This window comes from Hyperolius riggenbachi, chromosome 12 (assembly GCF_040937935.1).
Source record: "Hyperolius riggenbachi isolate aHypRig1 chromosome 12, aHypRig1.pri, whole genome shotgun sequence".
Lineage (NCBI taxonomy): Eukaryota > Metazoa > Chordata > Amphibia > Anura > Hyperoliidae > Hyperolius > Hyperolius riggenbachi.
Window position 1 is genome coordinate 224,560,040 of NC_090657.1, and position 144,179 is coordinate 224,704,218.

The 144,179-nt window shown below is 47.7% G+C and overlaps 1 protein-coding gene across 1 annotated transcript; it reads right to left on the minus strand.

The window, feature by feature from the left end:
• Positions 1–83,705: 83,705 nt before the first annotated feature.
• Positions 83,706–85,622, minus strand: LOC137541076 (piggyBac transposable element-derived protein 4-like). The gene has a single exon (XM_068262218.1). The coding sequence runs from the start codon at positions 85,620–85,622 to the stop codon at positions 83,706–83,708; it is 1,917 nt and encodes a 638-aa protein (XP_068118319.1).
• Between the last annotated feature and the right edge of the window lie 58,557 nt (positions 85,623–144,179).

Sequence of the window (144,179 nt, forward strand, 5' to 3'; positions counted from 1 at the left end):
AGCAGAAAAGGGGGCAGCAAAGCCTGGGCCGAGTCAGCGGACGCCATTGTCCAAATATTTTAAAGTTTCTGGTCCCCGTGTGGTGGTTGAGCAAATGGAACCTGACGTACTCATGGACATCATGACTTCCTCCCAGACCTCTACTGTGAGCACCACTCCAAGCAGTAGCAGCAGCAGCCAACATCCCACGCTTGTTGTGACATCCACCCCAGCACCCACTGGTCAGCAGCCCTCCCAGGATGACAGCGTTCTGTCCCTCAGTCCGGCATCTGGGAACCTGCTGATGCAAGAAGCTCAGGACTTACTGGGGACTGATGTGGCAGAGATTGAGATCGGGCCACAATCACAAGCGTTGTTGAGTTCTGGTGATGAAGAAGAGGGGTCTGTGTCTGGGGATGTAGGGACAGAAGAGGAGGCGGGGGAGTCAGAGGAAGAGCTGGATTATGATGATGCTGCTGATGATGACGACGTTGTGGACCCTAACTATGTGCAGCCTGCTGAGTCCGTGGAAGAATGGTCAGAGCAGGATGACGAGTCACCTCAGCCTAGGCAAGGATATCGCCATATGTCAGGCAGGGGCATCGGCAGCAGTGGGCGTGGAGGAAGTAGACAGGACACTGCTTCAGCCGGCACCACCACCATGCAACCCCCGGCAACTACTACCACACATTGCTCCGCTGCACCCTCTGCTAGTGGGGGCCGCAGTAAATTAAAGTCACCAGTGTGGGATTGCTTTGAGGAATGTACTGATGACAAAAGGTATGCAGTGTGCAGGTTATGCAGCAAAAGATTGAGCCGTGGGAAAAGTCTGAGCAAGATGGGTACCTCATCCCTCCAGGGCCACCTGAGAAGCCGCCACTGCCGCGAGTATGCGGACTTTAAGAGGAAGCAGGCACTGCTGGCAGGGGTTCCTGAGAGCAGAAGGCCCACCAGCGCAGCAGCATCCTCCCTCCCTCAGGGTCGCGAATCCCCCACAGCAGCAGCAGTAGTAGCACGCAAGCGCTCTTCCACCTCGGCTGCTCAGGACACAGACATTGAGGCTGGCAGCCAGTGTTCGTCTCTCTCCTCTGTCTCCCCTGCATCCCAGCGTCGTCAGACCCTGCTGAGCGACACCTTTCAGGGTCTGACCAAGCCTCTGCCTCCAAGCCACAGGCGGATCCGCAAACTAAATGGCTTGCTGGCCCGGGCCATGGCATCACAGCTGCTTCCCTACTCCCTGGTGCAGGAGGGGAGCGCCATGCGGACGCTGCTCCAATTTGGCATCCCCGAGTGGCAAGTCCCCAGTCGCCACTATTTCAGCAGGAGCGCAATCCGAGCACTCCACAAGTTTGCGGTGGAAAACGTGGCCCGTTCCCTGGACTACTCTGTGGGCAAGCGGGTCCACGTGACCATGGACTCGTGGAGTAGCAGATTTGGGACAGGTCGCTACCTGTTCTTTACGGCCCACTGGGTGACACTGATGGAAGGGAGGGAGGACAAGAGCGCATCAGCCCAGCTAGTGGTGCCACCACGCGGGATCAGGGGGGATGCAGAAGGGTCCTGTCACGACACTCCCTCAGCACCCGGAAAGCAAGCCCGCCTCGGCAGCAGCGGCGCCAAGCCTCGGCACTGCTAAGCCCTTTTAAAATTGGTGACCCTGGGGAAGGAGAGGCTTACGGCCACCAACGTCCTGGCCGCCCTCAGGAAGCAGGAGCGGAGGTGGCTGACCCCCAGAGGCCTGGAAGTGGGGTATGTGGCAGCCGATAACGGGGCCAACCTGGTGGCAGCAGTGCAGCAGGGAAACCTCCAGCACATCCCCTGCTTGGCCCACGCGCTCAATCTTGTGGTGCAGCGCTTCTTGCGCACCTACCAGGGGATGAGCGAGCTGCTGCAGGATGCCCGGGCGGTGGTACGCTTTTTCCGCCTGTCAGCCACTGCCTCTGCACTCTTGTCCACCTTACAGCAGCAGTATGGAAGGCCACAACACCGGATGATCATCGACATGCCAGTTCGCTGGAATTCGACTCTGGCCATGTTGGAGCGGCTGTGTCAGCACAGGCTGGCTCTTAGGGCCTACATGCTAGACCCAAGTGTCCCCAGCAACCAGCAAGTCCCCATGATTACTGCCACTCAGTGGACACTGATGCAGCAAGTATGCCTGGTGCTGAGTCCCTTCCTGGAGGCAACCAAGATGGTCAGTGAGGAGCGGGCCTCTGTGTGCCAGTGGGTGCCCTTGGTTTATCTACTGGAGCAGGCAATGGACAATTTAATTGAGCGTGGGGATGAAGCCCTGAGGCAGTTGGAAGAACAGGAGCAGATGGCAGCACAGTCCAGCTCAGAGGAGGGCTCACAGCAGGTAGTGGAAGAGTTGGAGGTCCCTAATAGAGTTGGGCCGAACCTCCGATTTTAGGTTCGCGAACTTCCGCGGAAGGTTCGGTTCGCGTTAAAGTTCGCGAACCGCAATAGACTTCAATGGGGATGCGAACTTTGAAAAAAAAAAATAATTATGCTGGCCACAAAAGTGATGGAAAAGATGTTTCAAGGGGTCTAACACCTGGAGGGGGGCATGGCGGAGTGGGATACATGCCAAAAGTCCCCGGGAAAAATCTGGATTTGACGCAAAGCAGCGTTTTAAGGGCAGAAACCACATTGAATGCTAAATGACAGGCCTAAAGTGCTTTCAAACATCTTGCATGTGTATACATCAATCAGGTAGTGTAATTAAGGTACTGCTTCACACTGACACACCAAACTCACCGTGTAACGCAGCGCAAACAGCTGTTTGTGTAGTGACGGCCGTGCTGGACTGGTGCGCACCATGGCGAGAGTGCAGGTTTTGGTGGCTTTACAGCCCATATGGTCGCCTGGCTGATGTAGCTGAATGACAGAACAGTGACTGTCCAGCTGATCAAATTTGGTCTGACCACAATGAGGCAACGACCTTATTATCGTGGGTGTGCCCCCCGAGACACTCATCTAGGCGCCGGTCATTGCTTCATTGTGATACGCAAGCCCCTTCACCACGGCAAGGTAATGATCACGAAGGGGAATGGGCGCATGTACATGTCTTTTCTTTTGTTGTTGCAGCTGCCCGCAGTGCAGCCAGAAAAATTAGGCAGTCATGTACACGCACCAGAAAAATTATTACAGCGGCCGCTGCTAGCAGCGGCCTAAAAAATTCAGCAATCCGCCTGGAGTCCCGGACCCTGTTGGTGGTGGCGGAGAAGGTAGTCAAGCGGCCTGCAGGCAGACATGCTGTGTGGAGGGACTGGGAGCAGTGGCGGGTTCACTGAACAGGTATACAGTGGTGGGTCCACTGAACAGAACTGAACAGAACAGGTATGCAGTGGCGGGTTCACTAAACAGAACAGGTATACAGTGGCGGGTTCACTAAACAGAACAGGTATACAGTGGCGGGTTCACTAAACAGAACAGGTATACAGTGGCGGGTTCACAGAACAGGTATGCAGTGGCAGGTTCACTGAACACAACAAGTATGCAGTGGCGGGTTCACTGAACAGGTATACAGTGGCGGGTCCACTGAACAGAACAGGTATGCAGTGGCGGGTTCACTAAACAGAACAGGTATACAGTGGCGGGTTCACTAAACAGAACAGGTATACAATGGCGGGTTCACAGAACAGGTATGCAGTGGCAGGTTCACTGAACACAACAGGTATGCAGTGGCGGGTTCACTGAACAGGTATACAGTGGCGGGTCCACTGAACAGAACAGGTATGCAGTGGCGGGTTCACTAAACAGAACAGGTATACAGTGGCGGGTTCACTAAACAGAACAGGTATACAGTGGCGGGTTCACAGAACAGGTATGCAGTGGCAGGTTCACTGAACACAACAGGTATACAGTGGCGGGTCCACTGAACAGAACAGGCTATGCAGTGGCGGGTTCACTGAACAGGTATACAGTGGCGGGTCCACTGAACAGAACAGGTATGCAGTGGCGGGTTCACTGAACAGGTATGCAGTGGTGGGTTCACAGAACAGGTATGCAGTGGTGGGTTCACAGCACAGGTATGCAGTGGTGGGTTCAATGAACAGGTATACAGTGGCGGGTCCACTGAACAGAACAGGTATGCAGTGGCAGGTTCACTGAACAGGTATGCAGTGGTGGGTTCACAGCACAGGTATGCAGTGGTGGGTTCACAGCACAGGTATGCAGTGGTGGGTTCACAGCACAGGTATGCAGTGGTGGGTTCACAGCACAGGTATGCAGTGGTGGGTTCACAGCACAGGTATGCAGCCAGACAGGAACAAGTTAAGCCTAACTAATCTTTCCCTGAGAGACAGTCTGCAGCAGCTCGCCCTACTCTCACTAACGCAGGCAGCACACGAGTGACCGTAATGGCCGCCGCTGCCTGCCTTATATAAGGGGGGTGGGGCTCCAGGGGCTCGTGTAGCCTAATTGGCTATACTGGGCCTGCTGACTGTGATGTAGAGGGTCAAAGTTGACCCTCCATGTGCATTATGGGGCGAACCGAACTTCCGCAAAGGTTCGCCTGCGGGACGCGAACGCGAACCACTGAAGTTCGCATGGAACCGTTCGCAGGCGAACCGTTCGGCCCAACTCTAGTCCCTAACCTGAATGAGGAGGAGGAGCAGAGTGCAGCAGGCGTTGTACGTGGATGGCGGTTTGAGGAGGACAACGGCATGGCACAGGAAGAGGACAGGCATGCGTTATGGGACAATGGCGAGGACGAGGAAGATCTTGCTGGCAGGGCCCACTTGTTTCCCATGGCTGTGCACATGTTGCGCTGCCTTCGCAGGGACCCCCGGGTGATCCAGATGCGTTCAAGGGAGGACATCTGGATTACCTTGATGCTTGATCCCCGTCTGAAGGGGAAGCTGGGAGACTTAATGACGCCATCCACCACCGAGCAACGCACAAGGGAGTTGAAGGAGGCCCTTGTGCGCAGACTACTGGAAGCATTCCCCCAGCCTTCCACCCCCACTGTAACTGCTCTGCCAAGCCAGCAAGAGGTGCCTGCCATTGCCACTAGCAGCACAACAACAACCACCAGCAGCAGCAGCAGCAACTGGCGCCCCGGAGACCTGAAGAGCCTAAGCAAGAGCCTGTATGCAGTGCAGCAGCCCAGAACAGAGGTGCCCGCCACAGCATCCACCACCAACCAGCACAAGCAACGACTGACCACCATGGTGTCTGACTATATGGGGTCATCCAGCGGGCTCAATGACACCGACAGCCCCGTAGACCCCTTGGAGTACTGGGTCAAGAGACTGGACATCTGGAGCGAGCTTTCCCAGTACGCCCTGGAACTCCTATCCTGCCCTCCTTCCAGTGTCCTCTCAGAGAGATGCTTTAGTGCGGCCGGTGGCGTGGTCACAGAGAAGCGCTCTCGGCTCTCCCACGCCTCTGTGGACAAACTCACCTTCCTGAAAATCAACCAGGCTTGGGTGGAAGGTGAGTTCCTGGCCCCTATTGTCGGACACAGGGGGACATGAAGTGGCTGCTGCATGTGCTGTTGTTAACTATGCCTGCCTTTATAAAGACAGTTACTACCTGCCTAGTGCCTACCTTGGTTAATTTTTTGGTGTTATGGTACTACTACCAGTAAGTTGCCATGGTCCTCCTTCTGAGCTGCTGAACTGACCGCCCGCTTTGTCCTCCTGACTCAGTCGCTACTACACTCTGCGTTCACACTGCCCGGGTCGCCGGGTGCATTTAATTTTTCGGCCAGCACTATGACGCTGTGCTACCAGTGGTGCTCAGCAGAGCTCGAATATTCGAGTAGCTCGAATATTCGAGCTCTTTTTCAGCTATTCGAGCTCGGTATTCGAGCTCCGAATAGCTGGAGCTATTCGAATGGGCTATCCGAGTACACTCGAATAGCCCATTCACTATTCGAGCTATTCGAGCAACCCGGCGCTATTCGAGCTCGGTTCCGAGCTCGAATAGCGTCATAGCCCAGATTGATGTCCTTAGAGCCAATCAGAGGGCTCCCAGGCCCTCTGACGGCAGCCAATCACAGAGGGGGACCCTGGCCAGCCCCTACCCTATAAATAGCGGCCGCCATGTTCCGTTTCTCCATGCTTGCCTGAGACTTGTACAGAGAGAGAGTTGCTCCTTTGTGCTTTGGCTTAGCAAGTGCTCTATTGTGATCATTTACCTAGCGTTTTTGCTCACCTACACCTGCCATATACACCTATATTGTTGTTAGTTAGATAGACATTGTATTTTAGTTAGTAGCTTGTGTGTTACATTAGAGACAGGCAGCTGCTGCAAGCTTACAGGTTTAGGCCTCAGGGGGGCCTTGCCTCTGTGGGCAGCTGTCCTCTGTTTATTTCTCTCATCTATACCAGTATTTCTGCTGTCCTTTACTAATAGTATTGTAGTTATACTGTACTAGGAGTAGGACACTCACTGACTGTCACTGTTTATAGGCTACTAGCTAGCTCCTGCGTGTGTGCACTCACTCACTGTCTGTGTGTACACACACTCTATTTCCTTCTGATTACTGATAGATTATTGTTAGTTAGTTGTACTTACTTACTACTTACTCTTACTGTACCCGTAGGGACACTCACTGTCACTGTTCATATAGGCTACTAGCTCCTGCGTGTGCGCACTGCACTCACTGTCTGAGTGTACACACACAACACACACTCTATTTCCTTCTGATCGCTGATTGATTATCGTAATTAGTTAGTTCTACTTACTGTTACTACTTACTCTTACTGTACTAGGAGTCTAGGACACTCAGTCACTGTCCATAGGCTACTAGCTCCTGCGTGCGTGCACTCACTGTCTGAGTGTACACACACCCACACCCCATTTCCTTCTGATCGCTGACTGATTATTGTAATTAGTTAGTTCTACTTACTGTTACTACTTACTCTTACTGTACTAGGAGTCTAGGACACTCAGTCACTGTCCATAGGCTACTAGCTCCTGCGTGCGGTCACTCACTGTCTGAGTGTACACACACCACCCACACTCCATTTCCTTCTGATCGCTGATTGATTATTGTAATTAGTTAGTTCTACTTACTGTTACTACTTACTCTTACTGTACTAGGAGTCTAGGAAACTCAGTCACTGTCCATAGGCTACTAGCTCCTGCGTGCGGTCACTCACTGTCTGAGTGTACACACACCACCCACACTCCATTTCCTTCTGATCGCTGATTGATTATTGTAATTAGTTAGTTCTACTTACTGTTACTACTTACTCTTACTGTACTAGGAGTCTAGGACACTCAGTCACTGTGTTCATAGGCTACTAGCTCCTGCGTGCGTGCACTCACTGTCTGAGTGTACACACACCCACACTCCATTTCCTTCTGATCGCTGATTGATTATTGTAATTAGTTAGTTCTACTTACTGTTACTACTTACTCTTACTGTACTAGGAGTCTAGGACACTCAGTCACTGTGTTCATAGGCTACTAGCTCCTGCGTGCGTGCACTCACTGTCTGAGTGTACACACACCCACACTCCATTTCCTTCTGATCGCTGATTGATTATTGTAATTAGTTAGTTCTACTTACTGTTACTACTTACTCTTACTGTACTAGGAGTCTAGGACACTCAGTCACTGTGTTCATAGGCTACTAGCTCCTGCGTGCGGTCACTCACTGTCTGAGTGTACACACACCACCCACACTCCATTTCCTTCTGATCGCTGATTGATTATTGTAATTAGTTAGTTCTACTTACTGTTACTACTTACTCTTACTGTACTAGGAGTCTAGGACACTCAGTCACTGTGTTCATAGGCTACTAGCTCCTGCGTGCGGTCACTCACTGTCTGAGTGTACACACACCACCCACACTCCATTTCCTTCTGATCGCTGATTGATTATTGTAATTAGTTAGTTCTACTTACTGTTACTACTTACTCTTACTGTACTAGGAGTCTAGGACACTCAGTCACTGTGTTCATAGGCTACTAGCTCCTGCGTGCGTGCACTCACTGTCTGAGTGTACACACACCCACACTCCATTTCCTTCTGATCGCTGATTGATTATTGTAATTAGTTAGTTCTACTTACTGTTACTACTTACTCATACTGTACTAGGAGTCTAGGACACTCAGTCACTGTGTTCATAGGCTACTAGCTCCTGCGTGCGGTCACTCACTGTCTGAGTGTACACACACCACCCACACTCCATTTCCTTCTGATCGCTGATTGATTATTGTAATTAGTTAGTTCTACTTACTGTTACTACTTACTCTTACTGTACTAGGAGTCTAGGACACTCAGTCACTGTGTTCATAGGCTACTAGCTCCTGCGTGCGTGCACTCACTGTCTGAGTGTACACACACCCACACTTTATTTCCTTCTGATCGCTGATTGATTATTGTAATTAGTTAGTTCTACTTACTGTTACTACTTACTCTTACTGTACTAGGAGTCTAGGACACTCAGTCACTGTGTTCATAGGCTACTAGCTCCTGCGTGCGTGCACTCACTGTCTGAGTGTACACACACTAAATTTACTTGTGATTACTACTGATTATTGTAACTGCTAGTTGTACTTCCTGACTGTTACTACTTACTTACTGTACTAGGGGACACTCACTCAGTCACCTCACCAACCAACCCACTCCATTAAAGTACCCCACTTTTCACCCGCCCTTTTAAAAAACTTTTGTCTATACGCCCAAAACATTGAAGATGTCTGGAAGTGGCAGCCAGCGCGGTTTGGGCAAGGGGAAGGGCAGCAAGGGAATCAGGAGGAGAGGGAGCAGCATTGTGGCAAGCCGCGGCCGCGGGCGCGCCACCATGCACAGTTCCGCAGCAGCAGCAGCAGCGTCAGTGGCTAACATTCCTCCCATAGCCACTGGCCGTGGACGCCTTGGGCGCCGCCCAGCAGGAGCATCTGCAACTCACGCTGCAGAGACACAGCAGCAGCAGCGTGTAGCACCTGCTCCCATTTTCCTCCAGCCGGGTCGGAAACGTCCCATTGAGGAAAAGGATGCAGACACTGTGGTGCAACTCATGACGGAGGATGAGCAGCCCGCCATCAGCTCTGCATCCGAGGCCTCCACCCTCACCACCACCACCACCCCTGTTCGCAGCAGCCGCCCAGCAGGGTCTGGGAAAGAGGCCAGTTCACCGTCACTCGCCGACCTGTCATTCAGCAGTCTTTTGACCCCAGGCATCATGAGTAAATTGTCTGCTGTTGTTGGCGATCTTGAGGAGGAGATGCTGATGGGCACTTTGGGGGATGAGGGATTGGACAGCAAGACTGTGGCGACAGTCAAGCAGCCCATCCATGCATCAGGAGAGGAGTTTGGGGGGTCCTCATCCCAGCAGGACATGTTTCAGGAGGGGGAGGATGATGATGACCCGGTGACAGACAGAGACTGGGTGCCACCACCTCCAGGGGATGTCGTCCTCAGCAGCTCTGAGGAGGAGGAGGAGGATGCGCTTGTGGGCCTTGCAAGGAGGCGCATCATTGCAAGCATTGGCAGCGTCCCACAGCCTGCTGGTGTCTCAGGCTCAGCAGCAGCAGCAGCAGCATCAGCCAGTACCACCCCCAGCCGCACCCAAGCCCCCCCCCCAACCACCACAGGGAGACAGGCAGCAGCGCTTCCATGCCGTAGGGGGAAGTTTCTGTCACCAATCTGGCGGTTTTTCACCATGCCCACTGTGTACAGCAAGTACGCCACTTGCAACCACTGTCAGCGGAAGTTGAGCAGAGGTGCAGACCCCTTAAAGTTCAGCACCAGCTCGCTCATCAACCACCTTGCGGCTAAACATTTCCACCAGCATGAGGAGTTCCAGAGGCTGAAGGCATCTGCTGCTGGCAGTGGCACCACACCCATCACTGCACAGCCTTCAGCAGCAGCAGCAGCAACAGCAGCCACCCGCCCTCCTGCTCCTCCAGCAGCACCAGCAGGAGTGCGGAAACGCACTGCTCCTCCCCCCTCTGCAACTCCTGCCGCCGACACTGAGGCCTGTTCTGGCAGCCAGTCCTCAGTGGCCTCCTCTGCTGTGTCTGCTGATTCCCGTGTCAGCAAAAGGCCACGCCAGAGCCTTTTGAGCGAGTCCTTCCAGGGGGTGGTTAGGGCTCTGCCTCCCAGCAGCCGTCGCGTGCGGCAGCTGAACGGCTTGCTGGCACGGGCCATGTGCTCCCAACTCCTGCCGTACACGCTCGTGCAGGAGGGGAGCGACATTCGTGCGCTGCTTGCTTGCGCAGCCCCAGACTGGCAGCTCCCCAGCAGACACTTTTTCTCCCGCAAGGCCATTCCTGCACTGCACCGCTTTGTGATGGCCAATGTGGAGCGAGGGCTGGAGCACGCGGTTGGTGAAAGGGTCCACGTCACCATGGACTCCTGGAGCAGCCGCTTCGGGACAGGCCGCTACCTGTCCTTCACTGTCCACTGGGTCAGCTTGGTGGAAGGGGGTGAGGATGGGAGAGCAGCAGCGGGCACAGCAGCAGCAGCAACACAGTGGGTGGTGCCACCCCGCAGGCTCAGGGGAACTGCAGCAGGTTCCTCCGATCCTCTGCCATCCTCCGGCACACCTGGCCAAACCCCCCGCCTCAGCAGCAGCGTGAAGGCCCGCCACTGCCAAGCGCTGCTGCACTTGGTCAGCCTTGGGAAGACCAAGCTGACGGCAACCCATGTGTTGGCCAAACTCCAGGAGCAGGAGAGGATTTGGCTGACCCCCAGAGGCCTCAGAGTCGGAGAGGTGGTGGCCGACAATGGGGCCAATCTGGTTGCCGCAATAGACAGGGGAAACCTGACCCACATCCCCTGTCTTGCCCACGTGCTGAACCTGGTGGTGCAGAAGTTCCTGCGCACCTACCAGGGGATGGGCGAACTGCTGGAAACGGCAAGGAATGTTGTGCGTCACTTCCGGCGCTCGGCTGCAGCCTGTGCGAGCCTGGAAGACGTGCAAAAGGAGCTGGATCTGCCACGCCATCGGCTGATCCTTGACGTTCCGACTCGCTGGAACTCCACCCTGGCGATGTTGGAGCGTCTGGTTGAACAGAGGCGCGCTGTCAAACAGTACCTTGCCCTGGCCACTGTTTCCGCAGCTCTGAGAAGGGACAAGACCAGCAACTTCCCGTCCATCGTCCCCGATGATGACTGGAGGCACATGCAGCAGGTGTGCTTAGTGCTGGCTCCCTTCCTGCAGGCCACAAACATGGTGAGCAGGGACCATGCTATGGTCTGCGAGTGGGTGCCCCTGGTTTCTCTGCTGAACAGGGCCCTCGATGCTTTGCTGGAACAGGGAGCGGCAGCCTTGGACCAGCAGGAGCGGCAACCAGCTGCGCAGTCCACCTCTGAGGGGGAGGAGGAGGAGGACTTGGTGGAGGTCCCTGACCTGGCTGCTGATGAGGGGGATCAGCACAGCGCAGCTGAGTTGGTGCGGGGGTGGAGAGAGGATGAGGCGGCAGAGGAGGAGGATGAGGACAGCACTGACGTCGATGTGCCAGCAGACGTGGCCCGCCTCTTCCCAATGGCAGCGCACATGCTGACGTGCCTGCGCAGGGACCCCAGGGTGATCCAGATGAAGCAGAGGGAGGACATCTGGATCAGCATGATGTTGGACCCACGCCTCAAGGGGAAGTTGAGCCAGTTCCTGCCGCCTGCAGGAGGAGACCCAGCGCAACAAATAAGGAGCTTGCAGCAGGCCCTTGTTGAGCGCTTGGAGGAAGCCTTCCCCCAGCCTTCCACCCCCACTGTCCAGCAGCCAGCACAGAGGCAGCAGCAGGTGCCTGCATCCAGCAGCAGCAAGCGCCCCACAGACCTGCTGTCTCTCAGCCACGAGCTCTACAGGACTGTAGAGGCTCCGGCAGCAGTGACTAGAGAGGAGATGCATGCAGCAGCATCCTCCTCCGGTCACAGCCAGCGCCTGACCCGCATGGTGGCTGACTACATGGGGTCGTACAGCGGGCTTGACAGCGATGCCCCTGTTGATCCCATGGAGTATTGGGTCAAGCGCATGGAGATCTGGAGCGAGCTGGCGCAGTACGCCCTGGAAGTGCTGTCCTGCCCCCCTTCCAGCGTGCTGTCCGAGCGCTGCTTCAGTGCAGCTGGTGGCGTGGTCACCGAGAAACACTCACGTCTGTCTCACAAGTCTGTGGACAGACTGACGTTTCTCAAGATGAACCAGGCGTGGGTGGAAGGCGAGTTCCTGGCCCCTGTTGTCGGCGAGAGGGGGACATGAACTGGCTGCCGGAACCATCGTTAATGTGCCTTACCACCCTTTACCACCTCCTGGCTCCTGCTCACTAAGCCAGCCTGGTTCACTTTGACTATTACGTCGCCTGCAGCCACACATTTTACACCTACAGTGGGCTGCTGTGTACTGCCCTTCTGCTGTCTGTCTGTGTTTCCCACTGCCAGCGTACACAGAATTACCTTCTTCTGCTGCCACTCTGCCACCAGCTATTACGTCAAACAATAGCTATATTGGGTGCAAAACCAAAAACCAAACAAACCATTAAAAAAAAAAAAAAGGTTTAATTTTTCTGAGGTGCCCGGGTTGAAAACTGTGTTGTCCCAGTTGTGTATTGGACACAATGTGGGCTGCACGACCGCTGTCTGGGACCTCCTGTTGTGTTTATTTACAGCCCTGGTATCACCGCTAGGTACCAGGGCTATTATGTCACGCTGCCTACCTGCTGCCACACTCACACTGCTCCTCCATACCTCCTCCTGCTGCTGCTGCTGCTGCTGTCTGTCTGTGTTTCCCACTGCCAGGGTACACAGATGATTTACCTTCTGCTGCCACTCTGCCACCAGCTATTACGTCAAACAATAGCTGCTCGCCTACTCCTCCATTCCTCCTCCTGCTGCTGCTGTCTGTCTGTGTTTCCCACTGCCAGGGTACACAGATGATTTACCTTCTGCTGCCACTCTGCCACCAGCTATTACGTCAAACAATAGCTATATTGGTTGCAAAACCAAAAACCAAACAAACCATTAAAAAAAAAAAAGGTTTAATTTTTCTGAGGTGCCCGGGTTGAAAACTGTGTTGTCCCAGTTGTGTATTGGACACAATGTGGGCTGCACGACCGCTGTCTGGGACCTCCTGTTGTGTTTATTTACAGCCCTGGTATCACCGCTAGGTACCAGGGCTATTATGTCACGGCGAGCTGCCTGCCTCATTGACTGCCTGCTGCCACACACTCATCCTCCTCCTCCTGCTGCTGAATTTACCTCCTGCTGTCTTTGTGTTTCCACTGCCAGGGAGCACATACAATGGCGCTTCCAACATGCGTGCGCCCACCAGCTATTTGTTACGCTCAAAAATAGCTGCATTTCTTTAAAAAAAAAATTGAAAAGAGAAATACGTGAAGAAGAAGAAGACGATATTGAAAAGGAAGGAGAAGATGAAGATGAAGATGAAGATGAAGATGAAGATGAAGAAGAAGAAGAAGAAGAAGAAGAAGAAGAAGAAGAAGAAGAAGAAGAAGAAGAAGAAGAAGAAGAAGAAGAAGAAGAAGAAGAAGAAGAAGAAGAAGAAGAAGAAGAAGAAGAAGAAGAAGAAGAAGTATATACAGTAACACTACTGAACAAAATTAAGGACACAACTTCTCTTTCCACATTTTTTTTTAAAGGAACATCCCCACATAATCACTTGCTGTTGTTACTTGGAAAAAAAGAGGTTTCTTGCATCATTCACCCTCAAAACAAGTGTTGGAAGCTATTTAAGGCCAATTCGAATAGTCAGCTCGAATAGTTAGCTCGAATACCGACTCGAATAGTGAGCTCGAAGTCCGAGGTCGAATCGAATAGTAAAAATTATTCGACTCGAATATTCGACTGACCTCGAATAATTTACTATTCGAATTCGACCAAACTCGAATTTTAAAAAGGGGTATTTGAGCATCACTATGTGCTACTACTACTGTGCTGCTGCTGCTGAACTGACCGCCCGCTTTGTCCTCCTGACTCAGTCGCTACTACACTCTGCGTTCACACTGCCCGGGTCGCTGGGTGCATTTAATTTTTTGGCCAGCACTATGACGCTGTGCTACTACTACTGTGCTGCTGCTGCTGCTGAACTGACCGCCCGCTTTGTCCTCCTGACTCAGTTGCTACTACACTCTGCGTTCACACTGCCCGGGTCGCCGGGTGCATTTAATTTTTTGGCCAGCACTATGACGCTGTGCTACTACTACTGTGCTGCTGCTGCTGAACTGACCGCCCGCTTTGTCCTCCTGACTCAGTCGCTACTACACTCTGCGTTCACACTGCCCGGGTCGCCGGGTGCATTTAATTTTTTGGCCAGCACTATGACGCTGTGCTACTACTACTGTGCTGCTGCTGCTGAACTGACCGCCCGCTTTGTCCTCCTGACTCAGTCGCTACTCGCTACTACACTCTGCGTTCACACTGCCCGGGTCGCCGGGTGCATTTAATTTTTTGGCCAGCACTATGACGCTGTGCTACTACTACTGTGCTGCTGCTGCTGAACTGACCGCCCGCTTTGTCCTCCTGACTCAGTCGCTACTACACTCTGCGTTCACACTGCCCAGGTCGCCGGGTGCATTTAATTTTTTGGCCAGCACTATGACGCTGTGCTGCTACTACTACCACCAGTATGTTGCCGTGGTCCTTCTGTGCTGCTGAACTGACCGCCCGCATAGTCCTTCTCCTGACTCAGTCGCTACCACCACTGCACTCTGCGTTCACACTGCCCGTGTCCACTGACAACTCTGCTGCGATGTCATTGCTAATTGCTGCAAAAAAAACAAAAAAAAATTACAAAAACCTCTCTGGAGCCTTTTTGCCATCAGCCACTCATCCTCCTCCAGCGGTACCTTCGCCGCCAAGTGCCATTGGAACTCGCCTTCACCTCTTTGACTGCTTAACGCGTATATCCCTTTTTAAAACCACTTATTACCAATTAATAGCCCCATTTAAAGTGTTGATTTCACTTTAACATCCATTTTCTCTAGAAAATTTTTTTTGGGGGGAATTTTTTATGTTGAAGTTATGTTGCCCCTTATCACCTCGATAATCCATGCTATTTGGGGGACTGTAGCATGTATGGGGGCTTTGTTATTAACGTTAAAAGAAAATCCGCCTCCGGGCGTGAATCCGCGCGTGATTACGCCATTCACGGGAAAAAATCCGCGTGATTGCGTGGACGCGGACGAAAATCCGCATGCGGCGGGGCCGAATGCGGATTTTTTTTTGCAACCACGCGGATTTCTGAATTCGTGGATGAGGCACATCCGAGCATCCCTGGTAAAGGGCAGCACCATGACTTACCTACTGGGGGCTACTTCAAAGAATCCTGCAGTAGAGTACACTCCCAGCCACAATGTATGCCAGCAGATGCATGCCGCAATGTATACTGGGAGCTGTAGTATGCAGTGCGGCCAGGAGCACACTACAGTGGGATTCTTTTAGGTGCGGCAAGCTGCAGCTGGCAATCATCACAGGGACAAGGGGCTACACGAGCAGCCTTCAGGTAAGAAATGGTGCTCCCCAACCCCCATTAGCATACCAAGTTCCAAATCTCCCTTACAGAGAGGTTCAATTTGGTACAAAAATTCTACAGGTGCACTTAAAGGGATACTGTAGGGGGGTCGGGGGAAAATGAGTTGAAGTTACCCGGGGCTTCTAATGGTCCCCCGCAGACATCCTGTGCCCGCGCAGCCACTCACCGATGCTCCAGCCCCGCCTCCAGTTCACTTCTGGAATTTCTGACTTTAAAGTCAGAAAACTACTGCGCCTGCATTGCCGTGTCCTCGCTCCCGCTGATGGCACCAGGAGCATACTGCGCAGACCAAAGACCATACTGGACTTGTGCAATACACTCCTGGTGACATCAGCGGGAGCGAGGACACGGCAATGCAGGCGCAGTGGTTTTCTGACTTTAAAGTCAGAAATTCCAGAAGTGAACTGGAGGCGGGGCCGGAGCATCGGTGAGTGGCTGCGCAGGCACAGGATGTCTGCGGGGGACCATTAGAAGCCCCGGGTAACTTCAACTCATTTTCCCCCGACCCCCTACAGTATCCCTTTAAAGGAAACATGAGGCAAATGAAATCAATGTAGCTTTACTTACCTTGGGATTCCTGCAGCTCCTAGAAGTCTGTGTCCCTCGCCGCAGTTCTGCTGTCACCCACTCCATAGTGGTCACTGGCTTCTGCACATGCATGGGTGCATGCACCGCTCATGTGCCTGTGGCTGGGAGTGTTCTGCGCAGTAGTACTGCACTTGTGCAGAATGCTCCCAGGCATGAGAACTCAGCATTACACACACACACCCGTGCTTGCACAGAAGCCACTGCTGAGGGGGACACAGGAAGAATGGGTGGCAGCAGAACTGCAGCAAGGACTACACAAGACTTCTAGTCCTGGAGGAGGATCCAGGTAAGTAAAGCTAAACTGATTTAAAGGAGGAACTGTAATGAATGACAACATAATTACTTATGGTTCACGATATTCATCTTGATTATTTAGCAAGTGGTTTCCCATTGTAAAATCTTTCCTCTCCCCGATTTACATTCTGAAATATATCCCTGGTGGTGAGTGACATCTTTAGTTCTGCCAGGTAATCTGTGCGGAATGTTCATTACTGAGTTCTATGCACAGAGGAAGATATTGCTTGTTGGTTGGAAAAAGCCACAATTTCCCACAATGCAATGAGGGTCAGACAGCAAACTGTCAGGACATCCCACTGTGGGAGGGGCTTCACCACATTATCCACCATACAGACCCTCCTGATCTATTCGAGAAAAGGCAAATATTGCTGGTGGGAAAGGGGGCATCAGCTACTTACTGGGATGTAGAGAAATCCCTGATGTAAAAGGAACCCAAGGTGTGAGACCTATGGAAGCTGACATGGATTTCCTGTTACACAATACCAGTTGCCTGTACCTGGCAGTCTAAGGCCACATACACACATCAGACTATAGTCTTTTGAAAATGAAAGATCACAGACCAATCTTACCACCCTTCATGTAGTATGCAGTGGCGTAGCTAAGGAGCTATGGGCCCCGGTGCAAGTTTTACATGGGGCCCCCCAAGCACTCTATACATAACAATTGATAAGGCGCAACAAAACCTGCCAATGGCAACTACAGTGTCAGAGGTGCAAGTAGGGGATGGGAAGCAGGTTGTTAATGATTACTACTATTTTAAGCATCTATAGAAGTGATTATCATCAACACAGGGCCAATAAAGAGCTAATATTTTGCTTGAAGGAGGGCCCCTCGGGGCCCCTATGCGGTCGCTACCTCTGCAACCCCTATTGCTACGCCCCTGGTAGTATGAGAGCCATACTCTACACAGTCTTTTCTATGGAGCTGAACTCCACATCAGAAAAAAATCTTTGCAAGATGCTGCACACACAGATGCTGTACAGACACAAAAGATCAGTATCTGCAAAAGATCCGTTCCTGCCAAAAATCCATTCCTGCAAATTGCAATGATAGTCTATGAGATCTGCAGATCATCATACACACATGATGTAACTGACCTTCATCTGCAGATCAGATCCACCAGGATGGATTTTCAGATCTGCAGATGATTGCTTGATCTGCAGATGAATGTCAGTTAAATCATGTGTGTATGATGATCTTCAGATCTCATAGACTATCATTGCAATTTGCAGGAATAGATTTTTGGCAGGAACAGATCTTTTGCAGATACTGATCTTGTGTCTGTACAGCATCTGTGTGTGCAGCATCTTGCAAAGATATTTTTCTGATGTGGAGTTCAGCTCCATAGAAAATACTGTGTAGAGTATGGCTCTCATACTACATGAAGGGTGGTAAGATTGGTCTGTGATCTTTCATTTTCCAAAGACTATAGTCTGATGTGTGTATGAGCCTCTACTGAGAATTCTGGTCAGTTGGGTGTAAATCACACACAGAACAAGCATGCAGCTAATCCTGTCAGATTTGTCATAGACATGTGATCAGCATATGCTTGTTCAGGGTCTATGGCTGAAAGTATTAGAGGCAGAGGATCAGCAGGACAGCCAGGCAAATCGGAATTATTTAAAAGGAAACAAACATGTCAGCCACCATATCCCTCTCACCTTGGGTTCCCTTCAGTGGTGCTCAGCAGAGCTCGAATATTCGAGTAGCTCGAATATTCGAGCTCTTTTTCAGCTATCCGAGCTCGGTATTCGAGCTCCGAATAGCTGTAGCTATTCGAATGGGCTATCCGAGTACACTCGAATAGCCCATTCACTATTCGAGCTATTCGAGCAACCCGGCGCTATTCGAGCTCGGTACCGAGCTCGAATAGCGTCATAGCCCAGATTGATGTCCTTAGAGCCAATCAGAGGGCTCCCAGGCCCTCTGACGGCAGCCAATCACAGAGGGGGACCCTGGCCAGCCCCTACCCTATAAATAGCGGCCGCCATGTTCCGTTTCTCCATGCTTGCCTGAGACTTGTACAGAGAGAGAGTTGCTCCTTTGTGCTTTGGCTTAGCAAGTGCTCTATTGTGATCATTTACCTAGCGTTTTTGCTCACCTACACCTGCCATATACACCTATATTGTTGTTAGTTAGATAGACATTGTATTTTAGTTAGTAGCTTGTGTGTTACATTAGAGACAGGCAGCTGCTGCAAGCTTACAGGTTTAGGCCTCAGGGGGGCCTTGCCTCTGTGGGCAGCTGTCCTCTGTTTATTTCTCTCATCTATACCAGTATTTCTGCTGTCCTTTACTAATAGTATTGTAGTTATACTGTACTAGGAGTAGGACACTCACTGACTGTCACTGTTTATAGGCTACTAGCTAGCTCCTGCGTGTGTGCACTCACTCACTGTCTGTGTGTACACACACTCTATTTCCTTCTGATTACTGATAGATTATTGTTATTTAGTTGTACTTACTTACTACTTACTCTTACTGTACCCGTAGGGACACTCACTGTCACTGTTCATATAGGCTACTAGCTCCTGCGTGTGCGCACTGCACTCACTGTCTGAGTGTACACACACAACACACACTCTATTTCCTTCTGATCGCTGATTGATTATCGTAATTAGTTAGTTGTACTTACTGTTACTACTTACTCTTACTGTACTAGGAGTCTAGGACACTCGGTCACTGTCCATAGGCTACTAGCTCCTGCGTGCGTGCACTCACTGTCTGAGTGTACACACACCCACACTCCATTTCCTTCTGATCGCTGATTGATTATCGTAATTAGTTAGTTCTACTTACTGTTACTACTTACTCTTACTGTACTAGGAGTCTAGGACACTCAGTCACTGTGTTCATAGGCTACTAGCTCCTGCGTGCGGTCACTCACTGTCTGAGTGTACACACACCACCCACACTCTATTTCCTTCTGATCGCTGATTGATTATTGTAATTAGTTAGTTCTACTTACTGTTACTACTTACTCTTACTGTACTAGGAGTCTAGGACACTCAGTCACTGTGTTCATAGGCTACTAGCTCCTGCGTGCGTGCACTCACTGTCTGAGTGTACACACACCCACACTCCATTTCCTTCTGATCGCTGATTGATTATTGTAATTAGTTAGTTCTACTTACTGTTACTACTTACTCTTACTGTACTAGGAGTCTAGGACACTCAGTCACTGTGTTGATAGGCTACTAGCTCCTGCGTGCGTGCACTCACTGTCTGAGTGTACACACACCCACACTCCATTTCCTTCTGATCGCTGATTGATTATTGTAATTAGTTAGTTCTACTTACTGTTACTAGTTACTCTTACTGTACTAGGAGTCTAGGACACTCAGTCACTGTCCATAGGCTACTAGCTCCTGCGTGCGGTCACTCACTGTCTGAGTGTACACACACCCACACTCCATTTCCTTCTGATCGCTGATTGATTATTGTAATTAGTTAGTTCTACTTACTGTTACTACTTACTCTTACTGTACTAGGAGTCTAGGACACTCAGTCACTGTGTTCATAGGCTACTAGCTCCTGCGTGCGGTCACTCACTGTCTGAGTGTACACACACCACCCACACTCTATTTCCTTCTGATCGCTGATTGATTATTGTAATTAGTTAGTTCTACTTACTGTTACTACTTACTCTTACTGTACTAGGAGTCTAGGACACTCAGTCACTGTGTTCATAGGCTACTAGCTCCTGCGTGCGTGCACTCACTGTCTGAGTGTACACACACCCACACTCCATTTCCTTCTGATCGCTGATTGATTATTGTAATTAGTTAGTTCTACTTACTGTTACTACTTACTCTTACTGTACTAGGAGTCTAGGACACTCAGTCACTGTGTTGATAGGCTACTAGCTCCTGCGTGCGTGCACTCACTGTCTGAGTGTACACACACCCACACTCCATTTCCTTCTGATCGCTGATTGATTATTGTAATTAGTTAGTTCTACTTACTGTTACTAGTTACTCTTACTGTACTAGGAGTCTAGGACACTCAGTCACTGTCCATAGGCTACTAGCTCCTGCGTGCGGTCACTCACTGTCTGAGTGTACACACACCCACACTCCATTTCCTTCTGATCGCTGATTGATTATTGTAATTAGTTAGTTCTACTTACTGTTACTACTTACTCTTACTGTACTAGGAGTCTAGGACACTCAGTCACTGTGTTCATAGGCTACTAGCTCCTGCGTGCGTGCACTCACTGTCTGAGTGTACACACACCCACACTCCATTTCCTTCTGATCGCTGATTGATTATTGTAATTAGTTAGTTCTACTTACTGTTACTACTTACTCTTACTGTACTAGGAGTCTAGGACACTCAGTCACTGTGTTCATAGGCTACTAGCTCCTGCGTGCGTGCACTCACTGTCTGAGTGTACACACACCCACACTCCATTTCCTTCTGATCGCTGATTGATTATTGTAATTAGTTAGTTCTTCTTACTGTTACTACTTACTCTTACTGTACTAGGAGTCTAGGACACTCAGTCACTGTGTTCATAGGCTACTAGCTCCTGCGTGCGTGCACTCACTGTCTGAGTGTACACACACCCACACTCCATTTCCTTCTGATCGCTGATTGATTATTGTAATTAGTTAGTTCTACTTACTGTTACTACTTACTCTTACTGTACTAGGAGTCTAGGACACTCAGTCACTGTGTTCATAGGCTACTAGCTCCTGCGTGCGTGCACTCACTGTCTGAGTGTACACACACCCACACTCCATTTCCTTCTGATCGCTGATTGATTATTGTAATTAGTTAGTTCTACTTACTGTTACTAGTTACTCTTACTGTACTAGGAGTCTAGGACACTCAGTCACTGTCCATAGGCTACTAGCTCCTGCGTGTGGTCACTCACTGTCTGAGTGTACACACACCCACACTCCATTTCCTTCTGATCGCTGATTGATTATTGTAATTAGTTAGTTCTACTTACTGTTACTACTTACTCTTACTGTACTAGGAGTCTAGGACACTCAGTCACTGTGTTCATAGGCTACTAGCTCCTGCGTGCGTGCACTCACTGTCTGAGTGTACACACACCCACACTCCATTTCCTTCTGATCGCTGATTGATTATTGTAATTAGTTAGTTCTACTTACTGTTACTACTTACTCTTACTGTACTAGGAGTCTAGGACACTCAGTCACTGTGTTCATAGGCTACTAGCTCCTGCGTGCGTGCACTCACTGTCTGAGTGTACACACACCCACACTCCATTTCCTTCTGATCGCTGATTGATTATTGTAATTAGTTAGTTCTACTTACTGTTACTACTTACTCTTACTGTACTAGGAGTCTAGGACACTCAGTCACTGTGTTCATAGGCTACTAGCTCCTGCGTGCGTGCACTCACTGTCTGAGTGTACACACACCCACACTCCATTTCCTTCTAATCGCTGATTGATTATTGTAATTAGTTAGTTCTTCTTACTGTTACTACTTACTCTTACTGTACTAGGAGTCTAGGACACTCAGTCACTGTGTTCATAGGCTACTAGCTCCTGCGTGCGTGCACTCACTGTCTGAGTGTACACACACCCACACTCCATTTCCTTCTGATCGCTGATTGATTATTGTAATTAGTTAGTTCTACTTACTGTTACTACTTACTCTTACTGTACTAGGAGTCTAGGACACTCAGTCACTGTGTTCATAGGCTACTAGCTCCTGCGTGCGTGCACTCACTGTCTGAGTGTACACACACCCACACTCCATTTCCTTCTGATCGCTGATTGATTATTGTAATTAGTTAGTTCTACTTACTGTTACTAGTTACTCTTACTGTACTAGGAGTCTAGGACACTCAGTCACTGTCCATAGGCTACTAGCTCCTGCGTGCGGTCACTCACTGTCTGAGTGTACACACACCCACACTCCATTTCCTTCTGATCGCTGATTGATTATTGTAATTAGTTAGTTCTACTTACTGTTACTACTTACTCTTACTGTACTAGGAGTCTAGGACACTCAGTCACTGTGTTCATAGGCTACTAGCTCCTGCGTGCGTGCACTCACTGTCTGAGTGTACACACACCCACACTCCATTTCCTTCTGATCGCTGATTGATTATTGTAATTAGTTAGTTCTACTTACTGTTACTACTTACTCTTACTGTACTAGGAGTCTAGGACACTCAGTCACTGTGTTCATAGGCTACTAGCTCCTGCGTGCGTGCACTCACTGTCTGAGTGTACACACACAACACACACTCTATTTCCTTCTGATCGCTGATTGATTATCGTAATTAGTTAGTTCTACTTACTGTTACTACTTACTCTTACTGTACTAGGAGTCTAGGACACTCAGTCACTGTCCATAGGCTACTAGCTCCTGCGTGTGTGCACTCACTGTCTGAGTGTACACACACTAAATTTACTTGTGATTACTACTGATTATTGTAACTGCTAGTTGTACTTCCTGACTGTTACTACTTACTTACTGTACTAGGGGACACTCACTCAGTCACCTCACCAACCAACCCACTCCATTAAAGTACCCCACTTTTCAGCCGCCCTTTTAAAAAACTTTTCTCTATACGCCCAAAACATTGAAGATGTCTGGAAGTGGCAGCCAGCGCGGTTTGGGCAAGGGGAAGGGCAGCAAGGGAATCAGGAGGAGAGGGAGCAGCATTGTGGCAAGCCGCGGCCGCGGGCGCGCCACCATGCACAGTTCCGCAGCAGCAGCAGCAGCGTCAGTGGCTAACATTCCTCCCATAGCCACTGGCCGTGGACGCCTTGGGCGCCGCCCAGCAGGAGCATCTGCAACTCACGCTGCAGAGACACAGCAGCAGCAGCGTGTAGCACCTGCTCCCATTTTCCTCCAGCCGGGTCGGAAACGTCCCATTGAGGAAAAGGATGCAGACACTGTGGTGCAACTCATGACGGAGGATGAGCAGCCCGCCATCAGCTCTGCATCCGAGGCCTCCACCCTCACCACCACCACCACCACCACCCCTGTTCGCAGCAGCCGCCCAGCAGGGTCTGGGGAGGAGGCCAGTTCACCGTCACTCGCCGACCTGTCATTCAGCAGTCTTTTGACCCCAGGCATCATGAGTAAATTGTCTGCTGTTGTTGGCGATCTTGAGGAGGAGATGCTGATGGGCACTTTGGGGGATGAGGGATTGGACAGCAAGACTGTGGCGACAGTCAAGCAGCCCATCCATGCATCAGGAGAGGAGTTTGGGGGGTCCTCATCCCAGCAGGACATGTTTCAGGAGGGGGAGGATGATGATGACCCGGTGACAGACAGAGACTGGGTGCCACCACCTCCAGGGGATGTCGTCCTCAGCAGCTCTGAGGAGGAGGAGGAGGATGCTCTTGTGGGCCTTGCAAGGAGGCGCATCATTGCAAGCATTGGCAGCAGCAGTAGGCAGGTCCCACAGCCTGCTGGTGTCTCAGGCTCAGCAGCAGCAGCAGCAGCATCTGCCAGTACCACCACCAGCCGCACCCAAGCCCCCCAAGCCCCCCCCCCAACCACCACAGGGAGACAGGCAGCAGCGCTTCCATGCCGTAGGGGGATGTTTAAGTCACCAATCTGGCGATATTTCACCATGCCCACTGTGTACAGCAAGTACGCCACTTGCAACCACTGTCAGCGGAAGTTGAGCAGAGGTGCAGACCCCTTAAAGTTCTGCACCAGCTCGCTCATCAACCACCTTGCGGCTAAACATTTCCACCAGCATGAGGAGTTCCAGAGGCTGAAGGCATCTGGTGCTGGCAGTGGCACCACACCCATCACTGCACAGCCTTCAGCAGCAGCAGCAGCAACAGCAGCCACCCGCCCTCCTGCTCCTCCAGCAGCACCAGCAGGAGTGCGGAAACGCACTGCTCCTCCCCCCTCTGCAACTCCTGCCGCCGACACTGAGGCCTGTTCTGGCAGCCAGTCCTCAGTGGCCTCCTCCGCTGTGTCTGCTGATTCCCGTGCCAGCAAAAGGCCACGCCAGAGCCTTTTGAGCGAGTCCTTCCACCGGGTGGTTAGGGCTCTGCCTCCCAGCAGCCGTCGCGTGCGGCAGCTGAACGGCTTGCTGGCACGGGCCATGTGCTCCCAACTCCTGCCGTACACGCTCGTGCAGGAGGGGAGCGACATTCGTGCGCTGCTTGCTTGCGCAGCCCCAGACTGGCAGCTCCCCAGCAGACACTTCTTTGCCCGCAAGGCCATTCCTGCACTGCACCGCTTTGTGATGGCCAATGTGGAGCGAGGGCTGGAGCACGCGGTTGGTGAAAGGGTCCACGTCACCATGGACTCCTGGAGCAGCCGCTTCGGGACAGGCCGCTACCTGTCCTTCACTGTCCACTGGGTCAGCTTGGTGGAAGGGGGTGAGGATGGGAGAGCAGCAGCGGGCACAGCAGCAGCAGCAACACAGTGGGTGGTGCCACCCCGCAGGCTCAGGGGAACTGCAGCAGGTTCCTCCGATCCTCTGCCATCCTCCGGCACACCTGGCCAAACCCCCCGCCTCAGCAGCAGCGTGAAGGCCCGCCACTGCCAAGCGCTGCTGCACTTGGTCAGCCTTGGGAAGACCAAGCTGACGGCAACCCATGTGTTGGCCAAACTCCAGGAGCAGGAGAGGATTTGGCTGACCCCCAGAGGCCTCAGAGTCGGAGAGGTGGTGGCCGACAATGGGGCCAATCTGGTTGCCGCAATAGACAGGGGAAACCTGACCCACATCCCCTGTCTTGCCCACGTGCTGAACCTGGTGGTGCAGAAGTTCCTGCGCACCTACCAGGGGATGGGCGAACTGCTGGAAACGGCAAGGAATGTTGTGCGTCACTTCCGGCGCTCGGCTGCAGCCTGTGCGAGCCTGGAAGACGTGCAAAAGGAGCTGGATCTGCCACGCCATCGGCTGATCCTTGACGTTCCGACTCGCTGGAACTCCACCCTGGCGATGTTGGAGCGTCTGGTTGAACAGAGGCACGCTGTCAACCAGTACCTTGCCCTGGCCACTGTTTCCGCAGCTCAGAGAAGGGACAAGACCAGCAACATCCCGTCCATCGTCCCCGATGATGACTGGAGGCACATGCAGCAGGTGTGCTTAGTGCTGGCTCCCTTCCTGCAGGCCACAAACATGGTGAGCAGGGACCATGCTATGGTCTGCGAGTGGGTGCCCCTGGTTTCTCTGCTGAACAGGGCCCTCGATGCTTTGCTGGAACAGGGAGCGGCAGCCTTGGACCAGCAGGAGCGGCAACCAGCTGCGCAGTCCACCTCTGAGGCTGAGGAGGAGGAGGACTTGGTGGAGGTCCCTGACCTGGCTGCTGATGAGGGGGATCAGCACAGCGCAGCTGAGTTGGTGCGGGGGTGGAGAGAGGATGAGGCGGCAGAGGAGGAGGATGAGGACAGCACTGACGTCGATGTGCCAGCAGACGTGGCCCGCCTCTTCCCAATGGCAGCGCACATGCTGACGTGCCTGCGCAGGGACCCCAGGGTGATCCAGATGAAGCAGAGGGAGGACATCTGGATCAGCATGATGTTGGACCCACGCCTCAAGGGGAAGTTGAGCCAGTTCCTGCCGCCTGCAGGAGGAGACCCAGCGCAACAAATAAGGAGCTTGCAGCAGGCCCTTGTTGAGCGCTTGGAGGAAGCCTTCCCCCAGCCTTCCACCCCCACTGTCCAGCAGCCAGCACAGAGGCAGCAGCAGGTGCCTGCATCCAGCAGCAGCAAGCGCCCCACAGACCTGCTGTCTCTCAGCCACGAGCTCTACAGGACTGTAGAGGCTCCGGCAGCAGTGACTAGAGAGGAGATGCATGCAGCAGCATCCTCCTCCGGTCACAGCCAGCGCCTGACCCGCATGGTGGCTGACTACATGGGGTCGTACAGCGGGCTTGACAGCGATGCCCCTGTTGATCCCATGGAGTATTGGGTCAAGCGCATGGAGATCTGGAGCGAGCTGGCGCAGTACGCCCTGGAAGTGCTGTCCTGCCCTCCTTCCAGCGTGCTGTCCGAGCGCTGCTTCAGTGCAGCTGGTGGCGTGGTCACCGAGAAACGCTCACGTCTGTCTCACAAGTCTGTGGACAGACTGACGTTTCTCAAGATGAACCAGGCGTGGGTGGAAGGCGAGTTCCTGGCCCCTGTTGTCGGCGAGAGGGGGACATGAACTGGCTGCCGGAACCATCGTTAATGTGCCTTACCACCCTTTACCACCTCCTGGCTCCTGCTCACTAAGCCAGCCTGGTTCACTTTGACTATTACGTCGCCTGCAGCCACACATTTTACACCTACAGTGGGCTGCTGTGTACTGCCCTTCTGCTGTCTGTCTGTGTTTCCCACTGCCAGCGTACACAGAATTACCTTCTTCTGCTGCCACTCTGCCACCAGCTATTACGTCAAACAATAGCTATATTGGTTGCAAAACCAAAAACCAAACAAACCATTAAAAAAAAAAAAAGGTTTAATTTTTCTGAGGTGCCCGGGTTGAAAACTGTGTTGTCCCAGTTGTGTATTGGACACAATGTGGGCTGCACGACCGCTGTCTGGGACCTCCTGTTGTGTTTATTTACAGCCCTGGTATCACCGCTAGGTACCAGGGCTATTATGTCACGCTGCCTACCTGCTGCCACACTCACACTGCTCCTCCATACCTCCTCCTGCTGCTGCTGCTGCTGCTGTCTGTCTGTGTTTCCCACTGCCAGGGTACACAGATGATTTACCTTCTGCTGCCACTCTGCCACCAGCTATTAAGTCAAACAATAGCTGCTCGCCTACTCCTCCATTCCTCCTCCTGCTGCTGCTGTCTGTCTGTGTTTCCCACTGCCAGGGTACACAGATGATTTACCTTCTGCTGCCACTCTGCCACCAGCTATTACGTCAAACAATAGCTATATTGGTTGCAAAACCAAAAACCAAACAAACCATTAAAAAAAAAAAAAAGGTTTAATTTTTCTGAGGTGCCCGGGTTGAAAACTGTGTTGTCCCAGTTGTGTATTGGACACAATGTGGGCTGCACGACCGCTGTCTGGGACCTCCTGTTGTGTTTATTTACAGCCCTGGTATCACCGCTAGGTACCAGGGCTATTATGTCACGGCGAGCTGCCTGCCTCATTGACTGCCTGCTGCCACACACTCATCCTCCTCCTCCTGCTGCTGAATTTACCTCCTGCTGTCTTTGTGTTTCCACTGCCAGGGAGCACATACAATGGCGCTTCCAACATGCGTGCGCCCACCAGCTATTTGTTACGCTCAAAAATAGCTGCATTTCTTTAAAAAAAAAATTGAAAAGAGAAATACGTGAAGAAGAAGAAGACGATATTGAAAAGGAAGGAGAAGATGAAGATGAAGATGAAGATGAAGATGAAGATGAAGAAGAAGAAGAAGAAGAAGAAGAAGAAGAAGAAGAAGAAGAAGAAGAAGAAGAAGAAGAAGAAGAAGAAGAAGAAGAAGAAGAAGAAGAAGAAGAAGAAGTATATACAGTAACACTACTGAACAAAATTAAGGACACAACTTCTCTTTCCACATTTTTTTTTAAAGGAACATCCCCACATAATCACTTGCTGTTGTTACTTGGAAAAAAAGAGGTTTCTTGCATCATTCACCCTCAAAACAAGTGTTGGAAGCTATTTAAGGCCAATTCGAATAGTCAGCTCGAATAGTTAGCTCGAATACCGACTCGAATAGTGAGCTCGAAGTCCGAGGTCGAATCGAATAGTAAAAATTATTCGACTCGAATATTCGACTGACCTCGAATAATTTACTATTCGAATTCGACCAAACTCGAATTTTAAAAAGGGGTATTTGAGCATCACTATGTGCTACTACTACTGTGCTGCTGCTGCTGAACTGACCGCCCGCTTTGTCCTCCTGACTCAGTCGCTACTACACTCTGCGTTCACACTGCCCGGGTCGCTGGGTGCATTTAATTTTTTGGCCAGCACTATGACGCTGTGCTACTACTACTGTGCTGCTGCTGCTGCTGAACTGACCGCCCGCTTTGTCCTCCTGACTCAGTTGCTACTACACTCTGCGTTCACACTGCCCGGGTCGCCGGGTGCATTTAATTTTTTGGCCAGCACTATGACGCTGTGCTACTACTACTGTGCTGCTGCTGCTGAACTGACCGCCCGCTTTGTCCTCCTGACTCAGTCGCTACTACACTCTGCGTTCACACTGCCCGGGTCGCCGGGTGCATTTAATTTTTTGGCCAGCACTATGACGCTGTGCTACTACTACTGTGCTGCTGCTGCTGAACTGACCGCCCGCTTTGTCCTCCTGACTCAGTCGCTACTCGCTACTACACTCTGCGTTCACACTGCCCGGGTCGCCGGGTGCATTTAATTTTTTGGCCAGCACTATGACGCTGTGCTACTACTACTGTGCTGCTGCTGCTGAACTGACCGCCCGCTTTGTCCTCCTGACTCAGTCGCTACTACACTCTGCGTTCACACTGCCCAGGTCGCCGGGTGCATTTAATTTTTTGGCCAGCACTATGACGCTGTGCTGCTACTACTACCACCAGTATGTTGCCGTGGTCCTTCTGTGCTGCTGAACTGACCGCCCGCATAGTCCTTCTCCTGACTCAGTCGCTACCACCACTGCACTCTGCGTTCACACTGCCCGTGTCCACTGACAACTCTGCTGCGATGTCATTGCTAATTGCTGCAAAAAAACCAAAAAAAAATTACAAAAACCTCTCTGGAGCCTTTTTGCCATCAGCCACTCAGCCTCCTCCAGCGGTACCTTCGCCGCCAAGTGCCATTGGAACTCGCCTTCACCTCTTTGACTGCTTAACGCGTATATCCCTTTTTAAAACCACTTATTACCAATTAATAGCCCCATTTAAAGTGTTGATTTCACTTTAACATCCATTTTCTCTAGAAAATTTTTTTTGGGGGGAATTTTTTATGTTGAAGTTATGTTGCCCCTTATCACCTCGATAATCCATGCTATTTGGGGGACTGTAGCATGTATGGGGGCTTTGTTATTAACGTTAAAAGAAAATCCGCCTCCGGGCGTGAATCCGCGCGTGATTACGCCATTCACGGGAAAAAATCCGCGTGATTGCGTGGACGCGGACGAAAATCCGCATGCGGCGGGGCCGAATGCGGATTTTTTTTTGCAACCACGCGGATTTCTGAATTCGTGGATGAGGCACATCCGAGCATCCCTGGTAAAGGGCAGCACCATGACTTACCTACTGGGGGCTACTTCAAAGAATCCTGCAGTAGAGTACACTCCCAGCCACAATGTATGCCAGCAGATGCATGCCGCAATGTATACTGGGAGCTGTAGTATGCAGTGCGGCCAGGAGCACACTACAGTGGGATTCTTTTAGGTGCGGCAAGCTGCAGCTGGCAATCATCACAGGGACAAGGGGCTACACGAGCAGCCTTCAGGTAAGAAATGGTGCTCCCCAACCCCCATTAGCATACCAAGTTCCAAATCTCCCTTACAGAGAGGTTCAATTTGGTACAAAAATTCTACAGGTGCACTTAAAGGAAACATGAGGCAAATGAAATCAATGTAGCTTTACTTACCTTGGGATTCCTGCAGCTCCTAGAAGTCTGTGTCCCTCGCCGCAGTTCTGCTGTCACCCACTCCATAGTGGTCACTGGCTTCTGCACATGCATGGGTGCATGCACCGCTCATGCGCCTGTGGCTGGGAGTGTTCTGCGCAGTAGTACTGCACTTGTGCAGAATGCTCCCAGGCATGAGAACTCAGCATTACACACACACACCCGTGCTTGCACAGAAGCCACTGCTGAGGGGGACACAGGAAGAATGGGTGGCAGCAGAACTGCAGCAAGGACTACACAAGACTTCTAGTCCTGGAGGAGGATCCAGGTAAGTAAAGCTAAACTGATTTAAAGGAGGAACTGTAATGAATGACAACATAATTACTTATGGTTCACGATATTCATCTTGATTATTTAGCAAGTGGTTTCCCATTGTAAAATCTTTCCTCTCCCTGATTTACATTCTGAAATATATCCCTGGTGGTGAGTGACATCTTTAGTTCTGCCAGGTAATCTGTGCGGAATGTTCATTACTGAGTTCTATGCACAGAGGAAGATATTGCTTGTTGGTTGGAAAAAGCCACAATTTCCCACAATGCAATGAGGGTCAGACAGCAAACTGTCAGGACATCCCACTGTGGGAGGGGCTTCACCACATTATCCACCATACAGACCCTCCTGATCTATTCGAGAAAAGGCAAATATTGCTGGTGGGAAAGGGGGCATCAGCTACTTACTGGGATGTAGAGAAATCCCTAATGTAAAAGGAACCCAAGGTGTGAGACCTATGGAAGCTGACATGGATTTCCTGTTACACAATACCAGTTGCCTGTACCTGGCAGTCTAAGGCCACATACACACATCAGACTATAGTCTTTTGAAAATGAAAGATCACAGACCAATCTTACCACCCTTCATGTAGTATGCAGTGGCGTAGCTAAGGAGCTATGGGCCCCGGTGCAAGTTTTACATGGGGCCCCCCAAGCACTCTATACATAACAATTGATAAGGCGCAACAAAACCTGCCAATGGCAACTACAGTGTCAGAGGTGCAAGTAGGGGATGGGAAGCAGGTTGTTAATGATTACTACTATTTTAAGCATCTATAGAAGTGATTATCATCAACACAGGGCCAATAAAGAGCTAATATTTTGCTTGAAGGAGGGCCCCTCGGGGCCCCTATGCGGTCGCTACCTCTGCAACCCCTATTGCTACGCCCCTGGTAGTATGAGAGCCATACTCTACACAGTCTTTTCTATGGAGCTGAACTCCACATCAGAAAAAAATCTTTGCAAGATGCTGCACACACAGATGCTGTACAGACACAAAAGATCAGTATCTGCAAAAGATCCGTTCCTGCCAAAAATCCATTCCTGCAAATTGCAATGATAGTCTATGAGATCTGCAGATCATCATACACACATGATGTAACTGACCTTCATCTGCAGATCAGATCCACCAGGATGGATTTTCAGATCTGCAGATGATTGCTTGATCTGCAGATGAATGTCAGTTAAATCATGTGTGTATGATGATCTTCAGATCTCATAGACTATCATTGCAATTTGCAGGAATAGATTTTTGGCAGGAACAGATCTTTTGCAGATACTGATCTTGTGTCTGTACAGCATCTGTGTGTGCAGCATCTTGCAAAGATATTTTTCTGATGTGGAGTTCAGCTCCATAGAAAATACTGTGTAGAGTATGGCTCTCATACTACATGAAGGGTGGTAAGATTGGTCTGTGATCTTTCATTTTCCAAAGACTATAGTCTGATGTGTGTATGAGCCTCTACTGAGAATTCTGGTCAGTTGGGTGTAAATCACACACAGAACAAGCATGCAGCTAATCCTGTCAGATTTGTCATAGACATGTGATCAGCATATGCTTGTTCAGGGTCTATGGCTGAAAGTATTAGAGGCAGAGGATCAGCAGGACAGCCAGGCAAATCGGAATTATTTAAAAGGAAACAAACATGTCAGCCACCATATCCCTCTCACCTTGGGTTCCCTTCAGTGGTGCTCAGCAGAGCTCGAATATTCGAGTAGCTCGAATATTCGAGCTCTTTTCCAGCTATTCGAGCTCGGTATTCGAGCTCCGAATAGCTGGAGCTATTCGAATGGGCTATCCGAGTACACTCGAATAGCCCATTCACTATTCGAGCTATTCGAGCAACCCGGCGCTATTCGAGCTCGGTACCGAGCTCGAATAGCGTCATAGCCCAGATTGATGTCCTTAGAGCCAATCAGAGGGCTCCCAGGCCCTCTGACGGCAGCCAATCACAGAGGGGGACCCTGGCCAGCCCCTACCCTATAAATAGCGGCCGCCATGTTCCGTTTCTCCATGCTTGCCTGAGACTTGTACAGAGAGAGAGTTGCTCCTTTGTGCTTTGGCTTAGCAAGTGCTCTATTGTGATCATTTACCTAGCGTTTTTGCTCACCTACACCTGCCATATACACCTATATTGTTGTTAGTTAGATAGACATTGTATTTTAGTTAGTAGCTTGTGTGTTACATTAGAGACAGGCAGCTGCTGCAAGCTTACAGGTTTAGGCCTCAGGGGGGCCTTGCCTCTGTGGGCAGCTGTCCTCTGTTTATTTCTCTCATCTATACCAGTATTTCTGCTGTCCTTTACTAATAGTATTGTAGTTATACTGTACTAGGAGTAGGACACTCACTGACTGTCACTGTTTATAGGCTACTAGCTAGCTCCTGCGTGTGTGCACTCACTCACTGTCTGTGTGTACACACACTCTATTTCCTTCTGATTACTGATAGATTATTGTTATTTAGTTGTACTTACTTACTACTTACTCTTACTGTACCCGTAGGGACACTCACTGTCACTGTTCATATAGGCTACTAGCTCCTGCGTGTGCGCACTGCACTCACTGTCTGAGTGTACACACACAACACACACTCTATTTCCTTCTGATCGCTGATTGATTATCGTAATTAGTTAGTTGTACTTACTGTTACTACTTACTCTTACTGTACTAGGAGTCTAGGACACTCGGTCACTGTCCATAGGCTACTAGCTCCTGCGTGCGTGCACTCACTGTCTGAGTGTACACACACCCACACTCCATTTCCTTCTGATCGCTGATTGATTATCGTAATTAGTTAGTTCTACTTACTGTTACTACTTACTCTTACTGTACTAGGAGTCTAGGACACTCAGTCACTGTGTTCATAGGCTACTAGCTCCTGCGTGCGGTCACTCACTGTCTGAGTGTACACACACCACCCACACTCTATTTCCTTCTGATCGCTGATTGATTATTGTAATTAGTTAGTTCTACTTACTGTTACTACTTACTCTTACTGTACTAGGAGTCTAGGACACTCAGTCACTGTGTTCATAGGCTACTAGCTCCTGCGTGCGTGCACTCACTGTCTGAGTGTACACACACCCACACTCCATTTCCTTCTGATCGCTGATTGATTATTGTAATTAGTTAGTTCTACTTACTGTTACTACTTACTCTTACTGTACTAGGAGTCTAGGACACTCAGTCACTGTGTTGATAGGCTACTAGCTCCTGCGTGCGTGCACTCACTGTCTGAGTGTACACACACCCACACTCCATTTCCTTCTGATCGCTGATTGATTATTGTAATTAGTTAGTTCTTCTTACTGTTACTACTTACTCTTACTGTACTAGGAGTCTAGGACACTCAGTCACTGTGTTCATAGGCTACTAGCTCCTGCGTGCGTGCACTCACTGTCTGAGTGTACACACACCCACACTCCATTTCCTTCTGATCGCTGATTGATTATTGTAATTAGTTAGTTCTACTTACTGTTACTAGTTACTCTTACTGTACTAGGAGTCTAGGACACTCAGTCACTGTCCATAGGCTACTAGCTCCTGCGTGCGGTCACTCACTGTCTGAGTGTACACACACCCACACTCCATTTCCTTCTGATCGCTGATTGATTATTGTAATTAGTTAGTTCTACTTACTGTTACTACTTACTCTTACTGTACTAGGAGTCTAGGACACTCAGTCACTGTGTTCATAGGCTACTAGCTCCTGCGTGCGTGCACTCACTGTCTGAGTGTACACACACCCACACTCCATTTCCTTCTGATCGCTGATTGATTATTGTAATTAGTTAGTTCTACTTACTGTTACTACTTACTCTTACTGTACTAGGAGTCTAGGACACTTAGTCACTGTGTTCATAGGCTACTAGCTCCTGCGTGCGTGCACTCACTGTCTGAGTGTACACACACCCACACTCCATTTCCTTCTGATCGCTGATTGATTATTGTAATTAGTTAGTTCTTCTTACTGTTACTACTTACTCTTACTGTACTAGGAGTCTAGGACACTCAGTCACTGTGTTCATAGGCTACTAGCTCCTGCGTGCGTGCACTCACTGTCTGAGTGTACACACACCCACACTCCATTTCCTTCTGATCGCTGATTTATTATTGTAATTAGTTAGTTCTACTTACTGTTACTACTTACTCTTACTGTACTAGGAGTCTAGGACACTCAGTCACTGTGTTCATAGGCTACTAGCTCCTGCGTGCGTGCACTCACTGTCTGAGTGTACACACACCCACACTCCATTTCCTTCTGATCGCTGATTGATTATTGTAATTAGTTAGTTCTACTTACTGTTACTAGTTACTCTTACTGTACTAGGAGTCTAGGACACTCAATCACTGTCCATAGGCTACTAGCTCCTGCGTGCGGTCACTCACTGTCTGAGTGTACACACACCCACACTCCATTTCCTTCTGATCGCTGATTGATTATTGTAATTAGTTAGTTCTACTTACTGTTACTACTTACTCTTACTGTACTAGGAGTCTAGGACACTCAGTCACTGTGTTCATAGGCTACTAGCTCCTGCGTGCGTGCACTCACTGTCTGAGTGTACACACACCCACACTCCATTTCCTTCTGATCGCTGATTGATTATTGTAATTAGTTAGTTCTACTTACTGTTACTACTTACTCTTACTGTACTAGGAGTCTAGGACACTCAGTCACTGTGTTCATAGGCTACTAGCTCCTGCGTGCGTGCACTCACTGTCTGAGTGTACACACACCCACACTCCATTTCCTTCTGATCGCTGATTGATTATTGTAATTAGTTAGTTCTACTTACTGTTACTACTTACTCTTACTGTACTAGGAGTCTAGGACACTCAGTCACTGTGTTCATAGGCTACTAGCTCCTGCGTGCGTGCACTCACTGTCTGAGTGTACACACACAACACACACTCTATTTCCTTCTGATCGCTGATTGATTATCGTAATTAGTTAGTTCTACTTACTGTTACTACTTACTCTTACTGTACTAGGAGTCTAGGACACTCAGTCACTGTCCATAGGCTACTAGCTCCTGCGTGCGTGCACTCACTGTCTGAGTGTACACACACTAAATTTACTTGTGATTACTACTGATTATTGTAACTGCTAGTTGTACTTCCTGACTGTTACTACTTACTTACTGTACTAGGGGACACTCACTCAGTCACCTCACCAACCAACCCACTCCATTAAAGTACCCCACTTTTCAGCCGCCCTTTTAAAAAACTTTTCTCTATACGCCCAAAACATTGAAGATGTCTGGAAGTGGCAGCCAGCGCGGTTTGGGCAAGGGGAAGGGCAGCAAGGGAATCAGGAGGAGAGGGAGCAGCATTGTGGCAAGCCGCGGGCGCGCCACCATGCACAGTTCCGCAGCAGCAGCAGCAGCGTCAGTGGCTAACATTCCTCCCATAGCCACTGGCCGTGGACGCCTTGGGCGCCGCCCAGCAGGAGCATCTGCAACTCACGCTGCAGAGACACAGCAGCAGCAGCGTGTAGCACCTGCTCCCATTTTCCTCCAGCCGGGTCGGAAACGTCCCATTGAGGAAAAGGATGCAGACACTGTGGTGCAACTCATGACGGAGGATGAGCAGCCCGCCATCAGCTCTGCATCCGAGGCCTCCACCCTCACCACCACCACCACCACCACCCCTGTTCGCAGCAGCCGCCCAGCAGGGTCTGGGGAGGAGGCCAGTTCACTGTCACTCGCCGACCTGTCATTCAGCAGTCTTTTGACCCCAGGCATCATGAGTAAATTGTCTGCTGTTGTTGGCGATCTTGAGGAGGAGATGCTGATGGGCACTTTGGGGGATGAGGGATTGGACAGCAAGACTGTGGCGACAGTCAAGCAGCCCATCCATGCATCAGGAGAGGAGTTTGGGGGGTCCTCATCCCAGCAGGACATGTTTCAGGAGGGGGAGGATGATGATGACCCGGTGACAGACAGAGACTGGGTGCCACCACCTCCAGGGGATGTCGTCCTCAGCAGCTCTGAGGAGGAGGATGCTCTTGTGGGCCTTGCAAGGAGGCGCATCATTGCAAGCATTGGCAGCAGCAGTAGGCAGGTCCCACAGCCTGCTGGTGTCTCAGGCTCAGCAGCAGCAGCAGCAGCATCTGCCAGTACCACCACCAGCCGCACCCAAGCCCCCCAAGCCCCCCCCCCAACCACCACAGGGAGACAGGCAGCAGCGCTTCCATGCCGTAGGGGGATGTTTAAGTCACCAATCTGGCGATATTTCACCATGCCCACTGTGTACAGCAAGTACGCCACTTGCAACCACTGTCAGCGGAAGTTGAGCAGAGGTGCAGACCCCTTAAAGTTCTGCACCAGCTCGCTCATCAACCACCTTGCGGCTAAACATTTCCACCAGCATGAGGAGTTCCAGAGGCTGAAGGCATCTGGTGCTGGCAGTGGCACCACACCCATCACTGCACAGCCTTCAGCAGCAGCAGCAGCAACAGCAGCCACCCGCCCTCCTGCTCCTCCAGCAGCACCAGCAGGAGTGCGGAAACGCACTGCTCCTCCCCCCTCTGCAACTCCTGCCGCCGACACTGAGGCCTGTTCTGGCAGCCAGTCCTCAGTGGCCTCCTCCGCTGTGTCTGCTGATTCCCGTGCCAGCAAAAGGCCACGCCAGAGCCTTTTGAGCGAGTCCTTCCAGGGGGTGGTTAGGGCTCTGCCTCCCAGCAGCCGTCGCGTGCGGCAGCTGAACGGCTTGCTGGCACGGGCCATGTGCTCCCAACTCCTGCCGTACACGCTCGTGCAGGAGGGGAGCGACATTCGTGCGCTGCTTGCTTGCGCAGCCCCAGACTGGCAGCTCCCCAGCAGACACTTCTTTGCCCGCAAGGCCATTCCTGCACTGCACCGCTTTGTGATGGCCAATGTGGAGCGAGGGCTGGAGCACGCGGTTGGTGAAAGGGTCCACGTCACCATGGACTCCTGGAGCAGCCGCTTCGGGACAGGCCGCTACCTGTCCTTCACTGTCCACTGGGTCAGCTTGGTGGAAGGGGGTGAGGATGGGAGAGCAGCAGCGGGCACAGCAGCAGCAGCAACACAGTGGGTGGTGCCACCCCGCAGGGTCAGGGGAACTGCAGCAGGTTCCTCCGATCCTCTGCCATCCTCCGGCACACCTGGCCAAACCCCCCGCCTCAGCAGCAGCGTGAAGGCCCGCCACTGCCAAGCGCTGCTGCACTTGGTCAGCCTTGGGAAGACCAAGCTGACGGCAACCCATGTGTTGGCCAAACTCCAGGAGCAGGAGAGGATTTGGCTGACCCCCAGAGGCCTCAGAGTCGGAGAGGTGGTGGCCGACAATGGGGCCAATCTGGTTGCCGCAATAGACAGGGGAAACCTGACCCACATCCCCTGTCTTGCCCACGTGCTGAACCTGGTGGTGCAGAAGTTCCTGCGCACCTACCAGGGGATGGGCGAACTGCTGGAAACGGCAAGGAATGTTGTGCGTCACTTCCGGCGCTCGGCTGCAGCCTGTGCGAGCCTGGAAGACGTGCAAAAGGAGCTGGATCTGCCACGCAATCGGCTGATCCTTGACGTTCCGACTCGCTGGAACTCCACCCTGGCGATGTTGGAGCGTCTGGTTGAACAGAGGCACGCTGTCAACCAGTACCTTGCCCTGGCCACTGTTTCCGCAGCTCAGAGAAGGGACAAGACCAGCAACATCCCGTCCATCGTCCCCGATGATGACTGGAGGCACATGCAGCAGGTGTGCTTTGTGCTGGCTCCCTTCCTGCAGGCCACAAACATGGTGAGCAGGGACCATGCTATGGTCTGCGAGTGGGTGCCCCTGGTTTCTCTGCTGAACAGGGCCCTCGATGCTTTGCTGGAACAGGGAGCGGCAGCCTTGGACCAGCAGGAGCGGCAACCAGCTGCGCAGTCCACCTCTGAGGGGGAGGAGGAGGAGGACTTGGTGGAGGTCCCTGACCTGGCTGCTGATGAGGGGGATCAGCACAGCGCAGCTGAGTTGGTGCGGGGGTGGAGAGAGGATGAGGCGGCAGAGGAGGAGGATGAGGACAGCACTGACGTCGATGTGCCAGCAGACGTGGCCCGCCTCTTCCCAATGGCAGCGCACATGCTGACGTGCCTGCGCAGGGACCCCAGGGTGATCCAGATGAAGCAGAGGGAGGACATCTGGATCAGCATGATGTTGGACCCACGCCTCAAGGGGAAGTTGAGCCAGTTCCTGCCGCCTGCAGGAGGAGACCCAGCGCAACAAATAAGGAGCTTGCAGCAGGCCCTTGTTGAGCGCTTGGAGGAAGCCTTCCCCCAGCCTTCCACCCCCACTGTCCAGCAGCCAGCACAGAGGCAGCAGCAGGTGCCTGCATCCAGCAGCAGCAAGCGCCCCACAGACCTGCTGTCTCTCAGCCACGAGCTCTACAGGACTGTAGAGGCTCCGGCAGCAGTGACTAGAGAGGAGATGCATGCAGCAGCATCCTCCTCCGGTCACAGCCAGCGCCTGACCCGCATGGTGGCTGACTACATGGGGTCGTACAGCGGGCTTGACAGCGATGCCCCTGTTGATCCCATGGAGTATTGGGTCAAGCGCATGGAGATCTGGAGCGAGCTGGCGCAGTACGCCCTGGAAGTGCTGTCCTGCCCCCCTTCCAGCGTGCTGTCCGAGCGCTGCTTCAGTGCAGCTGGTGGCGTGGTCACCGAGAAACGCTCACGTCTGTCTCACAAGTCTGTGGACAGACTGACGTTTCTCAAGATGAACCAGGCGTGGGTGGAAGGCGAGTTCCTGGCCCCTGTTGTCGGCGAGAGGGGGACATGAACTGGCTGCCGGAACCATCGTTAATGTGCCTTACCACCCTTTACCACCTCCTGGCTCCTGCTCACTAAGCCAGCCTGGTTCACTTTGACTATTACGTCGCCTGCAGCCACACATTTTACACCTACAGTGGGCTGCTGTGTACTGCCCTTCTGCTGTCTGTCTGTGTTTCCCACTGCCAGGGTACACAGAATTACCTTCTTCTGCTGCCACTCTGCCACCAGCTATTACGTCAAACAATAGCTATATTGGTTGCAAAACCAAAACCAAACAAACCATTAAAAAAAATAAAAGGTTTAATTTTTCGGAGGTGCCCGGGTTGAAAACTGTGTTGTCCCAGTTGTGTATTGGACACAATGTGGGCTGCACGACCGCTGTCTGGGACCTCCTGTTGTGTTTATTTACAGCCCTGGTATCACCGCTAGGTACCAGGGCTATTATGTCACGCTGCCTACCTGCTGCCACACTCACACTGCTCCTCCACACCTCCTCCTGCTGCTGCTGCTGCTGTCTGTCTGTGTTTCCCACTGCCAGGGTACACAGATGATTTACCTTCTGCTGCCACTCTGCCACCAGCTATTACGTCAAACAATAGCTGCTCGCCTACTCCTCCATTCCTCCTCCTGCTGCTGCTGTCTGTCTGTGTTTCCCACTGCCAGGGTACACAGAATTACCTTCTTCTGCTGCCACTCTGCCACCAGCTATTACGTCAAACAATAGCTATATTGGTTGCAAAACCAAAACCCAAACAAACCATTAAAAAAAAAAAAAGGTTTAATTTTTCTGAGGTGCCCGGGTTGAAAACTGTGTTGTCCCAGTTGTGTATTGGACACAATGTGGGCTGCACGACCGCTGTCTGGGACCTCCTGTTGTGTTTATTTACAGCCCTGGTATCACCGCTAGGTACCAGGGCTATTATGTCACGCTGCCTACCTGCTGCCACACTCACACTGCTCCTCCACACCTCCTCCTGCTGCTGCTGCTGCTGTCTGTCTGTGTTTCCCACTGCCAGGGTACACAGATGATTTACCTTCTGCTGCCACTCTGCCACCAGCTATTACGTCAAACAATAGCTGCTCGCCTACTCCTCCATTCCTCCTCCTGCTGCTGCTGTCTGTCTGTGTTTCCCACTGCCAGGGTACACAGCATTACCTTCTTCTGCTGCCACTCTGCCACCAGCTATTACGTCAAACAATAGCTATATTGGTTGCAAAACCAAAAACCAAAAAACCATTAAAAAAAAAAAAAGGTTTAATTTTTCTGAGGTGCCCGGGTTGAAAACTGTGTTGTCCCAGTTGTGTATTGGACACAATGTGGGCTGCACGACCGCTGTCTGGGACCTCCTGTTGTGTTTATTTACAGCCCTGGTATCACCGCTAGGTACCAGGGCTATTATGTCACGCTGCCTACCTGCTGCCACACTCACACTGCTCCTCCACACCTCCTCCTGCTGCTGCTGCTGCTGTCTGTCTGTGTTTCCCACTGCCAGGGTACACAGATGATTTACCTTCTGCTGCCACTCTGCCACCAGCTATTACGTCAAACAATAGCTGCTCGCCTACTCCTCCATTCCTCCTCCTGCTGCTGCTGTCTGTCTGTGTTTCCCACTGCCAGGGTACACAGCATTACCTTCTTCTGCTGCCACTCTGCCACCAGCTATTACGTCAAACAATAGCTATATTGGTTGTAAAACCAAAAACCAAAAAACCATTAAAAAAAAAAAAAGGTTTAATTTTTCTGAGGTGCCCGGGTTGAAAACTGTGTTGTCCCAGTTGTGTATTGGACACAATGTGGGCTGCACGACCGCTGTCTGGGACCTCCTGTTGTGTTTATTTACAGCCCTGGTATCACCGCTAGGTACCAGGGCTATTATGTCACGCTGCCTACCTGCTGCCACACTCACACTGCTCCTCCACACCTCCTCCTGCTGCTGCTGCTGCTGTCTGTCTGTGTTTCCCACTGCCAGGGTACACAGATGATTTACCTTCTGCTGCCACTCTGCCACCAGCTATTACGTCAAACAATAGCTGCTCGCCTACTCCTCCATTCCTCCTCCTGCTGCTGCTGTCTGTCTGTGTTTCCCACTGCCAGGGTACACAGCATTACCTTCTTCTGCTGCCACTCTGCCACCAGCTATTACGTCAAACAATAGCTATATTGGTTGTAAAACCAAAAACCAAAAAACCATTAAAAAAAAAAAAAGGTTTAATTTTTCTGAGGTGCCCGGGTTGAAAACTGTGTTGTCCCAGTTGTGTATTGGACACAATGTGGGCTGCACGACCGCTGTCTGGGACCTCCTGTTGTGTTTATTTACAGCCCTGGTATCACCGCTAGGTACCAGGGCTATTATGTCACGCTGCCTACCTGCTGCCACACTCACACTGCTCCTCCACACCTCCTCCTGCTGCTGCTGCTGCTGTCTGTCTGTGTTTCCCACTGCCAGGGTACACAGATGATTTACCTTCTGCTGCCACTCTGCCACCAGCTATTACGTCAAACAATAGCTGCTCGCCTACTCCTCCATTCCTCCTCCTGCTGCTGCTGTCTGTCTGTGTTTCCCACTGCCAGGGTACACAGCATTACCTTCTTCTGCTGCCACTCTGCCACCAGCTATTACGTCAAACAATAGCTATATTGGTTGTAAAACCAAAAACCAAAAAACCATTAAAAAAAAAAAAAGGTTTAATTTTTCTGAGGTGCCCGGGTTGAAAACTGTGTTGTCCCAGTTGTGTATTGGACACAATGTGGGCTGCACGACCGCTGTCTGGGACCTCCTGTTGTGTTTATTTACAGCCCTGGTATCACCGCTAGGTACCAGGGCTATTATGTCACGGCGAGCTGCCTGCCTCATTGACTGCCTGCTGCCACACACTCATCCTCCTCCTCCTGCTGCTGAATTTACCTCCTGCTGTCTTTGTGTTTCCACTGCCAGGGAGCACATACAATGGCGCTTCCAACATGCGTGCGCCCACCAGCTATTTGTTACGCTCAAAAATAGCTGCATTTCTTTAAAAAAAAATTGAAAAGAGAAATACGTGAAGATGATGAAGAAGAAGATGAAAAAGAAGAAGAAGATAAAGAAGAAGAAGATGAAGAAGATGAAGAAGAAGAAGATGAAGAAGAAGATGAAGAAGAAGATGAAGAAGAAGATGAAAAAGAAGATGAAAAAGAAGAAGAAGATGAAGAAGATGAAGAAGAAGAAGATGAAGAAGAAGAAGATGAAGAAGAAGAAGAAGAAGATGAAGAAGATGAAGAAGAAGAAGATGAAGAAGATGAAGAAGAAGAAGATGAAGAAGAAGAAGATGAAGAAGAAGAAGATGAAGAAGAAGAAGAAGATGAAGAAGAAGAAGATGAAGAAGATGAAGATGAAGAAGAAGATGAAGATGAAGATGAAGAAGAAGATGAAGAAGATGAAGAAGAAGATGATGAAGAAGAAGAAGAAGATGATGAAGAAGAAGAAGAAGAAGAAGAAGAAGAAGAAGATATAGAAGAAGAAGATCTAGAAGAAGAAGAAAGATAAAGAAGAAGAAGAACAAGTATATACAGTAACACTACTGAACAAAATTTAGGACACAACTTCTCTTTCCACATTATTTTTTAAAGGAACATCCCCACATAATCACTTGCTGTTGTTACTTGGAAAAAAAGATGTTTCTTGCATCATTCACCCTCAAAACAAGTGTTGGAAGCTATTTAAGGCCAATTCGAATAGTCAGCTCGAATAGTGAGCTCGAATACCGACTCGAATAGTGAGCTCGAAGTCCGAGGTCGAATCGAATAGTAAAAATTATTCGACTTGAATATTCGACTGACCTCGAATAATTTACTATTCGAATTCGACCAAACTCGAATTTTAAAAAGGGGTATTTGAGCATCACTAGTTCCCTTTAACACTCCTTTTTAATTTGCCTCCCATATATCATTTTAAGGACAACTGTAATAAGAGATATGGAGGCTGCCATATGCATTTCCTTTTTTAAAAATGCTAGTTGCCTGGCAGTCCTGCTGGTGTATTTGGTTGCAGTAATGCATGAATCACACCAGAAACAAGCATGCAGCTAATCTTGTTAGAACACTCAGGCAGGGAACACACTTGACTGTTTTCAGGCGCGTTTTCTGCACAGAAGAAACTGAGAACTCATGTTACTCAATTTGCTAGTGCACACTTACTGTGTTGTTCGCGCGCAGAAAAAAAACTGACATTCTGCATGATGACTCTGCACATTTTGGCATTTTCTTCTATCATTTACATCAGCTGCTGTGAAAAAATGCGCGTTTTCCTGCATGGAAACACACTTGGTATGCAGAAAAAGTATGCAGAAAAACGCGCGCGGAAAACTGAAAGTCAAGTGTGTTTCCTGCCTCAGAACCACCTGATGTGCTGCAAGCTTGTTCAGGGTCTATAGCTAAAAATATTACAGGCAGGGGATTGGCAGGATAGCCAGGAAATTGGTATTGCTTAAAAGGAAATAAATATGGCAGCCTCCATATACCTCTCACCTCAGGTATCCCTTTATGCTCTGCTGGTGGCAGCTCTTGCTGTGCTAAGCTAGCTGACACAAGCCCAGTCCTAATGCAGTTGGCCACTTACCTACACTTTTGAACTCAGCTCTCCTCTCCTTGCTACACACTGCCTCTCCCCACATCTCCCTGTGTGATGGGGGGCTGCTGCTGTGTGATGGGGCAGCTGTGTCTGCGGCGTGACAGGAGGGAAGCTGCGGCTGCTGTGTGATGGGGGGAGGGGGCAGATGCGGCTGCTGGCTGCTGTGTCACTGGGGGAAGCTGCTGATGGCTGTGGGAGGGGGGGGGGGAGGAAGATTCAGCTGCTTTGTGACTGGGGAGCTGCTGCTGGCTGTGTGCTGGGGGCTGCTGCTGCTGCTGGCTGTGTGCGGTAGGCTGCTGCTGCTGCTGCTGGCTGTGTGCGGTAGGCTGCTGCTGCTGCTGGCTGTGTGCGGTAGGCTGCTGTTGCTGGCTGTGTGATGGGGGCTGCTGCTGCTGGCTGTGTGCGGGGGGCTGCTGCTGGCTGTGTGCTGGGGGCTGCTGCTACTGGCTGTGTGATGGGGGTTGATGCTGCTGGCTGTGTGATGGGGGCTGCTGCTGGCTGTGTGCTGGGGGCTGCTGCTGTTGGCTGTGTGATGGGTGCTGCTGCTGTTGACTGTGTGATGGGTGCTGCTGGCCGTGTGCTGGGGGCTGCTGCTGCTGCTGCTGCTGCTGGCCGTGTGCTGGGGGCTGCTGCTGCTGCAGCTGGCTGGGGGTATGTGAGCTCAGCTAGTTATTTGTGAGGATGCTGAGGCATGAGGCTAGCTTCTGCTGCTGGCCCTGCTAGAGCAGGCATAAGATGGCAGGTATAGGAGAGACAGGCAGCACGCTGTGGGATTCCACACCAAAGGAATCCATTTCAAGCAAGTCAAGTCCAGGAGGCAGAGCTATTCAAGCTTTTTCCAATCTCCCTCCACGCCCTCTGCCAGTGATTGGCCAAGGGGCAGTGGAATTTATTGCGACAGGCTCAGCCTCAGCCCATAGTGATAGCTGTAGGCTGATGCTAGTGCCAAGCCCCACCCACAACATGTTGCAATAGGAGTTCCCTGCTGTACAAGACAGTCCCGCCCCTCAGTTTAGCCAGCCAGTTACTGCAGCCCAGCCTCAGCCTTTGTCCCTCTCCTTGGCCAATGATCTCTCCAGTTTATTTTTCCCTCCAATTTGGCCCCGTGAGGATGTGGTAACAGGATGGTTATTAGAGATGGGAAGTCCGGATCTTTTCAAGGATTCGGATCAATCGAATCGGATCATTGGAAAGATCCGGATCTTTGATCCGAATCTTTGAATCATTTCACTAGGGAAGCAGACTGGGGGTGAATTGACTAGCAGGACAGGACTTTCCCTGCACTGTACATTCTGTTCAAGCCTGGCTGCTAGTATAGCAAGCTATGTGTCAACTTTAGTGATATATTTTACTTTTAGTTCTGTTTCAAGACATGATATGTAGACTCCTGCGGGATGATAAGATAGCCTTTCCCCACCTAAAGAGAGAGGTTTAGCAAGCAAGGGGCCTTACCCCCTCCAGGGTTAAAGGGAAGATCCACGCAGACTATAAAAAACAAACTGCACTTACCTGAGGCTTCTTCCAGCTCCTGGCAGTCGATCGGTGCCCGCGCCGCAGCTCCTCTCCCTCCCGGCATCCAGCGATGAAGAAGCCGACCGCGCCAGATCGGTTTCCGGGTCGGCTTCATGTGCGCTCCACAGGGCGGGTCACGTGGTGTAAGTGACGTCATCTGGTCTCTACTGCGCGAGCGCAGAACTACTGCGCCTGTGTATTAGAGACCCGATAACGTCACTTGCACCACGTGACCCTCTCCGTGGAGCGCACATGACGCCGACCCGTAAGCCGACCTGGTAAGGTCGGCTTCTTCACCGCTGGATGCCAGGAGAGGAGCTGCGGCGAGGGCACCGATCGACTGCCAGGAGCTGGAAGAAGCCCCAGGTAAGTGCAGTTTGTTTTTTATAGTCACTATGAAGAGCCTGGAGATCCAGGGCAAGAGGGTGAAGGTGAGGGGACTACAACTCCCAGCATGCCTCCCCAGCCTTGTGTGTGTGTCTATGGGGGGGACTACAGCTCCCAGTAGGCCTCATGAATTTCACATGAAAGACCAATACAAAGTGGTGTACACGTGAGATGTGGAATAAAAATCATACAGCCCTGTGGTTCCAAATTTCCTATTGATCAACTGGGTCAAATTTATTTGTTATAAAGATTAGTCAGCTACATTTTTTTCTTCATTTATAACTTTTGTAGTGGGCTGCTCTGAGCAAAGCAGCCAAATAAAAACATTGTCAGATGTACAAACCGCCAAGCAATGGCCAGTTCCATTCTATTCTGTGACGCAGGTGGCTTGTCCATGACCACAAGGCCTCCACTCAGAGGAGTTACAACTCAGGTCTTTCAGCAGTATACTTGGAGTCCATCATATTTCACTGGTAGAAGGAAGTCCTAACTCAGTAAAAGCCAAGAAGGCTGGAACTTGGGTTTTCTATGCTTTGCCAGAGATTTGCCTAGCTGCTAATCCCCCCTCCCCCCCAGGAGAGACACATCAGGCTGCACATTGCAGGCACTGGCACTCGCTTACCTTCCTCTGCTTCCTCCAAGACAGCATCTCCTCCCTGTTGGCCTGCAGCATTGATTCCCAGGATGCCAGGTATGTGCTGCACATCACCTCATCCACCCACCCCCAGCAGATTAGCAATGCATAGTCCCCAACAGTCCCGATTTCATCGGGACTGTACCAATTTGGGGGGCCCTCCCGCCCCTCACCAAATGTCCCCCTCCTCACACTGCCTGCCTCCACCTCCCTAGGTGCACAGCACTGCTTTACCCACCTGCTCTCAGCGTTCCAGCGATGGGATCTCCATCCAGCATCCTGTATCCATGGCTACAGGTCGGGTCACATGAGGCGCTGCAGTAGTTAGAGAGGAAGCAGGACTTCATGTGTGGCTGGTGAACCCATTGCTAATCTGCTGGGGGCGGGTGGATGAGGTGACGTGCAGCACATACCTGGCATCCTGGGAATCAATGCTGCAGGCCAACAGGGAGGAGATGCTGTCTTGGAAGAAGCAGAGGAAGGTAAGCGAGTGCCAGTGCCTGCAATGTGCAGCCTGATGTGTCTCTCCTGGGGGGGAGGAGGGATTAGCAGCTAGGCAAATCTCTGGCAAAGCATAGAAAACCCAAGTTCCAGCCTTCTTGGCTGTTACTGAGTTAGGACTTCCTTCTACCAGTGAAATATGATGGACTCCAAGTATACTGCTGAAAGACCTGAGTTGTAACTCCTCTGAGTGGAGGCCTTGTGGTCATGGACAAGCCACCTGCGTCACAGAATAGAATGGAACTGGCCATTGCTTGGCGGTTTGTACATCTGACAATGTTTTTATTTGGCTGCTTTGCTCAGGGCAGCCCACTACAAAAGTTATAAATGAAGAAAAAAAAATGTGTCTGACTAATCTTTATAACAAATAACTTTGACCTGGTCGATCAATAGGAAATGTGGAATCACAGGGCTTAGAACCAACAATTCTTCCATTGCAGGCCAGAGCGGCAACTGTCTGAGACACCAGCTCCTCTTGTACTTGAAGCTGCTCTTGGTTTGGGTTAGTGTGGTGCTATACGGGTACTCAGGCTATAAGCTTTGGAGACCTGGGTTTGAATCATAGTGGTAGCAGTGTTTTACTCCTTAGGTATGTATATATTTGATGATCCATGAGAAATGTATCTCCTGGCCTTTAGCTCAAGTGATTATCAGCTAGTAAGCGCATTTGGAAGGTGTTGAAAGCTCATTCCTTTTTTTCTACTAGTATAGTATGATGGAGGAGCATGTGTGGTTGGGAGAAAGAGATAGCTCAGTGGTGTGGGTCTCTGCCAGCAGAGCTGAGAAGCCTGAGTTCAATCCTGGTGGAGATTCCTGCTCTAATCTTCTTATCTCTTTGTCAAGCTGTTCTACTTGTGAAATACCATGGACGAGCACATATGGTCAGGAGAAGGAGATAGCTCAGAGGTAAGGATCTCTGGCAGCAGTGCTGAGAAGCCTGAGTTCAATCCTGGTGGAGATTTTTGCTCTTATCTTGTTATTGCTTTGTGAAGCTGTTCTACATGTGAAATACGATGGACGAGCACATGTAGTCAGGAGAAGGAGATAGCTCAGAGGTCTGGGTCTCTGACAGCAGTGCTGAGAAACCTGAGTTCAATCCTGGACTCTAACAGCTCTGTTGAGATGCCTGAGATCAACCCCTCTGAGTGAAGACCTTGTGGCCCATGGACAAGCCACCACAGCTCCTGAGTCCCAGGTACGAGAGGGGTGCCTGTAATAAACGTCAATGACACCAGATAGCTTGGGGCCTCTTCCCCCTTACCCCATGTCTATGTGGTCTATCCATCTGACAATATTTAGAGAGGGCTATCTTGCTCAGGACAGCCCACTTTCATACTTAGTAAAAATTTCCCCCAACTTTTTTTTTTTCTCCCCACCACCCCCTAACTTCTCCTTACCTAGGAAACACACCTAATAATGTACATTATTTCCTCCAAGTTTAACTCACCTAGTAAGGGGATTGAACTCAGTTCTCCAGCATAGCAGGTCAGACCTCCAACCACCTGAGCCACCAGCTCTGGTCATACACAGATCTCTTCGTCCATCATACTTCACATCTATACTTCAAATCTAACAGCATATCCAGGAACTCCGAGAAGCAAATATCCAAGAAATAAAGCCATTTTCATCTTGACTTGAATTCATGTTTCACTGCACCAGTCATTGGATGTCAGTTCTGAAGTTTTATCTCCGACTTATGCAGCCCGTTAGTGAAGCAGCCCAGGGCATCAGTAATCGGGAGATCATCCAGCAGTGTGATCGATACCCTAGTTCTAGTCCTGAAGACTCTTTATTGATTTGTGAAATATAATGGACAAGCACATGTGGTTAGGAGATGGAGGTAAGAGCTCTGACCGTAATGCTGAGAAATCCTGATATCAACTCATCCGCTCCGAGTGAAGACCTTGTAGCCCATGGACAACGCATCACAGCTCCTGTGTCCCAGGCTGAAGTGGGGCGCCTGTAATGTGTGTTGGAAATACTTGTGGTACATCTGATATTTGGAGTGGGCTGCTATGCTCATGGTAGGCCAATCTAAAAGCTGTGTTTAGTGAAATGTTACCCCTTATATTACTCTTAACTTCGGTACAAACCACTTTTGTTTGACACATTCCACCAACAGGTCATATAGAACCAATTTGGGTCCTCTGAGGGGTAAAGTGCTCAAGTCCACAGTAGTGTTGGACGAACAGTGTTCGCCACTGTTCGGGTTCTGCAGAACATCACCCTGTTCGGGTGATGTTCGAGTTCGGCCGAACACCTGATGGTGTTCGGCCTTTTAAGTTCGGGTTCGCCCCGAACTACTGAATGGCCGCCGAACAGGGCGCCTGTTCGGCCGAACAGGGCCCTGTTCGCCCGAACATGCCGCAATACAGCCCCCCTATGGGGTCGCAGGCATAAGGGGGGAGCATGCCCCGATCGCAGGGGGGGTCGGAAATTCCCCCCACCCCCTCCGCTAGCACTCCCCCCTCTGCCCGCTTCCCCATACAAAAGTTTAAGGCAAGTTAAATAGTACTTGGTGGCTGGCACTGGCAGTGGAGTGAGGAGGAGGAGGAGTCCGAGTAGCAGAGTGACGCGTTGAGGCCGGGCAGCGGGCGGTTCAGCGGTAGTACCCTTGTGGTACTTCCGCCCTTTCTCTGACCTCACGTCCTCTGCATACGAGGGTACGCGTCACGCGTACCCTCGTATGCGTCATCACGTAGAGGACGTGAGGTCAGAGAAAGGGCGGAAGTACCACAAGGGTACTACCGCTAAACCGCCCGCTGCCCGGCCTCAACGCGTCACTCTGCTACTCGGACTCCTCCTCCTCCTCACTCCACTGCCAGTGCCAGCCACCAAGTACTATTTAACTTGCCTTAAACTTTTTTTATGGGAAAGCGGGCAGAGGGGGGAGCGCTAGCGGAGGGGGTGGGGGGAATTTCCGACCCCCCCCCCGCGATCGGGGCATGCTCCCCCCTTATGTCTGCGACCCCATAGGGCCCCCAAAATGGGCATGTTCGGGGGTCCCATTGACTTCCATTGAGTTCGGCGTTCGGGCCGAACATGCCGAACATCTGGCCCATGTTCGGTCTGTTCGGCCCGAACCCGAACATCCAGGTGTTCGCTAGTGTTGGGCGAACAGTGTTCGCCACTGTTCGGGTTCTGCAGAACATCACCCTGTTCGGGTGATGTTCGAGTTCGGCCGAACACCTGATGGTGTTCGGCCAAACTGTTCGGCCGAACACCTGATGGTGTTCGGCCAAACTGTTCGGCCGAACACCTGATGGTGTTCGGCCAAACTGTTCGGCCGAACACCTGATGGTGTTCGGCCAAACTGTTCGGCCATATGGCCGAACTAAGAGCGCATGGCCGAACGTTACCCGAACGTTCGGCTAGCGCTGTGATTGGCCGAACGGGTCACGTGTAGTGTTGGGCGAACATCTAGATGTTCGGGTTCGGGCCGAACATGGCCGCGATGTTCGGGTGTTCGAGCCGAACTCCGAACATAATGGAAGTCAATGGGGACCCGAACTTTCGTGCTTTGTAAAGCCTCCTTATATGCTACATACCCCAAATTTACAGGGTATGTGCACCTTGGGAGTGGGTACAAGAGGGAAAAAAATTAGCAAAAAGAGCTTATAGTTTTTGAGAAAATCGATTTTAAAGTTTCAAAGGGAAAACTGTCTTTTAAATGCGGAAAATGTCTGTTTTCTTTGCACAGGTAACATGCTTTTTGTCGGCATGCAGTCATAAATGTAATACATATAAGAGGTTCCAGGAAAAGGGACCGGTAACGCTAACCCAGCAGCAGCACACGTGATGGAACAGGAGGAGGGTGGCGCAGGAGGAGAAGGCCACGATTTGAGACACAACAACCCAGGCCTTGCATGAGGACAAGAAGCGTGCGGATAGCAATTTGCGTTTTGTCGCCATGCAGTCATAAATGTAATACAGATGAGAGGTTCAATAAACAGGGACCGGAAACGCTAACCCATCACAGATGTTCATTGTTCATGTTACTTGGTTGGGGTCCGGGAGTGTTGCGTAGTCGTTTCCAATCCAGGATTGATTCATTTTAATTTGAGTCAGACGGTCTGCATTTTCTGTGGAGAGGCGGATACGCCGATCTGTGACGATGCCTCTGGCAGCACTGAAACAGCGTTCCGACATAACGCTGGCTGCCGGGCAAGCCAGCACCTCTATTGCGTACATTGCCAGTTTGTGCCAGGTGTCTAGCTTCGATACCCAATAGTTGAAGGGTGCAGATGGATTGTTCAACACAGCTATGCCATCTGACATGTAGTCCTTGACCATCTTCTCCAGGCGATCGGTGTTGGAGGTGGATCTGCACGCTTGCTGTTCTGTGTGCTGCTGCATGGGTGTCAGAAAATTTTCCCACTCCAAGGACACTGCCGATACCATTCCCTTTTGGGCACTAGCTGCGGCTTGTGTTCTTTGCTGCCCTCCTGGTCGTCCTGGGTTTGCGGAAGTCAGTCTGTCGGCGTACAACTGGCTAGAGGAGGGGGAGGATGTCAATCTCCTCTTTAAAGTCTCCACAAGGGCCTGCTGGTATTCTTCCATTTTGACCTGTCGGACTCTTTCTTCAAGCAGTTTTGGAACATTGTGTTTGTACCGTGGATCCAGAAGGGTATAAACCCAGTAATTGGTGTTGTCCAGAATGCGCACAATGCGTGGGTCGCGTTCAATGCAGTCCTAGGCCGAAGAGGTCATAGCCTAGGGTCACAAAAACCTGTTTATTTGGGCTATTTCAATGGTAGTGATGGTGACGTACATAAATCTCAGCCATGGCCGTTAGCAATGTCTGAATTTCACGAAATGTCTCATGCAGGTAGAAGACATATTGTTAGACTTGGATTCCAAAGATGGGGTCCCTACATCTCTGCAAACCAGAGTTACAGAGGTCCAAAATTGGTAAAATCCCCCATAGACTTTCATTGCCTCCCTATTTCACTTTCCAAAATCTCACATCTTTTCAAAGGGCAATGGCTCAGCAGTACCAAATTTTCTAGCATTGTAGGGACCCTTAGGGGGAACATGACTGGTGAGTTTCGGGCCCCTAGGCCAAAGAGGTCATAGCCTAGGGTCACAAAAACCTGTTTATTTGGGCTATTTCAATGGTAGTGATGGTGACGTACATAAATCTCAGCTATGGCCGTTAGCAACGTCTGAATTTCACGAAATGTCTCATGCAGGTAGAAGACATATTGTTAGACTTGGATTCCAAAGATGGGGTCCCTACATCTCTGCAAACCAGAGTTACAGGGGTCCAAAATTGGTAAAATCCCCCATAGACTTTCATTGCCTCCCTATTTCACTTTCCAAAATCTCACATCTTTTCAAAGGGCAATGGCTCAGCAGTACCAAATTTTCTAGCATTGTAGGGACCCTTAGGGGGATCATGACTGGTGAGTTTTGCCACTGCTGAGCCATTGCCCTTTGAAATGGTGTGAGATTTTGGAACGGTAAATAGTAGGCCCAATGAAAGCCTATGGGGGATTTTACCAATTTTGGACCCCTGTAACTCTAGTTTGCAGAGATGTAGGGACCCCATCTTTGGAATCCAAGTCTAACAATATGTCTTCTACCTGCATGAGACATTTCGTGAAATTCAGACGTTGCTAACGGCCATAGCTGAGATTTATGTACGTCACCATCACTACCATTGAAATAGCCCAAATAAACAGGTTTTTGTGACCCTAGGCTATGACCTCTTTGGCCTAGGGGCCCGAAACTCACCAGTCACGTTCCCCCTAAGGGTCCCTACAATGCTAGAAAATTTGGTACTGCTGAGCCATTGCCCTTTGAAAAGATGTGAGATTTTGGAAAGTGAAATAGGGAGGCAATGAAAGTCTATGGGGGATTTTACCAATTTTGGACCCCTGTAACTCTGGTTTGCAGAGATGTAGGGACCCCATCTTTGGAATCCAAGTCTAACAATATGTCTTCTACCTGCATGAGACATTTCGTGAAATTCAGACTTTGCTAACGGCCATGGCTGAGATTTATGTACGTCACCATCACTACCATTGAAATAGCCCAAATAAACAGGTTTTTGTGACCCTAGGCTATGACCTCTTCGGCCTAGGACTGCATTGAACGCGACCCACGCATTGTGCGCATTCTGGACAACACCAATTACTGGGTTTATACCCTTCTGGATCCACGGTACAAACACAATGTTCCAAAACTGCTTGAAGAAAGAGTCCGACAGGTCAAAATGGAAGAATACCAGCAGGCCCTTGTGGAGACTTTAAAGAGGAGATTGACATCCTCCCCCTCCTCTAGCCAGTTGTACGCCGACAGACTGACTTCCGCAAACCTAGGACGACCAGGAGGGCAGCAAACAACACAAGCCGCAGCTAGTGCCCAAAAGGGAATGGTATCGGCAGTGTCCTTGGAGTGGGAAAATTTTCTGACACCCATGCAGCAGCACACAGAACAGCAAGCGTGCAGATCCACCTCCAACACCGATCGCCTGGAGAAGATGGTCAAGGACTACATGTCAGATGGCATAGCTGTGTTGAACAATCCATCTGCACCCTTCAACTATTGGGTATCGAAGCTAGACACCTGGCACAAACTGGCAATGTACGCAATAGAGGTGCTGGCTTGCCCGGCAGCCAGCGTTATGTCGGAACGCTGTTTCAGTGCTGCCGGAGGCATCGTCACAGATCGGCGTATCCGCCTCTCCACAGAAAATGCAGACCGTCTGACTCAAATTAAAATGAATCAATCCTGGATTGGAAACGACTACGCAACACTCCCGGACCCCAACCAAGTAACATGAACAATGAACATCTGTGATGGGTTAGCGTTTCCGGTCCCTGTTTATTGAACCTCTCATCTGTATTAAATTTATGACTGCATGGCAACAAAATGCAAATTGCTATCCGCACGCTTCTTGTCCTCATGCAAGGCCTGGGTTGTTGTGTCTCAAAGCGTGGCCTTCTCCTCCTGCGCCACCCTCCTCCTGTTCCATCACGTGTGCTGCTGCTGGGTTAGCGTTACCGGTCCCTTTTCCTGGAACCTCTTATATGTATTACATTTATGACTGCATGCCGACAAAAAGCATGTTACCTGTGCAAAGAAAACAGACATTTCCCGCATTTAAAAGACAGTTTTCCCTTTGAAACTTTAAAATCGATTTTCTCAAAAACTATAAGCTCTTTTTGCTAATTTTTTTTTCCTCTTGTACCCACTCCCAAGGTGCACATACCCTGCAAATTTGGGGTATGTAGCATGTAAGGAAGCTTTACAAAGCACAAAAGTTCGGGTCCCCATTGACTTCCATTATGTTCGGAGTTCGGCGCGAACACCCGAACATCGCGGCGATGTTCGGCGAACGTTCGCGAACCCGAACATCTAGGTGTTCGCCCAACATCCTGCGTCATCAGGTGAGTATTCAGCTTTACAATAGAGAGAAACAAGTGGAGGAGGATTCCAACAGGGAATTACCTTTTAGTCTTTATTTGTGAAATATATATTTAAATATATTTAAAGTACTTAGAAAATGTCCAAAGACAATTTGCCTATCAATGCGCCGCAATGGTTAAAGATGTTCTGCACTGTGTCCATCCGGGAAGTGACAAAGGATCTGACAAAGACATAAGGACACTGAGATGTGATGTCAGTCCTCTGGCATGCCAACAGTATGAGGCATCTTTGTTCCAGCATATGGACCATCAGGAGCTGGTAACGGCAGGCCACGGCCCCGGGCAGACATGGCCACGGCACCGGGCAGACAAACTGTGCAGGACATCTTCACCATTCCGGTGCAATGATAAGCGAACTGTCTTCAGGCATCTAGTAAGTGCTTTTCATCTTTTTTTATGAATTGTGAAAATAAAAGGTAATACCCTATTGGAGTGCTCCTTCTTTGCTGTAGTGTGTGATCAGAGCTGGACTTTGAGGAGCAGGAGAGAGCAGGCATTACAGTGGGCTCTTATATATAGCCCACATCATTGTTTGCTTATTTGACAACTTACAAGGGAACTGAGATATTTTTTTGGGCGAATCTTATGTCTCTGACAATAAGCTGGCATCTCAGGGTGCTCTGTCAGTAAACTGACATCCCAGGGTGCTCTGGCAGTAAACTGACATCCCAGGGTGCTCTGGCAGTAAACTGACATCCCAGGGTGCTCTGGCAGTAAACTGACATCCCAGGGTGCTCTGGCAGTAAACTGACATCCCAGGGTGCTCTGACAGTAAACTGACATCTCCGGGTGCTCTGGCAGTAAACTGACATCTCCGGGTGCTCTGGCAGTAAACTGACATCTCCGGGTGCTCTGGCAGTAAACTGACATCTCCGGGTGCTCTGGCAGTAAACTGACATCCCAGGGTGCTCTGGCAGTAAACTGACATCCCAGGGTGCTCTAGCAGTAAACTGACATCTCCGGGTGCTCTAGCAGTAAACTGACATCCCAGGGTGCTCTGGCAGTAAACTGACACCCCAGGGTGCTCTGGCAGTAAACTGACATTCCAGGGTGCTCTAGCAGTAAACTGACATCCCAGGGTGCTCTGGCAGTAAACTGACATCCCAGGGTGCTCTAGCAGTAAACTGACATCTCCGGGTGCTCTAGCAGTAAACTGACATCCCAGGGTGCTCTGGCAGTAAACTGACATCCCAGGGTGCTCTAGCAGTAAACTGACATCCCAGGGTGCTCTGGCAGTAAACTGACACCCCAGGGTGTTCTGGCAGTAAACTGACATCCCAGGGTGCTCTGGCAGTAAACTGACATCCCAGGGTGCTCTGGCAGTAAACTGACATCCCAGGGTGCTCTAGCAGTAAACTGACATCTCCGGGTGCTCTAGCAGTAAACTGACATCCCAGGGTGCTCTGGCAGTAAACTGACACCCCAGGGTGCTCTGGCAGTAAACTGACATTCCAGGGTGCTCTAGCAGTAAACTGACATCCCAGGGTGCTCTGGCAGTAAACTGACATCCCAGGGTGCTCTAGCAGTAAACTGACATCTCCGGGTGCTCTAGCAGTAAACTGACATCCCAGGGTGCTCTGGCAGTAAACTGACATCCCAGGGTGCTCTAGCAGTAAACTGACATCCCAGGGTGCTCTGGCAGTAAACTGACACCCCAGGGTGTTCTGGCAGTAAACTGACATCCCAGGGTGCTCTGGCAGTAAACTGACATCTCCGGGTGCTCTGGCAGTAAACTGACATCCCAGGGTGCTCTGGCAGTAAACTGACATCCCAGGGTTCTCTGGCAGTAAACTGACATCCCAGGGTGCTCTGGCAGTAAACTGGCATCCCAGGGTGCTCTGGCAGTAAACTGACATCCCACTGGCAGTAAACTGACATCCCAGGGTGCTCTGGCAGTAAACTGACATCCCAGGGTGCTCTGGCAGTAAACTGACCTTCCAGGGTGCTCTGGCAGTAAACAGGCACACCAGGGTGCTCTGGCAGTAAACTGACCTCCCAGGGTGCTCTAGCAGTAAACTGACACCCCAGGGTGCTCTGGCAGTAAACTGACATCTCCGGGTGCTCTAGCAGTAAACTGACATCCCAGGGTGCTCTGTCAGTAAACTGACATCCCAGGGTGCTCTAGCAGTAAACTGACATCCCAGGGTGCTCTGGCAGTAAACTGACATCCCAGGGTGCTCTAGCAGTAAACTGACATCTCCGGGTGCTCTAGCAGTAAACTGACCTCCCAGGGTGCTCTGGCAGTAAATTGACCTCCCAGGGTGCTCTAGCAGTGCTCTGGCAGTAAACTGACTTCTCCGGGTGCTCTGGCAGTAAACTGACTTCTCCGGGTGCTCTGGCAGTAAACTGACATCCCAGGGTGCTCTGGCAGTAAACTGACATCTTCGGGTGCTCTGGCAGTAAACTGACATCCCAGGGTGCTCTGGCAGTAAACTGACATCTTCGGGTGCTCTGGCAGTAAACTGGCATCCCAGGGTGCTCTGGCAGTAAACTGACATCTCCGGATGCTCTGGCAGAAAACTGACCTCCCAGGGTGCTCTGGCAGTAAACTGACGTCCCAGGGTGCTCTGGCAGTAAACTGACATCTCAGGGTGCTCTGGCAGTAAACTGACATCCCAGGGTGCTCTGGCAGTAAACTGACATCCCAGGGTGCTCTGGCAGTAAACTGACATCCCAGGGTGCTCTGGCACTAAACTGGCATCCCAGGGTGCTCTGGCTGTAAACTGACATCTCAGGGTGCTCTGGCTGTAAACTGACATCCCAGGGTGCTCTGGCAGTAAACTGACATCCCAGGGTGCTCTGGCAGTAAACTGGCATCCCAGGGTGCTCTGGCAGTAAACTGACCTCCCAGGGTGCTCTGGCAGTAAACTGACATCCCAGGGTGCTCTGGCTGTAAACTGACATCTCAGGGTGCTCTGGCTGTAAACTGACATCTCAGGGTGCTCTGGCAGTAAACTGACACCTCAGGGTTCTCTGGCAGTAAACTGACATCTCAGGGTGCTCTGACAATAAGCTGGCATCTCAGGGTGCTCTGGCAGTAAACTGACATCTCAGGGTGCTCTGGCTGTAAACTGACATCTCAGGGTGCTCTGGCAGTAAACTGACACCCCAGGGTGCTCTGGCAGTAAACTGACATCCCAGGGTGCTCTGACAATAAGCTGGCATCTCAGGGTGCTCTGGCAGTAAACTGGCATCCCAGGGTGCTCTGGCAGTAAACTGGCACACCAGGGTGCTCTGGCAGTAAACTTACATCCCAGGGTGCTCTGACAGTAAACTGACATCCCAGGGTGCTCTGGCAGTAAACTGGCATCCCAGGGTGCTCTGGCAGTAAACTGGCACACCAGGGTGCTCTGGCAGTAAACTTACATCCCAGGGTGCTCTGACAGTAAACTGACATCCCGGGGTGCTCTGGCAGTAAACTGACATCCCAGGGTGCTCTGGAAGTAAACTGAACTCCCAGGGTGCTCTGGCAGTAAACTGGCATACCAGGGTGCTCTGGCAGTAAACTGACATCCCAGGGTGCTCTGGCAGTAAACTTACATCCCAGGGTGCTCTGGCAGTAAACTTACATCCCAGGGTGCTCTGGCAGGAAACTTACATCCCAGGGTGCTCTGGCAGTAAACTGACATCCCAGGGTGCTCTGGCAGTAAACTGACATCCCAGGGTGCTCTGGCAGTAAACTGACATCTCCGGGTGCTCTGGCAGTAAACTGACATCTCCGGGTGCTCTGGCAGTAAACTGACATCTCCGGGTGCTCTGGCAGTAAACTGACATCTCTGAGTACTCTGGCAGTAAACTGACATCTCTGGGTGCTCTGGCAGTAAACTGACATATCCGGGTGCTCTGGCAGTAAACTGACATATCCGGGTGCTCTGGCAGTAAACTGACATCTCCGGGTGCTCTGGCAGTAAACTGACATCTCAGGGTGCTCTGGCAGTAAACTGACATCTCTGGGTGCTCTGGCAGTAAACTGATATCTCTAGGTGCTTTGGCAGTAAACTGACATCTCCGGGTGCTCTGGCAGTAAACTGGCATCTCTGGGTGCTCTGGCAGTAAACTGACATCTCCGGGTGCTCTAGCAGTAAACTGACATCTCCGGGTGCTCTGGCAGTAAACTAACATCTCCGGGTGCTCTGGCAGTAAACTGACATCTCCGAGTGCTCTGGCAGTAAACTGACATCTCCGGGTGCTCTGGCAGTAAACTGACATCTCTGGGTGCTCTGGCAGTAAACTGACATATCCGGGTGCTCTGGCAGTAAACTGACATATCCGGGTGCTCTGGCAGTAAACTGACATCTCCGGGTGCTCTGGCAGTAAACTGACATCTCAGGGTGCTCTGGCAGTAAACTGACATCTCTGGGTGCTCTGGCAGTAAACTGATATCTCTAGGTGCTTTGGCAGTAAACTGACATCTCCGGGTGCTCTGGCAGTAAACTGGCATCTCCGGGTGCTCTGGCAGTAAACTGACATCTCCGGGTGCTCTGGCAGTAAACTGACATCTCCGGGTGCTCTGGCAGTAAACCGACATCTCCGAGTGCTCTGGCAGTAAACTGACATCTCCGGGTGCTCTGACAGTAAACTGACATCTCCGGGTGCTCTGGCAGTAAACTGACATCTCCGGGTGCTCTGGCAGTAAACTGACATCTCCGGGTGCTCTGGCAGTAAACTGACACCCCAGGGTGCTCTGGCAGTAAACTGACATCCCAGAGTGCTCTGTCAGTAAACTGACATCCCAGGGTGCTCTAGCAGTAAACTGACATCCCAGGGTGCTCTGGCAGTAAACTGACATCCCAGGGTGCTCTAGCAGTAAACTGACATCTCCGGGTGCTCTAGCAGTAAACTGACCTCCCAGGGTGCTTTGGCAGTAAATTGACCTCCCAGGGTGCTCTAGCAGTGCTCTGGCAGTAAACTGACATCCCAGGGTGCTCTGGCAGTAAACTGACATCTTCGGGTGCTCTGGCAGTAAACTGACATCCCAGGGTGCTCTGGCAGTAAACTGACATCTTCGGGTGCTCTGGCAGTAAACTGACATCCCAGGGTGCTCTGGCAGTAAACTGACATCTCCGGATGCTCTGGCAGTAAACTGACCTCCCAGGGTGCTCTGGCAGTAAACTGACGTCCCAGGGTGCTCTGGCAGTAAACTGACATCTCAGGGTGCTCTGGCAGTAAACTGACATCCCAGGGTGCTCTGGCAGTAAACTGACATCCCAGGGTGCTCTGGCAGTAAACTGACATCCCAGGGTGCTCTGGCACTAAACTGGCATCCCAGGGTGCTCTGGCTGTAAACTGACATCTCAGGGTGCTCTGGCTGTAAACTGACATCCCAGGGTGCTCTGGCAGTAAACTGACATCCCAGGGTGCTCTGGCAGTAAACTGGCATCCCACAGTGCTCTGGCAGTAAACTGACCTCCCAGGGTGCTCTGGCAGTAAACTGACATCCCAGGGTGCTCTGGCTGTAAACTGACATCTCAGGGTGCTCTGGCTGTAAACTGACATCTCAGGGTGCTCTGGCAGTAAACTGACACCTCAGGGTTCTCTGGCAGTAAACTGACATCTCAGGGTGCTCTGACAATAAGCTGGCATCTCAGGGTGCTCTGGCAGTAAACTGACATCTCAGGGTGCTCTGGCTGTAAACTAACATCTCAGGGTGCTCTGGCAGTAAACTGACACCCCAGGGTGCTCTGGCAGTAAACTGACATCCCAGGGTGCTCTGACAATAAGCTGGCATCTCAGGGTGCTCTGGCAGTAAACTGACATCTCCGGGTGCTCTGGCAGTAAACTGACATCTCTGAGTACTCTGGCAGTAAACTGACATCTCTGGGTGCTCTGGCAGTAAACTGACATATCCGGGTGCTCTGGCAGTAAACTGACATATCCGGGTGCTCTGGCAGTAAACTGACATCTCCGGGTGCTCTGGCAGTAAACTGACATCTCAGGGTGCTCTGGCAGTAAACTGACATCTCTGGGTGCTCTGGCAGTAAACTGATATCTCTAGGTGCTTTGGCAGTAAACTGACATCTCCGGGTGCTCTGGCAGTAAACTGGCATCTCTGGGTGCTCTGGCAGTAAACTGACATCTCCGGGTGCTCTAGCAGTAAACTGACATCTCCGGGTGCTCTGGCAGTAAACTGACATCTCCGGGTGCTCTGGCAGTAAACTGACATCTCCGAGTGCTCTGGCAGTAAACTGACATCTCCGGGTGCTCTGGCAGTAAACTGACATCTCTGGGTGCTCTGGCAGTAAACTGACATATCCGGGTGCTCTGGCAGTAAACTGACATATCCGGGTGCTCTGGCAGTAAACTGACATCTCCGGGTGCTCTGGCAGTAAACTGACATCTCAGGGTGCTCTGGCAGTAAACTGACATCTCTGGGTGCTCTGGCAGTAAACTGATATTTCTAGGTGCTTTGGCAGTAAACTGACATCTCCGGGTGCTCTGGCAGTAAACTGGCATCTCCGGGTGCTCTGGCAGTAAACTGACATCTCCGGGTGCTCTGGCAGTAAACTGACATCTCCGGGTGCTCTGGCAGTAAACCGACATCTCCGAGTGCTCTGGCAGTAAACTGACATCTCCGGGTGCTCTGACAGTAAACTGACATCTCCGGGTGCTCTGGCAGTAAACTGACATCTCCGGGTGCTCTGGCAGTAAACTGACATCTCCGGGTGCTCTGGCAGTAAACTGACACCCCAGGGTGCTCTGGCAGTAAACTGACATCCCAGGGTGCTCTGTCAGTAAACTGACATCCCAGGGTGCTCTAGCAGTAAACTGACATCCCAGGGTGCTCTGGCAGTAAACTGACATCCCAGGGTGCTCTAGCAGTAAACTGACATCTCCGGGTGCTCTAGCAGTAAACTGACCTCCCAGGGTGCTTTGGCAGTAAATTGACCTCCCAGGGTGCTCTAGCAGTGCTCTGGCAGTAAACTGACATCCCAGGGTGCTCTGGCAGTAAACTGACATCTTCGGGTGCTCTGGCAGTAAACTGACATCCCAGGGTGCTCTGGCAGTAAACTGACATCTTCGGGTGCTCTGGCAGTAAACTGACATCCCAGGGTGCTCTGGCAGTAAACTGACATCTCCGGATGCTCTGGCAGTAAACTGACCTCCCAGGGTGCTCTGGCAGTAAACTGACGTCCCAGGGTGCTCTGGCAGTAAACTGACATCTCAGGGTGCTCTGGCAGTAAACTGACATCCCAGGGTGCTCTGGCAGTAAACTGACATCCCAGGGTGCTCTGGCAGTAAACTGACATCCCAGGGTGCTCTGGCACTAAACTGGCATCCCAGGGTGCTCTGGCTGTAAACTGACATCTCAGGGTGCTCTGGCTGTAAACTGACATCCCAGGGTGCTCTGGCAGTAAACTGACATCCCAGGGTGCTCTGGCAGTAAACTGGCATCCCAGGGTGCTCTGGCAGTAAACTGACCTCCCAGGGTGCTCTGGCAGTAAACTGACATCCCAGGGTGCTCTGGCTGTAAACTGACATCTCAGGGTGCTCTGGCTGTAAACTGACATCTCAGGGTGCTCTGGCAGTAAACTGACACCTCAGGGTTCTCTGGCAGTAAACTGACATCTCAGGGTGCTCTGACAATAAGCTGGCATCTCAGGGTGCTCTGGCAGTAAACTGACATCTCAGGGTGCTCTGGCTGTAAACTGACATCTCAGGGTGCTCTGGCAGTAAACTGACACCCCAGGGTGCTCTGGCAGTAAACTGACATCCCAGGGTGCTCTGACAATAAGCTGGCATCTCAGGGTGCTCTGGCAGTAAACTGGCATCCCAGGGTGCTCTGGCAGTAAACTGGCACACCAGGGTGCTCTGGCAGTAAACTTACATCCCAGGGTGCTCTGACAGTAAACTGACATCCCAGGGTGCTCTGGCAGTAAACTGGCATCCCAGGGTGCTCTGGCAGTAAACTGGCACACCAGGGTGCTCTGGCAGTAAACTTACATCCCAGGGTGCTCTGACAGTAAACTGACATCCCAGGGTGCTCTGGCAGTAAACTGACATCCCAGGGTGCTCTGGAAGTAAATTGAACTCCCAGGGTGCTCTGGCAGTAAACTGGCATACCAGGGTGCTCTGGCAGTAAACTGACATCCCAGGGTGCTCTGGCAGTAAACTTACATCCCAGGGTGCTCTGGCAGTAAACTTACATCCCAGGGTGCTCTGGCAGTAAACTTACATCCCAGGGTGCTCTGGCAGTAAACTGACATCCCAGGGTGCTCTGGCTGTAAACTGACATCCCAGGGTGCTCTGGCAGTAAACTGGCACACCAGGGTGCTCTGGCAGTAAACTTACATCTTAGGATGCTTTGGCAGTACTCTGATATACCAGGGTGCATTAGAAGACCAAAGTTGTGAGCAGCTCCCTACCAAATAAAGTGCAACGTGCTGTGATTGTGTAACTTCCACCCAGAAGTCCAAACATGTAGCTAAGAAGGAATCTTGACCTGGCATCATCTTGCAGTAATATCAGCTCTTCTACTGAGGAATCTTGCAGGATACAGCAAAGTTTGGCAACAATGGCCTCGATTCATAAAAGTGCTGTCGGGAAGGTAACGTCGAGCGTGGAAACACCGCTGTCGGTATTTCCGCCTTCAGGGTGGTAATTCATAAAAATTTTGCTACTTGTGACAGGCGTGCGGAGATATTCCGCTGTAGGCAGGCGTTAGGCTGTCGGGAGACATGCGGAAACAGGAGAAGCAGGCGGAATCCCTCCGTGCGGTGTTCTCTCTGCAGCTGCTTGGGAGGTCTGTCCCATTCACTGCACTGTATTCCGCACGCTTCTCGCCACATCAGAGGTAGCGGTAATACCCGTCCGCATACCGCTACCTCTAATCTTTATGAATTGACATTTGTTACTTTTGCTATGATAATCACCGCGCAAGGCGGTGATTTATCACTCTGCTCGCGAATGTCGGCTTTTCATGCGGAAAAAGCCTTTATGAATACATATTTTGCTGTGTGGTCGGTAAAGTGAGAGGTTTTCTGCATTTCCGAATGCGGGAATGCTTTATGAATCGAGGCCAATGTGACATTTTGAGAAGAGCCTCCTCTCTTTCTCTAGCTTGCTAGCCCACTAATCATCAGAGCAGCAAATCAGCCTTCAATGAACAGGGACCAATCAGAGTGCCTGGACACCTGAAGGCCAACCAACCAAATTACAGTGGGCAGTCATATCACAAGATCCCTAATAAACAACTGATAGATAACAAACAATGCGGGTTTAATGTGCATGTGCCCACGCATGTGTATATTGCTTATTTGTTTTCTGGCACAGTTGTGAGGGTGTTTTTTTACGCTTTTCATGCAATGTTTTTTTTTTAACTTCCCATATGCCACGCCTTCCCTTTGGTGATTGGTGCTTTTTGTTTGTCTGCAGTTCCCCATCAGGTCTGTTTTGGGCTGATAGTCGGGGAGCTGTGAAAGTTTCACAGTCAATTGTGGTTGGTTGACCTTCGGACATCCAGGCACTTGGATTGGTCCCTGTTCATTGAAGGGAACTATATAAGGCTGATTTGCTGTTCTGATGTTTAGTGGGTTAGCAATCTGTGATGTTTCCAGAGGAGCTTCCTCTCTTTCTCAGTTGTTGCTGTCTTTTGCTGTGTCCTGCAAGATCCCTTAATAAAGGAGCTGATATTTACTGCAAGACGGCGCCAAGTCAAGACTCCTACTTTGCATCCCAGGGAGCTCTGGCAGTAAACTGACATCTCCGGGTGCTCTGGCAGTAAACTGACATCTCCGGGTGCTCTGGCAGTAAACTGACATCTCTGGGTACTCTGGCAGTAAACTGACATCTCTGGGTGCTCTGGCAGTAAACTGACATATCCGGGTGCTCTGGCAGTAAACTGACATATCCGGGTGCTCTGGCAGTAAACTGACATCTCCGGGTGCTCTGGCAGTAAACTGACATCTCCGGGTGCTCTGGCAGTAAACTGACATCTCAGGGTGCTCTGGCAGTAAACTGACATCTCTGGGTGCTCTGGCAGTAAACTGATATCTCTAGGTGCTTTGGCAGTAAACTGACATCTCCGGGTGCTCTGGCAGTAAACTGGCATCTCCGGGTGCTCTGGCAGTAAACTGACATCTCCGGGTGCTCTAGCAGTAAACTGACATCTCCGGGTGCTCTGGCAGTAAACTGACATCTCCGGGTGCTCTGGCAGTAAACTGACATCTCCGAGTGCTCTGGCAGTAAACTGACATCTCCGGGTGCTCTGGCAGTAAACTGACATCTCTGGGTGCTCTGGCAGTAAACTGACATATCCGGGTGCTCTGGCAGTAAACTGACATATCCGGGTGCTCTGGCAGTAAACTGACATCTTCGGGTGCTCTGGCAGTAAACTGACATCTCAGGGTGCTCTGGCAGTAAACTGACATCTCAGGGTGCTCTGGCAGTAAACTGACATCTCTGGGTGCTCTGGCAGTAAACTGATATCTCTAGGTGCTTTGGCAGTAAACTGACATCTCCGGGTGCTCTGGCAGTAAACTGGCATCTCCGGGTGCTCTGGCAGTAAACTGACATCTCCGGGTGCTCTGGCAGTAAACTGACATCTCCGGGTGCTCTGGCAGTAAACTGACATCTCCGGGTGCTCTGGCAGTAAACTGACATCTCCGAGTGCTCTGGCAGTAAACTGACATCTCCGGGTGCTCTGACAGTAAACTGACATCTCCGGGTGCTCTGGCAGTAAACTGACATCTCCGGGTGCTCTGGCAGTAAACTGACATCTCCGGGTGCTCTGGCAGTAAACTGACATCTCTGGGTACTCTGGCAGTAAACTGACATCTCTGGGTGCTCTGGCAGTAAACTGACATATCCGGGTGCTCTGGCAGTAAACTGACATATCCGGGTGTTCTGGCAGTAAACTGACATCTCCGGGTGCTCTGGCAGTAAACTGACATCTCAGGGTGCTCTGGCAGTAAACTGACATCTCTGGGTGCTCTGGCAGTAAACTGATATCTCTAGGTGCTTTGGCAGTAAACTGACATCTCCGGGTGCTCTGGCAGTAAACTGGCATCTCCGGGTGCTCTGGCAGTAAACTGACATCTCCGGGTGCTCTGGCAGTAAACTGACATCTCCGGGTGCTCTGGCAGTAAACCGACATCTCCGGGTGCTCTGGCAGTAAACTGACATCTCCGAGTGCTCTGGCAGTAAACTGACATCTCCGGGTGCTCTGGCAGTAAACTGACATCTCCGGGTGCTCTGGCAGTAAACTGACATCTCCGGGTGCTCTGGCAGTAAACTGACATCTCCGGGTGCTCTGGCAGTAAACTGACATCTCCGGGTACTCTGGCAGTAAACTGACATCTCCGGGTGCTCTGGCAATAAACTGACCTCCCAGGGTGCTCTGGCAGTAAACTGACCTCCCAGGCTGCTCTGGCAGTAAACGGATGTACAGAGGCGCCAAAAGGATAACATTTGATAAAATTGTTTAAAATGTTCGGGAGGCGGTGGTGGGCCAACCAACCCAAAATAGACACGATGCTGTAAGTCTAAGTAATAACAATTTATTCACATACTCCTAGAAACAATTGGCAATGTGTTTCGTGGGCATAACCCCGCTTCTTCAGGCAATTAACAGGAGTATCACACAGCCAGGGGTCCAGTATTAGCTTGTCAACTCTAACAGAGGTGCTAAGCTAATACTGGACCCCTGGCTGTGTGATACTCCTGTTTATTGCCTGAAGAAGCGGGGGTTATGCCCGCAAAATGCATTGCCAATTCACAATGAAACGCGTTGTGAATAAATTGTTATTACTTCGACTTACAGCATCGTATCTATTTTGAGTTGGTTGGCCCACCACCGTCACCCGAACATTTTAAACTATTTTATCAAATGTTATCCTTTTGGCACCTCTGAACATCTCTACAAATTAAGATATCCACCCTTGGTGGAGGGGTGTTACACCCTCTTCTTCTCCTATCCACAGAGAGCGACATCTTAGTCCTGAGTGGGGACAGGCTTAAACTCCTCACCTGCATCTACAGTGCTTGCCTTTGTGGTAACCCTGGATTGTAAGTATAAATACTTACGGTTCATATACTCTCCTATTTTCCAATACATACTACACTATATTGGGCTCTCTGTTTTCTGTTTTATATTCCTGTACTAGCAATAAACGGGCATCCCAGGGTGCTCTGACAGTAAACTGACTTCTCCGGGTGCTCTGGCAGTAAACTGACTTCTCCGGGTGCTCTGGCAGTAAACTGACATCCCAGGGTGCTCTGGCAGTAAACTGACATCTTCGGGTGCTCTGGCAGTAAACTGACATCCCAGGGTGCTCTGGCAGTAAACTGACATCTCCGGATGCTCTGGCAGTAAACTGACCTCCCAGGGTGCTCTGGCAGTAAACTGACGTCCCAGGGTGCTCTGGCAGTAAACTGACATCTCAGGGTGCTCTAGCAGTAAACTGACATCCCAGGGTGCTCTGGCAGTAAACTGACATCCCAGGGTGCTCTGGCAGTAAACTGACATCCCAGGGTGCTCTGGCAGTAAACTGGCATCCCAGGGTGCTCTGGCTGTAAACTGACATCTCAGGGTGCTCTGGCTGTAAACTGACATCCCAGGGTGCTCTGGCAGTAAACTGACATCCCAGGGTGCTCTGGCAGTAAACTGGCATCCCAGGGTGCTCTGGCAGTAAACTGACCTCCCAGGGTGCTCTGGCAGTAAACTGACATCCCAGGGTGCTCTGGCTGTAAACTGACATCTCAGGGTGCTCTGGCTGTAAACTGACATCTCAGGGTGCTCTGGCAGTAAACTGACACCTCAGGGTTCTCTGGCAGTAAACTGACATCTCAGGGTGCTCTGACAATAAGCTGGCATCTCAGGGTGCTCTGGCAGTAAACTGGCATCCCAGGGTGCTCTGGCAGTAAACTGGCACACCAGGGTGCTCTGGCAGTAAACTTACATCCCAGGGTGCTCTGACAGTAAACTGGCATCCCAGGGTGCTCTGGCAGTAAACTGGCACACCAGGGTGCTCTGGCAGTAAACTTACATCCCAGGGTGCTCTGGCAGTAAACTGACATCCCAGGGTGCTCTGGCAGTAAACTGAACTCCCAGGGTGCTCTGGCAGTAAACTGGCATACCAGGGTGCTCTGGCAGTAAACTGACATCCCAGGGTGCTCTGGCAGTAAACTTACATCCCAGGGTGCTCTGGCAGTAAACTTACATCCCAGGGTGCTCTGGCAGTAAACTTACATCCCAGGGTGCTCTGGCAGTAAACTGACATCCCAGGGTGCTCTGGCAGTAAACTGACATCCCAGGGTGCTCTGGCAGTAAACTGACATCCCAGGGTGCTCTGGCAGTAAACTGACATCCCAGGGTGCTCTGGCAGTAAACTGACCTTCCAGGGTGCTCTGGCAGTAAACTGACATCCCAGGGTGCTCTGGCAGTAAACTGACATCCCAGGGTGCTCTGGCAGTAAACTGACATCCCAGGGTGCTCTGGCAGTAAACTGACATCCCAGGGTGCTCTGGCAGTAAACTGACATCCCAGGGTGCTCTGGCAGTAAACTGACATCCCAGGGTGCTCTGGCAGTAAACTGGCACACCAGGGTGCGCTGGCAGTAAACTTACATCTTAGGATGCTTTGGCAGTACTCTGATATACCAGGGTGCATTAGAAGACCAAAGTTGTGAGCAGCTCCCTACCAAATAAAGTGCAACGTGCTGTGATTGTGTAACTTCCACCCAGAAGTCCAAACATGTAGCTAAGAAGGAATCTTGACCTGGCATCATCTTGCAGTAATATCAGCTCTTCTACTGAGGAATCTTGCAGGATACAGCAAAGTTTGGCAACAATGGCCTCGATTCATAAAAGTGCTGTCGGGAAGGTAACGTCGAGCGTGGAAACACCGCTGTCGGTATTTCCGCCTTCAGGGTGGTAATTCATAAAAATTTGGCTAGTTGTGACAGGCGTGCGGAGATACTCCGCTGTAGGCAGGCGTTAGGCTGTCGGGAGACATGCGGAAACAGGAGAAGCAGGCGGAATCCCTCCGTGCGGTGTTCTCTCTGCAGCTGCTTGGGAGGTCTGTCCCATTCACTGCACTGTATTCCGCACGCTTCTCGCCACATCAGAGGTAGCGGTAATACCCGTCCGCATACCGCTACCTCTAATCTTTATGAATTGACATTTGTTACTTTTGCTATGATAATCACCGCGCAAGGCGGTGATTGATCACTCTGCTCGCGAATGTCGGCTTTTCATGCGGAAAAAGCCTTTATGAATACATATTTTGCTGTGTGGTCGGTAAAGTGAGCGGTTTTCTGCATTTCCGAATGCGGGAATGCTTTATGAATCGAGGCCAATGTGACATTTTGAGAAGAGCCTCCTCTCTTTCTCTAGCTTGCTAACCCACTAATCATCAGAGCAGCAAATCAGCCTTCAATGAACAGGGACCAATCAGAGTGCCTGGACACCTGAAGGCCAACCAACCAAATTACAGTGGGCAGTCATATCACAAGATCCCTAATAAACAACTGATAGATAACAAACAATGCGGGTTTAATGTGCATGTGCCCACGCATGTGTATATTGCTTATTTGTTTTCTGGCACAGTTGTGAGGGTGTTTTTTTATGCTTTTCATGCAATGTTTTTTTTTTAACTTCCCATATGCCACACCTTCCCTTTGGTGATTGGTGCTTTTTTGTTTGTCTACAGTTCCCCATCAGGTCTGTTTGGGGCTGATAGTCGGGGAGCTGTGAAAGTTTCACAGTCAATTGTGGTTGGTTGACCTTCGGACATCCAGGCACTTGGATTGGTCCCTGTTCATTGAAGGGAACTATATAAGGCTGATTTGCTGTTCTGATGTTTAGTGGGTTAGCAATCTGTGATGTTTCCAGAGGAGCTTCCTCTCTTTCTCAGTTGTTGCTGTCTTTTGCTGTGTCCTGCAAGATCCCTTAATAAAGGAGCTGATATTTACTGCAAGACAGTGTCAAGTCAAGACTCCTCCTTTGCATCCCAGGGAGCTCTGGCAGTAAACTGACATCTCCGGGTGCTCTGGCAGTAAACTGACATCTCCGGGTGCTCTGGCAGTAAACTGGCATCTCCGGGTGCTCTGGCAGTAAACTGACATCTCTGGGTGCTCTGGCAGTAAACTGACATCTCCGGGTGCTCTGGCAGTAAACTGACATCTCCGGGTGCTCTGGCAGTAAACTGACATCTCTGGGTACTCTGGCAGTAAACTGACATCTCTGGGTGCTCTGGCAGTAAACTGACATCTCCGGGTGCTCTGGCAGTAAACTGACATCTCCGGGTGCTCTGGCAGTAAACTGACATCTCCGGGTGCTCTGGCAGTAAACTGACATCTCCGGGTACTCTGGCAGTAAACTGACATCTCCGGGTGCTCTGGCAATAAACTGACCTCCCAGGGTGCTCTGGCAGTAAACTGACCTCCCAGGCTGCTCTGGCAGTAAACGGATGTACAGAGGCGCCAAAAGGATAACATTTGATAAAATTGTTTAAAATGTTCGGGAGGCGGTGGTGGGCCAACCAACCCAAAATAGACACGATGCTGTAAGTCTAAGTAATAACAATTTATTCACATACTCCTAGAAACAATTGGCAATGTGTTTCGTGGGCATAACCCCGCTTCTTCAGGCAATTAACAGGAGTATCACACAGCCAGGGGTCCAGTATTAGCTTGTCAACTCTAACAGAGGTGCTAAGCTAATACTGGACCCCTGGCTGTGTGATACTCCTGTTTATTGCCTGAAGAAGCGGGGGTTATGCCCGCAAAATGCATTGCCAATTCACAATGAAACGCGTTGTGAATAAATTGTTATTACTTCGACTTACAGCATCGTATCTATTTTGAGTTGGTTGGCCCACCACCGTCACCCGAACATTTTAAACTATTTTATCAAATGTTATCCTTTTGGCACCTCTGAACATCTCTACAAATTAAGATATCCACCCTTGGTGGAGGGGTGTTACACCCTCTTCTTCTCCTATCCACAGAGAGCGACATCTTAGTCCTGAGTGGGGACAGGCTTAAACTCCTCACCTGCATCTACAGTGCTTGCCTTTGTGGTAACCCTGGATTGTAAGTATAAATACTTACGGTTCATATACTCTCCTATTTTCCAATACATACTACACTATATTGGGCTCTCTGTTTTCTGTTTTATATTCCTGTACTAGCAATAAACGGGCATCCCAGGGTGCTCTGACAGTAAACTGACTTCTCCGGGTGCTCTGGCAGTAAACTGACTTCTCCGGGTGCTCTGGCAGTAAACTGACATCCCAGGGTGCTCTGGCAGTAAACTGACATCTTCGGGTGCTCTGGCAGTAAACTGACATCCCAGGGTGCTCTGGCAGTAAACTGACATCTCCGGATGCTCTGGCAGTAAACTGACCTCCCAGGGTGCTCTGGCAGTAAACTGACGTCCCAGGGTGCTCTGGCAGTAAACTGACATCTCAGGGTGCTCTAGCAGTAAACTGACATCCCAGGGTGCTCTGGCAGTAAACTGACATCCCAGGGTGCTCTGGCAGTAAACTGACATCCCAGGGTGCTCTGGCAGTAAACTGGCATCCCAGGGTGCTCTGGCTGTAAACTGACATCTCAGGGTGCTCTGGCTGTAAACTGACATCCCAGGGTGCTCTGGCAGTAAACTGACATCCCAGGGTGCTCTGGCAGTAAACTGGCATCCCAGGGTGCTCTGGCAGTAAACTGACCTCCCAGGGTGCTCTGGCAGTAAACTGACATCCCAGGGTGCTCTGGCTGTAAACTGACATCTCAGGGTGCTCTGGCTGTAAACTGACATCTCAGGGTGCTCTGGCAGTAAACTGACACCTCAGGGTTCTCTGGCAGTAAACTGACATCTCAGGGTGCTCTGACAATAAGCTGGCATCTCAGGGTGCTCTGGCAGTAAACTGGCATCCCAGGGTGCTCTGGCAGTAAACTGGCACACCAGGGTGCTCTGGCAGTAAACTTACATCCCAGGGTGCTCTGACAGTAAACTGGCATCCCAGGGTGCTCTGGCAGTAAACTGGCACACCAGGGTGCTCTGGCAGTAAACTTACATCCCAGGGTGCTCTGGCAGTAAACTGACATCCCAGGGTGCTCTGGCAGTAAACTGAACTCCCAGGGTGCTCTGGCAGTAAACTGGCATACCAGGGTGCTCTGGCAGTAAACTGACATCCCAGGGTGCTCTGGCAGTAAACTTACATCCCAGGGTGCTCTGGCAGTAAACTTACATCCCAGGGTGCTCTGGCAGTAAACTTACATCCCAGGGTGCTCTGGCAGTAAACTGACATCCCAGGGTGCTCTGGCAGTAAACTGACATCCCAGGGTGCTCTGGCAGTAAACTGACATCCCAGGGTGCTCTGGCAGTAAACTGACATCCCAGGGTGCTCTGGCAGTAAACTGACCTTCCAGGGTGCTCTGGCAGTAAACTGACATCCCAGGGTGCTCTGGCAGTAAACTGACATCCCAGGGTGCTCTGGCAGTAAACTGACATCCCAGGGTGCTCTGGCAGTAAACTGGCACACCAGGGTGCGCTGGCAGTAAACTTACATCTTAGGATGCTTTGGCAGTACTCTGATATACCAGGGTGCATTAGAAGACCAAAGTTGTGAGCAGCTCCCTACCAAATAAAGTGCAACGTGCTGTGATTGTGTAACTTCCACCCAGAAGTCCAAACATGTAGCTAAGAAGGAATCTTGACCTGGCATCATCTTGCAGTAATATCAGCTCTTCTACTGAGGAATCTTGCAGGATACAGCAAAGTTTGGCAACAATGGCCTCGATTCATAAAAGTGCTGTCGGGAAGGTAACGTCGAGCGTGGAAACACCGCTGTCGGTATTTCCGCCTTCAGGGTGGTAATTCATAAAAATTTTGCTACTTGTGACAGGCGTGCGGAGATATTCCGCTGTAGGCAGGCGTTAGGCTGTCGGGAGACATGCGGAAACAGGAGAAGCAGGCGGAATCCCTCCGTGCGGTGTTCTCTCTGCAGCTGCTTGGGAGGTCTGTCCCATTCACTGCACTGTATTCCGCACGCTTCTCGCCACATCAGAGGTAGCGGTAATACCCGTCCGCATACCGCTACCTCTAATCTTTATGAATTGACATTTGTTACTTTTGCTATGATAATCACCGCGCAAGGCGGTGATTGATCACTCTGCTCGCGAATGTCGGCTTTTCATGCGGAAAAAGCCTTTATGAATACATATTTTGCTGTGTGGTCGGTAAAGTGAGCGGTTTTCTGCATTTCCGAATGCGGGAATGCTTTATGAATCGAGGCCAATGTGACATTTTGAGAAGAGCCTCCTCTCTTTCTCTAGCTTGCTAACCCACTAATCATCAGAGCAGCAAATCAGCCTTCAATGAACAGGGACCAATCAGAGTGCCTGGACACCTGAAGGCCAACCAACCAAATTACAGTGGGCAGTCATATCACAAGATCCCTAATAAACAACTGATAGATAACAAACAATGCGGGTTTAATGTGCATGTGCCCACGCATGTGTATATTGCTTATTTGTTTTCTGGCACAGTTGTGAGGGTGTTTTTTTATGCTTTTCATGCAATGTTTTTTTTTTAACTTCCCATATGCCACACCTTCCCTTTGGTGATTGGTGCTTTTTTGTTTGTCTACAGTTCCCCATCAGGTCTGTTTGGGGCTGATAGTCGGGGAGCTGTGAAAGTTTCACAGTCAATTGTGGTTGGTTGACCTTCGGACATCCAGGCACTTGGATTGGTCCCTGTTCATTGAAGGGAACTATATAAGGCTGATTTGCTGTTCTGATGTTTAGTGGGTTAGCAATCTGTGATGTTTCCAGAGGAGCTTCCTCTCTTTCTCAGTTGTTGCTGTCTTTTGCTGTGTCCTGCAAGATCCCTTAATAAAGGAGCTGATATTTACTGCAAGACAGTGTCAAGTCAAGACTCCTCCTTTGCATCCCAGGGAGCTCTGGCAGTAAACTGACATCTCCGGGTGCTCTGGCAGTAAACTGACATCTCCGGGTGCTCTGGCAGTAAACTGGCATCTCCGGGTGCTCTGGCAGTAAACTGACATCTCTGGGTGCTCTGGCAGTAAACTGACATCTCCGGGTGCTCTGGCAGTAAACTGACATCTCCGGGTGCTCTGGCAGTAAACTGACATCTCTGGGTACTCTGGCAGTAAACTGACATCTCTGGGTGCTCTGGCAGTAAACTGACATATCCGGGTGCTCTGGCAGTAAACTGACATCTCCGGGTGCTCTGGCAGTAAACTGACATCTCAGGGTGCTCTGGCAGTAAACTGACATCTCTGGGTGCTCTGGCAGTAAACTGATATCTCTAGGTGCTTTGGCAGTAAACTGACATCTCAGGGTGCTCTGGCAGTAAACTGACATCTCTGGGTGCTCTGGCAGTAAACTGATATCTCTAGGTGCTTTGGCAGTAAACTGACATCTCCGGGTGCTCTGGCAGTAAACTGGCATCTCCGGGTGCTCTGGCAGTAAACTGACATCTCCGGGTGCTCTGGCAGTAAACTGACATCTCCGGGTGCTCTGGCAGTAAACTGACATCTCCGAGTGCTCTGGCAGTAAACTGACATCTCCGGGTGCTCTGGCAGTAAACTGACATCTCCGGGTGCTCTGGCAGTAAACTGACATCTCCGGGTGCTCTGGCAGTAAACTGACATCTCCGGGTGCTCTGGCAGTAAACTGACATCTCCGGGTGCTCTGGCAGTAAACTGACATCTCCGGGTGCTCTGGCAGTAAACTGACATCTCCGGGTGCTCTGGCAATAAACTGACCTCCCAGGGTGCTCTGGCAGTAAACTGACCTCCCAGGGTGCTCTGGCAGTAAACGGATGTACAGAGGTGCCAAAAGGATAACATTTGATAAAATTGTTTAAAATGTTCGGGAGGCGGTGGTGGGCCAACCAACCCAAAATAGACACGATGCTGTAAGTCTAAGTAATAACAATTTATTCACATACTCCTAGAAACAATTGGCAATGTGTTTCGTGGGCATAACCCCGCTTCTTCAGGCAATTAACAGGAGTATCACACAGCCAGGGGTCCAGTATTAGCTTGTCAACTCTAACAGAGGTGCTAAGCTAATACTGGACCCCTGGCTGTGTGATACTCCTGTTTATTGCCTGAAGAAGCGGGGGTTATGCCCGCAAAACGCATTGCCAATTCACAATGAAACGCGTTGTGAATAAATTGTTATTACTTCGACTTACAGCATCGTATCTATTTTGAGTTGGTTGGCCCACCACCGTCTCCCGAACATTTTAAACTATTTTATCAAATGTTATCCTTTTGGCACCTCTGAACATCTCTACAAATTAAGATATCCACCCTTGGTGGAGGGGTGTTACACCCTCTTCTTCTCCTATCCACAGAGAGCGACATCTTAGTCCTGAGTGGGGACAGGCTTAAACTCCTCACCTGCATCTACAGTGCTTGCCTTTGTGGTAACCCTGGTTTGTAAGTATAAATACTTACGGTTCATATACTCTCCTATTTTCCAATACATACTACACTATATTGGGCTCTCGGTTTTCTGTTTTATATTCCTGTACTAGCAATAAACGGGCATCCCAGGGTGCTCTGACAATAGACACCCCAGGGTGCTCTGGCAAAATGTATTTTAAAAACATACTTGCCTAAGAAGTGGGAAGCTTCTGGATCCTGATGAAGCTTTCCTCGCTTTCCTATGGTCCCCTGTTGCCATACACGGACTCTTCAGCTGATCAGGTCCAAACTCCTCTTCTTGCATGTGGCCTGTCCTGTGCCATAGCAAGAGTGGCTGATGGCACAGGCGCAATATGGCCACACTCGTGCTTGAGGGGGGGTGTGGTCCCAATCAGATTACAGACAAGCTCTTATTAGTAATCTTTGGAGGGTCTGCCCTCGGCAATGGGGGAACCAGAGGACAGCGAGGGAAGCCTCATTTTGACAGTCGATTGTGCATCCCAGGGTGCTCTGACAAACCAGTGTCGGATATTTCATGTCTGATCAGCTGTTTTTTGCAGGACAAAACATTTCCCACACTCAGCATATCAATGTCTTTTTACCAGTGTCAGAGATTTCATGTCTGATCAGCTTAATATCGCAGGTCAAAAAATTTCCCATACTCATTTAACAATGGCGAGAGGACATATTGATATGCTATTTCATGTCTGATCAGCTCAATGTTGCTAGTCAAAACATTAGCCACACTCAGCATATCAATGTATTCTTACCAGTGTCAGATATTTCATGTCTGTTTAGCTTATTATTGCAGGTCAAAACATTTCCCACTCTCAGCATATCAATGTCTTCTCACCAGTGTCAAATATTTCAGCACTGACAAGCTGATATTTGCAGGTCAAAACATTTCCCACACTCAGCATTTCAATATGAAATATCTGACGCTTGTTAGAGGACATATTGAAATGCTGAGTGTGGGAAATGTTTTGACCTGCAAATATCAGCTTGTCAGTGCTGAAATATTTGACACTGTTGAAAATACATTGATCTGCCGAGAGCGGGAAATGTTTTGTCCTGCAATAAAAAGCTGAACAGACATGAAATATCTGACACTGGTAAGATGCATATTGATATGCTGATTGGGAAATGTTTTGACCAGTAACTTAGCTTGTAAGAGCTGAAATATCTGACACTCATGAGAGAATGTATTGAAATGCTGAGTGTGGGAAATGTTTTGATCTGCAAATATCAGCTTGTCAGTGCTGAAATATTTGACGCTGGTGAGAAGACATATTAATATGCTGAGTGTGGGAAATATTTTGACCTGCAATAATAAGCTGATCAGCCATGAATTATAGGACACTGGTCAGAGGACATATTGATATGTTAAGTGTGGGAATTGTTTTAACCAGCAAATATTAGCTTATCAACGCTGAAATATCTGACTCTGTTGAGAAGACATTGAAATTCTGAGTGTGGGAAATGATTAGACCAGCAAATAGCTTGTCAGAGCTGAAATAACTGACTCTGATGAGAGGACTTATTGATATGCTGAGTGTGGGAAATGTTCTGACCTGCAATAATAAGCGGATCAGACGTAAAATATCTGACTCTGGTGAGAAGATGTTGATATGCTAAATGTGGGAAATGTTTTGAACAGCAGTAATCAGCTTGTCAGAGCTGAAATATCTGACACTGGTGAGAGGACATATTGATATGCTGAGTGTGGGAAATGTTTTAAACAGCAATAATCAGCTGATCAGACATGAAATATCTGACACTGTTGAAAATACATTGATATGCCGACAGCGGGAAATGTTTTGTCCTGCAATAATAAGCTGAACAGACATGAAATATCTGACGCTTGTTAAAAGGACATATTGAAATGCTGAGTGTGGGAAATGTTTTGACCTGCAAATAGCTTGTAAGAGCTGAAATAGCTGACACTGGTGAGAAGATGACCTGCAATAATCAGCTGATCTGACATGAAATATCTGACACTGGTAAGATGCATATTGATATGCTGATTGGGAAATGTTTTGACCAGGAACTTAGCTTGTAAGAGCTGAAATATCTGACACTCATGAGAGGATGTATTGATATGCTGAGTGTGGGAAATGTTTTGATCTGCAAATATCAGCTTGTCAGTGCTGAAATATTTGCCGCTGGTGAGTAGACATTAATATGCTGAGTGTGGGAAATGTTTTGACCTGCAAGAATAAGCTGATCAGACATGTCCTCTAACAAGCGTCAGATATTTCATGTCTGATCAGCTCATTATTGCAGGTCAAAACATTTCCCTCACTCAGCATATTAATATGTCTTCTCACCAGCGTCAAATATTTCAGCACTGACAAGCTGATATTTGCAGATCAAAACATTTCCCACACTCAGCATATCAATACATCCTCTCATGAGTGTCAGATATTTCAGCTCTTACAAGCTAAGTTCCTGGTCAAAACATTTCCCAATCAGCATATCAATATGCATCTTACCAGTGTCAGATATTTCATGTCAGATCAGCTGATTATTGCAGGTCATCTTCTCACCAGTGTCAGCTATTTCAGCTCTTACAAGCTATTTGCAGGTCAAAACATTTCCCACACTCAGCATTTCAATATGTCCTTTTAACAAGCGTCAGATATTTCATGTCTGTTCAGCTTATTATTGCAGGTCAAAACATTTCCCACTCTCGGCGTATCAATGTATTTTCAACAGTGTCAGATATTTCATGTCTGATCAGCTGATTATTGCTGTTTAAAACATTTCCCACTCTCAGCATATTAATATGTCCTTTCACCAGTGTCAGATATTTCACATCTGATCAGCTTATTATTGCAGGTCAAAACATTTCCCACACTCAGCATATCAATATGTCCTCTCACCAGTGTCCGATATTTCAGCTCTGACAAGCTGATTACTGCTGTTCAAAACATTTCCCACATTTAGCATATCAACGTCTTCTCACCAGTGTCAGATATTTCACGTCTGATCCGCTTATTATTGCAGGTCAGAACATTTGCCACACTCAGCATATCAATAAGTCCTCTCATCAGAGTCAGTTATTTCAGCTCTGACAAGCTATTTGCTGGTCTAATCATTTCCCACACTCAGCATTTCAATGTCTTCTCAACAGTGTCAGATATTTCAGCGTTGATCAGCTGATATTTGCTGGTTAAAACAATTCCCACACTTAACATCAATATGTCCTCTGACCAGTGTCCTATAATTCATGGCTGATCAGCTTATTATTGCAGGTCAAAATATTTCCCACACTCAGCATATCAACATGTTTTCTCACCAGTGTCAGATATTTCACATTTGCTGGTTGAAATATTTCCCACACTCATCAGACGCTTATGAGGGGAGCTATTGATATGCTATGTCTTGTCTGATCAGCTTATTAGTGCAGGTCAAAAACATTTCCTACATTCAGCATATGATGTCATCAGTTTATTTTCCCCTCTGGTTTCCTTTAAAGGGGAACTGAAGAGAGAGGTACATGGAGGCTGCCATGTTTTCCTATTTAGCCCCTGAACAAGCATGCAGCAGATCAGGTGTTTCAGACTTTAAAGTGAGATCTGACAAGACTAGCTGCATGCTTGTTTCTGGTGTTATTCAGATACTACTGCAGAGAAATAGACCAGCAAGGCTGCCAGGCAACTGGTATTTATTCAAAGGAAATAAATATGGCAGCCTCCGTATACCTCTTACTTCAGTTCCCCTTTAAGTAATACAGACCTATATATAAGACCCGAAACAGACAACTGAGGAGAATAGAAGGACGAGAGACAACTGGGTCATATGCAGACCAACAGCACAGTGCACCAAATAATGTCTGACCGGTTTTCATTCCTGTTTGGCTTTCTGTTTCTTACAGGCAGCATGTTGGAGCTCTCAGGCTACTTCTTGCCATCTCACTATCAATGTTCCCCTATGTAACATGGCTGTACATCTACGTCACCAAGGAGATGACATCGTGGCCAATCAGTACTATAGAGAGAGGAGGATTCCCGCAGGAACGCCACATTACTGCAACTTGGAATTTTAGCCCAATCACAGAGCTCAGAAGCATTGGACCAATCAAAGAATGGAGAATTCTTTCAGCGGAAATCATATTACAACTGTTATTTTACATGTGACACAAGACTGATATTACCCAATATTTCATGAGTCATTTGATTGGCCTAAAATTTCCATGGTATTCCGATTACTGCAGTAAAGTTCCACATTCTCTGATTGGTCCAATACTCAAAAGTATTATAATTAATCAACTTTATTAACAAAATGACAAAAAAAAGACTTTCCTCTGAAATGGGTAATCTGCATTTTCAGTGATCCGATTTTTTTTCCATGAAATTGGAAATCGCCATTTCCGACTATCCCTAAGAAACTGGCAATCAGGTCCTTTCAACCACAAAGCAGCCTTATTAAGCACTGGAATACACCCATCACAAACCTGTCAGTGTTCTTTTTCTTCTGAAACTAATGGCAGACTTGAGTGGAGAATAGCAACAAGGGAAAACACAGGAGGGAGGGGGGGGGGGGTGTCATATCTACACAATTGATGTTTATTTCAATTTTTTTGCATACATTAAAAAAGAGTGCTGTAGTAATTTGAAGGTCAGAGAAAGCTGCTAGTGAAATATTGGAAACAATTACTAATAATCCACTACTTAATTTGGATATTAAAATATCAGTCATTTTCACTTAACCTTGTTCTCAAGCAAGCTGTTCCTCTACCGATCCCTAACCGGTCCCCCACCATAAAATGCCTAATCAACCACCCAAGCGATGCCTAACCCTAACTGCCCGCCCCACCAACTGCAATTCCCGCCCATCCATAATATAAGATGTTGTGACAACCCGAATCCCTCTTTAAAGTTCTATGATTTTGGATGTGGGGATTCATCATTCTCTTTCTAGACCCTTCTCTTAGCTACAGCACCTGTTTGTAGGGCCCTTACATATATTTTGCAACCATATATGGAATATTTCTTTATAAACGGCTTGGTTGTCTGTTACAACACCATTTACTTCTGTCACTTATTTATTTTGTTAGGAACAAAGATACCTGAAGAATTAGTGGAGATTTTGAAATCTGAGTCCTTCCATTCCCACTCTGAGGGACTTCAGTCTGAAGAGAATGGCTGGTTTACATGAAGATGACTTATATGGATCCTTAGAGATGCAGATCACACCTCATTTCTGATAATAGAATACATGATGCACTAAACATGCCTGTTGTGCGGACAAGTCCGGGGTAATTGGTATCATCCCGATTCAATACTTCTGAATTAAGAGATAAAGGGAAGACCATAAGACCAAAGTGAGTAAAGTATGTAGGGTGTCAAGCCCTCATCAATTACTTTATGCAGGTGCGAAGGGTCTAGTTTAATCACAAGCTCCCCCCTTTCATACCTGACTCACTGGATGGGGCAGCCAGATGGAGCCAAATGCACATCAGGGGTATAGGACACCCCTGTGCCTCTCTGGCAATCTGCACAGCACTTTGTAATATCAATCACCTCGTCATCAGTGAAGCCAATAGCCAGCTGTTACTGCTGCTCCAGCTGGGGCCCCACTGAAGTTCTGCCCATGTGACTTTACAACCAGTTAAAGTGAAGCTTCCTCTTGTACCTTAGAACAGTGTTCCCCAACCCTGTCCTCAAGTACCACCAGCAGTGAATGTTTTGTGGAAATACACACAGAAGTATTTAATCAGCTCTGCTGAGACACTAATTACCTCACTTGTGAATATGTGCTATTTCCTGCCAAACATGGACTGTGGGTGGAGCTTGAGGACAGGGTTGGGAAGTCCGGCCCTATAATATTTATCTCTAAGGCAGGGAACATACTAGATGCGATTGTGCATGTGTCCGGATGGCAAAACGCACACAATTCCACAGGCTATTGAAGTCATTAGTCTTGCTCTGGAAAACGTTCGTGTTTTGTGTTTGCAATTTTCCATGCATTTTTAAATCGCACATCTTTCTGCTTTTCCCTGCACAATGTGCACATTTGCATACAGTATATTCTGCCAGAAACGCTGAATAAAAGGGACCAATAGCGGCAAAACTTTAGCAGAAAAACGCAAATGTAAAAGCCAATGGAGACTCGGAAATCGATGGGGAAAATGGCCCTGCAAGTGTGTTCCCTGCCTAAGCAGTGGAGATGACTATTGTAGTCAATGTTATGAGTACTCACACTGCACAGAAACCTACAGACTGTGACAGGGAGGGGAGCCAAAATCAGAATGGGAACTCTGGCCATACACAGTACTATCCAACTGTACCACAAAATGACTGATTTGATTGTACTATTTATTCAGTCAGTTAATTGAAACTTTTCTCTTCATCAAACAATGTTTTAACCCATCATTTCTATGAGAAAATTGCCGCCATGTCAGTGGGTGCTCTACCTCTGTGTCTTATTTGGTATTACAATTTGAAGGATTTTTTATGCTTAACCACTTCGCATTCCTGGGTTTTTACCCCCTTCAGATTCCTGACAATTTTGATACTCAGCTGTGTTGCTTTTAATACAGTAATAACTTTTTAATTACTTATGCTATCTAATTGAAACATGTAGTGTTTTTTTCAGGACAATCTAGGCTATCTCTCAGTATTATTGTTTCCAAGCAATTATTTTATTTCATATGCATATGACAAGGAAAAACAGATGTAAAAGCAGAAAATATACATTTTTGTCACTTTTCACCCTGCCTAATTTTCACATGACAAGTGATTTTGATATAAAACACTTCAAAAAATGCTCTTTGGCCCTTCCTGGTTAAAATGATGTGCCATAGGCCTTATTTTGTTACTAGATGATCACGTAGTGGGCCTTTATAAGAGACCTGCGTATTTGGATTTTTGAAGGGCATTTTTTCCGCTTTCCTTTTTATAGCGTCACGCTTCCTTCACAGAGTCCTATGTGTGTCAGAACAGAAAATAAGTACTACAAGTGCCACCATTTTGAAAAGTAGAGATCCAGGGCTATACAAAGATGGGTATATTGTGTCCGTTACATTTTTGTGGTTTTGCTGAAAATTGCACAAGTGTGACCACTTGTTTGAAAATAAATATTTTTTTGACTGTTGGTGACAGTTTGTCGCTAAGCATTTTGAAAGTGACAGGTGCCACTGAAATAAAACACTGGAAAATGTATTCTTCAGCTTCTCACGATGAAAATGATGTGCCATAGGCCTTATTTTGTTACTAGATGATCACGTAGTGGGCCTTTATAAGAGACCTGCGTATTTGGATTTTTGAAGGGCATTTTTTCCGCTTTCCTTTTTATAGCGTCACGCTTCCTTCACAGAGTCCTATGTGTGTCAGAACAGAAAATAAGTACTACAAGTGCCACCATTTTGAAAAGTAGAGATCCAGGGCTATACAAAGATGGGTATATTGTGTCCGTTACATTTTTGTGGTTTTGCTGAAAATTGCACAAGTGTGACCACTTGTTTGAAAATAAATATTTTTTTGACTGTTGGTGACAGTTTGTCGCTAAGCATTTTGAAAGTGACAGGTGCCACTGAGATAAAACACTGGAAAATGTATTCTTCAGCTTCTCACGATGAAAATGATGTGCCATAGGCCTTATTTTGTTACTAGCTGATCACGTAGTGGGCCTTTATAAGAGACCTGCGTATTTGGATTTTTGAAGGGCATTTTTTCCGCTTTCCTTTTTATAGCGTCACGCTTCCTTCACAGAGTCCTATGTGTGTCAGAACAGAAAATAAGTACTACAAGTGCCACCATTTTGAAAAGTAGAGATCCAGGGCTATACAAAGATGGGTATATTGTGTCCGTTACATTTTTGTGGTTTTGCTGAAAATTGCACAAGTGTGACCACTTGTTTGAAAATAAATATTTTTTTGACTGTTGGTGACAGTTTGTCGCTAAGCAGTTTGAAAGTGACAGGTGCCACTGAGATAAAACACTGGAAAATGTATTCTTCAGCTTCTCACGATGAAAATGATGTGCCATAGGCCTTATTTTGTTACTAGCTGATCACGTAGTAGGCCTTTATAAGAGACCTGCGTATTTGGATTTTTGAAGGGCATTTTTTCCGCTTTCCTTTTTATAGCGTCACGCTTCCTTCACAGAGTCCTATGTGTGTCAGAACAGAAAATAAGTACTACAAGTGCCACCATTTTGAAAAGTAGAGATCCAGGGCTATACAAAGATGGGTATATTGTGTCCGTTACATTTTTGTGGTTTTGCTGAAAATTGCACAAGTGTGACCACTTGTTTGAAAATAAATATTTTTTTGACTGTTGGTGACAGTTTGTCGCTAAGCATTTTGAAAGTGACAGGTGCCACTGAAATAAAACACTGGAAAATGTATTCTTCAGCTTCTCACGATGAAAATGATGTGCCATAGGCCTTATTTTGTTACTAGCTGACCACGTAGTGGGCCTTTATAAGAGACCTGCGTATTTGGATTTTTGAAGGGCATTTTTTCCGCTTTCCTTTTTATAGCGTCACGCTTCCTTCACAGAGTCCTATGTGTGTCAGAACAGAAAATAAGTACTACAAGTGCCACCATTTTGAAAAGTAGAGATACAGGGCTATACAAAGATGGGTATATTGTGTCCGTTACATTTTTGTGGTTTTGCTGAAAATTGCACAAGTGTGACCACTTGTTTGAAAATAAATATTTTTTTGACTGTTGGTGACAGTTTGTCGCTAAGCATTTTGAAAGTGACAGGTGCCACTGAAATAAAACACTGGAAAATGTATTCTTCAGCTTCTCACGATGAAAATGATGTGCCATAGGCCTTATTTTGTTACTAGATGATCATGTAGTTGACCATTATATTCAGCCTGTGCAGGAGCAGCAGAAAGAATTTGTGGCCCCTTCATCCGCCATTGTCAATATAGTATCCTATGCAGGGCAAATGGCAACATCCACCGCAGAGACTGCATAGCCACTAAGTGCTGATAAATCAAATATAAAATGAAATGAAATATCCACTGCATTTTGCCAGCTTTCGCTGTTTCCACCAGGCACCACGTGGAGGTAGCAGCAATGCCTAGCTCTTTTTTTTTTTTTTTTTTTTTTTTTACTTTTTTTGTCTTTTTACTTTTCTTTTACACTTTTTTATTGTTTGATATTCATTTATGTGTATAACTGCAACATAAAAAAAAACATGAACAAAATACAGTCATAAACAATGACCAACTGTAAAAATAAGAATATAATGTGGTGGCCCGCTGGGAATGGTGGCCCTTAATTAATGGCACATGCCTTAGGCTGCCCCTGGTCTATTTTCTTTATTTTTGGAAGCATTTTTTTTTTCAAATAGAGCTGGTGGCTACAGAATTTTTTTTTGGAGATAGGCATGGTTCTAATAATTGGTGACCGTATGATATATTTTATAACACGGAGTAAAGCAGAGGCCTGGGTTGGAGGGACAATCTGGACAGTAATATCTTGTGTCCTTTCTTATTTGATGTTTGGCACACACTTTGCACCTCTTCTGAGGATATTTTTTCAGGGGATTAGGAGGAAGTGCTTCCATAAAGTGCCTGTCGCAGAGTCTGATGATGTCTTCGCACTGGGATTGGTCACTGCGTACTGGTGTTGTGCCAGATCCAAAAAGGAAAGATGCAATGATCTGTTCCTGGAACTGCAGGTATGACCCGGTATTGCCTGCTTTTCTGTATGCCACATGGGCGTTGAACATTGCCATTTGTAGCAAATAAATCCCTACCTTCTTGTACCAGGATTTAGTTTTTCTAGCAACCAAATATGGGGCCAACATCTGGTCGGACAGATCCACTGCTCCCATATGCTTGTTGTAGTCATCAATCGCAATAGGCTTGACAGTCTCTGATCGGCGAGACGTCACTAACACTGTGCCCTCTGTGTGCATGGTGGACAGCATAAGCACATCTTTTTTGTCCTTGTATTTTAGTGCCAGGACTTCATTGCTGCACAGACTACAAGTCTCCCCCTTTTTCAATTTTTTTTTCAGGACTTCTTGCGGAAAGCCTTTTCGGTTTGCCCTGATGGTACCACAGGCAACGGTGTCAGCCGAAAAAAGAAATTTAAAAAGTGGCAAGCTGGTGTAGAAATTGTCTACAAATAGATGATACCCCTTATTTAGTAAGGGGGTCATGAGGTCCACCACAATTTTTCCATTGGCTCCCATATCTGCTAGGCACCCCTCTGGCTGTAGCAGGCTATCTCGCCCCTCATAGATGCGAAATGCAAAGGTGTACCCTGATCCGCTTTCGCAAAGCTTATAGAGCTTTACCCCATACCTGGCTCGTTTACTGGGGATGAATTGTTTGAATCCAAGCCGGCCATGAAATGGCATTAGAGATTCGTCAATTGCAATTTCTCTTCCAGGCACACAAATTTCACTGAATTTTGAATTAAGGTGATTTATAAGCGGCCTTAATTTAAAAAGCCGGTCTCTGCCTGCATTGTCTGGACTCTTGTTTTGACTATTGTCATTGAAATGCAGAAATCTCATGATCATCTGATAACGCAGCTTTGGCATAGTTGATGAGTACAGAGGGGTGTGGTGTATGGGATTTGTACTCCAGTACATTGCGAGCTGCGATTTTTTTGTTAGCCCCATGTTGAAAGTTAGGCCTAGAAACACTTTCAACTCCGGCAAGTTTGTTGGTGTCCATTTCCGGGTATAAGTGGACCTGGGGTGGGACTCAATGAATTGAGCGGCATACAAATTTGTCTGCTCGACAATAAATTGCAAAAAATCGTCATTGACGAATTGCTGGAAAACATCGACTGGTGACATATTCCCTGTCATGTCAACCATTAAGCCACTGTTTGCAATGAAAGCAGGGAATTGGGGTGCTTGCATGTTTGGCGGTACCCACAGTAGGTGTGACATGTCCAGTGGTACCTGCTGACTTTGCTGCTGGCTGCTAGCCCCTGGAGCACTAGTGCCATCTAAAATGTCCATGGGTTCCTGAGGACTTTGCTGCTGGCTGCCTGCCCCTGGAGCACTAGTGCCTGCTGTGCTCCCTCCTCTGCGATCTGATGACGCCTGTGTCTCAGAGTCGCTGCCACTGGGAACTGATGCAGTGACAACAGGATGCACAGTAGCAACTCTTGCCTGCTCTGATGGCCCTTCACCTTCATCAGAGCTGGAGTCGCCGTCTGACAGCGGGTCGGAATGTTCAACCGGCAGCCATTCTTCGCCGTCAGATTCGCAGTCAGATTCTTCGTCGCTGCCGCTGATTTCCATCAAGGCAACGATCTCCTGTTCTGTGTATCGCCTCTTTGCCATTTTTTATAGATAGGGTACAGAACAAGATAAAGAGATAATAGATAGAAAGATTTTTTTTTTTTTTTTTTTTTTAAATGAGGATGAGGAAAGTGCTGGGGATGGAAGTAGAAGAGAGGACGGTGATGTGAGGGGGAGAGAGATGAGATCAGAAGATCAGATGATCATATGACGATCAACTGATCAATAAGGGGTCAGCAAACTAAAACACTAATAGGGGGGGGGGGAGGGGGGCAGTATAAAAAGGGCCTAGGACAGCTAGATCAGCTAGATTAGTACAGTGTGATCAGTACTGAACACACAAGGGATAGTTAGGCTGGGAAGGGGTTAAAAACAGCAATCAAATATAATTTATTTTCACTAGTGGATCACACAGCTCACACAGCTCTGCACACAAGCTGCTCCACCTCAGATCTCACACTGACGAGAGATCTGAGGCTTCAGCAGCTTTAGGTGGCAACAATGTAATGTTTACATTGTCACAGTGTGAATGAGAGCTGCCATTGGCTATGGCAGCTGTCATTCACAGTAAAAACGATCTCATTGGTTCTGTGAACTTCTGTTCACATGCACCAATGAGAGGATCGCGCGGACTCTCGGGCGCGCGCATGCGCGCGCGCGGGCGCGCACAGCGCTGCTTAGACTGCAGGACGTGAGTTTCACGTCTGGGAATGCAGGCAGGGACAGAGCATGACGTGAAACTCACGTCCAGGAATGCTAATTGGTTAAACATGCGATGTACCACCTCTGTTCACATTGCTAGTAAAAATGAACAAAATGTCTCGTTTCTTTGTAATAAAAGAAAATGTAATAACAAGATGTAAAAAAAAAAACAAAACACATTTTAAAAGCAGAAATAAAAGCCATGAATAAAATGTTTTAAAGACGATGTACCTTGTTGGTGGCATTCATTAATAAAACTAATAAAATCACCCTTGGGCCTGCTTTACATTGTCCCGGGCAGATGATCTAGATGAGAGTTTAAACATTATGGGGTTATATTTCTTTACTCCCAATTGTAGTTTTTGCCTTGAGCCATATTAGGTTGCCTGGGTGGGAGTTCCTGTCTTTAGGTTGATGTAGATTTCTATGTGATTGACAAGGTTGGTGTTAATTGGAGTATTGTCCATATGTTCATTGATGCTATGCAGTAAAGTGAATCTAAAGCATAATTGAAATAAGAAAAATAGATACTTATCTAAGGAGGGGGGATGCTCTGGGTCCTATAGAGCCTTTCTGTTCCTCTCCCCCCCTCATTCCCCCGCAGGCTCCGCTGTAGAGATGGCTGAAACCAATTTTTGGTTGGTGAACTTCCGTAAAAAGTTTGGTTCGTGCAAACTTCCGCGAACCGCAATAGGATTCAATGGGGAGGCGAACTTTGAAAACTAGAAAAAAATATGATGGCCACAAGTGATGGAAAAGATGTTTCAAGGGGTCTAACACCTGGAGGGGGGCATGGCGGAGTGGGATACATGCCAAAAGTCCCAGGGAAAAATCTGGATTGAACGCAAAGCAGCATTTTAAGGGCAGAAATCACATTGAATGCTAAATTGCAGGCCTAAAGTGCTTTAAAACATCTTGCATGTGTATACATCAATCAGGGAGTGTAATTAGAGTACTGCTTCACACTGACACACCAAACTCACTGTGTAACGCACCACAAACAGCTGTTTGCGTAGTGACGGCCATGCTGGACTGGTGCGCACCATGGCAAGAGTGCTCTTCCTCACTCAGTGATGTCAGGTAATGTCTGACTGCCTTATCAACTTTCAATGGTTCTTGCTCTACCATTGTTAAAGCTTACATCTATTTTTATAAATACTTGTTCTGCTTGCTGTTCAGTACCTGCATCGAGAATCTGTTATGGAGGGCAAGTCTGCCATTGCGAGTGACCAGAGGTAATGGTCGGGGAATCCTGGTTTGATTCCAGTCCGGAGCGGGAGCACAAGAAACGGCTACCACCACACATCCAAGGAAGGCAGAAGGCATGGCATGCACGTCCCGAGGTAGTGACCAAAAATAACAATACAGGAGGACTTTCGAGGCTATGCTGTATATGTGAAATTAATCAACAGGTAGGTAGGTATATGCAGTAATGGGTATTACAATGTGCACATGTCACATAGACAGGTAGTGGACAGGCACAGTGACACTAAGTGCGCTCACTTAGGTAGGTGGGTGCACTGTGAACAGGTAGGTAAGTATATTCAGTAATGGGTATTACAATGTGCACCTGTCACACAGGTAGTCACTGAATGTGCTGGCAGTGGCACATACCCAATATGAATTAGCAAGGCTGTCTATGCAACACAAGTGTCAGTGGTACACACAGAAAAAAAATAGATCACAAGAACAAGATAAGCTCTCAAAAGAGCTGCTGTGGAGTGCTATTTTAGCAATAAGAATCAGCAAGGAGCTTATAAGAGCCTAACTAATCTTTCCCTATGAGAGAGTCTGATGCAGCTGTCCCTTCACTAATTACTGCAGGCACACGAGTGAGTGTAATGGCCGGTGGGGCCTGCCTTTTATAAGGGAGGGAGTGGCTCCAGGAGAGAGTGTAGCCTGATTGGCTACAATGTGCCTGCTGACTGTGATGTAGAGGGTCAAAGTTGACCCTAATGATGCACTATGGGGCGAACCGAACTTTCGGAAAAGTTCGCCTTACATGGCGAACGCAAATCACCGGAAGTTCGCCGGGAACCGTTCGGGCCATCTCTACTCTACTTTAAATCTCCACTGTGGGAGGTTTTGGGAGATTTTGGGAGCCAGAGTGCTTTCGAAGACTCTGTACTGCACACATGGGAGAAATGGTGCTCGCTCATATGTAGTGTGGAGCGGCCTGTCTTCTGGAGCCCAAGTGCTCCTAAAGACTTCAGAAGCCCACACGCAGCAGAAGAAAGCAGTCTCCCATTGGTCATGGGTTGGAGACTGCTAACTGGGCAGCCTGCGGAGCAACGATGGGAGGAGGAGAGGAATGGGAAGGCTCTAGAAGACCCTCTCCTTAGGTAAGGATCTGTTTGCTTGTTTTTGTTTTTTGTTTTTTTCTTGTTATGTTATAGACTCCCTTTTAAAGGGAACCTAAAGCAAGTCTTTCACATTTATTCCACTTTTAAGCAATACCAGTTTCCTGTCTGTCCTGCTGATCTCTATGGCTGCAGTGGTATCTGAATCACACACCTGACTCAAGTAGCTTATCCAGTCAGACTTCAGTCAGAGCACCTGATCTGCATGCTTGTTCCAGGTCTATGGCTCAGGTCACATGTACAGTGTTGTGTTGTGGTGTAGCAGCTGCTTTGTAATGGGGTTTACTGCGCTGCAATGCACCAAATATGCGCAGTTAACAGTGCGGTAGTAGGGTTGCGGTGTGGTAACGCACTGCATGCAGGTTAACAGGTACCGTGTAGCACACTTCTCATTGACTGTATGCAACGCTTTGTGGCCATAACGTGCAGTACTACCATTCCGTTCTGTTGCTTTCCTCTTATACAAGGAATACAGCAGAATGTCCCAGTGTGAACACGGCCTCAGGCTAGGATCACGGTGAGCAGAATCACTAGCGTTGTGGAAAACCCATGCTTTTTTTTGCCCACAATGAAAGTCTATGGGCTGCATTGCAAAACGCATATATCTTCATTTTACAAATGCATGGAAAAAGCACATAAGGTATTTCAGTGGAGACGCAGAGGAATGTGTTTTACATGCATTATTGATGTTTCTGATTAAATATGATGCTGTGTTTTACTCCACTGAAATAGGGAAATGCACTAAAAACACATGAAAAATGCAGTTGCATACATAAACGCACACAAAACTGTAGAAACACAAAATATAAACAACACCTGGTTTTCTGCACTGCCTGGCGTGCTCCTAGCCTCACAGTATTAGAGACACAGGATCAAGGGAACAGCCAGGCAACTCTCTCTGTAACAACCAAGGTACATCTTCTTGCACTGACATCAGTTACAATAAACAATTACCGACTCATTATAGCAGACAGCAGAGATGGCAAATATGTTGGCAAACAAAATCTGGCTTGCATGCAAACATTTTATGCAGCTTGAATTCAACTAAATGCACCTCCTGCTGAACTTGATTGGCCCAATGCCAAGCTGCCTAATCAGGGGCGGTCCTTCCCTAAAGCAACATGAAACGCAGGCTTCAGGGTGGCAACAATTAGAGGGCAGCCCCTCACCAAATGTCCCCCTCCTCACACTGCCTGCCTCCACCTCCCTAGGTGCGCAGCGCCGCTTCACTCACCTGCTCTCAGCGTTCCAGCGATGGGATCTCCATCCACCCATCCAACGTCCTGTATCCATGGCTACAGGTGGGGTCACATGAGGCGCTGCTGTAGTTAGAGAGGAAGCAGCACTTCACGTGTGGCTGGTGAACCCATTTCCATACCTCCCAACATTTTAAGCACTGAAAATGGGACACTTAGGCCACACCCCTAACCACACCCCCAATACCCCTAGACACACCCACTAATTTATTTATTTATTTATTTTTTTAGAAATATTTTTATTTTAATTAATATTATTATGACTCATGAAAGGGGTGGAGGGGAGCGTGAGGGTGCCCGTGGGTGTGGGGGAGAGTGTGGGTGCCCGTGGGTGTGGAGGAGCATGTGGGTGCCCATGGGTGGGGAGGAGGCGAGAAAAAAAACTGAGGCACCAGCCCCGGGGATCTGTATGCGGGATGGATTGCCGCCGCCATTTCTCTGTCCCTCCCTCCTAATGTGTCCCCCAGTGTCGCCCCCCACCTGCCTGCAGAGAGTTCAATGCGGAGCGGGCTGTCATTTAATGATCTGACAATTGCCTCTCCATGCGTTTCATCTGCTCTTCTCGGCTTCCTGCTTCCTGTGACATCACAGGAAGCTCCGCATTGAACTCTCTGCAGGCAGGTGGGGGCGACACTGGGGGACACATTAGGAGGGAGGGAGAAATAAATAGCGGCGGCAATCCATCCTGCATACAGATCCCCGCTGCTGGTGCCTCGATCAGTTCTTCTTCTCTCTGCCCAGTGGCCGGGACAGAAGGGGGGGGGGGGCAGCGCGGGATGGCGGGAGGGCCCCCCAAATTGGTACAGTCCCGATGAAATTGGGACTGTTGGGGACTATGCATTGCTAATCTGCTGGGGGTGGGTGGATGAGGTGACGTGCAGCACATACCTGGCATCCTGGGAATCAATGCTGCAGGCCAACAGGGAGGAGATGCTGTCTTGGAGGAAGCAGAGGAAGGTAAGCGAGTGCCAGTGCCTGCAATGTGCAGCCTGATGTCTCTCTCCTGGGGGGGAGGGGGGATTAGCAGCTAGGCAAATCTCTGGCAAAGCATAGAAAACCCAAGTTCCAGCCTTCTTGGCTTTTACTGAGTTAGGACTTCCTTCTACCAGTGAAATATGATGGACTCCAAGTATACTGCTGAAAGACCTGAGTTGTAACTCCTCTGAGTGGAGGCCTTGTGGGCGTGGACAAGCCACCTGCGTCACAGAATAGAATGGAACTGGCCATTGCTTGGCGGTTTGTACATCTGACAATGTTTTTATTTGGCCGCTTTGCTCAGAGCAGCCCACTACAAAAGTTATAAATGAAGAAAAAAATGTAGCTGACTAATCTTTATAACAAATAAATTTGACCCAGTTGATCAATAGGAAATTTGGAACCACAGGGCTGTATGATTTTTATTCCACATCTCACGTGTACACCACTTTGTATTGGTCTTTCATGTGAAATTCATGAGGCCTACTGGGAGCTGTAGTCCCCCCCCATAGACACACACACAAGGCTGGGGAGGCATGCTGGGAGTTGTAGTCCCCTCACCTTCACCCTCTTGCCCTGGATCTCCAGGCTCTTCATAGTGACTATAAAAAACAAAATGCACTTACCTGGGGCTTCTTCCAGCTCCTGGCAGTCGATCGGTGCCCTCGCCGCAGCTCCTCTCCTGGCATCCAGCGGTGAAGAAGCCAGGTCGGCTTACGGGTCGGCGTCATGTGCGCTCCACGGCGAGGATCACGTGGTGCAAGTGATGTTATCGGGTCTCTAATACGCAGGCGTAGTAGTTCTGCGCTCGTGCAGTAGAGACCAGATGACATCACTTACACCACGTGACCCGCCCTGTGGAGCGCACATGAAGCCGACCCGGAAACTGACCTGGTGAGGTCGGCTTCTTCATCGCTGGACGCCGGGAGGGAGAGGAGCTGCGGCGAGGGCACCAATCGACTGCCAGGAGCTGGAAGAAGCCCCAGGTAAGTGCAGTTTGTTTTTTATAGTCTGCGTGGATCTTCCCTTTAACCCTGGAGGGGATAAGGCCCCTTGCTTGCTAAACCTCTCTCTTTAGATGGGGAAAGGCTATCTTATCATCCCGCAGGAGTCTACATATCATGTCTTGAAACAGAACTAAAAGTAAAATATATCACTAAAGTTGACACAGCTTGCTATACTAGCAGCCAGGCTTGAACAGAATGTACAGTGCAGGGAAAGTCCTGTCCTGCTAGTCAATTCACCCCCAGTCTGCTTCCCTAGTGAAATGATTCAAAGATTCGGATCAAAGATCCGGATCTTTTCAATGATCCAAATCCTTGAAAAGATCCGGACTTCCCATCTCTAATAACCATCCTGTTACCACATCCTCCCGGGGCCAAATTGGAGGGAAAAATAAACTGGAGAGACCATTGGCCAAGGAGAGGGACAAAGGCTGAGGCTGGGCTGCAGTAACTGGCTGGCTAAACTGAGGGGCGGGACTGTCTTGTACAGCAGGGAACTCCTATTGCAACATGTTGTGGGTGGGGCTTGGCACTAGCATCAGCCTACAGCTATCACTATGGGCTGAGGCTGAACCTGTCACAATAAATTCCACTGCCCCTTGGCCAATCACTGGCAGAGGGCGTGGAGGGAGATTGGAAAAAGCTTGAATAGCTCTGCCTCTTGGACTTGACTTGCTTGAAATGGATTCCTTTGGCGTGGAATCCTACAGCGTGCTGCCTGTCTCTCCTGTACCTGCCATATTATGCCTGCTCTAGCAGGGCCAGCAGCAGAAGCTAGCCTCATGCCTCAGCATCCTCACAAATAACTAGCTGAGCTCACATACCCCCAGCCAGAAGCAGCAGCACACGGCCAGCAGCAGCAGCCCCCAGCACACGGCCAGCAGCAGCAGCCCCCAGCACACGGCCAGCAGCAGCAGCAGCTCCCATCACACAGCCAGCAGCAGCAGCCCCATCACACAGCCAGCAGCAGCCCCATCACACAGCCAGCAGCAGCACCCATCACACAGCCAGCAGCAGCAGCAACAGCCCCCAGCACACGGCCAGCAGCAGCAACAGCCCCCATCACACAGCCAACAGCAGCAGCACCCATCACACAGCCAGCAGCAGCAGCACCCATCACACAGCCAGCAGCAGCAGCCCCCAGCACACGGCCAGCAGCAGCACCCATCACACAGCCAACAGCTGCAGCACCCATCACACAGCCCCCATCACACAGCCAGCAGCAGCAGCCCCCATCACACAGCCAGCAGCAGCCCCCATCACACAGCCAGCAGCAGCCCCCATCACACAGCCAGCAGCAGCCCCCATCACACAGCCAGCAGCAGCCCCCATCACACAGCCAGCAGCAGCCCCCATCACACAGCCAGCAGCAGCCCCCATCACACAGCCAGCAGCAGCCCCCATCACACAGCCAGCAGCAGCCCCCCGCACACAGCCAGCAGCAGCCCCCCGCACACAGCCAGCAGCAGCCCCCCGCACACAGCCAGCAGCAGCCCCCTGCACACAGCCAGCAGCAGCCCCCCGCACACAGCCAGCAGCTGCAGGAGCAGCCCCCCACACACAGCCAGCAGCAGCCCCCCGCACACAGTCAGCAGCGGCCCCCAGCACACAGCCAGCAGCAGCAGCACACAGCCAGCAGCAGCTCCCCAGTCACAAAGCACCTGAATCGTCCTCCCCCCTCCCACAGCAGCTTCCCCCAGTCACACAGCAGCCAGCAGCTGCCTCCCCTGATCACACAGCAGCCACAGCTTCCCTCCTGTCACGCCGCAGACACAGCTGCCCCCTCACACAGCAGCAGCCCCCCATCACACAGGGAGATGTGGGGAGAGGCAGTGTGTAGCAGGGAGAGAAGAGCTGAGTTCAAAAGTGTAGGTAAGTGGCCAACTGCATTAGGACTGCGCTTGTGTCAGCTAGCTTAACACAGCAAGAGCTGCCACCAGCACAGCATAAAGGGATACCTGAGGTGAGAGGTATATGGAGGCTGACATATTTATTTCCTTTTAAGCAATACCAGTTTCCTGGCTATCCTGACAATCCCCTGCCTGTAATATTTTTAGCTATAGACCCTGAACAAGCATGCAGCATATCAGGTGGTTCTGAGTATTCTAACAAGATTAGCTGCATGCTTGTTTCTGGTGTGATTCATGCATTACTGCAACCAAATACACCAGCAGGACTGCCAGGCAACTGGCATTTTTTTTAAAAAGGAAATGCATATGACAGCCTCCATATCTCTTATTACAGTTGTCCTTAAAATGATATATGGGAGGCAAATTAAGCTTCCATAGGTCTCACACCTTGGGTTCCTTTTACATCAGGGATTTCTCTACATCCCAGTAAGTAGCTGATGCCCCCTTTCCCACCAGCAAGATTTACCTTTTCTCAGATAGATCAGGAGGGTCTGTATGGTGGATATTGTGGTGAAGCCCCTCCCACAGTGTGATGTCCTGACAGTTTGCTGTCTTTGACCCTCATTGCATTGTGGGAAATTGTGGCTTTTTCCAACCAACAAGCAAGCAATATCTTCCTCTGTGCATAGAAGTCAGTAATGAACATTCCGCGCAGATCACCTGGCAGAACTAAAGATGTCACTCACCACCAGGGATATATTTCAGAATGTAAATCAGGGAGAGGAAAGATTCCTCCTCAGTTCCTCCTTTAAATCAGTTTAGCTTTACTTACCTGGAGCCTCCTCCAGCACTAGAAGTCTTGTGTAGTCCTCGCTGCAGTTCTGCTGCCACCCATTCTTCCTTTGTCCCCCTCAGCAGTGGCTTCTGTGCAAGCACGGGTGTGCGCGTGCAATGCTGAGTTCTCATGCCTGGGAGCATTCTGCACAAGTGTAGTACTACTGCGCAGAACACTCCCAGCCACAGGCGCATGAGCGGTGCATGCACCCATGCATGTGCAGAAGCCAGTGACCACTATGGAGTGGGTGACAGCAGAACTGCGGCGAGGGACACAGACTTCTAGGAGCTGCAGGAATCCCAAGGTAAGTAAAGCTACATTGATTTCATTTGCCTCATGTTTCCTTTAAGTGCACCTGTAGAATTTTTGTACCAAATGGAACCTCTCTGTAAGGGAGATTTGGAACTTGGTATGGGGGTTAGGAAGCACCATTTCTTACCTGGGGGCTGCTCGTATAGCCCCTTGTCCCTGTGATGATTGCCAGCTGCAGCTTGCCGCACCTAAAAGAATCCCATTGTAGAGTGTGCTCCTGACCGCACTGCATACTACAGCTCCCAGCATACATTGCGGCATGCATCTGCTGGCATGCATTGTGGCGGGGAGTGTACTCTGCTGCAGGATTCTTTGACCTAGCCCCCAGTAGGTAAGTCATGGTGCAGCCCTTAACCCCCCCCCACCCCCACTGTGTACAGTGTGTGTGTGTGTGTGTGTGTGTGTGTCTCAGAGGTTTTCCAGACTGTGCCACCTGTCATCCCTTTAGATGTGCTGGAGCCACCAGGGGGAGCTCTTCTATGTGCTAAAATCCAAATATGCACATCTAAAGGGATGCTGGCAGAGTTGTAGCTTGTCTCTGCATTGCTACACTGAAAGTCCCAGCTGCATACCTATTGCATCCAATTAGCATGAGAAGCAGGCTGTGTGTCTCTCCCTATTGGCTGCCAGGTTCTCCCCAAAGGCTGTCTGTTAAGTTACTGCACAGAGACAGCATGAGGAGAACAGGTTGTCAGCTGCTGTGGGCAGGAGAAAATTACCAAACGCTTTTGCCCGGTAAATGAAGTGTGCAAATCATTGTGAATTGACATGTTTTGCTATTTCCCGGTGTAATTACGGCATAAGTCAGTGATTTACCTCACTAGTCGGGAACTGTTTTATGTAATTTTTTTTTCTGTGTGGTAACAAGTTTAGTGAATTGTAATTTGGTAAGTTGATCAGAAAAATCAGCTGTTTTGAGCATTAATGAATGCGGTAGTGCTTTCTGAATAGAGCCCATTGTACTTTAATGTAGGGATGATCCATGAAAGTAAGTTCATGCGGACTTGTCTAAATGTTTATGCAAATATATACAGCCTGAAAATGGACCAATCATTTGAACCTGTGTGGGACTTGCCTGGTCACATTTCAAGCTGAATATATTTGCATACAAATTTACATACATCCTGATCTGTGGAGCCAAAGTCAGCTGAAGCAATTTTGGTACCTGGAATATTTGGTGTCACTAAACTGAGGAGTCCGAGTTGGATGATTTTTGTAGCTACTACACAGCTCTGCATGAACTCCAATAGTTGCATCTCATTGGTCATCCCTACTTTATAGTGTACAAGCATTTATACTTGGCACTTCCTCCAGCCCCCTGTAGGCTGTGGGCTCCCTCGCCATCCTCCAGGGCTGCTCCGTTCCTCCGCTGGCTGGCCTGGTTGAAGGGAACCTTAACTGAGAGGGATATGGATGTTTCATTTTAAACAATACCAGTTGCTTGGCAGTCCTGCTGATCTCTTTTGCTGCAGTAGTGGCTGAATCACACAGCTGAAACAAGCATGCCGCTAATCCAGTCTGACTTCAGTCAGAGCACCTGCTCTGCATGTCTGTTCAGGGGCTGTGGCTAAAAGTATTAGAGACACAGGATCAGCAGGGGAGTCGGGCAACTGGTATTATTTTTAAAAGAAAAACCCATATCCTTCTCAGTTTAGGTTCCTTTTAAAGCTGCGACTGGGCTCAGTCATGTTCCCCTGTGTATACCTGACTGTGTGCAGCCCCAATGGTGCTTCTGTGGCCGGTTGTCTGCGCAGAATACTCCTAGCCACAGGAGTGCAGCCACGGATGCTCACAGTCATGCATTTGCAGAACTTCCAGACTACCGAGCTGGACAGCGGATAAATGGATGGGACTGGGAGGATGGTGAGGAAGCCCACGGCCTACAGGGGGCTGGAGAAAGCACCCAGGTAACTATAAATGCTTGCAGTCTGGAAGGCTTGGGTTTCCTTTAGGACAGACAGGAGGTTGAGCTGTGTGCTTGTTGGGCAATTCAGTGTCCCGTCTGCTGCCTGCCAGTTGGTATGGGTCAGCCATCCTGCAGCACAGTAGGTCACACAGCATAGCATCGGCAGATCAGGTGGTCACTCAGCCAGCTGACACAACACAGTCCGCATCACCAGCTCATTAAGCCAGGCAGCACAGTTCCACAAGCTTGTTAAAGGGACACTTAAGTCAAACAAAAAAAATGAGTTTTACTCACCTAGGGCTTCCAATAGCCCCCTGCAGCTGTCCGGTACCCTCGCCGTCTCTCTCCGATCCTCCAGGCCCCGACGGCAGCCACTTCCTGTTTCGGTGACAGGAGCTGACAGGCTGGGGACGCGAGTGATTCTTCGCGTTCCCAGACACATTATCACCCTCTTTGCTGCTATATAATATATGATGTATGCTATAGCAGCATAGATGGCGCTATTGTGGCCAGGAACGCGAAGAATCACTCGCGTCCCCAGCCTGTCAGCTCCTGTCACCAATACAGGAAGTGGCTGCCGGCAGGGCCAGGAGGATCGGAGGGAGACGGCGAGGGCACCGGACAGCTGCAGGGGGCTATTGGAAGCCCCAGGTGAGTAAAACTCATTTTTTTTGTTTGACTTAAGTGTCCCTTTAAGCCAGCACAGTTCCCATCACTTCCAGTCCAGCCAGCACAACATCACCAGCAGGCCAGCCGAGCACAACACCCAGGCCAACACAGAAGCTCTGCCAGTATTGTAAAATGCTGCCTGTTTATGGTATTTCTATGTGGGAACACGTGTCACAGCTTGACTCTGGCCTGGTGCCCCAGATCTCCCTGGGCCCTAGCAATGCCCCTGGTCAATGAAATGGTAATTTTGTGTTGATGCCAATTTTATATTGATTGGAGGCAATTTTTTGCTGCTTAGAATTTGACCTTTAAAATATAACCAGTATTTGTTATAGTTCCTGACTAGGGATCGGCAATGAAATGCAAATGATAGCAAGCTGCTGCAGTATTATGCAAAATTTACATGCAAATGTATGCATCTTGAAAATGAACAATCACCATGGCAGGATTTATCTGGCCAATTTCCAAGCTGTATATATTTGCATATAAAATTGCATGATCCTGCATCAACTTGTTAGCATTTGAATTTAATTGACCCTCCCTACTACTGCATTGGGCTCTATTCATAAAACATTTGCAGAAAAAAAATCTTGGAGGGAAAACACAGCATCGGTATTTTAGGCTTTTGTGTTCTGATTCATAAAAATGTTTACACTTGAGATAATAGGTCGGGTAATTCCCGCACTAAACTGGCGGTGCTGGCTGAGTTGTTACATTTTCTCTGTGCAGAGAGAGTAACTATAAAGGAGGCAGCCCCAGCATCCCTTTACATGTGAATTTTTTTTTTTTTTTTTTAAAAAGGCCTCTCCTTGCCCTGAATATTCTCTGACTGTTTTAACCACTTCGGGACCACAGTCTTTTCGCCCCTTAAGGACCAGAGCCTTTTTCTCCATTCAGACCACTGCAGCTTTCACGGTTTATTGCTCGGTCATACAACCTACCACCTAAATGAATTTTACCTCCTTTTCTTGTCACTAATACAGCTTTCTTTTGATGCTATTTGATTGCTGCTGCGAGTTTTACTTTTTATTATATTCATCAAAAAAGACATGAATTTTGTCAAAAAAATGACTTTTTTAACTTTCTGTGCTGACATTTTTCAAATAAAGTAAAATTTCCTATACATTTGAGCGCGAAAGTTATTCTGCTACATGTCTTTGATAAAAAAAAAAACATTCAGTGTATATTTATTGGATTGGGTAAAAGTTATAGCGTTTACAAACTATGGTGCCAAAAGTGAATTTTCCCATTTTCAAGCATCTCTGACTTTTCTGCGCACCTGTCATGTTTCATGAGGGGCTAAAATTCCAGGATAGTACAAATACCCCCCAAATGACCCCATTTTGGAAAGAAGACATCCCAAAGTATTCAGTGAGAGGCATGGTGAGTTCATAGAAGATTTTATTTTTTGTCACAAGTTAGCGGAAAATGACAGTTTGTGACAAAAAAAAAAAAAAAAAAAAAGTTTCCATTTCTTCTAACTTGCGACAAAAAAAAATGAAATCTGCCACGGACTCACTATGCTCCTCTCTGAATACCTTGAAGTGTCTACTTTCCAGAATGGGGTCATTTGTGGGGTGTGTTTACTGTCCTGGCATTTGGGGGGTGCCTAATTGTAAGCACCCCTGTAAAGCCTAAAGATGCTCATTGGACTTTGGGCCCCTTAGCGCAGTTAGGCCGCAAAAAAGTGCCACACATGTGGTATTGCCGTACTCAGGAAAAGTAGTATAATGTGTTTTGGGGTGTATTTTTACACATACACATGCTGGGTGGGAGAAATATCTCCGTAAATGACAATTTTTTTATTTTTTTTACACACAATTGTCTATTTATAGAGATATTTCTCCCACTCAGCATGGGTATGTGGAAAAATACACCCCAAAACACATTATACTACTTCTCCTGAGTACGGCGATACCACATGTGTGGCACTTTTTTGCACCCTAACTGCGCTAAGGGGCCCAAAGTCCAATGAGTACCTTTAGGATTTCACAGGTCATTTTGAGAAATTTCGTTTCAAGACTACTCCTCACGGTTTAGGGCCCCTAAAATGCCAGGACAGTATAGGAACCCCACAAATTACCCCATTTTAGAAAGAAGACACCCCAAGGTATTCCGTTAGATGTATGGTGAGTTCATAGAAGATTTTTTTTTTTTGTCACAAGTTAGCGGAAATTGATTTTAATTGTTTTTTTTCACAAAGTGTCATTTTCCGCTAACTTGTGACAAAAAATAAAATCTTCTATGAACTCGCCATTCTCCTAACGGAATACCTTGGGGTGTCTTCTTTCTAAAATGGAGTCATTTGTGGGGTTCCTATACTGCCCTGGCATTTTAGGGGCCCTAAACCGTGAGGAGTAGTCTTGAAACCAAATGTGGCAAAATGACCTGTGAAATCCTAAAGGTACTCATTGGACTTTGGGCCCCTTAGCGCACTTAGGGTGCAAAAAAGTGCCACACATGTGGTACCGCCGTACTCAGGAGAAGTAGTATAATGTGTTTTGGGGTGTATTTTTACACATACCCATGCTGGGTGGGAGAAATATCTCTGTAAATGACAATTATTTGATTTTTTTTACACACAATTGTCCATTTACAGAGAGATTTCTCCCACCCAGCATGGGTATGTATAAAAATACACCCCAAAACACATTATACTACTTCTTCTGAGTACGGCGATACCACATGTGTGACACTTTTTTGCAACCTAGGTGCGCTAAGGGGCCTAACGTCCTATTCACAGGTCATTTTGAGGCATTTGGATTCTAGACTACTCCTCACGGTTTAGGGCCCCTAAAATGCCAGGGCAGTATAGGAACCCCACAAGTGACCCCATTTTAGAAAGAAGACACCCCAAGGTATTCTGTTAGGAGTATGGTGAGTTCATAGAAGATTTTTTTTTTGTCACAAGTTAGCGGAAAATGACACTTTGTGAAAAAAAAAACAATACATATCAATTTCCGCTAACTTGTGACAAAAAATAAAATCTTCTATGAACTCATCATACACCTAAAAGAATACCTTGGGGTGTCTTCTTTCTAAAATGGGGTCACTTGTGGGGTTCCTATACTGCCCTGGCATTTTAGGGGCCCTAAACCGTGAGGAGTAGTCTTGAACCCAAATGTCTCAAAATGACCTGTGAAATCCTAAAGGTACTCATTGGACTTTGGGCCCCTTAGCACAGTTAGGCTGCAAAAAAGTGTCACACATGTGGTATCGCCGTACTCAGGAGAAGTAGTATAATGTGTTTTGTGGTGTATTTTTACATATAACCATGCTGGGTGGGAGAAATATCTCTGTAAATGACACATTTTTTTATTTGTTTTACACACAATTGTCCATTTACAGAGAGATTTCTCCCACCCAGCATGGGTATGTGTAAAAATACACCACAAAACACATTATACTACTTCTCCTGAGTATGGCGATACCACATGTGACACTTTTTTGCAGCCTAGGTGCGCTAAGGGGCCCAACGTCCTATTCACAGGTCATTTTGAGGCATTTGTTTTCTAGACTACTCCTCACGGTTTAGGGCCCCTAAAATGCCAGGGCAGTATAGGAACCCCACAAGTGACCCCATTTTAGAAAGAAGACACCCCAAGGTATTCCGTTAGGGGTATGGTGAGTTCATAGAAGATTTTATTTTTTCTCACAAGTTAGTGAAAAATGACACTTTGTGAAAAAAACAATAACAATCCAATTTCCGCTAACTTTTGACAAAAAATAAAATATTCTATGAACTCATCATACACCTAACAGAATACCTTGGGGTGTCTTCTTTCTAAAATGGGGTCACTTGTGGGGTTCCTATACTGCCCTGGCATTTTACGGGCCCAAAACTGTGAGTAGTCTGGAAACCAAATTTCTCAAAATGACTGTTCAGGGGTATAAGCATCTGCAAATTTTGATGACAGGTGGTCTATGAGGGGGCAAATTTTGTGGAATCGGTCATAAGCAGGGTGGCCTCTTAGATGACAGGATGTATTGGGCCTGATCTGATGGATAGGAGTGCTAGGGGGGTGACAGGAGGTGATTGATGGGTGTCTCAGGGGGCGGTTAGAGGGGAAAATAGATGCAATCAATGCACTGGGGAGGTGATCGGAAGGGGGTCTGAGGGGGATCTGAGGGTTTGGCCGAGTGATCAGGAGCCCACACGGGGCAAATTAGGGCCTGATCTGATGGGTAGGTGTGCTAGGGGGTGACAGGAGGTGATTGATGGGTGTCTCAAGGTGTGATTAGAGGGGGGAAATAGATGCAAGCAATGCACTGGCGAGGTGATCAGGGCTGGGGTCTGAGGGCGTTCTGAGGTGTGGGCGGGTGATTGGGTGCCCGCAAGGGGCAGATTAGGGTCTAATCTGATGGGTAACAGTGACAGGTGGTGATGGGGGTGATTGATGGGTAATTAGTGGGTGTTTAGAGGAGAGAATAGATGTAAACAATGGATTTGGGAGGTGATCTGATGTCGGATCTGCGGGCGATCTATTGGTGTGGGTGGGTGATCAGATTGCCCGCAAGGGGCAGGTTAGGGGCTGATTGATGGGTGGCAGTGACAGGGGGTGATTGATGGGTGGCAGTGACAGGGGGTGATTGATGGGTGATTGACAGGTAATCAGTGGGTTATTACAGGGGAGAACAGATGTAAATATTGCACGGGCGAATTGATAAGGGGGGGGGGTCTGAGGGCAATCTGAGCGTGTGGGCAGGTGATTGGGTGCCCGCAAGGGGCAGATTAGGGTCTAATCTGATGGGTAACAGTGACAGGTGGTGATAGGGGGTGATTGATGGGTAATTAGTGGGTGTTTAGAGGAGAGAATAGATGTAAACAATGGATTTGGGAGGTGATCTGATGTCGGATCTGCGGGCGATCTATTGGTGTGGGTGGGTGATCAGATTGCCCGCAAGGGGCAGGTTAGGGGCTGATTGATGGGTGGCAGTGACAGGGGGTGATTGATGGGTGGCAGTGACAGGGGGTGATTGATGGGTGATTGACAGGTAATCAGTGGGTTATTACAGGGGAGAACAGATGTAAATATTGCACGGGCGAATTGATAAGGGGGGGGGGGGTCTGAGGGCAATCTGAGCGTGTGGGCAGGTGATTGGGTGCCCGCAAGGGGCAGATTAGGGTCTAATCTGATGGGTAACAGTGACAGGTGGTGATGGGGGTTATTGATGGGTAATTAGTGGGTGTTTAGAGGAGAGAATAGATGTAAACAATGGATTTGGGAGGTGATCTGATGTCGGATCTGCGGGCGATCTATTGGTGTGGGGGGGTGATCAGATTGCCCGCAAGGGGCAGATCAGGGGCTGATTGATGGGTGGCAGTGACAGGGGGTGATTGACGGGTGATTGACGGGTGATTGACGGGTGATTGACAGGTGATTGACAGGTGATTGACAGGTGATTGACAGGTGATCAGGGGGGATAGATGCATACAGTACACGGGGGGGGGGGGGTCTGGGGGGGGGTCTGGGGAGAATCTGAGGGGTGGGGGGGTGATCAGGAGGGAGTAGGGGGCAGATTAGGGACTTAAAAAAAAAATAGCGTTGACAGATAGTGACAGGGAGTGATTGATGGGTGATTAGGGGGGTGACTGGGTGCAAACAGTGGTCTGGGGGGTGGGCAGGGGGGGGTCTGAGGGGTGCTGTGGGCGATCAGGGGGCAGGGGGGGGGAAATCAGTGTGCTTGGGTGCAGACTAGGGTGGCTGCAGCCTGCCCTGGTGGTCCCTCGGACACTGGGACCACCAGGGCAGGAGGCAGCCAGTATAATAGGCTTTGTATACATTACAAAGCCTATTATACACTGTTGCAGCGGCGATCCGGATGCCAGTAACCCGCCGGCGCTTCCGAACGGCCGGCGGGTTACGGCGAACGGGGGGCGGAGCCAGTCCCCGGCGGCTGATCGCGTCACGAATGACGCGATCGCCGCATAGCCACTCCCGCAGCCGCCCCCGCCGATGGGCGTATTGCGGTCGTTTGGGACCGGTCTTTGCCGCCGCCCATCGGCTGGGGGCGGTCGTTAAGTGGTTAAGGTGCATACACACATCAGACTATAGTCTTTGGAAAATGAAAGATCACAGACCAATCTTACCACCCTTCATGTAGTATGAGAGCCATACTCTACACAGTCTTTTCTATGGAGCTGAACTCCACATCAGAAAAAAATCTTTGCAAGATGCTGCACACACAGATGCTGCACAGACACAAAAGATCAGTATCTGCAAAAGATCTGTTCCTGCCAAAAATCCATTCCTGCAAATTGCAATGATAGTCTGAGATCTGCAGATCATCATACACACATGATTTAACACATGATTCATCTGCAGATCAGATCCACCAGGATGGATTTTCAGATCTGTGGATGATTGCTTGATCTGCAGATGAATGTCAGTTGAATCATGTGTGTATGATGATCTGCAGATCTCATAGACTATCATTGCAATTTGCAGGAATGGATTTTTGGCAGGAACAGATCTTTTGCAGATACTGATCTTTTGTGTCTGTACAGCATCTGTGTGTGCAGCATCTTGCAAAGATTTTTTTTTCTAATGTGGAGTTCAGCTCCATAGTAAAGATTGTGTAGAGTATGGCTCTCATACTACATGAAGGGTGGTAAGATTGGTCTGTGATCTTTCATTTTCCAAAGACTAAAGTCTGATGTGTGTATGAGCCTTTAGTCTTTCTAAACAATCTATTTAATTGCCACAACTTAGAAGAACTTCAAGAAATGTTACACATGCAGGCTTTCTGATGTGAAATGTATCTGAAAACAGGTACCCAAGGGGTTAAACACAGCCTTAGTATTCCGGGATGCATTTTTTGTTCTGTTCTCACTGCAGCTGCCTGGGAGGTCTGTCTCTCCATTAGCTTGCCTGTTATCGCCGGCTTATCGCGTTATCTAAACAGTCGGTGTTCTCCGTTCACATTCCGCCTGCTCTAGTCTTTATGAAGTGACGTGTTGTGATAATCTCCGCACAAGGCGGTAATTTCCTGCACTGCTCAGGAATGTCAGCTTTTCATGCGGAAACAGCTTTTATGAATGGACACTTTGCTGAATGGTGGGGAAAGTCAGCTGTTTTGAGCATTACTGCATGTGGGAATGCTTTATGAATAGAGGCCATTGTGGGAGTTCCCACCTCCTGCACACAGGTGGTCTAAGCTCCAACTATAAGCTAATTTCTGACCACCAGGAGAATTGGTCTGGTGTGAAGTGCTTTCCTGAAGTTTTTTTTTTTTTTTTTTTTTTTGGGGGGGGGGGGGGGGGATGTGTTATTTTGGAAGGCGGGTGGGTTATACAGCAGTATTCATGGAAAGATATGCTGCTGTGGTGGATAATAGGTCTGTATTTTATATGATGGTCAATTGGATATCAATTATATGGGACCTGAATCAATGTAATACTTTCTATTGGTTTTAGATGTTGCAGACATGCATGTAGGGATGAATGGGCAACATTCTATAACTTGATTTTGTAGCAAGTTTAACTTCGTGTTTTGTGTGTGTTTGAGTTTTTTTTGTTTTTTTTTCTTTCTTTAAAGGACTTACGAGGCCAAAATGTCTAAAAAAGCAAAGTACCTGTAAGCTGTTTAAATGCACAGAGGACGCCGTCCGCGCCCTCCGTGCAGTTCCGCCGGGTCCCCTTCCTGAGATCGCCCCCCCGCGCCGACCCCGACCCCCCCCCCCAGGCCGGGTCGGGCTCTCGTGCCGCTCTCAATATGGCCGCTTCCATTGGCCGTGGCTGCGCAGTCCGCCTGGCCGCGAGTGCGGCTGCGCAGCTCTACGGCCAACCCCTCCGATCCACGCTACAGTGCGTGGTTCGGGGGGTTGGCCGTAGAGCTGCGCAGCCGCACTCGCGGCCAGGCGGACTGCGCAGCCGCGGCCAATGGAAGCGGCCATATTGAGAGCGGCACGAGAGCCCGACCCGGCCTGGGGGGTCGGGGTCGGCGCGGGGGGCGATCTCAGGAAGGGGACCCGGCGGAACTGCACGGAGGGCGCGGACGGCGTCCTCCGTGCATTTAAACAGCTTACAGGTACTTTGCTTTTTTTTAGACATTTTGGCCTCGTAAGTCCTTTAATGCATTTAACCACTTCACAACTGAGGGGTTTTACCCCTTGAGCACCAGAGCAATTTTCACCTTTTAGCGCTCCTTCCATTCATTTGTCTATAACTTTATAATTATCACAATGAAATTAAATATATCTTGTTCTTTTCACCACCAAATAGGCTTTCTTTAGGTAGGACATTATGCCAAGAATTATTTTATTCTAAATGTGTTTTAATGGGAAAATAGGAATAAATGTAGGAAAATTATAATTTTTTAGTTTTCGGCCTTTATAGTTTTTAAATAATGCATGCTACTGTAATTAAAACCCATGAAATGTATTTGCCCTTTTGTCCCAGTTATAAAACCGTTTAAATTTTGTCCCTATCACAATGTTTGGCGCCAATATTTTATTTGGAAATAAAGGTGCATGTTTTTCAGTTTTGCATCCATCCCGAATTACAAGCCCATAGTTTTATAAAGTAACAGTGTCATGCCCTCTTGACATAAAAAAATACATAAATAGTTACCTTAGGGACTGAACTTTTTAAATATTTAATTGTAGTTTTTTTTTTTTTTTTTTTAAATGCAAAAAAATAAAAATAAAAAAATTGGGGAGTGTAGGAGGTAATGAGTTAATTTTTAGTGTAAAAGTAATGTATTTGTAAATGAAAAATACTTTAGGGTATAGTTTTACTATTTGGCCACAGTAACTTGTTTGTTTATGCGACCTGCAAGCGTACAGGAAGGGTTAGGAGGCTGAAAAACTTTTTTTTTTAACTTTTTTATTTTTTTCTCTCTCACAATGATCAGCTGCTTCTCGTAGAAGCAGCTGCTCATTGCGGGGGGCAGAGATCAACAAATGGGAAAAGTTTTTCCCGTTCATTGATCTCTGAGCGGGCGGCGGCGTGCACGAGCGTGCGCGGACGAGGGAGCGTGGAGAGTGGCGGGAGCGGTGTCAGGTGCGGATTTCTCCTTCCCTTGGTGTTAACAAGGTGGAAAAAGGGACAGAGAAATCCGCACCGCTGGGGGGTAAATTGGTTAAAACCCAGTGCAATGTAAGGGCCTGAGCACGTTTATGGCCACTGTTAAGCGGATGGAAGTGTACTAGTGTGTTCAGACCCTGAGGCCAGAAACCCATTAGGAGCGACTTCTAATTGCTATTGATTTGAAAAGGCTCTTGCTAATGCAATGCTACGGGGGATTTTTTTTTTTTTATAAAATTACATCGTTTAAGTGGGATCACACCCATAGCATTACATTAGCAAGTCTTCAAATCTCAAATCGCTCAGAAAATTGCTCCTAGTGGGGTTCACACTTTATGCAAATTCCACCTTTTTTTTCTCTATTTGCTGCTGTGTGCTCCCATGCCCCTCCCCCCGGTTAGTCCGCAGATCAATGAATGGCAAGATAGTTCCCATTCATTGATCTAAGTCCCAGGTAGAAAGACGCACCTTATCAAAAGCCGCTGTCTTTCTGAACAAAAAAATCACATCCTCCTTATACTTCCTGTAAGCTAGAGAGCGTGTTTGTTTTTTTTATAAAAACGCTTTACATTGCTTCACCATTGACTTTGATTATGTGAGTTTTCTGCAACGCTGGTGTTTCTACTGTGTGTTCCCAGCCTCAGGCCAGAAACCCACTAGGAGCGATTTCTAATCGCTAGCAATATGAAAAAGCTCTTGCTAATGCAATGCTATGGGGGATTTTTTATAAAATCAAATCGCTCAAGTGGGATCACACCCATAGCATTACATTAGCAAGAGTTTTCAAATCGCAAATCGCTCAGAAAATCGCTCCTAGTGGGTTTCTGGCCTCAAGCTGCATTTACATTTAAAATTTGCATAATGCTACATCAACTTGACATTATTTGCATCCCATTGACCATCCCTACTGCTAATCATTCTGGCATCAGCAGTGTCTGTTTATAAAGAAAAATTCTTTTTTTTTTTTTCGCTTTAGTTTTAACCGTTTTTTTTCCTTTCCCCTGTAATATCTATATGTTATACCTTTGACTTCCACCTGTAGCGATCAGTTGTTGCTAGGGGATAGTTTGGGGCCCCAGTGCTCTACAGATGCATTGCTCTGCCATTGCCTAGCACTGCATACATACAGCACTGAGGTACTTGACCTGTCTCCCAAACAGCAATCGCATCCGATCAGTGGTGGCTCCAGCTTCAGATTTTGGGGGGGACTCAAAGGGGGCACGAGGGCTGGCAGGCCGGGCTTGGGGGGGGGGGGGTGGAAATTGCGGCGAAGAATTGGACGTGGTCATGATGTCATGTGGGTGGGGCTAACTGTAATGTAGTTGTGCCAGCTAATGTAGTTACATGAAAAAAAATGAAGTAAACACACATAATGACAGCCTTTCACCAGTAAATGCACATAAGAATCAGCTTTTCACCAGTAAATGCACATAATGACAGACAGCCAGTGTCTCCAGCATAGGTAGCCAGGTGTATAGCTCTCCCCAGTATATGTAGTCAGGCTGCTGGTGGGCTGGGGGCCCCAGGGCACCTAAAGCCTGACTGGTGGTGGGCTGGAGGCCTCATGCCTGCGTGGCTGGTGGGCTGGGGGCCCCAGGGCAGCTCTGGCCTGGCTGGTGGTGGTGGGCTGGGGGCCCCAGGGCAGCTCAGGCCTGCCCGGTGGTGGGGAGGGCTCAGGGCTGGTGGTTGGTGGGAAGGCTGCACCCCCCCCTCCTCTCACAGTCAGGCCTAGTTGGTAGTGGTGCTGTGCTGACCTGGTGCATGGCTCAGCTGCAAAAAAAAAATTGGGCTGGCTGAAGTGGACAGGTGGATCAGGACACCCACGATCACCCACCTTGAGCTGCCGTGTGGTCGGAGTTCCGAGTCTGGCTGTTGTGCGCTGCTGAGCTCTGGGGGCTGGCTGGCTGACTCGGCTCCAGCCTTCAGTCCTGTGTGCGCTGTCCGGGTCACTCCTGGCGGTGGCAACTAGCTGCTGGGCGGGCGAGGAGACGAGACGCCAGACGTTGTCAAGTGTTGACACTTACAAGCGTCGCGCCCGCCAGCACACAACGTAGTACCCTGGTGGGTGGTGACTGTCCAGTCAGCGCCAGCCCAAGCCCTCCTCTCACCCAGGCTCAGCTCCTTTTTGTGTAGGTCGGGTCAGAAGTTCTCTCGGCCGCGGTGGGGGGGGGGGGCTTTAAGGGGGGGGGGGCTAATGAGTCGCCAGCTGGGGCTGAAGCCTGGGTAAGCCCCAGCATGGCGCCACCACTGCATTCGATCATTACTGACATGCAGGCTGGGGATAATGGTCTGCTGCATGGCCAGCTAGTAGTGAAATACGGGATCCTTTGAATTGGGAGGGGCCAAACTGTGGGACTTGCCATGCAAAAACTGAGAAAATGTTTTTCTGCATTTTTCCTACTAAAAAATCCATTAAAATAATTATTGGCGAAAGGGTAACCTGTGAAAAGCCTAGTAGCTTGTCTATTATATTTTGAATGTATGGGCCCATATGCAAGTCCCTTTTTGGCCTGGAACACACCAGAGGAGTTTTTCTGAGCGTTTTGAGTTTTTAAATCCGCTGCTAATGTTATCCTATGTGTCTGTGCACACTGCAGCAATGAGGTTTTGTAAAAACCCCCATAGCATTGCATTGGGAAGAGCTTTTAGAGGTTTCAAAAGCTCTTCCCAATGTAATGCTATGGGGTTTTTTACAAAACCTCATTGCTCCAGTGTGCACAGACACATAGGATAACATTAGCAGCAGATTTAAAAACTTAAAACGCTCAGAAAAACTCCTCTGGTCTGCACCAGGTCTTTCACCTGAGTTACCTCCTAGAAGATAACATTTTTTTACATTTTTTTTTCAAATAACGTTTTAGCATTTTACAATTGAAAAAGCACTATCCAAAATCATTTTGAGTATTTTCTTGCTTGCTGGGGGTTTAAAATGCATTTTCTAGCAAGGTGTGAAATCTCACCTAGGAGAAAGTGAATTGCATATGGGCCATGGAGTAACAGCTCAGGAATGGGAAGTGGTGAAAATCTCATTTCCTTTGGTGTCTGATGGATTATTGCAGTGCATGGAAAATGGATGCCAGATGTGATACAGATGCCATTCATTATTATACTGACCAGTGAAGCCTGGTAAACACTTACAATTATGTTTGGCCAATCGCTGACCAATTTCTCCACCTCCATGTAGCAGAAGGACCCTTTCACTCTGGGGCGGTGCATCAAGTGAATGCACTGCTACCGCAGTCCGGTACAAACCTATGGGGTAAATCACATTACCAGCATGGCGGTCCCTCGGAAGTCCTCGCTCTGATGCTGGTCCAGACCTACGTTACAGCGCAGTGACCTGAGTCAGCCCGTTAGTTGTTAGTCTATGGCAGTGATGGCTAATTTTGGCACTCCAGCTGTGGTAGAACTACAAGTCCCATGAGGCATTGCAATACTCTGACAGCTCTAAGCATAAGTCGGGGAGGCAGAGGCCTGATGGGGATTTGTAGTTTTGTCACAGCTGGAGCGCCAAGGTTAGCCATCACTGGTCAATGGCGACGTGAGTATTTTTAAAAACTTTCCAACGCGATGTAGTAGCGCAGATGTGTGTTTTTATAATACGCTTCCGTGCACTTCCTGCTTGGCCAGATGAGGAATACTGCGTAGTAACGCGGTATTCTCCTGAAGCCCTGATTTTGGTGGCGGGGGCACCCTGCCTTTTTGCAGTGTGAAATCAGTTTAAGGGTCGACAGCTATGGAAAACGCATATACGATTCTGCCTAGTGTGTTCCTACCTCCATACTACATGGAGGTGGTAAAAATGGTCAGTGAGTAGCCAATTATAATTTAAGTGTGTGTGTGTGTGTGTGTGTGTGTGTGTGTGTGTGTGTTTTTTTTTGTGTGTGTGTGTTTTTGTGTGTTTGTTTTGTGTGTGTGTGTGTGTTTGTTTTGTGTGTGTGTGTTTTCGTGTGTTTGTTTTGTGTGTGTGTGTTTTTTTGTGTGTGTGTGTGTGTGTGTTTTTTGTGTGTGTGTGTGTTTTTTGTGTGTGTGTGTGTTTTTTGTGTGTGTGTGTGTTTTTTTTGTGTGTGTGTGTGTTTTTTTTTGTGTGTGTGTGTGTTTTTTTGTGTGTCTGTGTGTTTTTTTGTGTGTCTGTGTGTTTGGTTTAGGGGTGTGCACTGGGTGGATCCAAGAAGTTTAATTACTACACAAAAAGTGATATCTACTAGGTAAGGCCACTAATAATATTTTTTTTTTTTTTTACAAATGATTCCTCATATGAATGATTGGAAATGATTGTTTGGCACTACTAATGGACAAAAATCTCATAACCAATGTGATCATCAGATTAATGACATATATTTTTTTTTTTTTACTTTAAGGATTCTGTCAATCTGATAGAACTGGTTAGGAGATTTTGTCTATTAGTGGTCCCAAGGTAGCATTTCCAAATGTTCATGTGAAGATTGTTTGTGAACAATAGTTTGGCAAATTGTACCATTAGTGGCCACCTTTTTAAAGACTTCCTCATCTTCACTTAAAGGAATCGTCAGGCAAAAAAAAAAAATAAAAAAATTCAGCGTTACTCACCTGGGGCTTTCTCCAGCCCCTTGTAGCTGACTGTCCCACACCGACCGCTCCGCTCTCTGCCGCTGTCCCTGGCTCTCCGCACGGTGCAAAATTGTGCCTGCCCAGTGCACCGCGGACAACGTGGCCATGATTGACAGCGGCGCTTAACCCAGGTGCAGTAGGGATGACGTAGAGGTCATCCTCTGCACTGTGCGGGGAGTCCGGGATGGCAGCGGAGAGAGCGGATCAGTCGGCGTGGGACAGTCGGCTGCAAGGGTCTAGAGAAAGACCCAGATGAGTAAGGTGTGTTTTTTTTTTTTTTTTTTTTTTTTCTTTTGTTGTTTGATTTTTCTCTGATTTAAGTCAGATGGGGTCAAAAACTATTTTTAATCCTTTGGGTGCCAATGTTCCTATTTCGAGTTATTTATCTTTTGTCTCAGTGTTGCACCTCTTCCAATGGGGTTTTAATTTTTCCAGTGCACAATTTGACGTGTATTTTGGTTTGCATGTGCTTGCATGCAAGACTTTCTGCATAATTTTGTTCTCCTCCTTATCCATCAGAAAGGCATATGATTGGCCTGAAATGTAATCTACAGCAGGAATATAACCCCAAATACACAGCCAAATTGAGTAAGAAGTATATTCAGTGTAATGAAGTCCTGGAAGTGATGGTATGGCCCCTACAGAGCCCTGATCTCCACATGGAGTGTGTCTGGGATTACATGAGGAGACAGAAGGCTGTGAGGAAGCCTACAGCCACGCACACCAACTTTTGATAGTTTTCATCTGTTCATTCAATACATTTTTATTTTAATTTTTTTGATGAAAATAAATACTTGCATTTTTGACAGCATTTTTTGTATGTATTTATGTAAATGTCTAAAATATAGAATGATTACAAATGCCAACATAATATTTGTGTGTGCATATATTATGCATGAGTACACAATGTGTATAGTATGTATACATATATACACAATACATGTTAAATGTATGAATATAGATATATTATGTATACACAATACGTTTGTATAGTGTGTGTATACTATGTGTACATAATACGTTTGTATAGTGTGTGTATACACAATGCATGTTTGTATATATTGTGTGTATGTATACTCGATACATGTTGTTGTATCTTATGTGTTTATATACTATGTATACACACAAATGTTTGTACATATATGTGTATATATTATGAATACACAATGTTTGTATATAGTGTGTCTATGCATACACAATACATATTTGTATATACTATGTAGTATGTATACATAATACATGTTTATATAATTATTTGTGAGTATAGATACAAAATATTGCATGTAGTATGTATACTCAATACATGTTAGTGTATATTATGTGTGTATATTCTATGTACACACAATACGTGTTTGTTTATATACTATGTATACACAATACATGTTGGTGTATATACTATGTATACACAATACATGTTGGTGTATATACTATGTATACACACAATACATGTTTATACATATATGAGTGTATTTACTATGTATACACACAATACATGTTTATACGTATATTATGTATACACACAATACATGTTTATACGTATATGTGTGTATATTATACGTATAAACATGTATTGTGTGTATGCATAATATACACACATACGTATAAACATGTATTGTGTGTATGCATATGTGTGTATATTATGCATACACACAATACATGTTTATACGTATATGTGTGTATATTCTATGCATACACACAATACATGTTTATACGTATATGTGTGTATATTCTATGCATACACACAATACATGTTTATACGTATATGTGTGTATATTCTATGCATACACACAATACATGTTTATACGTATATGTGTGTATATTCTATGCATACACACAATACATGTTTATACGTATATGTGTGTATATTCTATGCATACACACAATACATGTTTATACGTATATGTGTGTATATTCTATGCATACACACAATACATGTTTATACGTATATGTGTGTATATTCTATGCATACACACAATACATGTTTATACGTATATGTGTGTATATTCTATGCATACACACAATACATGTTTATACGTATATGTGTGTATATTCTATGCATACACACAATACATGTTTATACGTATATGTGTGTATATTCTATGCATACACACAATACATGTTTATACGTATATGTGTGTATATTCTATGCATACACACAATACATGTTTATACGTATATGTGTGTATATTCTATGCATACACACAATACATGTTTATACGTATATGTGTGTATATTCTATGCATACACACAATACATGTTTATACGTATATGTGTGTATATTCTATGCATACACACAATACATGTTTATACGTATATGTGTGTATATTCTATGCATACACACAATACATGTTTATACGTATATGTGTGTATATTCTATGCATACACACAATACATGTTTATACGTATATGTGTGTATATTCTATGCATACACACAATACATGTTTATACGTATATGTGTGTATATTCTATGCATACACACAATACATGTTTATACGTATATGTGTGTATATTCTATGCATACACACAATACATGTTTATACGTATATGTGTGTATATTCTATGCATACACACAATACATGTTTATACGTATATGTGTGTATATTCTATGCATACACACAATACATGTTTATACGTATATGTGTGTATTTTCTATGCATACACACAATACATGTTTATACGTATATTATGCATACACACAATACATGTTTATACGTATATGTGTGTATATTCTATGCATACACGCAATACATGTTTATACGTATATGTGTGTATATTCTATGCATACACACAATACATGTTTATACGTATATGTGTGTATAGTCTATGCATACACACAATGCTTGTTTATACAGATGTGTGTGTGTATAGTCTATGCATACACACAATGCTTGTTTATACAGATGTGTGTGTATAGTCTATGCATACACACAATGCTTGTTTATACAGGTGTGTGTGTGTATAGTCTATGCATACACACAATGCTTGTTTATACAGGTGTGTGTGTGTATAGTCTATGCATACACACAATGCTTGTTTATACAGGTGTGTGTGTGTGTATAGTCTATGCATACACACAATGCTTGTTTATACAGGTGTGTGTGTGTGTATAGTCTATGCATTCACACAATGCTTGTTTATACAGATGTGTGTGTGTGTGTGTGTGTGTGTGTGTGTATAGCCTATGCATACACACAATGCTTGTTTATACAGGTGTGTGTGTGTGTATAGTCTATGCATACACACAATGCATGTTTGTGTAATTATATAATGTATGAATATAGTGTATATACTATGTATACAGTCCTGGCCTAAAGTTTTTTGAGACTGTCAAAAATATGAGTTTTCACAAAGTTTGCTGCTAAACTGCTTTTAGCTCTTTGTTTCAGTTGTTTGTGATGTACTGAAATCTAATTATAAGCACTTCATACGTTTCAAAGGCTTTTGACAATTACATGAGCTTTATGCAGAGAGTTAGTATTTGCAGTGTTGGCCCTTCTGTTTCAGGACCTCTGCAATGCGACTAGGCATGCTCTCGATCAACTTCTGGGTCAAATCTTGACTGATAGCAACCCATTCTTTCATAATCACTTCTTTGAGTTTCTTGGAATTAGTTGTTTTTTGTTTGTCCACCCGCCTCTTGAGGAATGACCACGTTCTCAATGGGATTAAGATCTGGGGAGTTTCCAGGCCATGGACTCAAAATGTCAATGTTTTGGTCTCCGAGTCACTTAGTTATCACTTGCCTTATGACACAGTGCTCCATCATGTTGGAAAATGCATTGTTCATTACCAAACTGTTGTTGGATTGTTGGAAGAAGTTGCTGTTGGAGGGTGTTTTGGTACCATTCTTTATTCGTGGCTGTGTTTTTTGGCAAAATTGTGAGTGAGCCCACTCCCTTGGATGAGAAGCAACCCCACACATGAATGGTGTCAGGATGTTTTACTGTTGACATGACACAGGACTGATGGTAGTGCGAGTACATTTGAAATCGGCACTGGTAGACTTGGGCGCAGGATACAGCGGTATATGGCTGATCCTGCTTCTTGCACAAGTCCGGGCTGTTTTAATTACTATTCCCCCTCCAGGCCACCATGGATAGTGGGGTAACAAAATAATTCGGCTTCCAGCGATCACTGGAGGGCGAATTGTGTTTTTTTTTTTTTGTGTTTTTTTTTTAAGCAACTTCGGCACCGTCTTCTGACGGAGCTGACGTTACTCACTGAGCACCGCTATAGACTGATTGCCATTATAGTTTATGGCGGCGCTGGCTGCACCCAAATCTAGCAGCGCTGAAAAGCACTGCTCCGTGGTAGCGCTCACCTTTTTCTTCTCCTGACAAGCCTTTTTCCAGGTGCCCCAAACAATTGGAAAGGGGCTTCATTAGAGAATGACTTTCCACCAGTCCCCAGCAGTCCAGTCACCATTCTTTCTGTAGAAGATCAACCTGTCCCTGATTTTTTTTTTTTTTTTTTGGGGGGGGGGGGGGGGAGAGAGAAGTGGCTTCTTTGCTGCCCTTCTTAACACCAGGCCATCTTCTAAAGTCTTCACCTCACTGTGCATGCATATGTGCTCACACCTGCCTGCTGCCATTCCTGAGCAACCTCTGCACTGGTTGCACTCCGATCCTGCCGCTGAATCCTCTTTTGGAGACGATCCTGGTGCTTGCTGGACTTTTTTGGATGCCCTGAAGCCTTCTTAAAGAGACTCCGTAACAAAAGTTGCATCCTGTTTTTTTATCATCCTACAAGTTCCAAAAGCTATTCTAATGTGTTCTGGCTTACTGCAGCACTTTGTACTATCACAGTCTCTGTAATAAATCAACTTATCTCTCTCTTGTCAGACTTGTCAGCCTGTGTCTGGAAGGCTGCCAAGCTCTTCAGTGTTGTGGTTCTGCTATGAACCCACCCTTCCAGGCCCCTCTATGCACACTGCCTGTGTGTTATTTCGATTAGAGCAGCTTCTCTCTTCTCTCTTATCTTTTACAAGCTGGATAAATCATCCTCTGAGCTGGCTGTGCTTTCACATAGTGAGGAATTACAGACAAGGGCAAAGCTGTTTGCAGGAAGAAAAGAGCAGCCTGAAACTTCAGTGCATGAGAGATGCAGGGGAAAGAAACACACAAATGATCTCTTGAGATTAAAAAGGAAGGCTGTATATAGCCTGCTTGTGTATGGATGTATTTTCTATGTGTGGACATACTGTACATCAACCTACTTCCTGTTTTGGTGGCCATTTTGTTTGTTTATAAACAAACTTTTTAAAACAGTTTTAACCACTTTTAATGGGGCGGGGAGCAGCAAAATTGTGACAGAGGGGTATAGGAGATGTCCCCTAACACACTGGTATGTTTACTTTTGTGTGATTTTAACAATACAGATTCTCTTTAAGAATTGAACCTCTTTCCTTGAAGTTCTTGATGATCCTATAAATTACTGATTTAGGTGCAACCCAAGTAGCCACAATATCCTTGCCTGTGTAGCCATTTTTATGCAACACAATGATGGCTGCATGCTTTATGCAACACAATGATGGCTGCATGCATTTCTTTGGTGGTCACTATGGTTAACAATGAAAGATCAATGATTTCAAGCATCACTCTCCTTTTTACATGTCAAGTCTGCTATTCTAACCCAATCAGCCTGACTTATTGATCTCCAGTCTTGTGCTCGTCAACATTCTCACCTGAGTTAACAGACGATTACTGAGATGATCTCAGTCAGCAGGTCTTTTAATGACCGCAATGAAATGCAGTGGAAAGGTTCTTTGGGATTCAGTTAAATTTTCATGGCAAAATACTATGCAATTCATCTGAACACTCTTCATAACATTCTGGAGTATATGCAAATTGCTATTATAAAAACGAAAGCACCAACTTTTCTAATTTGCAATATTTTTGACAGTCTCAATTTTGGCCAGGACTGTACACAATGTTTGTATATATTGTGTGTATGTATACGTAATACATAGTGTGATATTAGAATATGGCGCTCTACACCTGTCAGTACATGACAACCTACATACAAATATAGTCCCACTCTGCACAAAAGTCCATGCACCACTGTCCTAGGCAGTGATTGAACTTGAAGTTGCCGCAATCCTCTACTCCGTTTCAATATTGGCATACAGTTGCAATGTTAGTAGGTATCACTCTCACCAGATAGGTAGGCTGATTATTTAAAGTCAGCATCAATCGCGTTTATACCATAATATGGCCCCTCCCGATCAGCCTCTTCCTCCTAATAAAAGCTCAAAGACAAGGAACAGCAGATAGCATAATACTGTATGGAGACCAGGAATCAATCAGCCCTCCACCACCAGTGATAGCACCAATCCGTGCAGGAAACAAGATAGCACCACCACTCTGTGTATCCAAGTGTAGTAAAATTCAAGGCTCACCAAATGCCATGGCTGACCATGACAGTTCAGCAATCACGTTTTCCATCAGACTTCCTATGCATGATCAGCAACCTTCTCCCTTTATGAACTTTGAGATGCAAGTTCAGATATGATAAAAGTTCAAGAAGTGTATTCAGAACATTATCATAATATACCTACTAACATTGCAACTGTATGCAAATATTGAAATGGAGTAGAGGATTGCGGCAACTTCAAGTTCAATCACTGCCTAGGACAGTGGTGCATGGACTTTTGTGCAGAGTGGGACTATATTTGTATGTAGGTTGTACTGACAGGTGTAGAGCGCCATACTCTAATATCATTCTCTGTCTGTTTAGGGTGAATTTACCCACCCATTTGTGTGGCGATCCACTTGCCAGTTCTGTACTGCTTGAGTTATTCTGGGATATAGGTGCTAAGAGGAGCGCATCTGCCACATTGGTTATTTATTTGTAATACAAAGTGTGTATGTACTATGCATACACAATATATTTGTATAGTGTGTGTGTGTATACTCATTACATATTTTTATATATTTTGTATTTATATTCAATACATGTTGGTGTATTGTGTGTGTGTGTATACTATGTATATGTATACACAATGTTTATATATTTTGTTTGTGTATATACAATAAATGTTTGTATATATTTGTGTGTATGTATATACGATAAATGTTTGTTTATATTGTGTGTATGTATATACGATAAATGTTTGTATGCTTGTTTATATTGTGTGTGTATATACTGTGTATACACAATACACCTTTGTATGACTATAATGTGTGAATATAGAGTATATACTATGTATACACAATACATGTTTGTATATAGTGTGTGTGTGTGTGTGTGTGTATATATACTATGTATACACAATTTTTTTCTATATTGTGTGTGCGTGTGCATATACTATGTATTAACAATGTTGTTTCTATATTCCGTGTGTATAGACAATGTTGTTTCTCCATTCTGTGTGTATACAGTATGTACACACTTTTTTTCTATATTATTTCTATATTCCGTGTGTGTATATACTATGTATACACAATTTTTGTTTCTATATTTCGTGTGTGTGTGTCTATATATACTATTGTATACACTTCTTATTTCTATATTCTGTGTGTTTGTGTGTGTGTATACACTATGTATACACGATTTTTGTTTCTATAATGTGTGTGTGTACACACAGTCCTGGGCAAAAGTTTTGAGACTGTGAAATATATGGGGTTTCACAGTGTTTGCTGCTAAACTGCTTTTAGATCTTTGTTTCGGTTGTTTATGTGATGTACTGAAATATAATTATAAGCACTTCATATGTTTTTAAAGGATTGTATTGACCATTACATGAGATTTATGCAGAGAGTTAGTATTTGCAGTGGTGGCCCTTCTGTTTCATGACCTCTGCAATTTGACTAGGCATGCTCTCGATCAACTTCTGGGCCAAATCCTGACTGATAGCAACCCATTCTTTCATAATCACTTCTTTGAGTTTCTCAGAAGTAGTTGGTTTTTGTTTGTCCACCCGCCTCTTGAAGAATGACTACAAGTTCTCAATGGGATTAAGATCTGGGGAGTTTCCAGGCCATGGACCCAAAATTTCAACGTTTTGGTCTCTGAGCCACTTAGTTATCACTTGCCTTATGACACGGAGCTCCATCGTGCTGGACAATGCATTGTTCATCACCAAACTGTTGGTGGATTGTTGGAAAAAGTTGCTGTTGGAGGCTGTTTTGGTACCATTCTTATTTGTAGCTGTTTTTTTTTTTTTTTTTTTTTTTTTTTTTTTTCGGGCAAAATTGTGAGTGAGCCCACTCTGTTGGATGGGAAGCAACCCCACACATGAATGGTGTCAGGATGCTTTACTGTTGGCATGACACAGGACTGATGGTAGTGCTCACCTTTTTCTTCTCCTGGCAAGCCTTTTTCCAGATGCCCCAAACAATTGGAAAGGGGCTTCATAAGAGAATATGACTTTGCCCCAGTCCTCAGCAGTTCAGTCACCATACTTTCTGCAGAAGATCAATCTGTCCCTTATGGGTGTTTTGGGGAGAGAAGTTCTTTGCTGCCCTTCTTGACACCAGGCCATCTTCTAAAGTCTTCGCCTCACTGTGTGTGCTGATGTGCTTACACCTGCCTGCTGCCATTCCTGAGCAACCTCGGCACTGGTTGCACTCCGATCCCGCAGCTGAAACCTTTTTAGGAGACTATATCCTGGCGCTTGCTGGACTTTCTTGCATGCCTGAAGCCTTCTTAACAAGAACTGAACCTCCTTTTCTTGACATTGTTGATGATTGTATAAATTGTTGATTTAGGTGCAATCTTAGTAGCCACAATATCCTTGCCTGTGAAGCCTTTATTTTTATTTTATTTTTTTGCTATGCAATGATGGTTGCATGCGTTTCTTTGTTAGTCACCATGGTTAACAATGGAAGGTCAATGATCTCCAGCCCTGTGCTCAACATTCTCACCTGAGAGAACAGAACAGAACAGAACAGAACAGAACAGAACAGAACAGAACAGAACAGAACAGAACAGAACAGAACAGAACAGAACAGAACAGAACAGAACAGAACAGAACAGAACAGAACAGAACAGAACAGAACAGAACAGAACAGAACAGAACAGAACAGAACAGAACAGAACAGAACAGAACAGAACAGAACAGAACAGAACAGAACAGAACAGAACAGAACAGAACAGAACAGAACAGAACAGAACAGAACAGAACAGAACAGAACAGAACAGAACAGAACAGAACAGAACAGAACAGAACAGAACAGAACAGAACAGAACAGAACAGAACAGAACAGAACAGAACAGAACAGAACAGAACAGAACAGAACAGAACAGAACAGAACAGAACAGAACAGAACAGAACAGAACAGAACAGAACAGAACAGAACAGAACAGAACAGAACAGAACAGAACAGAACAGAACAGAACAGAACAGAACAGAACAGAACAGAACAGAACAGAACAGAACAGAACAGAACAGAACAGAACAGAACAGAACAGAACAGAACAGAACAGAACAGAACAGAACAGAACAGAACAGAACAGAACAGAACAGAACAGAACAGAACAGAACAGAACAGAACAGAACAGAACAGAACAGAACAGAACAGAACAGAACAGAACAGAACAGAACAGAACAGAACAGAACAGAACAGAACAGAACAGAACAGAACAGAACAGAACCTTTGTGGATGTAGAATCAAGACAGGAAGCAGTAAAGGCCTGGAGGTGCCTGGCTGGGCCCGACCCGCGGTCCGCAGCGTCGGCCCCCCAGGCCTGCGGCCTGGAGGTGCCTGGCTGGGCCCGACCCGCGGTCCGCAGCGTCGGCCCCCCAGGCCTGCGGCCTGGAGGTGCCTGGCTGGGCCCGACCCGCGGTCCGCAGCGTCGGCCCCCCAGGCCTGCGGCCTGGAGGTGCCTGGCTGGGCCCGACCCGCGGTCCGCAGCGTCGGCCCCCCAGGCCTGCGGCCTGGAGGTGCCTGGCTGGGCCCGACCCGCGGTCCGCAGCGTCGGCCCCCCAGGCCTGCGGCCTGGAGGTGCCTGGCTGGGCCCGACCCGCGGTCCGCAGCGTCGGCCCCCCAGGCCTGCGGCCTGGAGGTGCCTGGCTGGGCCCGACCCGCGGTCCGCAGCGTCGGCCCCCCAGGCCTGCGGCCTGGAGGTGCCTGGCTGGGCCCGACCCGCGGTCCGCAGCGTCGGCCCCCCAGGCCTGCGGCCTGGAGGTGCCTGGCTGGGCCCGACCCGCGGTCCGCAGCGTCGGCCCCCCAGGCCTGCGGCCTGGAGGTGCCTGGCTGGGCCCGACCCGCGGTCCGCAGCGTCGGCCCCCCAGGCCTGCGGCCTGGAGGTGCCTGGCTGGGCCCGACCCGCGGTCCGCAGCGTCGGCCCCCCAGGCCTGCGGCCTGGAGGTGCCTGGCTGGGCCCGACCCGCGGTCCGCAGCGTCGGCCCCCCAGGCCTGCGGCCTGGAGGTGCCTGGCTGGGCCCGACCCGCGGTCCGCAGCGTCGGCCCCCCAGGCCTGCGGCCTGGAGGTGCCTGGCTGGGCCCGACCCGCGGTCCGCAGCGTCGGCCCCCCAGGCCTGCGGCCTGGAGGTGCCTGGCTGGGCCCGACCCGCGGTCCGCAGCGTCGGCCCCCCAGGCCTGCATAAAGTTATAAAGTTTTTATTATTATTACTATTTAGTACTTATATAGCTCCGACACCTTATGCAGAGCTGTACACAGTATATTGTCTTGTCACTTAAAGAGGAATGTTAACCAAGGAATAAACTCCATTCCAGTCAGTAGCGGATACCCCCTTTCCCCTGAGAAATCTTTCCCTTTTCTCTAATAGATCATCAGGGGAGTCTGTATGGCTGATATTGTGGTGAAACCCCACCCATAGTGTAATGTTATGGCCATGGTCCTGACCGTTTGCTCTCTGAGAACCTCATTGCATTGTGGGAAATTGCTTTTTCCAACTGTCAAGCAAGCAGTATTTCACTCTGTGCATAGAACTCTCAGTAATGAACATTCCGCACAGATCACCAGGCAGAATTAAACACGTCGACACCAGTGATACATTTCAGAATGTTAATCAGGGAGAGGAAAGATTTGAAAATGGGCAAACACTGACTAAATAATCTGTCTCAGCTTGGTGGATTCCATGTAGCTGAGACACTAACTACCCCACCTGTGCATAAGTGAGGTTGCCTGCAAACCATGCACCGCTGGGGAGTAGTGTTGGGCGAACTGTTTGGGTTCTGCAGAACATCACCCTGTTCGGGTGATGTTCGAGTTCGGCCGAACACCTGATGGTGTTCGGGTTCGCCCCGAACTACTAATTGGCCGCCGAACAGGGCCCTGTTCGGCCGAATACTGCCCCCCTATGGGGTCGCAGGCATAAGGGGGGAGCATGCCCTGATCGCGGGGGGGGGGGGGTCAGAAATTCCCCCCACCCCCTTCGCTAGCGCTCCCCCCTCTGCCCGCTTCCCCATACAAAAGTTTCAGGAAGTACCGGTCCGGTGGTAGTGGGTGGCTGGCAGTGGGCGGCACTGTGAAGTGAGTGACTGAGGAGGAGGAGTCCGGAGAGTGACGCGTTGAGGGAGGCCGGGCAGCGGGCGGTTCAGCAGTAGTACCGTACTTTAATTACCACACTATAGCCGCGCCAGTATTCTGTATCATCGTTTGTAATCCAAGCAGTTCCTAGAAATAAAATACAACAGACCAGATCTTCTCATAGTGAGTATTGCCTCATCAGTGACACCCTTGTGCAAATACACACACTGCGTGAGGAATTAATGTACTATCACCAGGGTAGATGGGGATCACACACCCCCCTTTCCTTCCCTGCTCACCAGAAGTTTTCTTGTCAGTACTGCATATCACAAAACATCCATGCCGCTTAAAACCTTTAAAAACATCAAACTTATTCTCATAGCGTAAAACCACTTTAATAGGCTCCCAATGGCCCCCACATTAAAACTGCGTACATAAAACTTTCTTGCATATTAGCATATCACAATACCACATCGCCGCCAGCTCCGGTCACCTCTCACATGCCCAGGCCGCGTCTCATTCGATCAATGGTAGTACAGCGTGCGTCCTCCAAGCTCCGCCCTACGCGTTTCGTCACGTGCCAAGTTGTGACTCATCAGGGGCTGGAGTGCGCACGTTCCCTGTAGCAATATATATGCTTAACCCCGCCCCCTCCCTTCCCACCCCGGCCAGCCTCTAGGGTGTCAGAGATCTGGGCGGGACATCATGGGAGGTCGGGTCGGTGCTGTTTACATAAATACCTAAAATAAACATAAAAATTGTACACAAAATGCACTATTTACTAACAACTGACATTTGTAATCCCCTAAATATCTATACCTTCTTCCAATGCATGTATATAACCTACTACCTACGTACAAACATAAACATCCAGAACTACCTTACCCACAATGCTCCTCTTTCCAAGAACGTGATATGTGCGGAAGTTGTATAATGCAAACATTCTACTTGATATATGCCCTGTGCACTTCTGTGCATGACTCCATTTCTCGGCAGTTTGTGCATTGTGCATATACACCACACTCATCCCCTCCCACCACCTATAAACACGGAACGTAGTACCGTACTACTGCTGAACCGCCCGCTGCCCGGCCTCCCTCAACGCGTCACTCTCCGGACTCCTCCTCCTCAGTCACTCACTTCACAGTGCCGCCCACTGCCAGCCACCCACTACCACCGGACCGGTACTTCCTGAAACTTTTGTATGGGGAAGCGGGCAGAGGGGGGAACGCTAGCGGAGGGGGTGGGGGGAATTTCCGACCCCCCCCCCGCGATCGGGGCATGCTCCCCCCTTATGCCTGCGACCCCATAGGGCCCCCAAAAGCGGGATGTTTGGGGAGTTCGGGGTTCGGCCCGAACATGCCGAACATTGCGGCCATGTTCGGCGAACTTTCCCGAACCCGAACATCCAGGTGTTCGCCCAACACTACTGGGGAGTCACGAGGACAGGTTTGAGAAACTCACAATAAGCAATTTTATTATTTTCACTACAATTCCTATTTAACTGTCCCTCAAGGGGGCTCACAACTGAATGCCTACCATAGCCCCATGTCTATATTGTGTAGTGTATGCATCATAGTCTGTATGTTTGAAATTGTGGCAATTTGCAAGCTCAAAAGTCCGCGAACGGCACTTCATGTGCTAACTGTTTAGCACACTCGTGCTAAACGGTTAGCACGGCTTTGTGAATCAAGCCCAAGGTAGATTGCCGCTAAAAGGAGATGGCATATTATAGGTTGAATGTCAAATTAATTAACACTGCGCCACAGTTCCCCACTGATTATTATCACCAAAATGACAGTTCCTGGGGTCGCTGCAGATAGTCCAGTCACTGGGTAATAGATTCAAAGTTGCTGCTGCGCTCTCCAGACCTGCAAGAAATAAATCTCCACATAGGGCAATATCGTTCAATCTGTATAGATCACCACTCCATTTATTCCACGTGACTCATGTGAGGTGCTCTCCCAATTAATAACCTTATCCCCTCTCGCTAGGATGCTCACCAGATTCTGGCCACCCCAGCGTTCAGGTGGATCATGCACAGTATGTTTAAATTCACTTCGCTGATTTCTATAAAGAGGAAAAAATCTCCACATAGGGTAATACAGTTCAAACACAGTAATTCCAAACACTAATTCCACCCTGTGTTCCTCAAAATCACCCTGTGATTGTGTCAATCCACCGTGCTGCACATCACACTGCTCACCAGATGCAGCCCACCTCTGATCCTAGGTGGAAGTCACGCTATATGTAATTGCCAGAAAAACTTCTCACTCCTAGATCCTTTTAACAGGCCTTTTCAAGGTCTTGCTTTAATTCCACTTTAAAAATTGCTCAATGTAAAAAATATATAAAAACAGGAAACCATCATAGCGTAACACAGTAATCAATATTGCACTGCGCAAAGATTCAGTCTCACTTACGCCTCCATGTGCGTTCTGCGCATATCAAACATCAACAGCTGCCAATGCCCATCTGTCTGGATGTCGTCTGGTATCCGGGTGCACCTAAGAACTCCGCGCTCTCCCGTTCCGCCTCCTCTCCAGGTCGCAGGGTATCAGTCCGTGCGCTTCTGTACTGACCGGCCGGTCCGTGCGCTCTCTTCCTCCTGTGCGACGTCAGACGCACAACACTGCCCTACGCGCGTTTCGTCCTCTATGCCAGACTCATCAGGGGCTCCGCCTCCTGACGTCTGACGTCTAATTCACATAGTGCTTTCCTGCTCCTGATTGGTGGCTGACTCGCAACATGACCGGATGGACATTGTTTACAAATTACATAATAAAACCATAACAAACTTTAATCGCATGCTGGGATAAATCATCCAATGCCCTTTCTACGCTCTTACTTTACAAAATTTTGAATCTCACTATCCATTACTTGGTGTCCCGGGACTACTGCCCCCTGCTGCCCAGCTTGGATATATCCCCAAAACTAGTGGCTTTATATTATTGTGTATTTACGCCCTCTTGTGGGCATTCTTAGTACCTGAACTGATGAGGAAAATTTCATTCTATTCATTGGTCTACTGCTATCAGTGCTCCTTATTACATTTTCCTATATCCCTGTTTCTTTTTTTGGTCCTCACAGTGCTTAATGTCTACAGGCCTGAATACTGGTGTCTTGTCTTATAGTGCTCACAGTGCTCAATATTTTTAAAACTAGAAAATAGTACCCATCTTAAGGGGTCAACTATATACTTTTTTAGTGCATGCTGTATTCCATAAACCCAGATTAATCATTGGTGATATAACAATTCAGATCGAACTCTATATTTAGCCCCAGTGGGCTCAAAGTCTTCAGGTCAAAGATCCATCTACCCTCTGCTTTGGATATCTCCCTCGTAAGGTTCGATCCCCTCCATTTCCTCATATATTTCTCCAAGGCCATAAACTTCAAACCTGTTGGATCCCTGTTATGGTGTGTTCTAAAGTGGTTTGACACACTATGGCTTTCTAGGCCTTTCTTGATGTTATTGACATGTTCACGTATACGTTTAAACAACTCCCTTGTGGTCCGGCCTATGTATTCCAATCCACAGGGACACCATAGTATGTAGACTACACCCTTAGTTCTACAGGTAATACACTGCTGTATGTTATAGCTTCTCCCAGTGTTTCTTGATGTAGCCTGATTCCCACGTAGTCCATTTGCTTCCCTGCAACCTAAACATCTTCTGCAGGGAAAGAACCCCTTTTGGCCCAACAGGTCTCCTGCACTAGTTGTAGGGGTCTCAATACAACTCATAACTAGATTTGTCTTGAGCGTAGGGGCTCTCCTGTAGATAAACTGGGGCTTCTTCGGTAGGACTTTTTTCAGTATTCCATCTGCTTGGATAATATTCCAGTTTCTATTAATCACCTTTTCCAGATCCCTGTACTGTTGATTATAATCAGATAGAATTGAGTATTCTTTAGTTTTGACGTCTCCTCTTTGTTTACTTCTCAGAAGTTGTTGTCTAGGTATGTTCCCAACCTGTATTCTCTCTGTTCTTAATGTTTGCTCGTCATATCCTTTCTCTAAAAACCTATTCAACAGAATTTCACTTTGTTCTAAATAATCGTCCATATGAGTGCAGTTCCTTCTTATCCTTATGAATTGGCCTCTTGGAATATTCTTGAGCCAGTTGTTATGATGGCAGCTGCCTAAAGGAATATATCCGTTTCTATCTGTACTTTTAAAATACGTAGTAGTAATCACTCCCTCATGTTCTTTCTTAATCTGTAGGTCTAGGAAGTTCACTTTATCCTTACTGATGTCAACTGTTATGTTGATTTCTGGCCACACATTGTTCAGATTTTCACAGAACTCCCTTAATTCCTGTTCTGGACCCCTCCACACAAAAAAGAGGTCATCAATAAACCTTGACCATGATGCCACCTTGTCATAATTATTCAGCTGCTGTACCTCTTTTTCCCATTCCCCCATATACAGATTAGCTACACTGGGTGCAAATTTCGCCCCCATTGCGCATCCGGTCTGCTGCACATAGTATGAGCCTCCATACCAAAAGTAATTATGATGGAGAGAATACTCAAGTAGTTCAACAATGAAGTCAATCTGGGCCTTCTTCAAAGAACCATGTTCATCCAGGACTTGTCTAATGATATGCAGACTCTTGTTATGGGGGATAACAGTATATAGAGAGGCTACATCTCCTGTAATCAAAAAGTCTCCTTCCTGTATATCAACCTGTTGTAAGCGTTGTAACATGTGTTTCGTATCTTTAAGCAGGTTCGGTACTTCAGCTACTCTTGGTTGTAAGAATATATCAATGTATTCCCCTATTCTTTGCGTAAGGGAACCCACCCCACTTACTATAGGGCGTCCTGGTGGATGTTCGATACTTTTGTGTATTTTGGGGTTAAAATGACCGGGATCCTGGGGGTGGTGGGCAGAAGGTACTTGAACTCATCAGTGGTAATAATATTTTGCTTCTCTCCTTTCAGCAGTATTTCCTTAAGTTTTTCTTTGAACTTGTTTGTTGGATCACCTCTCAGTAATTTATAGGTTGATGCTTCTTGTACAATCCGATTCATCTCAGCAGTATACTGCTCCTTACTCATCACAACTAACCCCCCCCCCCCCCTTATCTGCCGGTTTGAACACAAGATCTTTGTTATCGGCCAGACTTTTAATCTCCCTCTTCATTTGCCTGTATCCTTTGATTTTCCTCATTTGTATCTCCTCCAGATCATTGAGGACCGCTTTTTTGAAAGTTTCTACTGTATTTTCTTTACTGTGGTCATATGGGTTGAAAAGTGATCGATTCCTCAAATTTGTATGTGTGTGTTGGGTAGGGGGATTTGCCCGACTGCTTGGCCCCTCTTTTCCTAGAAAGTACTTTTTAATATTAAGCTTCCTTGCATATTTTTGTATGTCCAGGTAAGCCCCAAACTTATTGAAGGGTTTAGGGGGGGCATAATTTAATCCCTTATTCAAAAGGTTAATTTGGGTATCTGTAAGGGGTGTACCACTAATGTTAAATATTCCTACTCCTTTGTTTTCTTTTATCGCCTCCTTTTGTTTTCTGACCCCTCCTCTACACCCTCTTCTATTCCTCTTTTGCTGCCTCTGCCCCAGCCTTCTTCCTCCTTCTCCTGTAGATAGTCCCATTCCTCCCATTGGTCTATCCCTAAAAAACGGTCCCTGTCTTCTTGTCTAGAAGGATATTTACTGAAGTTGGAGGGGTCTCTGTCATCATCCTCCAGAGGGTGGAACCTATTATAGCTGGATGGATTTCTATCTCTGAGATGGTAATATTGAGTACCATATCTTTCCTGCCTCTGTGGGTATTTTGGAGGTCTCGCTTGTTTGGGACTTTTAGGGCGTCTCTGCCAGTTTGGGTTCTTTGGAAGGGACCAGGGTCTCTCCTGTGGAGTAGTTCCATATTCCGATCCAGTGGGTCGCTGCTCTGGGGGGGGTGGTCGGTGTTCTGGAGCAATAGGGGTCTGTCTGTTGGTGGGAATTTGATCCACATAGGGCTCCTACAATGTTGGAGATTTATTTCTTGCAGGTCTGGAGAGCGCAGCAGCAACTTTGAATCTATTACCCAGTGACTGGACTATCTGCAGCGACCCCAGGAACTGTCATTTTGGTGATAATAATCAGTGGGGAACTGTGGCGCAGTGTTAATTAATTTGTTATTAAGAATAGTCGTTCCAGCTATTTTACATTGCAGCCTGGTTTACATTTAATCAATTTTAAAACTGAATAATGGATGCATTTAAGTTAAGATCAAGGGATAATATTGAGATAAGAACTATTTTTTCTAAAGAAAACAATACCAGAGAGCCACCAGATGATCTAGATGCCCAATTTAAAACTCTACACAATCTTATGTTAAAGGAGCAGACCACTTGGTGGGAGCATACTAGTCTAAACTCATATATAGATGAAGGCATAGTGCCAAAACGATACAGGTGGGACATGGTCATAAATGATGGGGAAAATAATGCAGACACTGATAAAGAGTTGGGGGATTATCTTAACCAGTGTGGGGTGGGATTACTTAAGAGATTAGCCAAAAGGAAGAAAAGCAGGCTGGACAGACTAGAGACAGAAATTGATGAACTTAAACTAAAGATGGAAATGCACAAAGAGGAGGAGAAATATCAACAAAAGATGGATGATCTCACAAAACTCTTGATTACCAATGAGAAGGAAATCATGGATATTAAGCAAAGGAGGTATTCCAGTGACTGCAGGGACTACAGAACCCAGCAGGCCTATAAGTGGCAGATCAAGCTGGCTGAACAGCAGGCTAACAAAAATGCAAATCCCCCAGCACAGGAACCAACTGTCAGGGATCAAATTCCCACCAACAGACAGACCCCTATTGCTCCAGAACACCGACCACCCCCCCCCCAGAGCAGCGACCGACTGGATCGGAATATGGAACTACTCCACAGGAGAGACCCTGGTCCCTTCCAAAGAACCCAAACTGGCAGAGACGCCCTAAAAGTCCCAAACAAGCGAGACCTCCAAAATACCCACAGAGGCAGGAAAGATATGGTACTCAATATTACCATCTCAGAGATAGAAATCCATCCAGCTATAATAGGTTCCACCCTCTGGAGGATGATGACAGAGACCCCTCCAACTTCAGTAAATATCCTTCTAGACAAGAAGACAGGGACCGTTTTTTAGGGATAGACCAATGGGAGGAATGGGACTATCTACAGGAGAAGGAGGAAGAAGGCTGGGGCAGAGGCAGCAAAAGAGGAATAGAAGAGGGTGTAGAGGAGGGGTCAGAAAACAAAAGGAGGCGATAAAAGAAAACAAAGGAGTAGGAATATTTAACATTAGTGGTACACCCCTTACAGATACCCAAATTAACCTTTTGAATAAGGGATTAAATTATGCCCCCCCTAAACCCTTCAATAAGTTTGGGGCTTACCTGGACATACAAAAATATGCAAGGAAGCTTAATATTAAAAAGTACTTTCTAGGAAAAGAGGGGCCAAGCAGTCGGGCAAATCCCCCTACCCAACACACACATACAAATTTGAGGAATCGATCACTTTTCAACCCATATGACCACAGTAAAGAAAATACAGTAGAAACTTTCAAAAAAGCGGTCCTCAATGATCTGGAGGAGATACAAATGAGGAAAATCAAAGGATACAGGCAAATGAAGAGGGAGATTAAAAGTCTGGCCGATAACAAAGATCTTGTGTTCAAACCGGCAGATAAGGGGGGGGGGGGGGTTAGTTGTGATGAGTAAGGAGCAGTATACTGCTGAGATGAATCGGATTGTACAAGAAGCATCAACCTATAAATTACTGAGAGGTGATCCAACAAACAAGTTCAAAGAAAAACTTAAGGAAATACTGCTGAAAGGAGAGAAGCAAAATATTATTACCACTGATGAGTTCAAGTACCTTCTGCCCACCACCCCCAGGATCCCGGTCATTTTAACCCCAAAATACACAAAAGTATCGAACATCCACCAGGACGCCCTATAGTAAGTGGGGTGGGTTCCCTTACGCAAAGAATAGGGGAATACATTGATATATTCTTACAACCAAGAGTAGCTGAAGTACCGAACCTGCTTAAAGATACGAAACACATGTTACAACGCTTACAACAGGTTGATATACAGGAAGGAGACTTTTTGATTACAGGAGATGTAGCCTCTCTATATACTGTTATCCCCCATAACAAGAGTCTGCATATCATTAGACAAGTCCTGGATGAACATGGTTCTTTGAAGAAGGCCCAGATTGACTTCATTGTTGAACTACTTGAGTATTCTCTCCATCATAATTACTTTTGGTATGGAGGCTCATACTATGTGCAGCAGACCGGATGCGCAATGGGGGCGAAATTTGCACCCAGTGTAGCTAATCTGTATATGGGGGAATGGGAAAAAGAGGTACAGCAGCTGAATAATTATGACAAGGTGGCATCATGGTCAAGGTTTATTGATGACCTCTTTTTTGTGTGGAGGGGTCCAGAACAGGAATTAAGGGAGTTCTGTGAAAATCTGAACAATGTGTGGCCAGAAATCAACATAACAGTTGACATCAGTAAGGATAAAGTGAACTTCCTAGACATACAGATTAAGAAAGAACATGAGGGAGTGATTACTACTACGTATTTTAAAAGTACAGATAGAAACGGATATATTCCTTTAGGCAGCTGCCATCATAACAACTGGCTCAAGAATATTCCAAGAGGCCAATTCATAAGGATAAGAAGGAACTGCACTCATATGGACGATTATTTAGAACAAAGTGAAATTCTGTTGAATAGGTTTTTAGAGAAAGGATATGATGAGCAAACATTAAGAACAGAGAGAATACAGGTTGGGAACATACCTAGACAACAACTTCTGAGAAGTAAACAAAGAGGAGACGTCAAAACTAAAGAATACTCAATTCTATCTGATTATAATCAACAGTACAGGGATCTGGAAAAGGTGATTAATAGAAACTGGAATATTATCCAAGCAGATGGAATACTGAAAAAAGTCCTACCGAAGAAGCCCCAGTTTATCTACAGGAGAGCCCCTACGCTCAAGACAAATCTAGTTATGAGTTGTATTGAGACCCCTACAACTAGTGCAGGAGACCTGTTGGGCCAAAAGGGGTTCTTTCCCTGCAGAAGATGTTTAGGTTGCAGGGAAGCAAATGGAATACGTGGGAATCAGGCTACATCAAGAAACACTGGGAGAAGCTATAACATACAGCAGTGTATTACCTGTAGAACTAAGGGTGTAGTCTACATACTATGGTGTCCCTGTGGATTGGAATACATAGGCCGGACCACAAGGGAGTTGTTTAAACGTATACGTGAACATGTCAATAACATCAAGAAAGGCCTAGAAAGCCATAGTGTGTCAAACCACTTTAGAACACACCATAACAGGGATCCAACAGGTTTGAAGTTTATGGCCTTGGAGAAATATATGAGGAAATGGAGGGGATCGAACCTTACGAGGGAGATATCCAAAGCAGAGGGTAGATGGATCTTTGACCTGAAGACTTTGAGCCCACTGGGGCTAAATCTAGAGTTCGATCTGAATTGTTATATCACCAATGATTAATCTGGGTTTATGGAATACAGCATGCACTAAAAAAGTATATCGTTGACCCCTTAAGATGGGTACTATTTTCTAGTTTTAAAAATATTGAGCACTGTGAGCACTATAAGACAAGACACCAGTATTCAGGCCTGTAGACATTAAGCACTGTGAGGACCAAAAAAAGAAACAGGGATATAGGAAAATGTAATAAGGAGCACTGATAGCAGTAGACCAATGAATAGAATGAAATTTTCCTCATCAGTTCAGGTACTAAGAATGCCCACAAGAGGGCGTAAATACACAATAATATAAAGCCACTAGTTTTGGGGATATATCCAAGCTGGGCAGCAGGGGGCAGTAGTCCCGGGACACCAAGTAATGGATAGTGAGATTCAAAATTTTGTAAAGTAAGAGCGTAGAAAGGGCATTGGATGATTTATCCCAGCATGCGATTAAAGTTTGTTATGGTTTTATTATGTAATTTGTAAACAATGTCCATCCGGTCATGTTGCGAGTCAGCCACCAATCAGGAGCAGGCAAGCACTATGTGAATTAGACGTCAGACGTCAGGAGGCGCCGGCGGTGCCCCTGATGAGTCTGGCATAGAGGACGAAACGCGCGTAGGGCAGTGTTGTGCGTCTGACGTCGCACAGGAGGAAGAGAGCGCACGGACCGGCCGGTCAGTACAGAAGCACACGGACTGATACCCTGCGACCTGGAGAGGAGGCGGAACGGGAGAGCGCGGAGTTCTTAGGTGCACCCGGATACCAGACGACATCCAGACAGATGGGCATTGGCAGCTGTTGATGTTTGATATGCGCAGAACGCACATGGAGGCGTAAGTGAGACTGAATCTTTGCGCAGTGCAATATTGATTACTGTGTTACGCTATGATGGTTTCCTGTTTTTATATATTTTTTACATTGAGCAATTTTTAAAGTGGAATTAAAGCAAGACCTTGAAAAGGCCTGTTAAAAGGATCTAGGAGTGAGAAGTTTTTCTGGCAATTACATATAGCGTGACTTCCATCTAGGATCAGAGGTGGGCTGCATCTGGTGAGCAGTGTGATGTGCAGCACGGTGGATTGACACAATCACAGGGTGATTTTGAGGAACACAGGGTGGAATTAGTGTTTGGAATTACTGTGTTTGAACTGTATTACCCTATGTGGAGATTTTTTCCTCTTTATAGAAATCAGCGAAGTGAATTTAAACATACTGTGCATGATCCACCTGAACGCTGGGGTGGCCAGAATCTGGTGAGCATCCTAGCGAGAGGGGATAAGGTTATTAATTGGGAGAGCACCTCACATGAGTCACGTGGAATAAATGGAGTGGTGATCTATACAGATTGAACGATATTGCCCTATGTGGAGATTTATTTCTTGCAGGTCTGGAGAGCGCAGCAGCAACTTTGAATCTATAGGTTGAATGTGTTTGTGAATGTTTTCAAGACCAACTATAAAGAGGGCAAGTTCTGGCTTTTGTGAGAAAGCACCTGAGATATGTTTTTATCTCTAAAGGGTCCCATACTGATGTTACTAAATGACAGTCCCAAAACATATGTTTTAGTGTCCCAAATAATTGTTACATTTCCAGCATGTTGGAGATTGGTTAGGAGTGAATAATGCTATTTCTCTAGGGGTTAGGTACCATCTTGGGAGTGGTTTTTGAAATTGTTCCCAGTGCGAAGCAATGTGCGAATATTTTTTAATCAATTTGCTTTCTGTCAAAATCTGATTTGGTGATATGTTAACCGTTTAGATCATAAGACCAAACATTGGTGTATTTAGTGAGCAATACTCCACATGTGGTTTTCAGTGGATTCTTTTATTACAGCATAATTTTGTTATAATAAACTCTGGTACAGTAAACTACATCTCCAGGTCCTGGCCAATCTCCACTATAAGTCTACAGGAGCAACGCCTGGTATAGTAAACTCTGATATAATAAAACTTCTGTTACAGTAAACATGTTTTTTGGCCCCTACATGACTCTGTCTCTGGATATAGTAAACAGTGGGCGGTGCATGCATCATGTGTCAGTGTGACACCCACGGTCTGCTGCTCACTTCAGGCTGGTGCTTCAAGGCACGTGTTGCAAGTCCCACCCACGGAGGTATCGGAGCCACTCACAGGAAGTGGGTGGCTGCCTCTATTCAGTAACGGCTGCAATTTTTAAGGAGCCCTGGATACTGTACCAACGATTTGTCCAGCCTGGCTATGCAGCCTTAAAAAGCTGGGCACATTCTGTAACTTCTGTTCTGTTGGTGCCAGCGGGCCCCAAATTGTTGGGTGGGGCCCTCGGGGCACCCGGAGAGTTCACAGAAAATTTGGTGTAGCTGTGACTTGCGGTTTGCCAGATATGGTCTTTTCTCCCAGGCTATTTTGCACTGCATGTTGAACAATCTCCTGCTCCCAACATTGTAGGAACAGTTTGGGGAGGGCCCCTTCCGATAGGTCAATCACTAGTGCCTGTTGCATGGTCCATAAAGACATGGGTGACTGGCCTGCATGGAGCCCTGATCTTAACCCCGCAGAGAGCACCTTTGGGATGAAGTAGGGACTGTGAGCCTTGCCTTCTTATCCAACATCAATGCCTGGGCATTAAATGATTGTTGTGTTATAATTAAAATATAATAAACCTTTGAATTAAGAACCGGGTGGCATTTAACGTCACTTGTGTAAAAAGGCAGTCAACGGCTCAACACATTTGGTGCTCATTGGGTGTTTTTCCTTTGCGGTCAAATCTCAATAATTACTAGACAGCTGCATGTGAAACTTGCAGTAAGTTAGCTTTTTTTTTTTTTTTCAGGTACCATCGATGTCCTCAGCCCATTAGAACTTGCAAGAGTCATTGCAGCTGATTGTTATGTTGCACGGCCAAGTAGCATCTGCTTTATTTATACAGGTTTGCTTGCACTATCTGCATACCTATATAAACTGTTTAGTAGTTGGAAATTCTCTTGTTATAATCATACACACTTACCATGTTTACTGCACTTTTACTTATGTTCTGCCTGTCTGCAAACATCTACAAGCTGCATTGCTACATACATCCTCCCAATGTACCACACTCCATATTCATTTCACCTGCTCTGCTTTCCTCACCTTGCTCAGCTTCTCATGAACTGTTAGCTCCCCCGAAATCTCTCGTTCCCACCAGCAGCTCAAAAATCTCCCAAACATTTAAATCTCATTCACATTTGCTTGCTCTCTCCCTCCTGCTCTTACTTGCAGCTGGTGATATATCTCCTAACCCCAGGCCACAGCCTGCTGCCAGATAAGCATCCCCTGCACACTTGCTTCACACACTTCACAGCCCTCTGTCCACAAATAACCTCAACATCCATCCTCGCCTCAACCTTATTTCCATCCATCCCACCCACAAACACATGCTCCCCCTACCCTGCGGTCTCTGGAATGCCAGATCTGTCCGCAATAAACTTACAGCGGTCCACGATATCTTCCTCTCCAAAACCCTCACCATCCTCACACTCACTTAGACATGGCTTACCCCCTTTGACTCTGTCGCAGAGGCTGCTCTTTTCTATGGGGAGCTTCACCTCAGTCACACCTCCAGATCAAACAACAGGACTGGGGGAGGGGTGGGACTGCTCCTCTCCCTACCCTGCACCTTCCGTGTCCTCACCCCACCTCCCTCCCTACAATTCACATAATTCAAGACCCTCACTATCTGCCTCTACCACTCCCTGCCAGCCATTGTTGTAGTCTTATACTGCCCTCCATCAAGCTCCATAGCACAATTTCTCAACAACTTTGGCTCCTGGCTCCCACACACCATCTCCTATGACCTCCCCACCATCATCCTTGGGGATTTCAATATTCCTATCCATGAACCTAACAACTTTGTCGTGACCTAGATATTCACCGTAGCCAACTCCCCCTAGCCTAGTTCAACACACCCCCACCCACTGTGCAGGTCACACTCTCGACCTTATATTCGCTAAATCCACAACCATTAAAAACCTTGACATTGCACCCTTCCAACCCTCAGACCATAATCTTCTCACCTTCAACCTCATCACAGAAAGCACCTCCAAACTATGTGCCCACCTGCCTGGTCGATGGCACCTACATAAGCTCATCCCAGTGTCCTTGCTGCAACCCTCCATGCCCTCTTTCACTCTCCCCACTCTAACCTGTCCCAATCTTGCTGCAGCTCAGTATCGTCAACACCCTCTCCTTAGCCCTAGATGAAGATGCCCCCCCCCCCCAATATTCCACTACAACCGCCCCCCCTAACCCCCAGCCCTGGCGCAATACCCATACTCGCAACCTCCAGAGGGTAACTCGTGCCACTGAATGGAAATGGAGGAAAACTCGACTTAACCAGGGTTTCCTACAGTACAAGACTGCTGCAGTTCCACACTGCCCTTGCTAATGCGAAGCAGGAATACTTCACCAAGCTCATCGGCGCACAAGCTTCAAACCCCCGCCACCTTTTTCTCAATGTCAACTCCCTGCTTAGACCTCCCCCCTCCACCCTCCATTTCATCCCTCTCTGCCACAGATTTAGCCACCCACTTCACCAACAAAATTGTCTCCACCTGCCAGGAAATATCTAATCTTCAATCTTCACCTCCCACCCCCTCCCATCCAGCTCCTTCACCCTGTCCTCCCCTCACCTCCTTCACTCCTACTACCATTGAGGAAGTCAAGCACCTACTGCAGACTTCCCATACTACTACCTCCCCCTTGACCCCATGTCTGCTGGTTTACTCCATCCTCACTCCATGGATTTGGCCCCAGTCCTCACTACCATGTTTAACCTCTTTCTTTCCACAGGCACCTTCCTCTCAGACTAAAGGCAGGCCACTGTACTACCCCTGCTCAAGAAGCCCTCCCTCGACCCCCTCACTACCCTCCAACTCCCGGCCTATCTCCCTCCTCCCCTTTGCTTCCAAACTCCTTGAGTGTCTGGTTCCGAAATGCCTGACCCAGTACCCCAATGCTAACTCCCTTCTAGACCCACTGCAGTACATGTTTTGCAGGAAACCACACACATTCACAGGTGAGGTAATTAGTGTCTCAGCAGAGCTAATTAACTACCTCTGTGGATTTCCACAAAACATGCACTGTTGGTGGGCCTTGAGGGCAGGGTTGGGGAACACTGCGACCATCCCCTATTTTTCCAGTCCATGGGCATTAATGACCTCGCCCTTGCCTAAATTTCATCTACTCCTTCATGACCTCCTTCAATGAGTACTCATCCACCGCTAACAACCTTTAGGTGGGAGTCCCCCAAGGCTCGATCCTTGGGCCCCTTGCTGTTCTTCCTATACACATGCTCAATTGGCAAGGTTATCTCCTCCATGGATTTTTTTTTTTCAATTGATTTTTATTGAAATTTTTTCACAGTTTACAAATCCAAAATAAAGGTAATGAGTATCATTCATTTTCAATAATTCTTTAGTTGAACAATGAATTGGAGAGCAAAACAGCTATTTACTGTATAGCAACTCAGAAATAATGTGTTATAGAACAGTTCTAAATCAGGTGGAATAAGCACCTTCAACTGAGTTAGTACTTGAAGCTCTAATTTTAATATATTTATATAGAAACAACAATCACCCACGTAAAGTGGGAATATGCCAAACTAATAACATCAACACAACTAGTAGAGAGTGCATAGTGCCTTAATAGATGCGTAGGGCCGATGATTACAGCCCGTGCCGAATAGTCAATGAATTTACAGAGGTCTAGAGCTAGATCTCAGACTTGAAGAGGTTCAAGTAGATCTAGTCTGGCCTGATAGTAGGACCTGCTAAGTCAAGCGGAAAGGAGATTGGGGGGGGGGGGGGGAGGGTTTATCATTAGTTTAGGATCTCCATGACTGCCCTTGTGACCAGCCTATTCTGTGGAAGGGAATTCTAGTATTAACTGTGTAGTTACATATTGTTAGAGGGTGACCTTATGGGTTTAAGTTCCAGTCAAAGGACCATGTGTGTTGCCATACATTTTGATTGTCTCTGGATCTTAACAGGTATTCCATTCTGAGGTTATATTCTGTTAGGTGGACTACCTGAGTAATGGAAGGTGTGTCAATTGTGTTCCAGTTCGTCAGGAGTAGATGTCTAGCTGCACATAGGATGTGCGTTATTCCTAATCTGAGATGTGGCTGAAAATTATCTATGTTGAGAAGAAATAAAGCTAGGGTTGGTGAGGGGAGTACTTGTGTTTTGGTGATGGAGGATATTATTTTGAAGATGGCTGACCAGTATGTGGTGAGTTTGGGGCAATCCCATAGTACATGGGAGAGTGTGCCCGTCTGTGAACACTCTCTCCAACAAATTGGGGAGTGTTGTGGGGACATCTTGGCTAGGATTCTGGGTGTAAGATACCATTTGCATAGTATTTTTTTTGTGGTTTCTGTGTGGGTGACACATTTAGAGTATTTTTTTAGATTGCTTAGTGCTCTTTTGAGGTCTGTTATAGGGATCGCTTCTTTTAGGTCGTATTCCCATATTTTAAGATATTTCAGGATGGGAGAATGTGTTGGGGTGTTTAGTAGATTGTACCAAAAAGATATCCCCCCCTTGGGTGAGGATTTGGGTTTAAACAGAAAGTCCCATACTGCTTGAGGCAATGATTCGTTGGGTAGAGTATGAGAGGTTAATAAATGGTTAAGTTGGAGGTATGTGAAGTAGTCCTTGTCTGATAATTTGTACTTCCACTTTAGGAATTCAAAAGGTTCCAGTCTTTTCCCAGTCATTATGTCTTCAATATTATTTATCCCTGCTCTTATCCAGCTATTGAGATTAATCAAAGGAATATGTGACTTTATTGCTGACATGGGAAGGGGGGATTTCACCGTATTGAGATCTAATGGGGAGAGACTTTTGAAGAGTTCCCATGAGGTTAAGGTTTGATGGATGATTGGGTGTGAGGTTTTATATGGTGGTAGGTTGGCCCATGTTAAATATAGTAAGTCAATTGGATCTTCTTTGATTAGGGATTTTTCCAACTGTGCCCAGTATTTATCTTGAGAGTTTTTGGCCCAAAATTGGGACATGTCTAAAATTGAGGCATGATGATACAGGAGGGGGTTGGGGAGCCCAAAGCCTCCTTCTGAGGGGTTCGCAGTTAGAATTTTAAATGCAAGCCTGTGTTTGTTGCCTTTCCATAGGTATTGATTAATTATTTTATTTAATTTTTGGAAGAACTGTGCGGGAAGGGGTACTGGGAGAGTTCTGAAGTAATATAAAATTTTTGGGAATATTGCCATTTTGTATGTCGCTATTTTCCCGGATATGGATAGATCCGTAGGGGTCAGTTTTGACAGTTCTGTTTGAATTACTGATAATAGAGGTGGGAAATTTACTTCATAAAGCTCCTTTGTAGTGGACGGTATTTGTATTCCTAAGTAAGAAATGCTTTTTTTGGCCCAGGGGAAGGGGAATTCCCGTGTTATTTTTTCTTTTAATGTTCTGGATATGTTAATACCTAAGAGAGAAGATTTAGTTTCATTAACTTTATATAGGGATACTTTGGAGAAGTCATTTAGGGTGTTGGAGATATGCCTTAGCGATTCTATTGGGTTGGTGATTGATAGGAGGACATCGTCTGCAAAGAGACTGATTTTTGGGGACATTTGGCCTATCTGGACTCCTGTTATCTTTGGATTCGAGCGAATAGCTTCTGCCAGGGTCTCCATTATTAGCACAAATATTAAGGGAGATAGGGGACAGCCCTGTCTGGTGCCATTAGATATAGCAAATTGTTTGGATATGAAGCCAGAGACGTTTACTGATGCCGATGGAGTTTTATAGAGGGCCATGGTAGCTTGGTGGAAGGAGCCTTGAATTCCAAATTTTAGAAGAACTTCGCCCAGGAAGTCCCAATGGACTCTGTCAAAGGCCTTCTCTGCATCCAAAGCCAGAAGCAGAGAAGGCCTTCGACACAAATCCAAGGAGTGAAGTATATTAATGATTCTTCTGGTTCCATCCGAAGCTTGGCGTCCCCCCGTAAAACCCACTTGATCCAAAGCAATAACCGTAGGTAAAATGTTAAATAGCCTATTGGCTAGGATCTTCGCATAAAACTTGAGGTCGCAGTTCAATAATGAAATGGGTCGGAAGTTGGAGGGACTGGTTTGATCTTTGCCCGGTTTGGGGATGACTGTGATTATGGCTTTGGTGTACTCAGGGGGGATCTGTCCTGACGATTGGAAGGAGTTAAATAGGGAGGCTAATTTGGGGGAAAATATATGGGCGAAAGTTTTATAGTATTCATTTGGAAAGCCATCCGGGCCCGGGGCCTTATTGGGTTTGGATTTAAGGATGGTGTTTAAGACCTCCGAGACTGTTATCTTCCCATTTAAGATGGATTGTTGTTCTTCTGATATTTTAGGTAGCTTAATTAGTGACAGGAAGTCTTTGATCAGTGCCGGTGTCGGTTGGGGTGTAGCTTTATCATCCTTTAGGTTATAAAGGGCTTTGTAAAAGTCACTAAAGGCGTCAGCAATATCTTGTGGGTTGGTTAAGGGGATTTTTGTGAATGGGTGTATAAGTTTGGGAATTTTTGCTTTAGATTGTTTGTTTTTAATGATTTTGGCCAGCAGCGGGCTTGCTTTGTTATTCTGGTGGTAGTGGTTAAGTCTGAGTCTAGCTAGAATGAAGTCGTATTCCTCTGTTAATACTATCTTTAACTTTTGTCTTAGATCAAATAGGGATCGGGCAGTAGTTAGGGAGGGGTCTTGCTTATGTGTAAGTTCCAGGGACTGGATGGCTTTTAGAATGTCGTTGACTTCTTGTTGTTTGATTTTTTTGGTTCGGGCTCCTATTTTAATTAGACAGCCTCTTAAAACTGCTTTATGGGCTAACCAAATTGTAGCCTCTCCAACTTCCTCCCCAGAATTCAGTTTAAAGTATTCATTAATCTGATCAGCAATTATTTGTTTGTTCTCCTCTGAAGATAGAAGAGAAATATTTAGTCTCCAGGGGGGTCTCGCATTTCTTAAATTTGGGCCAGTGATGGTGATGGAGACCGGGGCATGGTCTGACCATGTAATGCTGTGGATCTTCGCATCTTTAATCTTCTGTAGGGAGTATCTGTCAGTGAGGAAGAAGTCAATTCTCGAGTAAGACTTGTGAACTTGGGAAAAGAAGGTAAAGTCTTTTTCATTTCCATGGGTAGCTCTCCAGGGGTCGTATAGATCTAATTTGTTTAATAATTTTGCCAACTGCGGCGAGGACTTTTGTTTGCTGGAAGAGTCCATCTTGTTATCATATATACAGTTAAAGTCCCCTCCTATGATAAGGCCCAGAGGTTTTGAGTTAGTTATTCTGGAGAGAAGTTGACGTAGAAATTTCATCTGACCTTGATTCGGGGCATAAAGGTTAAGGAGAGTGTAGGAGGATCCATTAATTATGCAATTGAGAAGAATGTATCTGCCTTGTGAGTCTTTCTCCTGGCTGGTGACTTTTACATCTAGATCTTTGTGGAAAGCTATTAGGACTCCACACTTCTTTTTGGGATTATTACTGCAATAGATTTGTGGAAAGCCATTATTGTGGAAGATGGGGGCTTTCCCTTCTTGGAAATGGGTCTCTTGAATGAACAAGATGTCCGATTTTAAACGAGATGCTTCCTTCCACAAGGAGTGTCTTTTGACCGGGATATTTAAGCCTTTCACGTTAAATGATGTGCAGATAAGCATTGTGATGAGAAGAGTGAAAGAAAATGTGTGTGACATTGATGTTTGAGGTGAGCTGGTAAGGTCACTGGGTGGCCATAGAGGTCTATTTTGACTCGAAGGAGGTAGAGAGGGGGGGGGGGAAGCAGGTCTGTCGAGTGTTGAGTCTGAGCATGGGTGCTGAAAATTGGCTATGCAACTGCAATAACAAAACAGGTAAAATAAACCAGTAAGTCAGGCTACCAGGCACTGCCCCAAACGAGGGGTGAGTGTGAGGTATTATCCTCAGTGGTAGAAAGCTTGTCTTCATTTAGAAGAGAGATTTAGTGTGGTGGCTCGTGAATCCCTTCACGATACTAGTTTCCAATCCTGCTGGATTTTTGTTGATTGGGCGGGTTTCCTGGGTCTGGTTGCGATTTCTGCTAGTTTTATATTCCATGACGCTAGCAGTTTGGCGCCTTCTGCGACATTCGATACGATGTATTGGGTACCTGCCTTTTTGATAATTAGCTTGATGGGGAAGCCCCAGTTGTAGGGTATGTTATGATCACGTAAGGCTTTGGTTACTGGCAAAAGAGACTTGCGTTTGGTTAGTGTGGCCTGAGAGAGGTCAGCAAATAGACTGATACCTTTGTATGGCTCAGGAAGTGCTCCATTCTGTTTCAGATATTGGAGGAGAGCTTCTTTTGTGGGATAGAAGAGAAATTTACAGATGACATCTCTCGGTATATTTTCAGGCAGGAAGGAGGGTTTGGGGAGCCTGTGGATGCGTTCTATTGCCATCTCTAGCTCTGTGCATTGTGGAAAGACAGTACGTATTATGGTCTGCACGTATTGCTTAAGCTGTGGCTGTGAGATCGATTCATCAATGCCTCTAAACTTCAAGTTAGACCTGCGGTTCCTGTCTTCTAGGTCAGCTGCTTTTGCTTTCAGCCAGGCTATCTCACTCTGTGTGTCTTCCATACAGTCTACCATCTTATTATGTTCAGTGTTCAATAGAATCACATTCGTTTCCACATCTGCAATCCTGTCACCCAGCAGGCTTACTGATTGCTGCAAGTGATTAGTGACTGCATTAAACTCTGAAGACATGGAGGCTTTTAGTGTGAGAATCAGCTCTTTCATGTAAGCCTGTGTGGGGTTTTGATCTGTGACAGGAAAGGCTGCTAATGCATCCTCTTGTGGGGGGAGAGACTGAGACAGTATAGCTGCTGGCATGTGAGGTGCAGTGATGGCTGCAGTTCCTACCTGATCTTCTGCTGGGGATATCTTCTGTCGTGATTTGACTGGGCTGAGAGAGGCTGGAGAGGCTGTGTTGGAGGATGACTCACCCCCGGGGACTGCTTGTAGAAGTGATGAGTCATCTTGTGCAGAGGAATGTTTCTCAGAATGTTGCAGAGGGAGGGCTGTGGGCACGCTGGAGCCTGCGCCATCTTTGCCTGTTGTTCTGGCCTGTCTCCCTCCAAACATCTCAGGAATTTTTTGCAGCTTCGGCTTCCCCATCTTCCTCTTGAAGGATGTCTCCTGTTCCATCTGTTCCTCCGGCATCTGGAGAGTAGGGGGGTGAGGATTGGAATGCTTTCTAGTAGCTTTTAATTGCTGGGAATCACGGAGCTCTGGAGTTATGCGTCCAGCTTGTCTAAGCAGCAGACACGCCCCCCTCCTCCATGGATTTTAACTATCATCTGTATGCAGATGACGCTAAGATCTACCTCCACACTCCTGACATATCCTCCACTATCATGGACAAGGTCTCCTCCTGGATGTCTGCTAGGTTCCTGAAACTAAATCTGGACAAAACTGAATTTATCTTCCCTCCCTGGCCATCGCTGAACCTCCCAGATGTGCATGTCACTGTTAACCACACTACCATTTGCCCTACCTCTCAAGCCCGCTTTCTGCATGTCACCCTAGACACCGCACTCTCCTTCACTCCCCACATCCAAAAACTCACCAAGTCCTGCAACTTCCACCTCCGTAACATCTGCAAGGTCCACCCTTTCCTGACCTGTGCCACCACAAAACTCATCCATGCCCTCCTAATCTCCCGCCTTGACTACTGCAATGCCCTTCTGTCTGGTCTCCCTATGACCCGAATTGCCCCACTGCAGTCCATCATAAATGCGGCAGCCAGAATTATTCACTTCTCCCATCATTCCACAATGGTGGCTTCCCTCTGTGAATCCCTCCACTGGCTTCCTATCCAGTCCAGAATCAGATTCAAGATACTGTGTCTGACCTACAAATATGTCCACAAAACCTGTCCAACCTACATTTCCGATCTTACTCAGAGGTACACACCTAACTGCTTGCTCCGCTTCTTTAATTAACTTTGCCTGGCCACCCCCCACATCACCCAGTCCCATGCAGGCCTCCAGGACTTCTCAAGAGCTGTTCCAACACTATGGAACTTCCTACCTCCATCCATTCAGGTAGCCCTCTGCTTCAACCTCTTCAAGAAGGCTCTCAAAGGTCACCTTTTCACTCTGGC

Coding starts and splice junctions, on each gene's coding strand:
- LOC137541076 (XM_068262218.1), bottom strand. CDS start 85,622: ATGGCAAAGAGGCGATACACAGAACAGGAGATCGTTGCCTTGATGGAA.